A 119,400-nucleotide genomic window follows, 5' to 3' on the forward strand; every position below is an offset into this window, starting at 1 on the left:
GCCTCACTGAGGGGGGGGGGGACATTTGAGCCGAAACTTCAAGAACAAGGTGGAGTGGCCACGGCACTATCACGCAGAAGAGGCAGAATGGTGACCTCAGTGAGGGTGCCATGTTGTTGTTCCCGACCGTGTGTCCCCAGTACCTGGGCCACCACCCGGCACAACATGGTGCTCAATGAGTGCTCAAAAGTCTGTCCCCCAGGATTCCCTGCAAAAGCCGGGGCAAACCCATCCCCCAATCAATCCTTGAGACCAGGACATTGGGGGATGTGGGAGTGGCTTAGGGCCCAGTCACATGCCCTCTCCAGACCCCACCCAGAGGGGAGAGGGAGAGACCCCAAGGGACATCTGGGGCTGCAGCTTGGTAGGAAGGAGGAACTGAGGCAAAAGAACCAGTTTCACCGAATCATTAGAAGAGGTTTATAGCTAGTAAGTGGCAGAGCCTGGGAGCTCCTGACTCAAAGCAGCCCTGAAATTCCCAGTGCTGTCTGGTGGCCACCCAGTCCGGACTGGGGACTGTGGCTCGGTGGCTGCAGCAGCCCGTGGGGCTGAAGGTGAGAGCTTTGCAGCATCAGAGCAAAGTGAGGAGGGCAAGGCGGCCACGTCTCTGATGGACACAGGGGGAAATGGAAGGCAGCTCAGGGTGGGCTCGGGGGGGGGGGGGGTCCTCCGGTAGTGCAGGGGACTGAAGACCGAGACCCAAGCTGGCTTACTGGGACTGGTACCTTGGCTGGGGGAGTGGGTAGCCAACCCAAGGGTGGCCTGTCCCTCTGGTCTGGCCAGGGGTGAGAATGGGGCAGAGGTGGAGCCAGCGGAGTTCTCCAATCTCATAGGAGCTCCAGGAAGCGTCTGGTATTTATGGAGTACCTGCTGTATGCACGAGCCCTGACCTCACATCCCAAATTCAGGACAAAAGAAACAAATGTTCGCTGTTGAATGAATCCCTCTCCCAGCCGCCTGTAAGGTTGCCATTAGCCACCCGGTGGGGATCAGGAAACCAAGACTCAGAGAGGGCCAAGGGCAAGGCCAGGCCAGGCCAGGCCAGGGTCTGCCTAGTTCCCTGGGGTCAGGCCTGGAAAATGCCTCGGAACTGAGAGGTTGGGGGTCACTGCCCTGCCGCCCCCGGCAGCACTAACCCCTGGCCAGGCACCCAAAGGCCTCTGGGGCAACCGGCCACGCCTCGGTGTGCATTTTCACTCCTGCCCTGACTGTGCAGGTCAGCCCCATTCATGTGCTAGCTCCACATCGATGGAGAACTCACCCAGGGGTGAAAGCAACTCACTGGGGCCCTGCTCCCATCAAACTTTCACCCTCCCCGTCTCTGACCTCAGTTTTTTCTTCTGTGAAAATGGAACCAGCCAGGCCCAGGGCAGGTCAAGCCCCCAGAGGGGAGCTCCGGGAGGGCAGGGGCGGGCTGACATTTATCCAGCCGCCCCGGGCACCGTGCCTGGCACACGGGTGGTGCCCAATAAATGCTTGTTTGAGCAGGACTAGCCCTCAATAAATAACAGCTGTTGTCGATGCTGGCGGTGCCGGCGACGGAGTGGGCTCTCCCCTCCCCCACCCCTCCTCCCGGCTCCCCCCTCCCCTCGGCTCCCCATGCCTTCCCCGTACCCCCCACGCGACGGTGCCTCCTCCTCCATCCCCCACCTCCTCCCGCCTCTTTCCATTCAATCTCCCCTCCCCCCACCCCTCCTCCTCTCTCTCCTTTTCCCCTTACCCCTACCCAATTCTTCCTCCCTCCCCTCCCCCACCCCGCCTCTCTCCCCTCCCCCACCTGCCACCTTACTCTCCCCGCCCCCACTGCAGCCCCTCTCCCCGCCCGCCGTTTCCCACCCCGGCCTCCCCCCCCTCCAGCCCCCAAGGCGGGGCCGGTCCGGGCGGGGCCGCCCGAGCTCCCGGGTCCCTGGCTCGGGTCCAGCCCGCGGCCCAGGCCGGGCGGCGGCGGCGGCGGGCGGGGTTCTGGCCTCGCGCGGTTTGGGGGTTTTTTATAACCCTGGCAGGCGGCTCAGGAAGTGCCTTCCCCGCGCCCCCTCCCCCGGCCACGCCGCCGCGCTCGCTCCCTCCCTTCCTGCGCAGGGCGGCGAGACGGCGGCTGAGACGGCGGACGGAGGCCCGGGCGGGCGGCCGCAGGTAAAGGCGCGGGCGGCGCGGCGGGGAGCGGGCTCCGCGGGCCCCGGCGGGCGACCGGGGGGAGGGGGCCGGGGCGCGGCGGCGGGGGAGGGGGGGGTGACCTTGCGCGTCCGCGTCGGGCGGGGACGGCTGCGGGCCCGGGCCGGTTGGACCGTCCAGCCTCGGCGCTTGTGTCGGCGTGCGGCGTCCCAAAGTGTGTGCGACCCCGAGGTCGTGCGGGCGCCTGCCTGTGTGTGTGTGTGTGTGTGTGTGTGTGTGTGTGTGGGCATCCACGTATGTGTGAATGCGGTGAGTGTGCATGCGCGTGTCTGCATGAAAATGCCCCGGAGTGTCTGGGTGTGTTTGAGTCTGCGTGTGACCCATCGTAAGGGGTGTTGTGCGTGTGCATAGGTGTGTGTGTAAGCCGTTGTGTGCACGTAGTTTCATGTCCGCTGTGGATGTAAACGTCCAGTGAGTGTGCGCGTGTCTCCGTGCCGTCTCCGGGTGTGTCTGAGTGTAACAAGTGTGTAAGTGCCCGGATGGGAGTGCACTTGGGGTGAATGTCGTTCTGTGGGACTCTGTGAGTTCGTCCCTTGTCTGGCGTGAGTGCGTGAACGAGTGTGTACGTGTAGGTGTGCGTAGGCCCGAGTGTGCGTTCGTCTCCGGGCTGTCTTGCGTGTGTGAATGGGCGTGTGCGTGAGTGTGCCCATAGGTCCGGGGAGCGTGTGGCTGCGTGTCTTGTGTGTTCGCCTCCGGGTGCGGGTTCCGAGGGCGCCGCTGTGTGTGGGGACGGGAGTCCTTTGTGGGTCCGCGGTGTCCGGTTGTTGGTCCCCGGCTGCGCAGGTGTGGCCACCCTCGAGTGTGCGCGTCGCTCGCCAGTGTGTGTGTTTGTGTCTGGGTGTGGGAGCGGCACCTCCCACTTCCCTTGCGTCGGTCACCGAGGCCACGGCCGTCTGTCTCCGAGCGCCTCCAGCCCCTCGGGCTCAGGGCCTTTAATTAGTGGCTGGGTGAGGGGCACCCGCCGGGGCGCCGGCCCCCTCCTCCCGCAGGCCGCGGGCGGGCCTTTGTCTGCTCTCCCGGCAGGGTCTGCCTCCCGCCCAGCCAGATGTGCAGCGCCCGGAGGAGGCCTCTGCCCGGGCGGCCTCGGCCTTGGCCCCCACGGAGCGGCCGGGTCTGCCCGGCGCGGCCCCCGGAGCTCTGGGTGCGGAGCGGCGGGTCCATCCCGCATCGCTGGGATGGGATGGGATGGAGCCTCCGCTGTCTCCCGGCCGCTTCCGCGCGGCCTTTCCTCCTCCGGCGCTGGCACCGGCCCGCGCTGGCCGCCTCCCTCCTGCCTTCTGGAAGGAGGGGCTGGGAGGAATGGCCAGGCCTGGGCACGCGCCCGTGTGCGTGCGCGCGCACACGGGTACACACACGGCCACACACGGGGTCACATGGGCACACACACCACCGCACACCAAGCCACATACGTACGTACGGTCCACTTACACGGTTACACACACACACACACACACACACACACACACACACACACACACACACAGTCATGCACACATCACAGTGTAGATCCCCCCGCTGCTGCCCCCAGCCAGGCACGGGCCCTGGAACGCCCTAACCTCTGGGGCACCGGCGTCATTCTCTCCCCCAGACCCACTGACCTGTTCCTGACACCCCCAGTGCCCCGGGCAGGTCACACCTCCCTACACCACCCTGCAGGCTGGGCCACTGGCCCGGATGCTCTGCCCTGCCCTGCCCTGCCCTGGCAGACGCCTGTGAGCCCTCCCCGTCAGACCCCGCCCCTCCACACCCCCCATCCTCACCCATGGGTCCTTCCACACCGTCCCCCATGCCCCAGCAGAGCCAGAATCGTGAGGGAGGCTGTGAGGTCTTTGGGAGAAGGGGCCCAGCCCCAGAGGACAGCGGTGAGGACTTCAGGGATGGGTAGCAGGAGAGACTCAAAGGCACTGCAGCCAAGACCAGAGCCACAGAGCCGCTGCAGGAGAAGATTCCACAGCAGGCGTGGCGGTGCAGGAAAGGAGGAGAGAGACAGGATTGGGGGAAGGGGCTTCCAGCCTCACTTGCAATCAAAACGCTGCCACCTTGGCATGATGGGGGTGGGGGGGGGTTAAAACAGGAGGAGGTCAGGGCAACTCGACCCAGGAAGGGACTTAATCAGAGCTGGTTAGGGTCTCCAGGATGGACTAGGGGACAGAAAGCTAGAGGAGGTAGGGACAGGGGGGAGGAGGGAGCTTTGGTGGGGGACCAGGACCTGAAGGATGATCACATCCTCCCAGGGGAGGTTCACCAGGGTCAGGGAGAAGGGCAGAGTGTTCTCGGCCCCCCCTGAACTTCCCACCGAGCCCAGCGGCCCCCCCCCCTCACTGCCCCCTCCCTGTCCAGGCACCGAAGAAGAGGCACTGAGGCCCAGAGAGGCTCACGCACAGGTGTCTGATACCACGCCATCAACCGAAGCCCCCAAAAGGTAAAAACAAACAAACGAACAAGGGGTAATCACCTGCCCAGCCGAAGGGAGCAGGAGGGTCCCAGAGTATCTTGGCGTGAACTCCCCATTGCTGGAGGGGTACAAGCAAAAGCGGGTAATGTCACCTTCTAAGTCTGCATCTTGTTGATAAACCTGGCTCCCTCCCTCGCGTGCTGAACTGCCCTGTTTGGGGACCGACTCTCAGACTTGGCCAGGCTGCAAAGAAAACAAGACAGTGTGTGATTAAGGGGGAAACTGCAGAGAGGAGGAGGAGGAGGGTGGAGGCGGGAGTGGGGAGGAGGGTTTGGCACAGGGTAGTGGCCCCTGGTGGTGTCTGTGTGCAGCAAGCTGGCCCGGGGCCGATGCCAGAGAAACTGAGACCTGCCGGGCAGGCCTAGAGCTTCCAGAAAGAAGAATCTGAAAGGCGAAGGAGCAGAACCAGGGGCCAGGCTGGAAATACAGGGTTAGAAGAGAGGTCACAGGAACAGAGGCCACCTGTAGCAGTACCCAGCCCTGCTGGTGGGGTGGAAAGTGCTACCCATGGCAGGGGATCTAATGGTAGGGCTGAGCTCGGACAGGATTAGTAGGGGGAGCCAAGCACTGGCCTCCGCTTTAATCTGGGCTGAAAATGCCCACTGACCTACACAGCCTTCAAGCGAGTCCCACGCCAGCCTCTCCTCACTGCCTTCCTGCACCCTCCCCTTCGGGCACTCTGCCCAGACACCCCAGCCGGGCTAGCCATTGTGGTCCTGGGTCCACACCCAGCTCCTCCCTGCCTCGGGGCCTTTGCCCCTGCTGTTCCTCCGTCTGGGGCGCCTTCTCCTGTCCCTTCACCGGATGAGTTTCTGCTCATCCTCCACACCCCTGCTTCTGAGCCTCCTCGTTCTTTCTCCTAGAGAACTTGTCATAATCTGAACTCTCCCTATTCGGTCACTCCCAGGAGACCGAGCCCCACGGTGGTCAAGGACAGCCTCCATATCATACGTAGTCCTTACCCAGGGAAGGAATCCTCAGGATTATTGTGGAAATGAAGTGAAATGGTGCAAAAACGTTCAGGCCAATAGCTGGCACCTCGTAGATGCTCACAAAGTCGAAATCCCTGTGAATCCTAATAGTACAGGGAGGAAGAAGAGGGTGGGGACAGGGGGACTTCTGAATGAGAAGATGTCTTGGGCATCCTTGGGGCTGGGAGTGAGGGGCCCTGGCACTGGCTACACTGGGCAGTGGGACCAGGCACCCGCCCCCCCGACCCAACTCCTCCCTCCCAGGAGCCCAGTGATGCTGCCCAGGCTGTGAACAGGGGAGGCGGTGCTGTGGGGGCTGCCGGCAGCCGGGGCTGGAGAGAGACATGTGGACACGTGGCCTCTATGGCTCCCGCCTGCCATATCCTCCGCTGGGTCCTCACCCTGGGGCTGGGCCTCACATTCGAAGTCCTACATGCCTTCCGGTCTCAAGGTAGGGGTGGTCCAGGGGCGACAGTGGGGAGGGAAAAAGGAGCTGAGGAAGGGTCAGTGGGGCTGGGATGGCAGTCAATGCGGGGAAGGCCCTGTAGCCAAGCAGCCAAGACACGGGTCATTCCCAAGGCTCACCCCAAGCCTCTGACCCTCGCCCACAGATGAGTTCCTGTCCAGTCTGGAGAGCTATGAGATCGCATTCCCCACTCGAGTGGACCATAATGGGGCACTGCTGGCCTTCTCGCCCCCGCCCCCCCGGAGGCAGCGTCGGGGCACAGGGCCAGCCGCAGAGTCCCGCCTCTTCTACAAGGTGGCTGCACCCAGCACCCACTTTCTGCTGAACCTGACCCGCAGCCCCCGCCTTCTAGCAGGGCACGTCTCCGTGGAGTACTGGACACGGGAGGGCCTGGCCTGGCAGAGGGCTGCCCGGCCCCACTGCCTCTACGCCGGCCACTTGCAGGGCCAGGCCGGCAGCTCCCGTGTGGCCATCAGCACCTGTGGGGGCCTGGTGAGCGGAGGGTTCTGGGAAGCAGGGAGAAATGCCCACAAGTTTGGGAGTTCAGAAAAACATTCCCGTGTAGAGGTCAGAGAAGGAATCACGGTGGATATTTTGAAAGCATTTTGAGCTCATCAAAAGGATTAGTTATTTTTTTAGGACGCAGCCAAAGCTGAACTTAGAGGAGAATGTATAGCCTTGGGGGTCAAGCTGAAAATTAATAAACTGAACATCCACCTCAAGAAGCAACAGAACCCCAGTAAGATAGAAGGAATGAAATCATAAAGACAGAGATAGGGCCCCATGGGTCCTGGGAGCAAAATCTGATCCAAGCCCTCTGCCCACTCCCCAACCCCTAGCATGGCCTCATTGTGGCAGATGAAGAAGAATACTTGATCGAGCCCCTGCAAGTTGGGCCCAAAGGAACCCAGGGCCCAGAGGAGAGTGGCCCCCATGTGGTATACAAGCGCTCCTCTCTGCGTCACCCCCACCTGGACACAGCCTGTGGAGTGAGAGGTACACCTGTCTTTCTGGGGGTGGGCAGAGGGGCTGCACATCTTTGCCTTAAGGCAGAGGTAGGCAGGAGTGTCTCTCCCTGCAGAAGGTCAGCAGGTAGCTACATGCGGGGAGAAACGGCAGACAGCCAGACCGCAGGACGGTAGGGTGGTGAAACAGCCCATCTATCACTGCCATAGTCTGATGGTCCAGCAGTGAGTGAGTGACACAGGCAGCTGGACAGCCAGACAGGTGCTCAGGTGTAAAACCCTCCACCTCCGGGATTCCTGTGCAATCAGACAGTTCAGCGGCCGGGTAGTTGCAGATACTTGAGCCATTGCACAGCGAAAACACCGTTCAGAAGGTCCGATGTACAGTCAGACTTTCAGGAGGGCAGTTCTAGATCAGAGGGTCAGGGAATGGGAAGGCAAGAAAACTGGATGAGACAGATATCAACCAGGGCAATTGTACAGCTAGAAAAACAGGTTGCCGTGGGGACAAAGGCAGAGCCCGGGGACATTAAATGAGGTACACCATCTGACAGTCTGGGAGTAGGACACTGTGGCAGACGTACAACCGCAGTCAGCTGTACAAACAGAAAAGCGGGTGGTTTCACAGCCGGGCGGCCCGTGAGACGGTTGCACTGGATCCAGTTGGGCAGTAAGACCATGGGGCGCTTGGGCTGTGCGATGCTGAGAATGGGGCACGGTTGGAAGGTCACAAAGTCCTGCAAGCACACAGTTCCGCTGCTGAGGCAGGCGTCTACACACACACACACACACACACGTTTGGGCAACAGAATTGTCAGGAAGTCATACGGTCGTGCCGGCTGTTATGGGACAGCTGTTTGACCAGCCAGTGGGCAGTGGGGCAGTCCCTTCCTTGTACAACCAGACGTCTGGGCAACAGACACACTGTAGAACCAGACCTTGTGCAACCAGAACACCCAGTAGCCCAAGAATGAGGGGTCTGGCGGCCAGTTGGGCAGATGAGCCATCAGACAGGTGGCTGGACAGTAAGGGCAGGCAGCGGATTGACCAGAAGTTGTCCATCCAGACGAGAAACCGTGGAAGGGGCGGCCATGGTGGCTGCGCACCCTGAAGCCGCCACCTGCCAGGCCCCTGGGGAATGAAACAGAGCGTGGCCAGCCAGGCCTGAAGCGCTCGGTCAGCCGAGAGCGCTACGTGGAGACCCTGGTGGTGGCTGACAAGATGATGGTGGCCTACCACGGGCGCCGAGACGTGGAACAGTACGTGCTGGCCATCATGAACATTGTAAGTGCCTCCCCCTCCCTGGGCGTGGGGCCCCGAGACCTGGAGCCAGCCCGCGGGGGGGCAGGAAAAGGGGTCTCGCCATTCCACCCACTAGCCCCGACCTGAGGCCAGGGAACCGGAATGGAGGGGGGCAGAGTGGGAAAGGAGGCCCACGCACGTGTGGCAAGGAATGGGGGGAAACAGCCGAGCTCTGCGGCCGGGAGCGTGGACTCGAAAGCCTGCGGGCCGGGGCCGAAATCTCAACTCCGCTCCTTTTTAGCTTGGACAAGTTACTTCACTTCTGTGCCTTGGTTTACCCATCTGTAAAATGGGGCTGGTAATAGTACCTACTTCACGAGGCTAAGGTGCTCGCAGTGAATCGATAAACGTATTTAGAACAGCGCTTGGCACGCGGTAGGTGCTGTATAACTGTCTCCTATACAAAATAAGGACACAGGACGCCTGGGTGGCTCAGTCGGTTAAGCATCTGACCGGCTCAGGTCACGGTCTCACAGTTTGTGAGTTTGAGTCCCACATAGGGTGAGCTCAAGCCGCGCTTTGGGTAAAACACGAGCCCCGCTTCTCTCTCTCCCCCTCTTCTGTCTCTCTCTCTCTCTCTCTCTGCCCCTCACCCACTTGCACCCTCTCTCTCAAAAGTAAAATAAAATAAGGACACGGCTTGCCCATACCTGTCGAGGTTAGCAGCACACACACACGGGCCCGCACCTGTACGCGTGCGGAACTCTCCTACAAGCACCTGCCTGTAACTCCATACAGGTCACCTCACTGACCCACACTCAGATATACCCGCTGCCCATACCAGATCTCGGTCGGGCCCCCGGATCTCCCTGAGCCTCCGTTTCCGCCTTTGTAAAATACTGTTATAATGGCATCTACCACAGAGGGTAAGAGGCCGGGGGCGGGGGGTGGGGGTGGGGAGAGAAGCCAGACGGAGCATTTGGCACGCGGTAAGAGCCTGACACGTGGCACTGTTGTTTCCCTGAAGCAAAAAGGGAGGAGAGAAGGTTCAGCAGACAGACAGAGGGCCCAGCGTGTTGACCCGACACCGTGTATGATGCTGCCACGTTTTGCCCTCGCCCTGCCGCACCCCCCTTGGGTTGTCAAAGTTACCTAAAACCTGCCAGGGTTTCTGGAGGTTTCCACGTGGGACAGGCATGCCCCAGGCTCCAAGATCACTGCGCCGTGTGGCCCACTCACCCCCGGGCACTCCCTCCCCCTCCCTGGTCACTGTCTCCAACGCTTCCTGCCCCCTGCTTGTGGTGATGCTCAGATTGGTACCTTTAGACGGCGGTGGAATGAGGCCAGATGTGCAGGGCTGCTGCGGGGTGGGCAGGGATGAGCTGAATGGGGGTGGGTCAGGAAGAAACGTACCGATAAGCAACCGTGCTGTGTAGGCGGGCTTACCCAGACCCAAATCCCACCTGGGGCACCTGCCAGCTCTCTGCGTGTCAGTCTGCCCCTCTGTAAAACGGGAAGGAGCGCAGTACCTACCCGTGCGAAGACGTACCCGGGAGGCTTAGCCTGACGCCCGGCACACAGTGACAAAAGACAGCTACCGTCACCGTCTTGCCTTTTGTCTTCTGCTCTGAGCCCCTCTTAAGACTCGGTCTCTCTTGTTTCTTGGAGGTCAGGTTGCCAAACTTTTCCAGGACTCGAGTCTGGGAAACATCGTTAATATCCTGGTGACACGCCTCATCCTGCTCACGGAGGACCAGGTGCGCGGGCCCCGCACCCCCCCCACCCCCACCCCTGCACACCAGCGCTGCCTGCCCCCCCCCCCCAGCGCGGCTGGCGCCCATGCACCTCACTCTGTCTGCCCGCAGCCCACCCTGGAGATCACCCACCACGCCGGGAAGTCCCTGGACAGCTTCTGTAAGTGGCAGAAATCCATCGTGAACCGCAGCGGCCATGGCAACGCCATTCCGGAGAACGGTGTGGCCAACCATGACACAGCGGTGCTCATCACGCGGTGAGGGGGGCGGGGAGGGCTCCAGGACGTGGGCCGGGGGAGCAAGCGGTCCCGGGGACCGTCCAGGTCCAAGCAGGGGGCACGCCTGCCGGGAGACGGGAGAGGCTGGGAAGCTTCGGCCACTCCAGTGGGGCGCCAGGGGCGGGGAGGGGCTGCTGGGAACCTGAGAGCAGGGGGGGGGGGAGGCGCAGGGCCAGTGGGCCAGGTGGGCACAGGTGCACCCATTCACTCACCGTCTCATTCCTGCGGTCAGCCAGTCGCTCGCGCACCCCCGGCATCCCCAAGGTCGGCTGGGGGCAGAGCACGAGGCTCGGGGCGAGAGGCAGGCAGAAGTGAGCCGCCCCAGATGGTCATGGTGGCACCAGCAGGGCTCAGGGAGGCAGCCCAGCCCCTCACCGCCCCGCTCTCCCTCCACAGCCACGACATCTGCATCTACAAGAACAAACCGTGCGGCACGCTAGGTACTTACGCCCCCTGGGCTGGCAGGCGCCCGTGAAGGCAGGGGACCGGCTGACCCCGGCCCCGGTGGGGGGAGGGGGGAGAGGGCAGCCGGCAGGGTGGCCGGGCCCGTCACCGCAGCCTGAGCCCAGCCCCGCCCCGCGTGCCCGTTGCGCAGGCCTGGCACCCGTGGGCGGGATGTGCGAGCGGGAGAGGAGCTGCAGTATCAACGAGGACATTGGCCTGGCCACGGCCTTCACCATCGCCCACGAGATCGGACACACGTGAGGCCGGGGGACGCGGCAGGGGGAGCACGGGGACTGCGGGGCGGGCTCCCGGGGCGCCCGCAGAGCCGACCCTGCTCTCCCCAGGTTTGGCATGAACCACGACGGCGTGGGGAACAGCTGCGGGGCCCGTGGCCAGGACCCAGCAAAGCTCATGGCCGCCCACATCACCATGAAGACCAACCCTTTCGTGTGGTCGTCCTGCAGCCGCGACTACATCACCAGCTTTCTGGAGTGAGGACGTGCCCGCCCGCCTGTCCATACTCAGGCTCGCGGGGGCGGGGGAAGGGTCTGGAAACCAGAGTGCCTCCGAGGGGTGGGGGGGCCGTTCCCTGCAGGGCTGCTCCCCGGGACCCGCGCCCCCAGCTGGGTGGGTTCCCTGAGCTCTTCGGCTGCAGCCCCCTAACGTGACAGCTGCTTTCTTCTCACCACAGCTCAGGCCTGGGGCTGTGCCTGAACAACCGGCCCCCCAGACAGGACTTCGTGTACCCGACCGTAGCACCCGGCCAGGCCTACGACGCGGATGAACAGTGCCGCTTCCAACATGGAGTCAAATCGCGTCAGTGTAAATACGGGGTAGAGAGAGCCTTCCTGCTTTCCTTCCTGGGAGGGGAGGGGCCGCAGGGGGTGGGAGAGCCGGGAAGGGGGTGAGCCCCCTTGGGGGCTGGGGGAGAAGAGGTGCACGGGTGTGCGAAGGTCACATGCTCTCCAGCAATGACTGGGGTGGAGAATGGGATCTCCTGGTCCTCCAGACCCCCTGATTTTGGGGGGGCGGGGCCAGGGAGAGCCTGGGCATTACCTTCTGTCCAGCATATCAGGCCACCTGTGGCTTTAGCAGAACTAACGCCCCAAGCCCCCTCACTGGGCCATTTTTAACCAGACATCCAAACTGGGTGGAAATAGTTCCTTGGGGATGGACCATCTTCCCCACTTGGCAAAGAACCAGACAGAGCCTTCCAAGGACACCACCCTGTCTGCACTCCCCACATCCCCCCCAACAACTGGTTCACACGATCGCCTGGCCCTGACCCTTGGCTGGATGAGCCTGAGCCTCCTGACCAACCCCCTCACTCTTTGTGAGGTTTAGATCGACTTCCAGAGCCCCGTCCTGTCATGGACAAGCAAGCTGGGCGTCCCGCTCCCAGCTGCCCCCAAGAAACTGGAGGCCTGCTGGCTTCCTCAAGACTCCAGAGGTGAGAGTTGACATGGCCAAGCTAAGGTCATGTTCACTCAACCCAAGAACAGGCAGCTGGTAAAGTGACTCTTGCCCACCCCCACCCCCAACTTGGCTGTTAAGGACAGCACCCTTAATGAATTTCTAAAGAATCTGGAAGCTACCCTAGGGCATCTGCCTATCCCAGGTGTCCTAACAATGATGACAATGCCTGCCGCTTACTGAGCACTCGCTATGTGCTAAGCGTGTGATACGTATCATCTCATTGAAACTCTTGACGATCCCACGTGACAGATGAAGGGACTGGGGAGTAGGGAGGGTGCCTTGCCCAAAGTCACAGTTCGAGAACACGTCAGAGTCAGGATTCGAATCCAGGTCTCTCTGTGACTCCAAATGTCACAAGGAGGTAGGGGAGGGGAGGAGGTGCCAGAATATGGAGCGTGGATGGGTGCTGGCTGTATGTTGAATTGATTCTTCCTTTTATTTTTCCAAGGATCATCTTCCCGGCGCCCCTGGCAAAGGGGGAAAGTATTGACTACATGTAACTTGGCTAACGTGTAAAGGGCTGGGCCTTGAGCCTAGTCTAGAGATAGCTGTGGTCCTTGTTACACAACATCAGGGAATTTATGCAATCCCTTTCATATCTACCCTGCCACATGCCTCTCCCTTTTAGGTAGGCAAGGCCTCTGTTGTAGATGAAGAAACTGAGGCCCAAAGAGGGGCATGTGCTGCAAGTCGGGGGCGGAGCCGCTGTCTCCCAGAGTGCCCCCCCACCCCTACCCCCGCTCGTGCATTTGCACCACAGCGCCTCCTTGTGGACAGGAGGAAAAGCAGGACTGGAACAGCCTGCTCTCTTTAAGAGGTGTCCCGAGGGGCCCTGGGGCATGTGATCTTTTTTTACAAATGGCCAGGAGGACGCAAGCCAAGTGAAGCCAGAAATCCAGGCTGAGTTTTTAGCTGAGATGTGTGCCCTGAAGGGGCAGAAGGCAGGGACTCTGGAGGACGTTTGAGGGAGCAGATTTGAGAAAAACCTTCTGAACTTCTCATATGTGTGCAGGTGTCTCTCAGAGGCTGACCCAGACAAGGGACCCTGCTGTAGCCAGTGATTGGTCCAATCCCAAACCTTCAAAACTTGAAAGCATTCGGTTCAGAGAGGAAATGACACATAATTAGTAAAAAGGAGACCAAAGGATCTTCACTTCTTGGGTGTTGGGAGGGAAGACCCTGGGAGGTGGGGCAGGACATAGGCTAGAGGGTCAGAGATTTGGCCACACTTGAACCCGTTGGGGTTTGTCCAAGGATATTAACCTAAAGGGTCAGAGTGACTTCCTGGGACTGGCCCAGCCCCAGCAGGACTCAGACAAGAAGGTGGGCAGATTTTTCAGTGAGGGAGGTAAAGGAACGTCCCACCCAGATCCAGCCTGGCCTTTCCCCCTGCCCTGCCCTGCCCTGCCCGCTCCCCCCCCCCCCAGCCTCCCACAGATTAAAGGCTTTGGGAGCTTCCCCAGTGTGGGTGGGGGCAACGAGGAGGACCACCAGCTGGAAAAACTCAGAAACGAGGCCTTTGACCTGAGCCGTCTCCCAGGCCTGGGTTTTCAGAATTGCTGTTTTCCCAGGGGCTGCTTCATCAGCAGGTCCCAAGTTTCCTTCTGGAAACTCAGGAGGCACCAGGGTGAATGGATCACAGACCCGTCCATCAAAGGTCTGGGTTAGAACCCAGGCTGCCCCTCAGGGGCTGTGTGATCCCTAGCAAGTGACTTTACCTGTCTGAGCCTTGGTTTTCTCAGTGAAACAGGGGTGATAATGCGTAAGGGAGTTGATGGCACACACGGACGTTGGATAAGTGCGGCCCACGAGGCAGAGAGGCGGTCTCAGGCCATGCCCCACAGGAGGATTCAAGAAGGCTCCTTGAGACCCAGCAAAGGAGCGCCGGGGCCCCACTGCTAGGCGGCAGAGAGCGGGTCGCCGCCTGGCGGGCGGGCTGCCAGAGGGAGGAGGGCGGGGGGCGAGCCTGAGCGGGCGCCTTGGCCCGCAGGAGGTCTGCAGCGAGCTGTGGTGTCTGAGCAAGAGCAACCGATGCATCACCAACAGCATTCCAGCCGCCGAGGGCACGCTGTGCCAGACGCACACCATCGACAAGGGGGTGAGCGCGGCCGAGGCCGCCCGCCGGCCCCGCCCCCTGCCCCGAGCCACGCCTGCCGCGCCGCGGTTCCAGTTTTCCTTCGCTCTGGCCCCGCCCACTGCCCGCAGGCCCCGCCCCGTCTCCCGCCGCTTGGGTCCCAAGCTAGTTTCACCTCCTGACGGTGGCCGTCTGCGGAGGCGACGCCCCTGCGCTGCCTGCGTCGGGGTCCTCAGACTTCCACCCTCCTCCTTCCGTCCCCTCCCAGGGGTGCTGAGACCCCCGGCTGGGGGGAGGGGCGGGGCAGGAAGGAGCGCCGGGATCTCGGGAGCCGGACTCACCCCCTCCGCCTCCCCCTCCTCTCCTCAGTGGTGCTACAAGAGAGTGTGCGTCCCCTTCGGGTCGCGGCCGGAGGGCGTGGACGGGGCTTGGGGCCCGTGGACCCCGTGGGGCGACTGCAGCCGGACGTGCGGCGGCGGCGTGTCCTCCTCCAGCCGTCATTGCGACAGCCCCAGGTCAGACCTTAGGACCTTTCGGAAAGGGAGATGGGGGCGGGCCCCGCCGTCTGTCTCCCCCTGCCCGGTATCCCCTCTGTCCCCCTCCCCCTTCCAGGCCAACGATCGGGGGCAAGTACTGCCTGGGTGAGAGACGGCGGCACCGCTCCTGCAACACCGACGTGAGTTTCCCCAGGACCCCAGGCCGGGTATCCGCGGCCCCTCTTACGCTTGGAAAAGGGGCATGAATCAGCTTCGGACGAGCCTCAGCCGGGCACCTGCCGTCTCTTCGGGACCCTGCGGCGGCTAGCGGCGCCCTGTCCTGCCCTCCCTACACCTGCCCCTGGGCCCCGGTGCCCACCCGGCCCAGCACGCCCTGCAAGCGTCTAGCTCCTTCCATTTCTCAGCAGATGAGTCTCCCACCTTGAAGTTGCTTGACCCCCACAACCTCCACCAGCTATGGCGAGCCTCGCCCCCTCCCTTCAAAGCCCAAATTCCCCAAGCCAACCCACCCCTGTCACCAAACCCAGTGGCCACACTGGGGTCCTCTGCTTGCACACCCTTCTAACCAGGTGCCTCGGCCCCGGTCCAAAACTCCTGCCTTGCCCGCATCACCCGTGCCCTGTACCCCCAGCCTCCCGGGCTACACCTTCTGTCTCCTTTTCTCCACTGCTGCCCCTTTGTTAAACGCTGGGGGGGTCCCCATGGCTGGTTGGGCCTCCTGGCTGTAAATGAGTCTTCTATGTACACACCCAGTAAGCACAGGACTCACTGCAGGGTGGTGGGGGGAGAGGAGGGCTCAGAGGTCAGGGAAAGCTTTGGAGTGAGGGGTGGGTGGCCTTCCCAGTTCCACCTGGAGGGGCTCGTGTCTCCAGGGAGTCCACGCGCGCGCATGCACACACACATACACACACACACACACACACACACACGCACACCTCATAAGGAGTGCCCCTTGCTCCTTTCTAGGCCTGCTGTCTCAAGAAAGGCCTCATGGTCTGAAACCAGAAACCCAGCCATCGTCCCCAGCTGGCCCCATGCTCTAATAAGTCACCTGCTCCATCTCAGACGTCCCCATCCCTCCAGCTCCAGGCCTAGCCCAGGCCACTGACCAGTCTCACCTGGCCCTCCACAGCCTCCTCCCTGGCCTCTCTGCCTTCAGCCTCACCCCTCCAACCCATCCCTGCTCTGAGCATCAGGCCTCTGGCCTTGAGCCTGTGCCCTAACTGCATCCCCCCCACAGCTGGCCTCCCTCCCTCTCTCCTCTCTCGCCCCCAGGACTGTCCCCCAGGCTCTCAGGACTTCAGGGAAATGCAGTGCTCTGAATTTGACAGTGTCCCCTTCCGTGGAAAATTCTACACATGGAAGACATACCGAGGAGGTGAGTGAGGACCTCAGGAGGCCGTGGGGCAGTGGAGGACAGCAGCAGGTGGATACAGCATTGGGGCGGGGGGGGGGGCTGCCCAGAGCACCCCCTTCACCCAAGGGGCCCCAGAGCCCAGGATGTGGCTCAGTAGTTCCTCAGCTGGATGCAGGGAACCCCAACTCTCTGCCCAACCTGCCCGTCCTTGTCGGGTCTGGGGTCCACCTATGCCTCGCCGCCCCCAGGGAGCAAGCGGGGAGTCCCCTGTGGAGCTCCCCCAGGGAGAGAGAGGGTCAGGCCCTCGGGGTCTGACGGGACTGTGCCCCCCCAGGGGGCGTGAAGGCCTGCTCACTCACGTGCCTGGCCGAAGGCTTCAACTTCTACACCGAGAGGGCGGCAGCCGTGGTGGACGGGACGCCCTGCCGCCCAGACACGGTGGACATTTGCGTCAGCGGCGAGTGCAAGGTGGAGGGGACTCCCAGAGGTGGAGAGAGGGCAAGGGAACGGAGGGGTGGAGGCAGGGAGGCGGGGCTCGCTGACACTCCCACCCCCGCCCCACCCCCCTCCCCAGCACGTGGGCTGTGACCGGGTCCTGGGCTCCGACCTGAGGGAGGACAAGTGCAGGGTCTGTGGTGGTGACGGCAGTGCCTGCGAAACCATTGAGGGGGTCTTCAGCCCAGCTTCGCCTGCAGCCGGTGAGAGATCTCCGTTCCCTCTCCTTCTCCCCACTTGGCGACGCAGGGGGGCCAGGGGGGCAGCACCGGCCCCGTCACAGCAGCCAGGGGCCCCGTGGGGACCCCAAAAAGTCCCGGGGGCAGAGCAATGCCTCAGATCAGGGTCGGGGACCAGCTTGGGCTCTGGTGCCTAAGCCTTGGCAGTTAACGTGAGGAGAAGGTCAGCGACCTAAACCTTTCCCCTCCCCCCACCCTGGGGGCCTGGCGCCGGGTCTGGGGCAATGGGGGGTTGACCCCTCTCCATGGTCTGAGCCAGGGGGCTGAGGGACACCGTGCTAGAGGAAAAGGCTAACTAGGGAAGGGACATCTGCAGGCTGTGGTGAACTTGACTATGCTTCCCGACCTTGGGCAGAAGAGAGACCCCAGGGAGGAGGTGGGGGGATGGGAGCAGGGGCTTCTGGAAGCAAACACACAGTGAGGCCCAAGTGTAGGGTCCAGGGGACAGGGAGGGGCCCGGGGCGTAGGTGGTGGGGCCCACTGCGAACCTAACTCCAGCTGTTAAAATCGCCGTGTCGCCGTGTGGGTCGGGGCCTCCAAGGTGCCCCCTTCCCTGTGCCCATAGCCAGCCCTGCTGCATGCTTGAGGGGGAGGGGGTGGACCAGGCCACTGTGGTGGTCAGAGAGGCAGGAAAGTCTGGGTTCAAACCCCAGCCCAGCCAGTTCCTAGCGGTCAAACCTGGGTGCGTTGCCTAGCTTCTCTGAGCCTCTCAGTCTCGTCATCTGTAAAATGGGTGTGACAACACATCCGCTTCACAGGCCCGGAGCCGGGGATGCCCTGGAAGGTCCCTGTGAGCACTTAGCGCAGCAGTGGTTAGCTGTTGTCATCAGGGGCCAGGAACGGGGGAGGTAGGCAGGTGTGGGGGAAGGGCCAAGTGGGCGACCTCTCAGCTCCACCGTGCAGGGTATGAGGAAGTCGTCTGGATCCCCAAAGGCTCCGTCCACATCTTCATCCAGGACCTGAACCTTTCCCTCAGTCACCTGGGTGAGCTGGAGGTGGAGGGACGCGGACTGGGGGGTCAGGAGGGGGTCAGCGTGGCTGGGGGTCTGACCCCTGTGCTGTCCCCCTAGCCCTGAAGGGGGACCAGGAATCCCTGCTGCTGGAGGGGCTGCCCGGGACCCCCCAGCCGCACCGCCTGCCCCTGGCTGGGACCACCTTTCAGCTGCGACAGGGGCCAGATCAGACACAGAGCCTGGAAGCCCTGGGACCTATAAATGCGTCTCTCATCGTCATGGTAACGACAGTGGGAGCCAGGTGCAGGAAGACCTTAGCCTCCCTGTGGGGACTAGAGCTTGGCTTCCACGTGATGGCCCCCTCCCCCGCCTCAGGTGCTGGCCCGGACAGAGCTGGCGGCCCTCCGCTACCGTTTCAACGCGCCCATCGCCCGGGATGCACTGCCCCCCTACTCCTGGCACTATGCACCCTGGACCAAGTGCTCTGCCCAGTGTGCCGGCGGTGAGGTCGGGGTGGGCTCAGGGGCGGGCCCGGGTCACCTGGGCTGACCTTCTGGTCGTGGCAGGGCTGAGCGGGTCTCTCGCCCACCCCCAGGCAGCCAGGTGCAGGCCGTGGAGTGCCGCAATCAGCTGGACAGCTCGGCCGTGGCCCCCCACCACTGCAGCGCCCACAGCAAACTGCCCAAGAGGCAGCGCGCCTGCAACACAGAGCCCTGCCCACCCGAGTGAGTGCCCGCCAGGGCGCAGGGCGACAAGAGCGGGGCGGGCAGTGCTCCTCAGAGCAGAGGAGCGTGTGCTCCCAGGACTGGAGGGGGGTGGGGGTGGCAGTGCTCCCCAGGGTGGGGTCGGAGCCCTGATTCCCCTTAGCCGGGTCCAGGTGATCACGTCCGCCGGGGTGATGCACGTCCCCAGGCGCAGCGCGGGTCCAGGGCGACGATCCCCCCAGCGCGGGATAATATTTCAAGCAGCAGGCACCCCCCCCCCCCGTGCCAGTTAAGATGCCGGTTATGGGGGAGGAGGGGGATAGGCCGGCACCCCGCCCTCGGGGAGCCCCGCCCCGCACGCTCTCTCAGACCCGCCCCCTCCCCACAGCTGGGTGGTGGGGAACTGGTCGCGCTGCAGCCGCAGCTGTGATGCGGGCGTGCGCAGCCGCTCCGTCGTGTGCCAGCGCCGCGTGTCGGCCGCCGAGGAGAAGGCGCTGGACGACAGCGCGTGCCCGCAGCCGCGCCCGCCAGTGCTGGAGGCCTGCCAGGGCCCCGCTTGCCCGCCGGAGTGGGCGGCCCTGGACTGGTCAGAGGTCAGCCGCCCCTTCCCGCTAGCTGCGCAGCGGGGGGTAGGGACCGGGGGGCCCACATCGGGGTGCCCACCGAGGCACCGCTGCGCGGTCACGAGCCCCTCCTGCTGGGCCCAGAGCGCCCCCTCCAGACTGGCCCGAGGTTAGCCGGACCCCTCCTCGCCTCCCTCCGGACGACCATCCTCCCCACCCCGGTGCGTGCGGGGACTGGAGCGCCCGTGAGCACGAAACCCCCTCTCCAACTGCAGTGCACCCCCAGCTGCGGGCCAGGCCTCCGCCACCGCGTCGTCCTTTGCAAGAGCTCAGACCACCGCGCCACGCTGCCCCCCGGGCACTGCCCGCCCGCGGCCAAGCCGCCGGCCACCATGCGCTGCAACTTGCGCCGCTGCCCCCCAGCTCGCTGGGTGGCGGGCGAGTGGGGCGAGGTAGGTCTGCGCCCTGGGGGGCGGGGGCGGGGGCCGCCCGGGGGCCCGGCCTGCCCAGGCTCAGCGGCGACTCCCCGCAGTGCTCCGCACAGTGCGGCCTCGGGCAGCAACAGAGGGCGGTGCGCTGCTCCAGCCACACGGGGCAGCCGTCACGCGAGTGCGCCGAGGCCCTGCGGCCCCCCGCCACGCAGCAGTGCGAAGCCAAGTGCGACAGCGCGCCCCCCGGGGACGGCCCCGAAGGTATGTGGGGCGGGAGGCCGAGGGGCGGCGGGAGGGCCCGGTGCGGAGGAAGCCACAGGAGAGCGTAGGGGTCCTGACCTTTGGCCCGGAGCTTCTGCAACCACCGAAGTGCCTTTCTCTGTCCCCTCCAGGCCGTCCTGCACCACCCCTCCCTGCAAACATTTACGAACTGCCACTGCGTGCCTAGCTTTTTAGGCACCTGATCCTTCTGGGCCCCCAGACTCGGGCCATTCCCCCAGCCCACCTCCGTGGCCTTCACCCTGTTCATCTCCACTTGTCCCATTAGCTGCTTTTTTTTTTTTTAAGTCAGAATTTCTCAACCTCGGGCACGATTGATGTTTGGGGCCAGATAATTCGAGGGGGCGCCCTATGCATTGCAGGATATTCAGCAACGTTCCTGACTTGTATCTGCGGGATGCCAATAGTGCTCCTGCACCCGCCGCCGCCGCCGCCCCCCCCCCCCCCACTCCCTGTAGTGACAACCAGAAATGTCTCCAGATTCGGCCAAATGTCCTCTGGGGGGCAAAATAGCATTCCCTTGAGAACCACTGCTTTAAATACGTCCATTTTTTTTTTCTACCTAAGTATTTTCCATACAGAGCAATAGATCACTTCCTCCGGGCACTAGAACCAAACTGGATTGAGCTTCCTTCTCTGTGCCTTGGTTTTCTAATCTGTCAAGGGGGGTCAATACTAGATTCACTTGGGGGGGGGGGGGCTGCGCGAGGGAGATGGAATAAAACAAGCCACGCGAAGCCCTTTGTTAAGCACCAGGCCCTACCGTACATCACTGCCCAAGTGGGAGCCCGCATCATTGTCCCGATCAGACGGCGGATTGCCGTGAACACAAAATACACAAACACCCAGAAAAGAAGTGACTCCTCTGGAGTTCAAAACCCTCAGTCTGTCACAAAGGGAAACGTGGAAGGATGGCAGCCCCGGTTGGACCAAAAGGATAACTGAAAGGGAATACTCCCAGACCCGGCACACTCTCTCAAAATCCTCCAAAAGCCTAATCACATATTTAGAAGCCCCGCCTTGAGTTTCATAGTTACAAGCTCCCTCCGAGAGGGGTCGAAACAGGCACAGGGAAGCCAGGAAGCCCTGTGCGGGCTGCGGACGCGCCCCTCAGGGAAGGGGCGCTGAGATCTGATCCCTCCCTTCCCCCCTTCCCCCCTCCCCATCCCGACCCCGTTCTCCCGCCCCCTCCAGAGTGCAAGGATGTGAACAAGGTCGCCTACTGCCCCCTGGTGCTCAAATTTCAGTTCTGCAGCAGAGCCTACTTCCGCCAGATGTGCTGCAAAACCTGCCAGGGCCGCTAGGGGGCGCGCGGGCCCCGGAGCCACAGCTGGGCGCCGGCTGGAGGGGACCATGCCTGCAGCTGGCCAGCCTGAAGGAGCCCGAGGGGGCGGGAGCTGGGTGAGACGAAGCCGGAAGTTATTTATTGGGAACCCCTGCAGGGCCCCTGGCTGGGGGGTGGAGAGGGGCTGGCCACCCCCAGGGCCCCTCCTCATCCCCTCTCCCAGTTCATAGTGAGACCCCCTCCAGGGTGGGTTTGAGGAGGGAACAACTGTTCGCCCTAGCGCCCTTTTCACCCACCCCTAGGGAGCCCCCAATACTGCCCCCCCTTTGACCGGAATATGTACTGTGAAGAGTGGGGGTGGGGAGGGGGTCTGCCGGTGTCCTGCCCCCAGCACTGCCCTATCCCTCCGCTCTGAGCTGGGGGGAGGGGGGGGTCTATGTCTGCCATGGGGGAGGGGGATTAGCAGCGCCTCCCTGACCCCCTCCCCCTGACCAGACCAGCTACAGGGGTGAGGCAGAGCTGGCAAGATCCACCCCAACCTCTGTCCTGCCTGCCCCAGGGGGACCCCGACATCCAGGCGCCCCCATCATGGTGCTACAGGCCCTGCCCTGGGGCCCACACACCCCTCGCCAGGAAGCCCTCCATCAATAAAGTTCTGTCTTGTGTAGACTTCCGAGCGTCAATATGTCTGTTCACATTCCGTCCCCGCCACCGAATGGATGCGGCCGCGGCCCCTCGCAGGTGGCCCCCATCAGTCCAAAGGGGCCTTTTACCAGCACAGACCAGAGCCCAGTGATTTTACAGCTTCTCAAGGAGGCGCTCAGAGCTACCCGGTCAGGCACCTGCCATCCCGCCCACCACGTCCCCAGGCCCGGGGCTCGCTCCCGCCCAGCCGCACGCGGCCTCCCAGGCCTCCCCGAAGTTCCTCAATCTCCCGCCGGCTTCCCATCTCCGGGCCTTTGCTAGACCTGCTTCCTCCGCCAGGTGGTCCCTCCCCTTCCCTTTTCAGCCGGTTAACTCCGACTCACCCTTCGGCGTCGGCCCAAGCGTCACCTCCTTGCAGAACCCCCCTCTGAAGCCTCCGGCAAGGAGAAGGTCCACCTGCCTGCTTGTCCGCAGGTGCCTGGAGGCACCGCTGAGATTACCCAGCGCCCCCCGCCTGTGCGGGCGATTCCGGGAGAAACTCGCTCCTCCCCAGGTGTGGCCACTAGGGGACGCTGCGGCTTGCCGGCCTCGAAGCACGATGCTGTGTTACCGCCAGGAGCGCAGGCTCCCAGGGTCGCCTGCCTCGGCCTCCACCTCCTCCTCCTCCTGGCCGGGAGGCGCCGACCTCTCCGAACTGCCATGTCCTAAATGTCAAGGGGAGACCAGGAGGTGAGCCAACACCTGATGGGACCCTGTGTGTGCCAGGCCCTGGGGTGAGAGCCAGCGCCCCCCATTTTATAAGAAAGTGGGGCGCCCCTGAAGTAGCAGGTTGTTAAATCTGGCACCACCGATGGGTTGTTAAATCCAGAGCTGACATCCAAAGTCTGGGACCCTAAGAGCTGCCCGCGGCTCCTGGTACTCCTGCACTCCTCGTGACACGGACACACGTGGCCCCCCAAGGCCTTTCTGGAGGAAGGAGCGGCAGGGGCGGCCCTGGAAGCGGGAGTTTGCTCGGAGATGCCCGAACGGACACACCTCTGAAGTGGTTCTAAAGAGGCCGGGGCCTCCCAAAAGGTCCCTGACGCCCCCCTGGAAGAACAGTCAGTCCTGCAGCCAGCTGACCTGCGTGCTGTCAGCCGCAGCCCCTGTCCCCGCAGTTGGAGAAGGGGCCTTCTGGGGCCCGCCAGCTGCGGCCACCCTTGACCTCTCCCTCCAGGCTGAGCCCCAAGCAGCCCTGCCTCTGCTGCTGGAGCTTTCTCCCCGCCCTGGGGCCCAGCGTCCCTCCTCCCCTGTAGCAGAGGCCCCTCCCGCCAAAGGAAGTGGGAGGGGGGGCTGTTGTAAGAGGAACTAGGCTAGGAGTCCGGTGCAGGAGCAGGAGCAGGGCCATGCCCGAGCCGCCCCCCAGAACGCCCTGAGCCTGGACCCCCGCCACGACCCATTCGGGCGCTCCCCAGGGGTGGCACACCTTCACCATGGTAAGTCCTTCAAGGCCGGGCCCTCGAGTGCAGGGGTGGGGAGCAACCACCCAGGTGGAGGTGCCCCAGGGCCACCATCAGAAGGTGGGGCCAGGGGGAGGGGCACAGAGGACCCTTTGGGGGGGTCCCTCTCTGCAGCTCAGATGCCCCAGCATCCTTCACCAGGGTCCAAGTTCACATCGGGTGGTGCCAGGATGGTGATAGGGGACCAAAGAGGGAGCAGTAACAAAGGACAGAGGATGACCCTGAGGGACCACACAGTATCTGCAGGGGACAAGGACATACCCCTTTGTCAGGGCTTAGAGAGCCAGTTTCCAGCTCATCTTGGTCCCTCATCTTCCTGTGTGGCCTTGGGCAAGCCACTTCCCCTCTCTGGGCCTCAGTTCCCACACATGTCATATTTGGAAGTCAGTGGTGATAGGGAAGGTGTTCCGGGAAACTCTCCGAACCTCAGAGGGTCTGCGGGCTCGGCCACTCTGAGTCCACGGCTGCGGCCAGAAGCTGTGTCCAGTGGGCGATGGGGGGCAGTGATGGTGTCGTGGCAGTGTGCCTGCATGTCTGGCTGTGGCGATCACAGAAACAGGAGGCGGTGAGGCCCGGCAGGGCCACACCACTCCCGGAAGCCTTCCAAGCAAGTATGGCAGGGGACACCCTGCCGCCAGCCGCGTCACCACCTGGTGAGGCTGAGGTCTGGCGATGACTGCGGTGACAGGGTTCAGGAGACCGTCACTATCGTGGGTCTAGACCCAGCAGCCTCCTAACACACACATAAAGAGAGAGCCCAGGCTGGCTCTAAGGTGTGCCCCCACCGCTCCACGCATCTGCAAGCCACTTCGACTTTCATTTTTTGTCACTCTGTCAACGACAGCATGTGGCTGGGACAGTCACCCAGCCAGCCGCCGCGGGCACCTGACCAAGGTGGAGGCAGGGTGGTGGGCCAGACGGCAGGGACTGCGTCCGTCTGGGAGAGAGCCCCTCCTCGTTTCAGAAAGCCCGAGACGAACCGGGGGTCACTGGCCGAGGACCCCTCTGGGTGGCTCACCCACCAAAGTGGCAGCTTAGAGCCCCGGGCTTGGGATGGGAATTCCTCGAAGAAGGAGCCAAGCCAGGAAGGCTCGGGCGCTCGGATGGGGAGACGGAGATCAAAAGAACACAGGAAATGATTTGCTACTTGAAAGAAATCCACCCCCTCGCAAGGAAGCTGTACAAAATGCTTAGTCAATGGTTTGCTCTCCTGGCGGGTTGCGGGAAGGGAGAAGCTCAACCCAAGAGGACCACGGAGGGGAAAACGGAGGGCAGACCCCATCCACGAGGCCAAAACTTCCATCCAGGGTGCCGACTGCTTCCTGGCGGGGGCGATGAGTGCCAGGAAGAGTGTGGAAGGAGTCAACGGAGCAGTGTTCTTCAAGTGCTTCCCCAAGCCACGCGCTGTGCCCTCGATGAGTCCCCGTGGGCGATGCCCATTCATTGCTGTCGTTAGTGATGGCAGCCGGGGGAGGCGACTCTCGGTTGCTGTTGAATGATGGGTGGTGGGTGCCCGGGGAGGGTGATGGTGGTCATCGCCCACGGTCGTCGCAAGTTGGCGGTAACTGTGAGTCCTGTAGGCGCGTGTCGGCAGGGGCGATGGTTGCCGCCTGCCAGCCGGTGTTGATCTGTGGTTGGTGGCTGGTCGTCTTCAGGGCTGATCCGTGGAGTGACGGTAGTCGGTGGCCGCTCTTGCCCCGAGTGGGGCGGTGATGGCAGCACTTTTGGCTGTTGGCCGTCCGTTGCTGATTTTTGACGACCGCCCTGGCGATGGTGGTGTGGGAACGGCGGCCCTAGTGGAGGTTGGTCGTGTGTGGCCGTGGACGGCCAGTGCTGTGAGCGTGGCAGCGGCGGTGGCCGTGGCGGTGGCGACGGTAGGGAACTTGGCGGCGGGACCCGTTCCCTGTTCTGTGTGACGTTGACGGTGGGTGCCATGATTGAGGTTATCGGCAGTTTTTGTTTGACTGTGAGGGCAAAGGGGGTGAAGGCAGGAGCAGGTTATTCTCGGGGATGGTGATTCGGTGAGGGTGACGGTGGTTGTTTCTAAAGCGCAGACATAAAGCTGTATGTTATGTGGCTGCCGAGTCCACAGGCAGCAGCCGCGGGGATGGACAGAAATGGCCAGGGGCCCAAGAGAGAGTTCGGGTGGAAGACTGCAGAAGGACAAGAGTCCCCACCTGTCCCCAGAGGAGAAGGGCCTCCAGCTAGGCCAAATGGACACCGAGAGCCCTCCCCCCAAGGGAAGGGGGACCTCAAGAGCCTTTGGAGGCGAGCATGCTGTTTGCACGGTGCAGGGATGCAGGGTGTGACCCCAGAACCCCACCGAGTTTGGGGGAGGACAGGACCAAGGCTCCAGGGACACACCAGGGGCTGTGGCTGGGGGGCTGTGCTGCATGGCAATGTCATACCTCCTCCCTGCTGGCGACCACAGCTCACAGGACCCCAACGAGGAAGGAAATGGCTGTTTCGTTGTTCTCTCCTGTCTGAGGCTCTTCTCATCACCGCCCAGGAGCGGGGAGGCCAGAGCAGTTAGGGCGAGTTGCAAAAGCTCCCTCATCCAGCCCTTCCTCCTGGCCTTGTGCCCTGAGCCCGGGGGACTGGCCAGCTCGAGCCTGCCCCTGCCCCTGGCAGTGGTGAGAAAGGCTAGTGGGTCTGCTTCACACCCTTGGCCTCGCTGAATCCGTGCAGCTAGCCGCCCCGTGAGGTCAGTGTTCCCATTGTCCAGATGAGACAACGGGGGCAGGGAGATCAGGTGAATTGCCGCACGACCCAAAAGCGGCAGGGGATTTCAACCCCGTGACTCCTAAGGTCACGCTTTTAACAGCCCCCTTGACCTGCGATCTCTTGCTCCCCCCTACCCGATGAGGGGCTGCGAGGGTCTGGGGGTGCCTTCCCCCCACGTGCCCCAGGCTGCCCATCCCTCCAGCCTCATTTGGGCCTAAAACATCCATCCCAAAGAAGCTGGAAGCCATGCTCCCCAAGCCGTCCACCTTAGACTGGGGGGGAGTCTCTCTGAAGAACCTCCCACCTCCCCCCCAGCCCGGACTCTCTTTCACAAGAGCCCCATCGGGTTGAGTCATACTTAGCTTGTGGTCAACTGTGACCGCAACCTCTTCATTGCACCCCCACCCCCAAAGAAGGGACTTAGAAACACACTTGGTCCACGGAGACTTGGGAGCCACAGAGAGACGGGCACCCGTGACACAGGGCAAGCGACAGTCTCATCCCAGTGGTGTTTCACCCATTCATTCACTGACTCAACAAGCATCTATGGGCCAGCTCCCGTATCCTGTGTCAATCACTGATCACTTCCTCTACATGCTCCTGGGGTCGCCAGCTGCCATTTTCCGAGGCATCTAGTGTATTTCTTCTCTGCACTGGCTCATTTACTCCCCTCAGACAACCCACGGAGGAGGTTTGTTATGGAACCCATATTACGGAGGGGAAAACTGAGGCTTGGAGCAGTGAAGTGGGCTCCCCAGGCCTCACACCCACCTGGTCCCACGCCAAAATTCTTGACCGTCCTTCCACACGCTGTACTCACCTGAGCAAAACTCTCTCTTCCTCCACTACAAACAACCCACAGATTTGTCACCGCGGGGGGCGGAGGGGGAGGCGGGTAGGAGTGGATCTGGGGGTTTCCAGTGCCCAGGGCAGGACACAGAGGGGGAAAATGTCAGTGGCTGCAAGAGGCAGAGGACCACTCAGCTGGATGGGGGAAGACGGAAGGGACAGGAAGAGGAACCGAGTCCTTGGGGCCAAGAGAGCCAGACACAGCCAGCATCAGGGCCTCTGACCTCAGAGCAAGGAAATGGTCTCGGGTCTCGCTCGGCCCAGCTTGAGGGGCCCAGGAGCCCGGAGACCAGGTTAACCCACTGGGGAAACCCTGGTCAGGACCAACCTTGTCTCTGATCTGAAAACACCGACCCCGGCCGCCTGTGACCCGGACTGGGCTAAGGGTAGCAGACAGCCTCTCCAGTCCTCTTCAAGGTCCTCCCTTCCTGCTGTGTGGCCCTGGGGAGGACAGCTAACCTTTCTGTGCTGTAGTTTCCTCTTCCACAAAGCGGGCCCGGTCATAGTACTGACCTCAGCATGTGCAGGACGGTTCAGTGAGATCGTTCACGGAAAAAGCCTAGCCCACAGTGCGGCACACGGTAAACCCCAGTGGGGTGTTCGCTATTGTTTCCATAGTTACCACCCAAAACCCCACTCCTCGGAGGTCTTCAGAGAGAGGATCCACTTCCTGTACCCCCCGTACATCCCCACCCACTCACTTCCCCACCCACTGCTGGCTCAGAGAAAGAGTAGGCCTCCCCCCAGCTCCGCCTGTGGCCCCTGAATGACACCAGTCCGTGAATAATACCCCTTTGCTCCCCGATTTCATCCTCTCTCCTCGCCAACGCACTCGGGTCTCCCATCTTCAAAACGGGAAACATGCCCACTGACCCCACGGCTCCCCACGGCCTCTTGCCCTCTTCCCCTTCTCAGCCAGACTGTCTGAGAGCCATCCTCGCTCCCCCGTCTACACCTCCTGACCTCCCGATCTGACTGCTGAATGAGGTCACCGGCACTCTCCAGGGGGCCCCTCTGTCTCCTGTGAGCTCGGGCACTCTTTGGTAGCATGACTCCCTGTTTCTGCCAACTCGCCCTTGTCATCTCCGGGTCTCACCCGCCCCGGGTGCCTCCAACCTCCCAGCTAACGCCCTGCTCAGCCCCTGTCGTAGGCACCCTCTCTGACCCCCGCACAATGCAGCTGGCACAACTCTGTCCTCCCCACTGCCCTGCCCACAGCACCCCGGGGTTCCTAGTGCATCACGGCCAGCACCCCCTTCTTATATTATATATATATATAATATTATTATATATATTAATTAATATATAATATAATAATATATAATAATGTTTGTTATATATAATATATATAATATATAATATAATATAATAATATATAATAATGTTTGTTATACTATATATAATATATAATATATAATATAATATAATATATAATAATATAATATATAATAATATAATATATTATATATAGTATAACAAACATTATTATATTATATTATATATTATATATAACAAACATTATTATATATTATTATATTATTATATTATATATTAATTAATATATATATTAATATATATATTATATATATATATATATATATATTATAACAAACATCATGGCAGGCCCCCCCTTGAAGCCCTGAAATGAAATCCACAGACAGGAGCGCCTGGGTGGCTCAGCCAGTTAGGCGTCCGACTCTTGATTTTGGCTCAGGTCACGATCTCACAGCTCGTGGGTTCGAGCCCCGCATTGGGTTCTGCACTGACCGTGCCGAGCCTGCTTGGGATCCTTTCTCCCCCTCTCTCTCTCTGCCCCTCCCCTGCTTGTGCTGGCTCTCTGTCAAAATAAATAAATAAAGTTTAAAAAGTAAAGAAAAGAAATTCACAGACAGTGAAACACACTGACTCCCATCCTTCCAAAAATAATTCACATGAGGGACGCCTGGCTGGTTCAGGCAGTAGAGCATGTGACTCTTGATCTCAGCATCATGAGTTCAAGCCCCACGTTGGGTGTGGAGCCTACTTAATCAAAAGTAAACAAATCATAATAATCAATGCGATCTCCTAGAATGCGAAGTCATTTGCACTCTCTAGATGCACATAGAGAGGAAAAGTGCTCAGGCCAGTGGCCCACAGCCGAGCACCCGGAGCCACCAGGGATTCACACGGGGACCCAGGTCTATCTCAGTGAGCGGACGGCCCCACTCACAGGCTGATGTCAAGGGACGTATCGGCCACACTAACACCACAAGAGTTCGAGCCCCGCGTCGGGCTCTGTGCTGACAGCTCAGAGCCTGGAGCCTGCTTGGGATTCTGGGTCTCCCTCTCTCTCTGCTCCTCCCCTGCTCACACTCTGTCTCTCTCTCTCTCAAAAATAAACATCAAGGTTTTTTTTTTTTCTTACTGCTGAACAAGTCTTAGTGAAATCTGAATGAAATTAAAATCCCCCTTGACACAGGGTAGTTGCATTGCTGGAAGATGCCGAGGCAAAAAAAAATACATCTATTTTCTGTCTATGCATAAGATAGAAGTTGGCTCTACATCCCAGTGGTTACTAACAGTTACATCGTGTGAATGAGCGTCTGGTGGGGAGCAGTGGGGGCTCTGATCAGGGCGATTACTTGTGTGCACATTGGTAGCTGCAGCCTGCTTATAATGCCAGCCAGTCTCCATCCCCAGGACAATCAAAAATGTTCCCCAATTCTTTTTTCATTTTTTAAGGTTCATTTATTTTTGAGAGACAGAGACAGCACACGTGAGCACAGCAGGGGCAGAGAGAGAGGGAGATAGAGGATGTGAAGCAGGCTCTGAGCTGTCAGCACACAGCCCGATACGGGATTTGATCTCACAAACCGTGAGATCGTGACCTGAGCCAAAGTCAGACGCTTAACCGACTGAGCCACCCAGGCCGCCCCATTTGCTCCCACAACTCTTAAAGTGTCCCCAAGAGCAGCAGGGCCCTGCTGAGAACGCTCCAAGCTGCTGACGATGAAGTCTGAGTTCCTTGGCTTGGCATTCAAGGCCCTTCAGCACCTGGCCCTGGTTGACTTCCCCTCCATTCATCCAAGCGCTGCCTCACTTTTCCACTCGTTCTTTCAAAAGAGCCCCGAGGCCGGGTTCAGCCCGGCATTTGCCCGAGCCCCTGCCCTCGGGAGCTTCCACACCCGAAGATGTGGCCAGTGTGCAGGATGTCCAGAGCGGGGACAGGGCTGTGGTGAGGGACACCCGGGGAGCTGCGGGGATCCTCAGCGTGGCCTGGGGTCAGGGAGGCCTTCTCACAGGAAATGTCACCTGAGCCAAGTGTAAAGGCACCCACCAGGCAGGAAGGATGCTCTGAGCAGAGGCCTGGGCAACAGCACAGCTTGGAGGCACTGAGGTTAGGGACCAAAGGAGGTTCACCCGGGGGGGGGGGCGGGGGGGGCAGGTCACCAGCACGCAGTAGGCGCGCCAGAATCCTTCGTGGACCAGATGGATGTGAGAGTGACGGGAAGCCACAGACAGGCTTTCAGCCGCAGAGCAGAGCGGGGAGACCAGACGTGCCATATGAAACTCCCACTCTGACCACTGACCTCAGACTGGAAGCAGCGAGGGGGGTTCAAGCCCAAAGCTCCCCCCCCACCCCGCACTCCCTCCTCCGCTCTCAGCTCCTGCTTCTCTGCACCTTGGCCTGGCTACTTCGCCCTGCCCGCTGCAGCTTTTCTCCCAGCTCCTGGGCAAAGCCCTTCCCGAGCTCAAGTCCCACCCAAACAGCCCCTGGGGCCCAGCCACTCGTGCGTGTGGATGCAAGCGCCTGGCCTTTGCTCTCAGGCGGAGCCCACGGTGGTCGGTGGAATCCCACACCCCTGGAAACAATGTAGCTATGTCCGTAGTCAAGCCTCCGTCCCTAGAGCCCCCTGAGCTGCCGTGAGGGTGGCGGGCTTTGCCCCTGGCCTCCCAGCTTCCGCCCGTCCTAGGTGCTTGGGGAATGTGTCAGTTCTGCCCCCGGGCCCGTCCTCACAACCGCGTGCGTTGCAGAGGAGCACGGGGCCCCTCGCGCCACGCCGGTTTTGGAGCCCCAGAGCAGTTCCTCCGTCACATCAACCTTGAACGTGAGCATGCTGCTGCCATTTTAGGGATGGGGCCACTGAGGCTCAGAGCGGTGTTGGATCACCCAGCCAGGATTAGAGCCCAGATCTACCCCCCACCAAGAACCGGGCTCCCTTACTGCCTGTGGCATCCATCGGTGAACCCCGCTCCGGCTGATGGCATGTCCAGGATCTGACCTCGCACTTCCCCTGCGCAGGAACCCCCCAGTGTCCCCGGGAGAGACTGTGGCCCCTCACCCACCTCTGCCCTACAGCGGCCACACGACAGTGACCCTGCTGCTTGATCCCTTCCTGCGTCTCCCCTCTCCCTTCCCTGGAACCTGCCTGGCAAAACACGGGTCCTCTCTGAAGACTTGATTTTGATTCCCAGCATCCTTTGCTCTTGGGGTTCCCCCGCCTCCCCCCGCCGCCAAATCTGGATTTCTTTCTCTGCCCTCGTTCCTTGCTCCTCCATCGGGTCATTCCTGCCAGAGCTGAGAAAGGGCTCAGTCCCAGGCCCTGCCCTCCAAGAGCTCCTGGTCGGGGCATGAGGGGCTTCCTGGAGGAAGGGGGCATCGTATCCAGGCATGAGCGCACCTGCCGGGGAAGCTCCAGGCCGCCATCACTCACCGGTCTGCCAGACTCCTCCATGGCAGGGGTACGCTGAGCCTCGAGTGCACCTGAGACAGCCAGTATGTTGAAGTGTCCAAGGCACCGGATGAGTTCAGTCAGGCTGAAAAGGGAAAACGTTCCAGGCAAGCTTCCTGGAGGAGGGGTCTTTTGGGGGAGACTCTATCTGAGTCCTCTCCCTGGGGCTGAAAGAAAGTCTCACCTGATTGAAAAAAAAAAAAAAAACTGAGGAAGGAAATGAGAAGGGAAAGCTGTGGGGGCAGAGGAACAGGCTCATGGCTGGGCACAGAGGGCAGAGGTCACGGATGTGACAGGCTAGCGTGCATGACCATGAGAGAGGAGGAGGAGAGTGGGAGGAAGGAGGCCACCTAGGGGTGGAAGGGGTGGGCAGCGGGTCAAATGCCCTGGAGAAGTCAGGGACTCAGCCTGGGCCTGGGCCGGGAGAGGGGGCTGGAGAAGCGAGGGGCAGGAAGTCTGAAGAAGTGAGAAGGAGGGCGAGGCCCCCGCCCCCCTGCCCAGCAAGCCTCCCCCCACTCCCGACTTCCCCCCTGCAACAGCTGCCTGGCACCAGGGTCCCCTCCATGACAGTGCGACACCAGGTGGAGGGACCGAGAACAGAGCCCGCCTGCTCTCGACGTCGCCCGCCTCTCCTGGTGTCCCCGAAGTGGGGAAGGACGCAGGCAGGTGGCCGAGGTGCAGAGTCAGAAGCTGGTGACGGAGGCCAGCCGGGCGGGGGGCACGGAGGCGTCACACCCCCCTGCCCACCCCCCTGCCCCCCCCCCCGCCGCGTCCCCTCTGCAGGGGCTCACCCCCGCCTGGCCACCCCCCACCCCAGGGCAGCAAGGAGCGCTTCCACTGGCAGAGCCACAACGTGAAGCAGAGCGGCGTGGACGACATGGTGCTGTTGCCACAGATCACCGAGGACGCCATCGTGGGCAACCTCCGCAAGCGCTTCATGGACGACTACATCTTTGTACCCTGGGCCCCGGGCGGGGGCGGGCAGAAGACGGCGACAGGGGCGGGAGGGTGACCGACGGGCGGGCGGACGGAGGAGGGGTGGGAAGAGTGGCAGGGGGACGGTAGCACAGAGGGGACTGACAGACGCCAGGGCAAACGATCAGAGCGGGGGGATGGGCTGGGAGCGCGCCGGGTCGGGGGAGGGGACACAGGCCGCGACAGCGGGGCTCTGGCCCCCACTACCCCCTCTGCCCTGGGTAGCTCAGCCGCAGCGCGGCTCCCCTTTCCGGACCCAGGCCTGTCTTCCCCCGGGTCCCAGAGCACGTCTCCGTAGCCCCGTCTCTTCCTCTGAGCAAGGGGGCTCTGGAGGCCGCTGGGGCTTAGGATTAAGGGACAGGGGCGCAGGGGGAGCCAAGCCAGCCCGGCCACTGCACCGCCCTTAACCACACCACACCCCAGACCTACATCGGCTCTGTGCTCATCTCCGTAAACCCCTTCAAGCAGATGCCTTACTTCACCGACCGCGAGATCGACCTCTACCAGGGCGCGGTGAGGCTGGGGCCGGTGGGGGAGGCGCAGCCCCAGGACCCCTGGCCCCCAGCGCCTCGCTCAGGCCTGACCTTCTCCCCCAGGCTCAGTACGAGAATCCCCCGCACATCTATGCCCTCACGGACAACATGTACCGGAACATGCTCATTGACTGTGAGAACCAGTGTGTCATCATCAGGTAGGGGGGCGGGCAGGGGGGCGGGGGACGGCGGTGCCCCTAACCTTCCTGCCCAGGCCCCACAACGGCCTCGCCAGCCCCGAGGAGGTTTGCTCAGAGCTCCTGATCCAAACGGGACCTTGCCGTCCCCCCTTGCCCCTGGCCCCGCTTCACTTTGTCACCAGCGGACCCAGGATATATTTATTTATTCATTATGTTATTGTCTGTCGGCGCATTCTAAATGTCAGCTCTGAGACGGCAGGGATGTTTCTCTGTTTTTTCACTATTGCTTCCCCGGAATCTGATATGGTGCCTGGCACACGGTAGGGAACGAACGAATGAACGAATGAATGAATGAATGAGCAGGCACCAGAAAGGGTACTTATTCCCCCCCAACCCCCCTTCCTGCTGGCTGCTAATCATTCTCCCCCCCCCCCCCCCCCCCCCCAGTGGAGAGAGTGGAGCAGGGAAGACCGTGGCAGCCAAATACATCATGGGCTACATCTCCAAGGTCTCCGGCGGGGGCCAGAAGGTCCAGGTGAGGGGAGAGTGGAAGGATGGGCCGGGTCTCCCCTCGCGCACAGTAATGAACCCCCAGGACCGCCTACCTCATCCCGACCTCTTCCCACCTCCACCCGCCTCTGCTCGCAGCACGTGAAGGATATCATCGTGCAGTCAAACCCACTGCTAGAGGCCTTCGGCAATGCCAAGACCGTGCGCAACAACAATTCCAGCCGCTTTGTGAGTCCGCCGCCCTGCTTTGGAGCAAGGGCTCCCTCCGCACACGCACACGCACACGCACACGCACACGCACACGCACACGCACACGCACACGCACACGCACACGCACACGCACACGCACACGTGTATTCCCAGCAATAGAGGAACTACCTGCTCCTGGATGGGAGACTCACTTCCTGCCTATGGTCCATCTGAAAAAGATTCCCCCGTCAGCTGAACTGTAGTGGCCTTGACTTCCTTGACTTGTCTGTGTAACATTCTTCCATATTTCCTTGGCTGCAATCATGCTACGTCCGTTCCTATTCACATTTCAGTTCCCGATTTATTCTCTCATCCGTTGTTTCTTTTGACAAATCGTTCTTGGGCTTCTTCCTTCTGTCAGGTGTTACGCTGAGCCTAACAGAAGACAGAATAGGTCAACGGATCTGGAGTTATGGTCTGATTCTATCACTATTTAGATTTGTGGGCTGGACCAAAAAAAAAACAAAAAAACAAAAAAACAGTGTAACTTCCTGAAGCTCCTGTTTTCTCATCCATAAAATGGAGATGGTGTTAATATCCATCTCACAGATCTCAATAATTCCTTCATATGAAAGTGATTTAATAAATTCCATATGGTAATACAATTTATTTTATTCCCCTAAATATTATTAATTATATTTTTTCTAACATTCTTTTTTAAGATTTTTTAATTTGGGGAGAGGGTGCCTGGGTGGCTCGGTTAAGCGTCTGACTCTGGATTTCGGCCCAGGTCATGATCTCACAGTTCGTGAGTTCGAGCCCTGCAACAGACTCTGTGCTGACAGCTCAGAGCTCACTTGTGTTGTCTCTCTCTGTCCACCCCTCTCATCTCTCTCTCAAAATAAATATTTTTTTAAAAATCGTATGGCTGGGGCACCTGGGTGGCTCAGTCAGTTGAGCATCCGACTTCAGCTCAGGTCATGATCTCGCAGTTCACGAGTTCAAGCCCCGAGTCAGGTTCTGTGCTAACAGCTCAGAGCCTGGAGCCTGCTCTGGATTCTGTGTCTCCCCCTCTCCCTGCCCCTCCCCTGCTTGTGCTCTCTCTCTCTCAAAAGTAAATGAACATGAAAACATTTTTTTTTTAATTTTTTTTTCAACGTTTATTTATTTTTGGGACAGAGAGAGACAGAACATGAACGGGGGAGGGGCAGAGAGAGAGGGAGACACAGAATCAGAAACAGGCTCCAGGCTCTGAGCCATCAGCCCAGAGCCCGACGCGGGGCTCGAACTCCCGGACCGCAAGATCGTGACCTGGCTGAAGTCGGACGCTTAACCGACTGCGCCACCCAGGCGCCCCGAAAACATTTTTTTTTAATAAAAATAAAATAAAATATAAATCTTATGGCTTAGGATTTTTTTAAATGAAGATTTTTTTTTTAATTTTAAGCAATCTCTACGTCCAACATGGGGCTCGATCTCACAACCCCAAGATCAAGAGTTGCACGCTCTACCAAATGAGCCAGCCAAGCGCCCCTATTTTCTAACATTTTTATCATGTAATTATATTTGAAGTATTTTCCTCAACGTTTATTATTAAAAATCTCAAATACACAGAAAAATGGGGAGAATTGCATAGCGAACACCTGCTGCCCACCTCCCAGGTTCTGTTGTTAACATTTTGCTATACTTACTTTATCATGTCTCCATCCATTCATTTTTTTTTTTTTTTAAGTAAGCTCCACACTCAATGCGGGGCTTGAACTCATGACCTGAGATTAAGAGTCGAGTGCTCCATCGACTGAGCCTGCCAGGCGCCCCTGTTCATCTTTTTTTTTTTTTTTTTTTTTTGATGAGCTACAAAGTAAACTGCAGACAGCATACTTTCTGCTCCCCCCTCCACACGTCAGCACGCAGATCATTAATGATAATCCAATATAAATTTCCAGTGCTCTTCCATTTCATTTATTTATCTATTTAGAAGGGGTGGGGGAGGGGCGCCTGGGTGGCGCAGTTGGTTAAGCGTCCGACTTCAGCCAGGTCGCGATCTCGCGGTCCTTGAGTTCGAGCCCCGCGTCGGGCTCTGGGCTGATGGCTCAGAGCCTGGAGCCTGTTTCCGATTCTGTGTCTCCCTCTCTCTCTGCCCCTCCCCCGTTCATGCTCTGTCTCTCTCTGTCCCAAAAATAAATAAACGTTGAAAAAAAAAAAATAAAAAAATAAAAAAAAGAAGGGGTGGGGGAGAGAGAAAGAGAGAACAAGCATGGGAAGGACAGAGAGAGAATCCCAAGCAGGCTCCGCACTGTCAGTGTGGAGCCCCGATACAGGCCTCAAACTCACAAACCACGAGCTCATGACCTCAGCTGAAACCAAGAGTCTGACGCTTAACCGACTGAGCCATACAGGCGCCCCGATTTCTTTTATTTTTTTTTCTTTGATTTCTTTCAAAGTAAAATTTGCATATAGCAGAACACATTAAAGCGGATCATGCACAGAGTTTGGAAAAATGTGTGCATCTGTACAACCACAGCCCTATCAACATACAGAACATCACCATCACTCCAGAAAGTTCCCTCCCTTTTTCGGTCAGTCTCTGTTCCCACCTCACCCCAGAAGCAACCACTCCTGTGGGTCTTTTTATTTTTTTTTAACAAGAGATTAGTTTCGACTGTTCTAGAACTTTATATAACTGGAAATCGCACCGTATGTGTTTTCAAAGTACTGATACACACAAAAACATGGCTGAACCTCAAGAACACAATCATGTTTTATTTTGCATATAATATTATGTAATATATATGTTATATATTATATGTTATAGATACATAAGAACACAATTATGTTTTATATGGCATATTATATTATGTATATGTTATATATGTTATATATTATGTGTTATAGATACATAATACATATATTACATATATAAGAATGCAATCATGTTTTATATTGTATATTATGTAATATAGGTTATGTGTTATATATGTCATATATTACATAGGTTATATATTATACATATGTGTAGATATATTACATCGTATGTTACATATATTACAATATTACTTAGTATACAACAGAACAGAATGGGTATATGTCACGTATTACAGGTGTCTGGGTAGCGCTATGATGTAATGTGTATCATCATTGCATGGAAGCGACAGAAAGGAGAAGTAAGGGGGCTTCTCTGCCCTCCAACCTTTGCCCAGAGTAGAACCCAGAGGTTGGCAGAGGCCAAAGAAGGGGCTGTGGAGCCCTTGCTCTGGGCTCAGGGACAACACGGGAGAGACACCCAGGATCACTGAAACTAGCAACATCCCCCAGGAACGTGGAGGCCTCTGTGTTGTGATAGAAGACCTGGGAAACTGGTCAATAAAGTGAGGTACTTCTATGTGCCTGGCACAGGGCTGGATGCCCAGGTGTGGACTTGAGTCAGCCGAGAAGGAGCAGCTTAAACAAAGGCGGGAGGGAAGGAGCTGATGCAAAGTCAGTAAGCGGGAGTGGAGAGCAGAGTTGAGGTCACATGGGCAAGAGGCTTCAAGAGGCCAGGCTCCTAAGGCCCATCCTCAACTCCTCCCCCACCCCTCCCCCACCGGCACCGCCGGGACCCTGGGGGTCTAACGTGTCTCTCTCGGCTTCAGGGCAAGTACTTTGAGATCCAGTTCAGCCGCGGCGGGGAGCCAGATGGGGGCAAGATCTCCAACTTCCTGCTAGAGAAATCCCGTGTGGTCATGCAGAACGAAAACGAGAGGAACTTCCACATCTATTACCAGGTGCTGGGAAAGGGGCCGTGAGATCGGGGCAGGGGGAGAGCCCAAGGGGAGATGGGGGGGGGGGAAGGTCGGTGCCCAGGAGCCCGTGACAGTGAGGACTGGGGGGGCATGGGGGCTGCGCAGTCCCACGTCAGATGCATGAGCATTGCTCACCCCCCAGCTGCTGGAAGGAGCCTCCCAGGAGCAGCGGCAGAACCTGGGGCTCATGACCCCCGAGTACTATTACTACCTCCAGTCGGACACCTACAAGGTGGATGGCACCGATGACCGGAGTGACTTCAGTGAGACTCTGGTGAGCAGTGACCACCACACTAGGAAACCGAGGCCCAGAGCGGGGCAGGGACTTGCCTCAAGTCACACAGCAAGCGGGTGAAACAGGCAGGACAGGGATCCCGGTGTCCTGACTCCGTGCTGTGGCCCCAGCAGCCTAACCCAGGAGGGCAGGGCGGAGGTGGGGATCCGTGGCACAGGCCCTGTCCCTGTTGTGCCCGCAGAATGCCATGCAGGTCATTGGGATCCCACCCAACGTCCAGCAGCTGGTCCTACAGCTTGTGGCCGGGATCCTGCACTTGGGAAACATCAGCTTCTGTGAAGACGGGAATTACGCCCGGGTGGAGAGTGTGGACCGTGAGTGTGGGTTCCGGGGACGGTGGGGCCGAGGCGTGAACTGCTTCCTCCTAGTTCGACCCCAGGAGGGTCAGAGCCCACGAGGACAGTATCTGAGTCACTGGGCCAAATGGGGAGTGCCAGAAGCATCGCAGGAGGCCCAAGGGCTTAACTGGCCGCCCCCTCCGCCCGGCAGTGCTGGCCTTTCCCGCCTACCTGCTGGGCATCGACAGCGGGCGGCTGCAGGAGAAGCTGACCAGCCGCAAGATGGACAGCCGCTGGGGCGGGCGCAGCGAGTCCATCGATGTGACCCTCAACGTGGAGCAGGCGGTCTACACCCGCGACGCCCTGGCCAAGGGGCTCTACGCCCGGCTCTTCGACTTTCTCGTGGAGGTAAGAGGCGCCGGGGCCAGGCAGGGGGAGAGGCGCTGCCCCAGAGCAACCTGGGCTCGGACCAACCAAGTGGGGAAGGCAGGTTTGACTGTCACCAGCCATCAGAGTCATCAAGCAGGGGCAGGAGCCAGTCGGATGGATGGCGTGGGCGGAGGCTCCTCCTGGCCGAGCCCAGGAGGGAGGGGGCTGCTGGAACCATCCAGGCCTGCACTGTGGGGGTGGAGACGGGTGGGGGCATCTGAGAGGCACGAGGGGGCTATCAGAGGGACAAAGTGATGGACTGGATGGGAGCGACAGGAACAGGACGTGTCAAGGCCAGGAATGGTGACAATACTGTAGTAGCCAACATTATGACACTTAGTCTATGCCAGGTACGGTTCTCAGTGTTCCTACACGCACCAATTTAATTCCTGTATAAAGCCCTGCAGGGTAGTTGCCATTATTAACCCATTTTAACGATGAGAAAATAGAGGTGCAGAATGGTCAAGGGCCAAAGCCAGTTCGCAAGGTAGGAACCCGGATGTTCTGACACCTGGGTTTCTCATGTTGGGGGGGGGGGGTGCCGCACACAGAGCTGGAGAAGGCAGGAGAGGAACAGGTATGAGGGGACATAGCCTGTGAACGTGGCTAGGAGCGCAAGAGAGCGGCACGCTGGCACTCACCTGCTGTCCCCACCCACATTACAGGCCATCAACCGTGCTATGCAGAAGCCCCAGGAGGAATACAGTATTGGTGTGCTTGACATCTATGGCTTCGAGATCTTCCAGGTTCGGCCTCTGCTCCCCACCCCCCTACCCCCCATGCCTTGGCTGGCCCAGTGGTCCCAGGAGCCTCCAGCATCAGGTCCCTGAAGGCAGCACCCTTTGCCTCCCTTGGCAGAAAAATGGCTTCGAGCAGTTCTGCATCAACTTTGTCAACGAGAAGCTGCAGCAAATCTTTATCGAACTCACCCTGAAAGCCGAGCAGGTGGCCAGGGGCCAGGGGACACTGGGGGTGGGGGCGGGGACAGCCAGGTGGCCAGGGGACACTGGGGGTGGGGGCGGGACCATGAAGGTTGCCGAGGAACCAGGGGACCCTCCCCCCTCCAGCCCCCATTCCCACCTCTCTCTCTGCTGAGCTGTCCACCCCCCCCCCCCCCCCATGAAATCTCCTTTGGAAGAGGTTTTCTGCCTCTTTAACATTCACAAGGGCTGGGGAACAGCCTCCTCGTCCGTTCCTCCAACGATTATTTATTGAGACCCTGCTGTGTGCCAGACACTGTTTGCAGTGCTGGGAAGACTGCCGTGCAGGAGATGAACAAAAATCCCTGCTGTTTTCATCCTGCCCATCCTGCAGAAGCAGAGCCTGAGACAAGGATTCAGGGCAAATATCAGGCGAGGAGAGAGGAAGTGAAAGACTCACTTAAAAAAAAAAGGGGGGGGGGACAGAATAGGATATGATGATGAGTGGGTTATGCTGCAGGCAATTGGGGCCAATTTCTGCTGAGCCCTGGGGGACACTGTAGCGCAGACCTCAGAGGTGGTCCACCCCAGGAGCCACGGAGCCAGGATATTTATGAACCGGCTCCTATCTGTCTGCGGCTAAGGGCTGCCGGGGGAGAAGTTCCAGCCTGCCTCACACAGGGCCACAGACTTTGTTACTGGAGACGGCCCTACGTGGTGAGATGGGGAGATTTGGGAACACCCACCACACCTCCTTCACCCACCTTGTGAAAGCATGCGTTCTAGAAACATACACACCCTCTGCCCAGACACCCATCCCCACCCCCGCCCCCTGTGCCTCCCCCAGGAGGAGTACGTACAGGAGGGCATCCGCTGGACCCCCATCCAGTATTTCAACAACAAAATCGTCTGCGACCTCATTGAAAACAAGCTGGTGAGGACTGGGTCAGCTTTGCGGGTCCGGGTCTTGCCGGGCCTGGAGCCGGGCCTGGGAGAGGGGAGGGGGGATTCGGGCCCCCTGTTCCCTGCTGGGGGACAGATGGAGGAGCACACTGAAATATCCCATCAGCCACCTCATCCACTCACTCTGCCCACCTGCTTGCATTTCACTTGTTCACTCAACGAACCTTCCGCCCCAGGGGCCCTGGGGGGCTCAGTCGGTTAAGCATCTGACTCTTGATTTCAGCTCAGGTCATGATGTCACAGTTCATGAGTTTGAGCCGCATGTGCTCTGTGCTGACGGTGTGGTGCCTGCTTGGGATTCTCTCTCCCTTCCCTTCTCTCTCTCTCTCTCTCTCAAAATAAATAAACTTTAAAAACAAAACAAAACGCCTTCCCCATGGCAACCTGCTCAGAGACAGAGGAAGGGGTCAGGCTGACAGGTCCCCCACCAGGTCATCCCAGTCTGGGAGAAGGGGCGAGGATCCCCGGTGGGGTTCCTCACCCCGTCCTGCCCCCCCCCCCCAGCTAGCCTCCACAGCCACTCCCCACCCCCCCCTTTTGCTCTTGTATGTGGAAGCCCCGCCTCCTCCACTCCCTCCGCGATCAGGGGAGCCGGATGCGGGCAGGGCCCCGCCAGGCTGAGCCACCCGCCCGCCTCCCCCACCCGCAGAGCCCCCCGGGCATCATGAGCGTCCTGGACGACGTGTGCGCCACCATGCACGCCACGGGCGGCGGCGCCGACCAGACCCTGCTCCAGAAGCTGCAGGCGGCAGTGGGCACCCACGAGCACTTCAACAGCTGGAGCTCGGGCTTCGTCATCCACCACTACGCGGGCAAGGTGCGCGGTGCCCCGCCCCCGGCCGGCCGCAGCCTCCCAGCCCCCTGGTGAAAGGAGCCTGCAGGGAACCCCGGTCAGAGCTGCAGAACTCCAGCGACCCCCTTCTCCGCCCCTCCCACGCACCCCCAGGAACTGGCCTGGGTCCCCCACCGCGTTCCTTCAGCCAGACCTGCAGAAACCCACTGGCCCCCCCGACCAAGGTCACAGCTCTCCTTACTCCCGGCGCAGCTCCCACTAACAGGGCGGAAACTCCCTCCTATTGGCCCCACGTTGTGCGCCAGACCCTCTCCCCCAATCTGAGCTGCAAACCCCACTAACCCCTGACCCAGGACACGGCCTTCCAACTCAAACTCTTAAGGCCTATGCGGCAAGCCGCTACCCTCCAAAATGGGCTGGAGCCCCCTCCGGACCCCTACCCAAGACTCTAGAAATCCGCTGGCCTCTGACCCTGGCCACGGTCTTCCACCCCGCAATTGACAGGACTACAGACTCTCCCACTGACCTTCGGTGGTCAGCGGACACCCCCAGGGACCCCCTGCCCAGGCTGGAGCCCCCTGCCCCTTATTGTGAACTATAGGTACCCCCCGATCCTGTCAGCCCAGAGCAGGCCCCCACAGGACCCCTGACCGCCTGGGCTGTAAGCAGCACCCCTCGGGTCTCAGCCCCGCATTCCCCTCAACCCTGTCTCCCTCCAGGTCTCCTACGATATTAACGGCTTCTGCGAGAGGAACCGGGACGTCCTGTTCTCTGACCTCATAGAGCTGATGCAGACCAGTGAGCAGTGAGTGACCTCCGGGGACACATCCTCCTAGGGATTGTGGGGAGGCTGGGGACCACTCTGTCTTCCCCAGAGCTCCCATCACGCCGCAGACTTTGTGAGTGTGGCTGTCCACAGGGACGGTGTTTCTAGTGACTGGTTAGCCCCCCGAGGCCCACAGGAAGAAGTGAGGAAAGCCCTCAGAGCTCCTTCTGGCCCATCCAGTGCTCCCCTGCGCCAACCCAATCCACGTGGGGTGTGGACGGTTTCCCCGGTTACACCGTGAGAACACAGCACGCCCTGCATTTTTCCGTGTTAACACATACGGACCCATGGCTCCCATCTCCCTGACCGAAGCTGCATGCCGGCGTCCATTTTTTGCCTTTTTAACCTCAAAAATTTGTCCAGGCTCTGCTGTGTGCCAGGCACGATTTGAACCTGTGGGGACGGAGGACCGGACAGGTCGGAGAACACGGCTGCTCTCACTGAGTGGAGAGCCACGCGAGGAGACAGGTGTTGAACTAGGGGAAAAAAAGGCAAATAGAATATAGTGTCGCATGAGAGTCGTAAGACAGCGGTCCGTAAAAGGCTGAAATTATGGCTCCTGAACACCCTTGGAGCTGCCTACAAATGCGGTACCTCAGACCCCACCCCACACCCACTAAATCAGAATCTGCGTTTCAACGTGACGCCCCTGATGCCTCCTCGAGAGCCACGTGCACATTTGAACTTGAGATCCAATGATCTAGACCGGCACTGTCCCTCGTACCCCACATCCACGTAGAATCCGAGCTACAAGCATCATGACTTTCAAACAGCTGTGTCCAGGTACAACTTGCATGCCATTAAATGCGCTCGCCTCGAGAAGGGATTTTTAGCCAGCGCGTAGGATTGTACAACCATGACCCCTACCCGTCTGGGAACATCTGCATCACACCAGAAAGATCCCTCGTGCCAAACTGCACCCAAACCTTATTCCCAGTATGTGTGCAATTTTAAATTCCCTAGTGCCCACTGAAAAAGTAGAAAGGTGGGGGTGCCTGGGTGGCTCAGTCGGTGAAGCGTCCGACTCTTGATTTCGGCTCAGGTCATGATCTCGAGGTTCGTGAGTTCGAGCCCCATGTCAGGCTCTGTGCTGATGGCTCAGAGCCTGGAGCCTGCTTGGGATTCTGTCTCTACTCCTCCCTGGCTCTCTCTCTCTCTCTCTCTCTCTCTCTCAAAATAAATAAACTTAAAATAAATTAATTAAAGTAAAAATCAAATAAATACAGAAAGTAAAAAAGGTGAACAGGTGACATTAAAAAATATTTTCTTAAGCCCAACATACCCCAAATATCATTTCAACATATAATCCATATAAAAATTATCCATGAATGAGTATGAATTAATTATGAATGGATGAACTACACCCTCTTTCCCCATATTGTGGCACTCTGTGAAATCTTTTATGGATTTAACACTCACAGCGCATCGTGATTTAGACAGGCCGGGTCTCAAGGGCCTCGAGAATCACAGGTGACCAGGGGCCGCCATATTGGAAAGGACAGAGCGGTCGTTCTCAAAGTAGGGTTCCTGGGCCAGCAGCAGCAGTATCGGCTGGGAACTCGCTAGAAATTATCGAATTATCGGGCCCCAGCCCAGATGTGTGAATGAGAAACTCAAGAGGGATGAGGTGGGGCCCAGCCATCGGTGGTTTTTTTTTTTTAATTTTTTTTTTCACCGTTTATTTATTTTTGGGACAGAGAGAGACAGAGCATGAACGGGGGAGGGGCAGAGAGAGAGGGAGACACAGAATCGGAAACAGGCTCCAGGCTCTGAGCCGTCAGCCCAGAGCCCGACGCGGGGCTCGAACTCCCGGACCGCGAGATCGTGACCTGGCTGAAGTCGGACGCTTAACCGACTGCGCCACCCAGGCGCCCCCAGCCATCCGTGTTTTAACAAGCTCTCCTGGTCATTCCGGTGATAAAGGGCTGGAGGTCGTGGTAGGCATCACTCTTTTTTTTCTTTTTTTACCTTCTTTTATTTCCCTTTTTTTTTTAAGTTTATTTATTTATCTTGAGAGAAAGAGTGAGCAGTGGAAGGACAGAGAGAGGGAGAGAGAGAATCCCAAGCAGGCTCTGCACTGTCAGCGCTGAGCCCCATGCGGGGCTTGAACGCACGAACCTTGAGATCATGACCTGAGCTGAAGTCAAGAGTCAGACGCTCAACCGGCGCCCCTCACTTTCTTTTACTTTCTAATCGTGAGAAAATACACACAATATAAAATTTACCTTTTCACCGTTCGGAACTGAACAGTTCGGTGGCCTTAAGGCACATTCACAACGTCGGGCAACCATCCCTACTCTCCAATTCCAGGGCGTTTTCATCTTCCCAAATATGTACCGATCGAGCAGTCCACTCATCCCGGGCTGTGATGGTCAGGGAAGGTCCCCCGGAGATGAGGGAGAGAATTGTGAATGTGCCAGGGCGCCTAACCAATCCCCTGCTGAGGGGCGATGTGACTGTGCCCATCATGGTGACCACAGGCAGGGTCACAGCAGCAGGCTCCCCTGACTGTGGCTCTTTGCACATGCACGTGAGCCTGTGCGTGTAGGATCGTTCCTGAAAGGGGACCTGCCCCTGTTGCCGGAGATGTCACATCCCTTGATAGGTGTTCGTACTTAATTTAACTTTGTTCTATTTTAGTTGCTACCCAGGCCAAGCGTGGTCACCGAGGCAGAAGGAACAGGTGCAAACAAATCAAACCGAAAGGACAAAAGCAACTCCCCGGTTCTCAGCATTACACCCCCCACACTCAGGGAGAACTACGCTTTGCAGCGCATCCTCTAGGTCACGGGCGTCTAGGTAGCCTCCCCTCTGGGAGAGGGCACCTCTAATTCTCCTGTGCCCCCTGCCCAGGGCCTTCCTCCGCATGCTGTTTCCTGAGAAGCTGGATGTAGACAAGAAGGGCCGCCCCAGCACCGCCGGCTCCAAGATCAAGGTGGGTCCCGGGGCAGGAGAGGAGGAGCTGGGCCCGGGGAGGGCTGGGGACAGTCCTCCACTCATCCCAGCCTCTGTCTCTCCTGCGTCCTGGGGCCTCTGCCCCTCTCTCAGGCACCCTCTGTCCAGCAGGGTCTTCTTCCAACTCTGGGGGTAGGGGGGGGTTCTACCAGCTTCCTTGATGCCCTAAATACAAACTGAACCGTCCATCATCTTAAAAATGTTTTGGCCTTTTGGCTGTGTGCCACTTGGATTGTGGGGGAAAATACGTAAAATGGACCATCTTAACCACTGCTAAGTGCGTAGCTCAGGGACATCGAGCACACTCACACTGGGCCACCATACCTACCTACCATCCGTCCCCAGGACTTTTTCATCTTCCCAAACTGAGACTCTGTCCCCATGGAGCACTGACTCCCCGCCCCCTGCCTCACCCCCGACGCCCACTATCTTTTCTGTCCTGTGGACGGGACTCCTCTAGGGACCTCCCGTGAGTGGAATCAGGCAGGACGTGTCCTTCTGTGTCTGGCTTACCTCACTCAGCGTAACGTCCTCCAGGTTCGTCCCTGTTGTAGCTGGGGTCAGGACAGCCTTCCTTTTTAAGGCTGAAGAATCTTCCAGTGTACAAACGGGCCACATTCTTCCTATCCACTCCTCCGTGGATGGACACTCGGTTGCTTTCACCTTTTACCTAGTGAATAGTGCTACGATCAACTGGGTGGCCCATCCTTAAAACATTTTAATGACCATGCCTTGAGCACTTGTACTGGCAGCAAATGCGGGGACGCTTTCCGTGCATGGGACGAACCCCACCCGGGGGACGGGCGGACCAAGGCTCAGAGAAGCACCGTCACTGGCCCCGATCACACAGCAGAGGACTCTCATGCCGCTCCCTCCAGTCCCCCCACCTGGGACGATTTCCTTTCTAGTCTCCTCCAAGGGACTAAAATGCACAAGGCTGGCCTCTCAGGCACACACACGTGATTCCCTACTCCCGGAGGACCGGCTCCCCGAAGGACAGGCAGAAATGTTCTGTGCACATGTTCTGAGTGCTCAGCTAGCCACCCGCAAATGTTTGCTGAGCACTTGTGATGTGCCAGATTGAGTGTTGAGTGCTGTGAACACGAGAGCTCCTCGTCTGAGGTTGTCAACCCTGCACGGGGTGTGCTAATGGAGGTATGCACAGACCAGGGACACCTGACCCCGTGGTGCACTGGGAGCCAGCCCCCACTTAGTGCGTCTCTGCCTCTTGGGTCTGTATCCAGGCTGGGAGGAGGGAGGGTCCGAGGGTCCCATCGCTCCACCGCCCCCACCTTCTCCTCCACCTCAGAAACAAGCCAATGACCTGGTGGCCACGCTAAAAAGATGTACACCCCACTACATCCGCTGCATCAAGCCCAACGAGACCAAGAAGCCCCGCGACTGGGAGGAGAGCAGGTGACTACCAGCTGGACCCATCCACACTTCCTGTGCCCCCAGACGGACCCCTCCCTCCAGAAGCCGCCCAGGGTCATGGGACTCATCCCAAGACTAACCAGGGCTGACCCCTAGGACCAGTGCAGACCTCCTCAGGGCCCCGGGTTTATACCTACTACTGACCACGACCATGCAGACTGCAGGGATGACCCCAGACTGAGTCCAGGATGACCCAGGAACTAGCACAGTCCCCTCAGTCCCCAAAACCTAGGACGCACCCCTAGGATGAACTCTGGAACTGACCATAGAACTGTCACAGACCCCTCCCTCCCCAGAAGCTGGGTCCCCTCCCCCACAGGACTGACTCCCAGGCTGACCCCTGGCACCGGCACTGAAGTCACCCCCCCCCACACTGCCCCCGGCGCGAAGCCAGACCCACTGAGCCCCACGTCTGCTCCTTCCAGCCCTGCCCAGCAGCACCCACCCACTCCCAGGACCAGGAGTACCCCGCAGGGGACTCAAAGTGCTTTCCCCTTTAGGGTCAAGCACCAGGTGGAGTACCTGGGCCTGAAGGAGAACATCAGAGTACGCCGGGCTGGCTTTGCCTACCGTCGCCAATTCTCCAAATTCCTGCAGAGGTGAGGTGCCCCCGCCCACCCCCGGCCCGAAATGCCACCCCGCAGAATATCCACCAAACCCTCCCACGTCCTCTGCCTCCAGGTACGCCATCCTGACCCCGGAGACGTGGCCACAGTGGCGTGGGGATGAACGTCAGGGGGTCCAGCACCTGCTTCGGGCAGTCAATATGGATCCGGACCAGTACCAGATGGGGAGCACCAAGGTCTTTGTCAAGAACCCTGAGTCGGTGAGTGCGAGAGGCAGACAGACTTCTCCGTCTGGAAAGCGAGGGGAGGAGAAGACCCCCGTGCAGGACTGGGGTGAGGATTAGACAAAACGGGAAGTCTCCTGCCCAGTGTGTGGCACATAGCAGGTGCTCAGAAAAACCGGAATTAGCTGGACGGTCCCCTGGTGGCCAGGAGGCAGGTAGGGACACGCGTGGCCACCTGTGGTGACAAGCCCCTTGTGAGGGAGAAGAACTTTCTATCCTTCTCTTTCTGCTTTCTTCCTTTTTAACTAACTTCTATTTCTTTAACGTTTATTTATTTACTTTTGAGAGAGAGAGCGCAAGGGGGGAGGGGCAGAGGGAGAGGGAGAATCCCAAGCAGCCTCCGCACAGTCAGCCCAGAGCCCGATGCGGGGCTCGAACCCACGAACCGTGAGATCATGACCTGAGCCGAAACCAAGAGTCGGACGCTTAACCGGCTGAGCCACCCAGGCGCCCCTTAACTAATTTCTTTCTGTACCTTCTCCTAGCCTGCCTTCTTTGTCCTCTTCCTTCATTGCTTCATGGACACATGGAGTCCCTGGGCTGGAGACTCGTGTCAAAGTGGCGGTTGGCTTATCCCAAGACCTGCCCCAGGCCCCAATCTGTCAAAGAAAACCCTCGTTCTGTACCCTCCAGTGCAGAAATAACCCCTCCAGCACCTTATCGGCCGCTCTCAGCCTTTTCTCAAAAGGTCGGGAACACCACCTAGCGTACCGGGCCTCTGCCTTCAGGGGAGAAACAAAGTGACGACGATAAATCTGTCTTGGGGACCTACCGGATAGCATTGCGACTCTAGTGAACAGCGCTGTATTATATACTGGCAGGTAGATCTTCAGGGTTCTCACCACAAAAGAAATGGTAACTATGTTATGCGTGGAGGTGCCAGCTGATCTACAGCGGTCACCATTCTGTAATATATACATGTATCCAGTCAACTCCTGTACGCCTGAAATTTACACAATGTCACGCATCAGTTATTTCTCAGCAAAGCTGGACAGGGGTAGTTGTTTTTTTTTTTTAATTTTTTTTTTCAACGTTTATTTATTTTGGGGACAGAGAGAGACAGAGCATGAACGGGGGAGGGGCAGAGAGAGAGGGAGACACAGAATCGGAAACAGGCTCCAGGCTCCGAGCCATCAGCCCAGAGCCCGACGCGGGGCTCGAACTCCCGGACCGCGAGATCGTGACCTGGCTGAAGTCAGACGCTTAACCGACTGCGCCACCCAGGCGCCCCGGGGGTAGTTTTTTTTTAAAAAGCAACAATGACAGGGCGCCCGGGTGGCTCAGTTAGGCATCTTGACGTCGGCTCGGGTCATGATCTCGCGGTTCGTGAGTTCGAGCCCCTCGTCGGGTGTAGAGATTACTTAAAGATATAAGTGTAAAGGGGCAGCTGGGTGGCTCAGCTGGTTAAGCATCAGAGTCTCGATTCTGGTGCAGGTCACGACCTCACTGTTCGTGCGATGGAGCCCCGCGTTGGGCTCTGCGCTGACAGTGCAGAGCCTGCTGGGGATTCTCTCTCTCTGTCTCACCCCCTTCCATGTGTTTTCTCTCTCAAAACAAATAAATAAAACCAAAAAAAAAAAAAAAAAAAAAGAAGTAAAATAAAATCTTAAAAAAATTAAAAATAAATAAATAAATAGATAGATAGATACATAGATACATAGATAGATAAAAACCTGGGTAGCCCAGTAGGTTGAGCGTCCGACTTCAGCTCAGGTCATGATCTCGCAGTCCGTGAACTTGAGCCCCGCATCGGGCTCTGTGCTGACAGTTCAGAGCCTGGAGCGTGCTTCGGATTCTGTGTCTCCCTCTCTCTCGGGCCCTCCCCTGTCTGCACTCTGTCTCTGTTTCTCTCTCAAAAATAAACAAACATTAAAAAAAATTTTTTTTTAATAAATAAGGCAGTGCAAAGAATCCCCTAGGGCCTGCCTGGCCACCTGCTGCTATGTGAGGATTGGATGGCAAATGGGGAGTCGGCCTTCTGGATGTGTTGTGCTGGCTCACTACACTCCCACGCAGATCTTATGTTCCCCTGCCTGGACCAAGCTGGATTATTGGCACACGGCACTTGATCTCAGTGTTCAAGTGTGTTCAAGCCCCACATTGGGCATAAAACTTACTTTAAAAAAAAGAAAGAAAACAAAAGAAAACAAAAGGAAAAGAAAAGAAAAAAGAAAAAAGAAAAGAAAAGAAAAGAAAAGAAAAGAAAAGAAAAGAAAAGAAAAGAAAAAAAGAGAAAGAAAATAGTCTGTTTCGGGAGGTCGGGTTCTCTGTCCCCCAAATTTGTACCGATCTCTAGAACTTTCCCTATGGATGTGCTCTGCTCCAAGAAATGAGAACAGTCTAGAATTGCATCCAGAGTAGATCTTTTTACTGACAGAAACTAGCATCACAAACCAAAATTGCCCATGACTGGAACTAATCGGGAACAATTCAAATTGTAGCAGTTGAGAAAGAAAGGGAGGGAGGGTCAGAAAAAGAGGATGGGAGAGACAGAGAAAGAGAATCCATCCTGATGGTTACAGGCAGTTTGCAAAATCTGACTCCGAAAGAAACATGTAAAAATTGACACTGGGAAAAAACAAAACAAACAACAAAAAAACAAAAAACAGAGTCAACAAGGCTAGCACTGGCTAAGGCTATCTAAGGTAAAATCAAATTCTGACAAAAATTATTTCCACAGCCGGAAACAATGAAATTCACACAGGGAAAAGTTTGGTGGAAAAATGTTGTAAGGAAAAACAAGACTGAAAATTTGCACAGGAAAAAAACTGGATACAGTTTTGTAACTGTTTATAACTATGCTGTATCACAATTGATCAAAGAATTAAGTTACCCTAACGGAGGTGGGGACTCTGCCAGCCGGCCCACATTGGGATGATTCTGATTTGAATTTGGCTCCTTGTACACATGAATTCAAACTATCCTTGGCTGTTTCACACACCTGCTGGCCTTCCCTGCCCGTCACGCTGCGTGTGTTCCTTTCCTGTGGCTGCTGTAGTGAAGTACCACCGACTGGATGGCTTAACCCAACAGAAATTAATTTTCTCACGTTTCTGGAAGCTGGAAATCCAAAATCAATGTGTCTGCGGGGCCACGGTCCCTCTCAAGTCTGCAGGGAGGAGCCTTCCTTGACTCTCCCTAACTTCCGGTGGGTGCCAGCCATCCTTGCCATTCTTGATCACTCCAGTCTCTACCTCTGTCATCACACGACCTTCTCCTCTGTGTCTGGGTCCAAATTTCCCTCTTCTTCTAAAGAAACCAAATCATACTGGATTGAGGGAGGGCCCACCCCCACCCCCACCCCCACCCCCACCCCCACCCCCACCCCCACCCCACTGTAGCATGACTTCATTTTAACTTGATTACATCTGCAAAGACCCTCTTTCCAGGTAAGGTCACATTCACAGGTTCTGGGTGGACATGAATTTCGGGGAAACACTATTCAACCCAGCACACCAGGATAAGCTCAGATTGGGGGCCTGTCTCACCCGCCTTAAGCACACCCTGATCTGCCCTCTGCATATGAAGGAGACGAATTTCAAACTCTGTGGACAGGAAGATTCTTCTCCCAACAACGAACACAAATCCCCTTCCCTGAGCAGAAATAACGAGGTTGGAGGACACTTGTCTCATCTGCCCTAAACAGCTAAGGGAAGGAGGACTCCTGGCCGACTGGCCCACCCTGCTTCTGTAAGGCTGGTCTCCCTTTATTCCTACCTGTCATCCCCTCAGCGAACTGCAAAATGCACCGACTGCCCCCCAGGCAGTAGTTGGACACGCTTGTACACAGACCCACTGACCCACAGGATATCAGCCTGAGAAAACGATACAGAAACGCCACTCGATTCCCTGCAGGATGTAAAGCTGCGGTCGTGGTGGGTTTTTTTTTTTTTCTTCCTGGTGAAGATTCCCCACCTTCCATGAACATTTATAAACACCCACAGCTTTAAAAGTCCTCCAAGGTATGTTTTTTAAAGTGCATTTGAGCCAAGTATCTGCAGAATTATTTTAGTCCCTGCAGGGACCCCTGGGGTTTCATCAACCGTCAACCATCTTGGTCACCAAAGCAGGCAGCCAGGCTTTAAGCAGTGATGTGATGTCAGTGTATTTGACAAATCCCTCTGGGTGACGTGCTAATTATTTTTCTCAAGAATGCCTAATTTTATTTTCAATAGTTTCCATTTCAGTATTTCCCTGACAACGCTGTCCCTTTTATTGCTAAATTTCTGTTTGAATGACAATGTTCCCGAGCCATCTGTCCTACTGCAATAGGTTGTCCTATTCTCTGACCAGCACCCCCATTGTTCTTATTACTGTAGATTTATAACTTCATATCCAGTGAGTTCCTCTCCTTGATAAGTTCGCTGCTATTATTCTAAGTGAATAGATGTCCTTCACGGCATTTCAACTCTGACTCGCACTAAGATAGTTTATACCCTAAATCCCCTCTGGACAGAGACTCTTAAAAGTCAGAAGTCTGCTTTCTGCAAAAAGCTTCTTTTCCAGGGCTGGCATGTATGGCTGTGCAGGTTGTACACTGAACAACCAGATGGTCTCTGGGTACAGCACAGTCCTGTACATCAGGTTTTCATATTTACAGTATCGTGTTGGTCTTCTAAGATGCACATTGGTTCACATTCCTACCATCTGTGAAACTGGGGTGCACCACACATGGGCGACATGCCATCCCCTTAATTAGCAGAGTCAGAAACTGTGATGTTATGCCATGTCTGGTGAGCCTGCACAGCTAGTCAGAGGCAGAGTTGGGATTTGAAGCCCACAAGACCAGCCCACGGTTACAATTTTGCACGGGGGCTTGTGCCCCATATCGGGAGGGAACCCTGGGTCCGGTCATTTGGAGAAAGAAAAAAATGTTTTGACCACAGCATCTGTGCACGTGTGCAGGTGCCCATAAGCAAAAGCAAGTGGGTGGGGTGGAATCGGGAAAGACCCACCGCCCCTCTTTTGCCCAGCTCTTCCTTCTGGAGGAGATGCGAGAGCGGAAGTTCGATGGCTTTGCCCGCACCATCCAGAAGGCCTGGCGACGCCATGTGGCAGTCCGGAAGTACGAAGAGATGCGGGAGGAAGGTGAGAGCCTGCAGGTGGGGGGCTCAGGGAGGGGACAGACCGACTCGGAGGAGCCAGGCCACAACCTCTGCCCCCCACCCTGTATCTCCACAGCGTCCAACATCCTGCTGAACAAGAAGGAGCGGAGACGGAACAGCATCAACCGGAACTTCGTCGGGGACTACCTGGGGCTAGAGGAGCGGCCGGAGCTGCGTCAGTTCCTGGGCAAGAGGGAGCGCGTAGACTTCGCTGACTCGGTCACCAAGTACGACCGCCGCTTCAAGGTGAGGCACTAGCAGGGGGACATGTCTGGGGCCCTGGCCTCAGGCTGGCATCCCCACCAGAGGTACACCCTCACCCGGCCCAGACACACCCGTCCTGAGGTATACATCCACCCTGCCTAGATACACCTGTCCCATCACAGGTACACCTTCATCCGGCCCAGATACACCTGTCCACAGGTATACACTCAAGTAGTGTAGATACACCTGTCTATTAAATATGCCCTCATACAGCCCAGACACACCTGCCCATCACATATAGCTGCACCTGGCCAGACACAGCTGTCCACAATTGCACCCTTACCTCACCCAGAAGCCCTGACCATAGGACCACCCTCACTTATCCTGGACACAACTATCCATTAAGTATACACTCAGACAGTCTAGATGGATCGGTCAGTTAGCCATATCTTCATCTGGCCCAGATACACCTGTGCACGGGTGCACTCTCACCTGGCCTGGGCACCCACGTCCAGCAGGTACACCCTCACCTATCCTGTACCTGCTCAATGGCCCAGAAACCTCTCTCTAGCCAATATACCCTTACTTAGCCTCCTATTTCTTACATAACGTAACCACTCCTATATCTTCACGTGGAGGGAAGCCCTCAGCTGGCCTGTCCTTCACCACCCCCCTCCCCGAGGCTGATCCCCTAGAGCCAGGCGGCCCATGTCCAGGGCTCCAGCCACCAGCTCTGGTCCTGCATCCTCACAGCCCATCAAGAGGGACTTGATCCTGACGCCCAAGTGTGTGTATATGATCGGGCGGGAGAAGGTGAAGAAAGGACCAGAGAAGGGCCAGGTGCGTGAGATCCTGAAGAAGAAGGTGGAGATCCAGGCCCTTCGGGGAGTTTCCCTCAGGTGAGGCCAGGCCCTCGCCTGCCCCACTCACCCTCATCTGCCCCCTTGTCATCCTCAGGTGCCTTCACACTGGTTACCCCATCTGTCACTCCGACCATGCTACCTACCCCTATACCTGTGACCCTCTAGGCCCTACCTGTCACCTGCCCCTGCCCCCACACTCACGATCCCTGTTTGCCAACAGCACCTGTCCCCTCACCTGCCGCTTCTCTCTGACCATCTTCCCCAGCTCCTTGCCATTCCCCGCCCCCCGCCTTTTCCCCGGCCTGCGTCACCCCTCACTTGCCTTCACCCGACCCTCCCCGTCGCATCTCACAGGTCAGTCCTGCCACCATCACTACTCCTCTCACCGGCCTTTCCTCCCACCCCGCCCCGCCCCCAGCACGCGGCAGGACGACTTCTTCATCCTCCAAGAAGACGCGGCCGACAGCTTTCTGGAGAGCGTCTTCAAGACCGAATTCGTCAGCCTCCTGAGCAAGCGCTTCGAGGAGGCGGCGCGGAGGGCCCTGCCCCTCACCTTCAGCGACACGTACGCCCCCCTCCCCTCCTCGCCCGCGTCCCCGGGCTGGGCTGAGCACGGCGCCCCCTCTCCCACCGCGCTTGGGGAGTGGGCCTCCCCGCAGCTGCCTCCTCTCCCCACAGACTACAGTTCCGAGTGAAGAAGGAGGGCTGGGGCGGAGGTGGCACCCGCAGTGTCACTTTCTCCCGTGGCTCCGGCGACGTGGCTGTGCTCAAGGCTAGCGGCCGGTCCCTCACTGTCAGCGTGGGTGACGGGCTGCCCAAAAGCTCCAGTGAGTCTGCGCAGAACTGGAGGGCGGAGCCAAAGAGGCGGGACCTGTGGGGGCGGGGCCAGCGAGGGGGACAAATCAAGGCCGTGGGGCCGGGTCGAGAGCAGGTGAGGGCCGTGGAGGGGTGAGTCTGGAGATATTTGATAGGGAGGTCGCAGCCACGGAGTGGGCTGGGTCAGCGAGGTAACCAATGAGTGGGAGAGAAATGTGGAGGAGGCGGGGCCACGGAAGCGATTTCCCCCTCCCACTATGGGCGGGACCAGAGAGCCAGGCCAATGAGAGGTGAGTCCTGGGGGGAGGAGCCAATTACTGGGCAGAGCCAGGGTTCCAGGGTCGGTGCTGATGGGACAGCCAGTGAGTCTGAGGGGGCGGGCCCGGGGCGGAGCCACAGGGTAGACTGGACTTGTGGGCGGGGCCAAGAGCCTGCTGCGGTCTGGCCACGGTTCAAATTCCCATGTCCTTTCCCCTTTCAGAGCCTACACGGAAGGGAATGGCCCAGGGAAGACCTCGAAGGGCAGCCCAGGCCCCCACCCGGGCAGCCCCTGGGCCTCCCAGAGGTGAGAAGACGTGTCTTCCCTTGTCTTTTGTGTGCTCCATGACTTAAGCCAGACCTGCTGTCAGCAGAGTGGGCCACTCTGTTCTCTGCCCAGAGCTCTCCATAGCTCCCCATCTTCCACAAAATACAGACTAAGCTTACTTAGTTTGATATTCAAAACCCTTCAGAACCCAACCCTAGCTAACCACCGACCTCTTCTCTCCTCCCATCTTCGACTCCTGTCATGCAAGCTACATCTTATTTGGCCGATTTAACCAATTTGTTCTTATCTCCAAGCCTTTGCTAGGGCTCTTTGCTCCTCTGGTCTCCCAAATTCTCTCTCAGCTTGACCTCCTATTCATCCTCCAAGACCCACCCACAAAAGCCCTCCTACAGAACAGGATGGAGGAAATCTTAACCCCTGAAGGGCCTCCCTCTGGGCCAGCACTTACCATGCTGAGTCGAGCATGTGGCTGGCTGCCTTCTCCCTCAGATGAGGAACTTGGAGCCAAATCCTCCCCAAATCCTCCTACCATCACCCTGATAAATGCCCCCACTCTTGCTCCTGCCGCAGGCCTGGACCGCAATGGGGTGCCCCCCTTGGCCAGAAGGGGGGACCTGCCCCTAGAGATCCCATCTGGAGGGGGCTTCCAGCAGCCTCCCCGGGGCCCTCCGTCGTCAGCCCTGAGGGCCAGCAGACGCCCCCGGGCACGGCCCCCCTCGGAGCACAACACAGAATTCCTTAACGTGCCTGACCAGGGTGTGGCAGGGTAGGTGAGGAAAGAGGGCTGCCCCAGGATGTGCACAGGGGGCAGGGGAGTGTCTGGACTCTGATGGGCGCTCCCTGTGCCCACAGCATGCAGAGGAAGCGCAGTGTGGGGCAGCGACCTGTGCCGGGCGTGGGCCGACCCAAGCCCCAGCCTCGGACGCATGGCCCACGGTGCCGGGCCCTGTACCAGTACGTGGGCCAAGACGTGGACGAGCTGAGCTTCAACGTGAACGAGGTCATCGAGATCCTCATGGAAGGTGTGTGTGTGAAACCCCCCATTCCTGCTCTCCTGCAACCCCCCCCCCCTTCTCCCGAGGAGAACAGAAGCAACCAGACCCATCTGGAGATATTCTCTTCCGGGCCAGTGGCCGCATACGCCCGAAGGCCTTGGGTCTGGAGGTTCCCTCCTAAGCCACTCTGGGGACCTGGCCTCACAGCAGCACACCCAATCCCTGGGCCTCATTTTTCTCTCCTGTCAAGCACAGGGCTAATAGCAGAACCTACCTCAAGAGACCCCTCGTGAGTACAAACTGGGTCATGCCCAGATGACCCAGGCCACCTCCCACCTTAGTCCCCTGGGCTGCCCCCAGAGGGGCTTGGGACTCAACAGCACCCCCTGCGGGTAAATGGGGAGCCCCAAGGGGGTTATTAACTGGTCCATCATGGGGAGTGTGGGGAGGCGCCTGTAGGAAGAGACGATGAGGGAAGAGCACAAGAGAATGGTCTAGAATGTGACAGAGTGTGAGGCAGTGGCAGGAAAACCATGTGTCCATCCCTCCCTCCCTTCCATCTGTGGTCAGCGTCTGCCTTCTGCCACGCCAGTGGAAATGAATAAGACAGGTGCAGAGCCAGCATGAAAGCTGTCCCCCGGGCAAGCGGGGTGCCGCCTCACACTCCCTTCGCACCCACAGATTCCTCCGGCTGGTGGAAAGGCCGGCTGCATGGCCAGGAGGGCCTCTTCCCAGGAAACTACGTGGAGAAGATCTGAGAGACGGCCCCGGGTTGTGCCTCCTGCCTGACGGCCTGCCAGGCCCTGCCGGCGAGGGCCTCGTTTTCCTTGGCCGCATTGGCCAGAAGGTCCAGTCCTGTGGCGTCCAGCCCGGCCCAGGCTCTGGGTCACCATTGGGGCTGGGGCTCACCCCTGCAGCCACCGCAGGGCCCTGGCCTCCCCCAGGTCACACGCATTGCCTCCTGGGTCGAACAGGGCTAACATCAGAATCTACCTCCCAGCTGCCTTGTGCATATACGTGAGTTGTGTCCCGTGGGCCAGGTGCCAAGCACAGTTGGGGGCACACCTTGACAGGTGAGATCCGCCCCCCTCTTTCTCTCACCACTGAGGCAATAAACATTGGCCAGGTGAAAGCGTGGATTAATTTACTGAGCGTTAACAAGAACTGCCATCTCACAACCCCATGAGGGAGGTGCCCCAAATATACCCCAATTGCAGGTGAAAAAAAATGGAGGCTGGGAGAAGTTTCATCATGTGCCCAAGATTCCAGGGAGCCAAGCCTTGAACTCATGTATGCCCCCACCTGGCCTCTTCCAAAGCTGGGGTTTGCTCACTCACTGGCTCACCCACTGTTGGCCATGTGCATCCCTGCTTTCCCGCAGAAGATGGTCTGGTGGGTCCTGTCAGCTTGGAATCTGCAGCCCCCAGACCCATCTGGGACCTGCCTGGACCCTGAGGAGGGAGGCAGGTCCCACACAACCCCTCACAATGCACCCTGGGCCACCCCCGGCCCCTGCCCCCCACCCCATGTCTGTGCCCTCTTAGCTCTCACTCACTTGGGGTCAGGACTGGTTCTGATATTCCATGGCCCTGGCTTTCTGCACTTATTGTTATGAATTTAGGGGATCTAAAATCCCGGTCTCCCCAGATTTACCGGTCTCCCCAGATGTTTCCAAATCAGTGATGGAGTCTGAGCCTTTCAGAACTCTCTGCAGATACAGCTGGAAACTGCTGGGGGTCCTGCCATGGTCCGAGCGTAAGGATCCTGACTTTCCAGATGGACACCCACTCTGTGCTCAGCCCTCAAAGAGCAGCCAGTCCAGGAGAGACAGAGCCAGACTCCTGGTGTCAGGACTGGGCCAGAGAAGGGCCAGGGGCAGGGGGAGGGAATGCAGAGAAGGAGCGGGCGTTGCTGGAGGAGCCAAGAGATGGAAGAAAAGGGTTGGCGTGAGCAGATCTTGATGGCAAACACCACATACACCGATCTCCACTGTGACAGAAGTCCGGGCAGAGGACACCTACCCATGGGAGATGAGGTATCAGTGAAAGACTGTCCAGCAGAACCTTCTGCAGGTCTGAACCCTCTCTCTTCTGTACCTATCGTGGGAAGCTGAGCGGGCTGGAAACAAACAAACAAACAAATCACAAGGTTGCAGCTGGTCCTCACCAACTCTTTTATTAGCCAACAATTATACAAAAGCATTTAACTGGTCGCTTGAATGTCCCTGGTTTCCTCTATCTCTGGCGTTTGCCCCTCCACTGCCCAACCACCACTGTGTAGCTCTCTATGACACTTAAATGCTAGGACAGGCTGGGGAGGAACTGCATAAGCCACCAACCTCATCAGCTGGGCATTTCCTGGAGAGGACTCGGGGCTTCCGCCTCCCTTCTCTGTCCCTGAACTCACCATGCAGGTTGCCTGCCCCTTGATATTTTGGGGTACAGCCCTGGGGCCCCATTGCCATGGCAGTCACCCATTTGCAGGAAGTAGCGCATTCTGGGCCTCACATCTAGGTTACAGCATCTTCAGACTGCAAACCTCAGAATCACCTTGGCCCTGCCCACTCCACAGCCCCACATCCTGTTGACTTCTAGAATTTCTTAAGCCTGGCCCCTCCTCTCCCTTCCTTGGGTGGCCTGTCCTTCTGAGGCCTCACCCCACCCTTCCCCAGATTGCACCAACCCCCCTCCACACACAAAGACACCTCCACCCAGCACCAAATGATCTGTTTGGGTTTTGTGTTAAGTTTATTTATTTTGAGAGAGGGAGAGAGAGAGACAGAGAGAGCAACCAGGGGAAGGGCAGAGAGAGAGAGGGGGAGAGAGAGAGAATCCCAAGCAGGCTCCATACCCAGTGTAGAGCCCGACACGGGTCTTGATCTCGCGAACCACGAGATCATGACCTGAGCCAAAATCAAAAGTTGGATGCTTAACCAACTGAGCCACCCAGGTGCCCCAAATTATCTGTTGGGTTTTTTTTTTTTATGAGTTTTTAACTGTATTAATGACAAATAAAAAAACATTTTTTTTAAATTCAAACAGCATGTGTGAAAAGTCTGTCTCACCCTCACTTGAAAATCTGTTCCCCTCCCCAGTTTTTTAATGTCTCCTTCCAATAGTATCTCTGCATATAAAGGCACATAGGTACATCTTATGTACACAGATGAAAATACACTGCACATAAAGTCTATACTTGCCCAGAACTCAAGAGACACCTCTTGAATATTACACAATGTATTATAGAGATCTGAGATCAAAGATCCACTTTACCATCCCCCCAATTGCCCACCCTCCAAACACCCAGGAATCAAATGGTGGACCTCCCCCTGCTAAAAATTCATCAATGGTGAGAACAGAAACCACACTCCTCGCTCTCTCTCTCCATGGTTCACAAGGCGCTGTGTGACCGACCTTCCCTGCACCAAGTTCACTTTCTGACCTCCATACCCTGCTTCCACTCTATTTCAGCAGTAAGCCGATCTCCTCACTAATCCTTGAAAAAGACAAGCTTGTCTTTCTCCACCTCAGGACATTTGCACCCACTATCCACTTCCCAGAGTCCCCTGACCTTCCATTTGTTCACTCCTTCCTGACCATCAGATAACAGCTCAAAAGTCAACTCCCAGAGAGGTTTCTCTTCCGTGTGTGTGTGTGTGTGTGTGTTTTCTTTGTAGCACTTAATATAATCTAAGATGGTTTTTTGCATTTGTTGATTCATTGTCTGTCTCCCTATTTTAAAATGTGAGCAGGCCCCTGAGGCACAGTCCCTTGCCCTGAGGGCAAGGATGTTTGTTCTCGGGTACCCAATGCCTAGCACACAGTTGGCGCTCAAGGAATGTAGGATGGATAGGTGACTCATTCCACCCAGGGCTCTCCATCCTTAAACTACACCTGTCCTGAGGTCAGGTTTCTTGCCCTTGGCTATCACAAGGGGCCCATTTCAACTTCAGAAATAAGTTCATTGACAATTTTGACGATCATTGGCAATTTCCCTCTAAAGAGGCAGCCCAATCATCACGACCTCTTCAAACAGAAGAACGGCTGTGTGCCCCCTTTCGAGAGCTGGTGACGGGAAGGGAGGGGATAAAGATACCCATTTTGCAAAGGAGAACAGAGGTTCCGAAGGATTTTAAGCCAGGATCCCTGGGCACAGACTTTTAAAGGGGAACTCTTTGATAGGCCCGGGCTTGCAAACCCCTAGCGAGCGCCGCCTATACGGCTCTCCAGGAGCACCCAGATCCCAGGCTCCGCCCCCTCGGGGGGCGTCTTGCGCAGGGCCTGCCCCGCTCTCGCGAGAGCTGGCAGGCGGAAAATGGCGCCGACGTGAGCGCGAGCCCGCGGCCGTCCAGGGAGTCGCCACAGCCTCAGCCGGAGCCGCCGGAGTCGCAGGAACAAGAGGCTGAGCCGGGTCGAGGATGGTGAGCGCGGCGCCGGGGGTTCGGGCGCGACGAACCAGCGGGTACTGGCGGGGCGCGGCCCTGTCGCATGCGCACCGTCCGGCCGACCCCGCCCCCACATCCGGGCACTCTCCCGCCGCTGGCTGTCACTTGGGGAAGCACCCCACCCCTGCTTCCTGGCCTGGCTTCGACTGGGCCACGCCTACAGCGCTTGGGCTCCGCCCCTGGTCCTTTTACATCCGGGTCTTGGCACCCCCAGGTTCGACTGCACAGCTGGAGCCGGGAGGGTGTATATTTCCGTCCTCACACGATCCACTGGACCACTCCTGGCCCCTCCAGCATGTTCCTAGCGGCGCCCTATTCAGAGCCCCGTCTGTATAATCTTCGTCCCGCCCGCTCCCTGTAGGCCACGCCTCTGCTGTGTAAGGGACATCCCACCGGCCCTAGTTTGGGTCGAGGGACTTCTTTCACATGAGTAATTGTTGACATACCCCTTTCTGCGATTGGGTCACCTTCCAGTTCCCTCTCGGAGGGTGGAACGCAGAAGGCTCAATCCACTCTTTCCCTCCTGCCCTCCCTTGATGATGATTCCCTAGGATGGGGGCTGACCATCCAGGTGATGCCTCCAGGGCATTCGCTGCTTCACAAATGTCCAGCGGTCTTGGCGGGGCGGGAGGGGTGACCCTGGCTGATCCAGGCCGACGTGGGCCCAGAGGGGTTCTCCCTGCTTTTTCCTTCCACTAGGAGGAGGAACCCTCGGGGCCCAGCCCGGACATGCCGGCCACTGCAGAGTCCGGCTTCAGTGAGACTGACAAGGAGGTGTTGTCCCCAGTCGCGGCTGCCGCAGCCCCCCCCTCTTCCATGGGGGAGGACCCAGGCCCTGACCGGGCAGCCACACCCCCAGTGTGGGACCGCGGAGGGCCTGGAGGGTCCCAGCAGGGTGCTCCTTCAGCCCCAGACGGTGGCCAGCCTGCCCCTGGATCTGGCCTTGGCCCAACCAGCACAGTCTCGGGGACCAGCGAGGACCTGAGGCCTCCCAGACGACGCCAACAACCAGGTGATCTGTGATGGAACCTTCTGCGGGGGGCGGGGAGGGTTACAGGCCTTGGAATAATGGAGAGGAGTACAGAGTATCTCCAGACTTGGGGCTCATCTAGAGGGAATCACCACTGAGCACCAAGGGCGCGCCAGGCTGTGGCTACAGTGATGAGCCACGCCAGCTCAGCCCCTGCCCTCCGGTAGCTCAGTCTGGTGGGGGAAGCAGAGGGTAAAGGCCTTGATAGGAAACCAGTAGCGTCATTGTCATTCCAGCCTCTCTGGGGCAGAACTCCAGACAGCGTGGATGGGGGAAGGGTGAGTGACACCCCCTCCACTTCTGTGCATCCTTCAGGGAAGCAGATACCCTGCTCCAGCCCTGGATGCTGCCTCAGTTTCCCCAGTGTTCGAGACCTGGCACAGCATCTGCGTACCCACTGCCCACCCACACAGTCCCTGGAAGGTAGGGCCAGAGCAGGTGGTGGGGAGGCAGCTGGGGTGGGAGGCAGGCAGAGCCTCCAGGCCAGCCTTGGCCACCGGTCTCCACTCCTGTGTCCTTCATCCGTGCCCCGCCAGGCAAGCTCTTCCGCTGTTCCGCCCTGAGCTGCACCGAGACCTTCCCCACCATGCAGGAACTGGTGGCACATGGCAAGCTGCACTACAAACCCAATCGCTACTTCAAGTGAGACCCTGACCATCTCGACTTCCACCTGTGCTCCGTGACCAGGCCCCAGGCAGCTTCTCCCACCCCTGGTTTGATTGCCACCACCTGGGGTCCAGGCCTTTGTCCCTTTCTAGTCAAGGGGGTTGGTCCCGGCAGTGGGCGCAGCGGGCGCAGCCTCGAGCAAGGCCTGCCCTTACCTGCCCTGAAGGGACTGGTTGCTGGAGCGAGTCCCAGAGACGCGGAGGCCCGAGCTCGGAAAGGGGCGGAGCATACGTGCCGTGTCTCCGCCCAGTCCCTCCTTCCCTGCCTGGAGGAAAACCGGCCACCTAAGTCAAAATTGAGACCTCCTATCTCGTTTTCCCAGGGCAAGGACTCGGAGGGGTCTGGAAGGGTCGCGGCCACACTGGGGGGCGCTTAGAGCAAGCTTCTCCCCCGCAAGTGGGGGATATGTGATTTGGGCTTTATGCTCCCTTCCTTACTTCCCGACCTCGCGCGGCGGCCCCCCAGGTAGTATCGGATAGGCCCTACCCTTGTCCCCCAGGAGACCCAGCCCAGCCTTGTGCCTGCCCCCAGGTGTGAGAACTGCCTCCTGCGCTTCCGCACGCACCGCTCGCTCTTCAAGCATCTGCATGTTTGCGCCGAGCATGCGCAGAGCCCAGCCCCGCCGCCACCCCCCGCCCTCGACAAGGAGCCCCCGGCGCCCGAACGTCCCCAGGAGTCAGACGCTGCGTCCGCGCCGGGCCTGCCGTTCCCGCTGCTCGAGCCCTTCACGACCCCCGCCCCCGCCCCCACCGGGCCCTTCCTGCCCTACTTGAACCCCGCGCCCTTTGGCCTAACCCCCCCGCGCCTGCGCCCCTTCCTGGCTGCGGCGCCCGGGCCGCCCGCCTCCAGCGCCGCAGTCTGGAAAAAGAGCCAAGGTGAGTGTGGGAACAGGGCCGCCTGAAGGGTGAACTGAGCTCGCGCAGACTTCTGACCTTGATCCGCCCGTTTACCTCAGGTGCCGGCGGCAGCCCGCGAAGACCCCAGGGCGGCTCCGACGCACCCTCAGGTGCGTGCAGGTGACCACCAGGGACGGGTGGAGGGGAATTTCTGTCCTGCGCCCTGCCAGGCCCAGGGGATGCTGGGAGGCAGCGTTGCCCACCCCTTCCCAGGTGGCCACAACTGCTACCCACGAAATACAAGATTTTGCCTTAAAAATTATCGGCCCCCGAGCCTTCGTCTGCGCCGGCGTTTCCGTGTAAAACCCGCGCCCGGTTCACGAGTCCTTCCCCCTGCGGTGGCTCCAAGGGGTAGGAGCGGGGGATTCGGATACAAGTTTAGTGTCCCCAGTTACGGAGGGGTGGGACGCGATCCGGGGAAGTGGATCGGCCAGACCAAACCCGCCCGTGCACGGGAGCCGATGGGGAGGCGGGGAAAGATCTGACCCGCACTCGTCCTCGTCCGCCATCCTTGGGGGTGGAAGGGTCTTCCGGGACTGACGGGGGCCCCGCCTGCCCGCAGGGCACGCGGCCCCGAGCCGCATCGTGTGGGAGCACACGCGCGGCCGCTACTCGTGCATGCAGTGCGCCTTCTCCACGGCCTCGCGGCCCGCCATGACACTGCACCTGGAGGACCACCGCCCCATCGCCCCCGCGGCCCCGGCGCCCGGGCAGCCGCGCCCCGACGCGCCGCCGGGTAAGGCCGAGGAGCGCGCGGGTGGGGAGGGCGGGGGCCCCGAGGCGAGGGGCGGGGCCGAGGCTCAGGCGCCCCCTCCTCTGCCCCACCCAGACCCGGCCCCGCTTGCACCCAAGGTGTCTCCGCTGCTGGCAGAGGGGGAGTGTCCGGTTTTCTCGCCGTTCTGAATCCGGCCGCGGGCGGGGGGCGGGGGGAGGGGGGCTCAACTGTGGGTGCGGGTAGTTTTGTCGTTTTCGCGGGGCCTAAGATGGAGAGGGTGGGGGGACAATAAAGGAGACGCGATGAGCCAGCCTGTGCCGTGTCTGGGTCCCTTGCCCCTCCCAATGCACAGTCTGGCAGCCCTGGGATGCTCATACCTTGGGAGGGGACAAGCTTCCCCTCAACCTCACCTTAACACCGGGACCCGGGTCAGTGCTACCCTGTCCGGCAGCAGTGAGGACTGCCAGTGTCCTGTCTTGTCCCACCATTTCCAGAAACCAGATGGGATGGAAATCCCACGTTTATTTAAAGGTCCCAGGAATCAGTGGGGTAGGACAGGCTGGGAGGCAGGGCCTGGCCCAGCTGGAGCCACTCGCCAATCCTGAGGCTGGTGTGGACTCACAGGTGACAGGGCCCCCAGGGCTGGGCACTCAGGCAGGCTAGGCTCAGGTTTTGTTTTGGTCACTGTCCTGGGGACCCTCCTCTTTGGCTCCCTGCTTTCACCTCCCCCCCCCCCCCCCCCCCCAGGCCAGCTCTGAAGAGGAAGGTGGGTCAGAGCCAGCCCCAGGGGGCCTGGCTCCTCCCTCTTCACCACTTCCCTTTCAGTCTTCCAACCACAAGGATTTTCCCTTCCTTCCTGGGAAGTCAGTCCTGGGTCCGCGTTCAAACTCTGGGGCCACACTGCTGTCCCAGCCCTGTAGTCACCAAAACCCAGCGGGCCGAGCCTCCTGGATGTGAAAGCCTTCTGCGTTGTTGACAGCCACCCTTCAGAGGCTAGTTTTCCCTCCTGCGTCTTGCCTCCCTCCCGGCTCCACGGTCCCCTAGCCCAGGCCTCAACCCTTTCCCTTCCTCAGGCACCTGAAGCAACAACCCTCCTGCCCTCCCCAACCCCCCAACAATCTGGTCACCTCTGGAAACGGGGGTTTCTTCTGATGCCCACCCGGTACCCTTCCGTGGCTCCCCGCGGCTCTCTGGATGGAGACCGTGTTCTCCTAACAGCCCACAAGGCCCATCTTGAGCCTCCCCATGCCCTCCCTCACCACCCTCCTCTTCCCCCTCATCCTCTCCTTCCGGGGAGCATAGCCCTTCGGTGAACAAGACCGCCCCAGCCTCCTTGCAGGTGAACAGCCCCAAACTCCAGAGAGGCCCTTCCTCCTCTCCTGAAGGCAGGTGTGGGGGGTGGTCTGAGTGCCCTTAGGATCGGCCCACCTGCACCCAGGGGCCCGCCTGCCCACCTACCTGCCTGCCTTTGTGGCCACCCGAGATCTCACGGAGGGCTTCAGGGCTGTGATGCCCTTAATGGGGCTGTAGCTGAGACTCAGCTGGCTTAGGCCAGGTGTCTGTCCACCAGCACCTCCAGGCCCAGGCTGAGGCAGGTATCGCCGAGCGCCAGCTGTGGGGCCAGGTGGGCCATCGGGGGACCCTGGGGCTCCAGGCCCCCTCAGAGCTCTCCTCTTCTCTGCCATGAGCCTCGGAACCAGGACTCTGATCCTGGAGAAGATTCAACCTCCCCACCTCTTAGTTTGTTAGTCCTTAAGATGGGTGTCACGATGCTTGCTCACTCCCTGGAATCCTTGTGAAGATTCAGAGGGACCAGGTGAGGGGGGACACTTGGGAAATGTTTCTGAGTGATTCACGTCCCTCTGCCCACCAAGCCCATGCGGCCAAACTGATTCCACAGATGGTCCCCCCTCCCCCAACCACAAAATGCCTGACAGCTGAGTCCTCGTGGGGCCCCGGCTCTGCCCAGCAGAGGGCGCCCAGGAGTGTCCATCTGAAGGGACAGGGAAAGACAGCAAGCGCGTCCCTGCAGGCGTCCACTTGGCCTGGCTGCCCCCGCCGCGGGGACAGGTTGGTAAGAGACTGCGGGTCACGTGGAAACACTGAGACTCTGCAGGCGGCTTACGTCAGCCGTGAGGCCGGCCAGGTACCCGCCCACCGCCCGGCAGTTGTCGACCATGCTCCGTCACCAGACTGAGAGGGGAAATGGAGGCTCCTGGGCACGCGTCCCGGAGCCCTGCCTCTGACACGGATCCGAGCACCCCCATCCCGGGCCCCTGGCTCCTCCGAGCGCCCCGTGGCCCCAGGATGGGCCACCCACGTGCTCAGTCCTCTTCCACTGCGTGCACTGGGACCACGTGCACGGCTCAGCCTGGCCTCCACCGCCGTGTCCATCCCCTACTCCACCCCCACCTCCGACCAGGGCAGCCAGGTGCACGGCTGAACGTGCCCACTCCGCCCCTGACCCTGCCCCCCGCCCCCGCCCCCCCCCCCCCCCCCCCCCCCCCCCCCCCCCCCGCCACCGCGTGCTCGGAACCGGTACGCTTCCCTAAACCAGGGTTCCAGACGCTGGTCCCAGCAGACACCTCCCCACCCCCACAACTCCCCAAGGCGGACTGAGGCCCGCGTGTTCACTTCGGGGGTTGGTCCCCGCAGCTCCATTTGTGGACCCGCCTGTCCAAGTTCATGGCTTCGCTGTGCAGACCAGCCTACGGCCACTGGAAAGGCTCCAAACACCAAGGGTAGTTGGGGGAATGCCCATAAGGGGGGCTGTGGGAAAATAGGGCTCTCCAGGGGGGAGCCCTCCCAACTGCAAAATCCAGAGTCCCCACGGAGTGGCTGGCCCTGGAGCCTGGGGAGTCACCAGATTGTCACCAGTGTCCAGTCCTTTGGCTTTGCCCTGGATTGGGCACCTACTGTGTGTTTCTGGCCAATAATCGCTTTTTCTTTCATTCGTTTCCCTCTCTCACCAAACACTGGGAGTGTCGGTCACCCGGAGACCCAGGGAGGACCCACATCTCATCACCCCTGATCCCCCAGGACTCCTGAGGGGACCCACATTCTGGGAATGTGACCTAGGGTGCATGTCTGCCCGTGCAGTGGTGAGGATGGGCGGGCACAGAGGCTCCAGAATCCTCAAGCTGTGCATCTTAGGCGCGAACGGAGTCATTTCCGACCATGCGGCCGGTGGCCTCCACGGCAGGGCGGCCACTGAACGGCTCCAGCTGGGAATGCAGCCCCCTCAAGACAAACCTCCCGCGTCCTCCTACACCCTCGCTACTCTGGGACATCACCTAGGGTGTCTAGGAATCTGAGGCTCCACCACAGACCTGGGGCAGAACCTGCACTTTAATGGGGTCTCAGGGTGACCCGTGGGCACATTAGAATCCCCCTCGGAGTGTTTAAGAAACCCCCAGGCGCAGGCCAATTAAGTCAGAATCTCCAGGAGCTTCCTTCCATCTTTCTGTAAAAGCCATTCCCGTGTATTGCCAAACAGAATCAGGGCTCTGCACTCTCCCAGGAGGGATCTTCTCCCCGGGTCTGCGCGCCTGACCCTAACAAGCGCTGGCTTTGCCCCTCCCTTCACCCCCTCTTCACTGGTCTCCCCGCTGTCTCCATGTTCTTCCCACCCTCTTCTGGACACCTAGGGTGTCCTCAGACTCCCTCCCTCCCCAGCAGGCAAGGCCCTATGTACTAGCCACCCCCCCCCCCAAATCTGCCATCTGGGCTGGGCCCCCTGTCCACCACGGTGTCCATGGCCCATGTGACAGACAGCTGCCCCTACAATAGGGAAGTCCTGCTCAGAGCTGAGAATCCGTGGGGAAGTGTGGAAATGAGGCAGGCGGATGAGGCAACAAGAGCCGGCAGAAGGACCTCCCTCGTCACGCTCCCCCAGCTCCTTGGTCTCCTGGCCCAGAGCTGACCATGCCCCTTACCCACAGAGAACTCGCCCTCCCGAGGAGTCCTCCCTGGAGACCAGAAGTCAGCCAGCCCCCAGAACGACAGAGAGTCAAGAAACCAGTGACCGTGTTGGGCATGTGCTGACGGCCGATGCCCAAAGCCATGGAGAGACAGCAGCAGGCGGGACGGGAACTCAAACGCCAGGCAGGATCTGGGGGCAGGCAGAGGCTGTCTCCGCCTCCCTTCCTTCCTCCTCTGTCCTCCCCACCCCGCCATCAGCCCCCACCCCCCGTGGGGCCCGTGGACCAGAAGCCACAGTCACTTCCTGAAGGCAGCGGCCCAGCTCAGGTCCCACTCGCCCTGTGGCCCATCACCCGCCTGTAGCCATGGTGAGTGAACCCCCAACCCTAGGAGAGCCCCCCCCCCCCCCCGCCGCCACTGGCCACAGGCAAGGGGTGCTGTGGTTGGAGACTGGAGGGCATATTCCAAGAGGTGAGTGGTAGAGGGGCTAGGAAAGCCACCCAGGTAAACAGCAGTGACCACCGCAGAGGCCCAGAGGCGGGAAGCAGCCGGGACTCACTGCTGGGACGGCCGGGGCTCCAAGGGGCCTATGGCCCAGGCTGAGGTCTCGACTTTAACAGGAGGAACAGGTCAGCATGAAAAGCAGCCTGGTAACAGGAGACCAGCGTGAACACAGGGGCTTCCTACGGGTGACAAAGTGGGTCACGTACCCACTGCCCACCCTGCACCCCAGCAGTCACCCAAGTCATGACCCGCTGATCCTGATTTCTCTGGTCCTGTGGGTCACCCAGGGAATCCTCGGCCCCACCCTCCCGGAGGGGGGCTTTAATAGAGGTACTTCAGGCCCCGGGCGGGAGTCACTACCTTTCCTTGTTCTCGGGATAGGGAAAGCGAGGCACAGACAAGAGAGCAAAGTCCACAGGGTTCTGCCCTGCCCCCACCCCCACTCCCCAATCTCCTAGGCCCCGGGTGAAGCCAGGAGTGGGGGCCCGCAGCAGGGCCACGTCTGGTCAGAGCCGGCCTGGCCTGTCCGCCTGTGTCTGTGACAGAGGGTACGGGGCCGGTCAGACTAGGCGTGCCAAGGTGCACGTGCCTGTGCTGCCGCTTGGGCCTGCCTGCCGGTCAACTGTGAGTGCCCTGACCGTCAGCAGAGGGTGTGTGGGACCGTGACCCTCGGCCCACATCTGCCGCCGGGCCTCTGTGTCTCTGTGTGTCTTTCTTCACGAGGCTTGTGACAGGCCTTTGTGTATATTTATTTCTGCTGAGCCCCCACAGTGTGCCAGGCACTGGAAGGAGAGCAACGAATGAGCCAAGTCCCTGACCTGCCACGGGGTCTGGGGAGGGTAGAGCGAACAAGAAAAAACAGAACAGTCAGGGCACATTTATGAAACAGTGGCAAATAAACTCTGTGATACTTTGCAGCGAGTACTAAAAGTAAAATGCAGGTCAGGGGGATGGGGAGGACCGGGAGGGGAAGGGGGGAATCGATTTTTTTTTAATATGGGTGGTCTAGGAGGAAGGCCTCTCTAATAAGGAAATATCAGAGATGTGGTGCCCGGGTGGCTCAGTCGGCTGAGCATCCAACCTCGTCTGGTTCGTGAGTTTGAGCCGCGCGTCGGGCTCTCTGCTGTCGGCACACAGCCTGCGTCAGATCCTCTGTCCCTCTCTCTCTCTGCCTTTCTCTCTCAAAAATAAACATTTTTTAAAGAAAGAAGAGAAATTATCACGAGCAGAGACCTGGAGGTGGAAGAGGCGAGAAGCAGGCCATGGGGAGAAGTGTCACGGGCAAGGGGGCAGGACAAAGGCCCAAGACACTGGGGGACGGGAGGGGGGAGGGCGAGGGGGACGAGGAGGTGGCCAGGCGAGGAAGGATCCAGGTAGGGGAGGCCAATGGACGGTTCAGGGCCTTCATGAGGTCTTTGACTTTTACCGTGGGGAAATAAAGGAACATTGCTGGATTTTGAGCAGAGGGGATTCCTCTGGTTGCTGTGGGGGCAGGGCCTGGCCAGAGATGAGACTGGGGGGCGGTGGGGGGGGGGGCAGGAGACCCAGGAGGAGGGCCTGGGTTCCTCCAGCCCGCATGACAGTGGTACAGGCAGTGACAAGTGGCTGCAATCTGGATGTATTCTGAAATCAAAACAGAAGGTACTAGGAACGGGGTATCTCAAGGACACCTGCAAGGCACCACCAACTGAGGGGGGACTGGGGGAGCAGCAGGAGCCTGGGTCCTGATGGGGGTGAGCCTGGGGGCACATATGCAGGGCCTAAGGGGTCAGGGCTCCGGGGAGCGTGGAGACAAATGTGGGAGTCCTCAGCCAACACTGGAGAGAGCCAAGGACACAGTCAGGGGAAGAGAGGTCGGCAGAGAGTCCCTGCCTGACTCTGGCTCCATGTTCCTTAGGGGAGCCATCAGGACTTCCGGAGCCTTCAAGCAAAGTTCCAGGCCTCTCAGCTCGAGACCAGTGAACTCCCCAAAAAACCCCTGAAGCCTGAGTTCCACAAACCCCTAAAGAAGCTTCCAACAGCCGAGCTAAGCGAGCACCCCAAAAAGCCCCCGCAGCCCGAGTTCAATGCAGTGCCCAGGAAGCCTTCGCAGCCCAGTTTCGCTGATCTGCCCAGGAAGCCCTCCAAACCCGAGTTCAGTGAACCCTCCAAGAAGTTCCCGCAGCTCGGGGCCCCTCAAAAGGCCTTGCCCCCCCCAGAGCCCAAATCCAGCGCCTTCCCCAAAAAGCTACAGCAGCCTGAGCCCAACGAGGCCACCCCAGAACCCTCACAGCCCCACTTCAGTACCCTCCCGAAGAAGCCCCCACAGCCTGAGTTCGGTGGGCACCCCAGAAAGCCCCCGCAGCCTCAGGTCGGTGAGCTCCCTAAGAAGTGCCTGCCGCAGCCTGAGTTCAGTGAGGTCCCTCAGAAACCCCCCTGGAAGGTGGAGACTAGTGAGCCCCACCCCCACCCCTCAAAGCCTGACTTCAGTACGCTCCCCAAGAAGCCCCCACAGCCTGAGTTCGGTGGGCACCCCAGAAAGCCCCCGCAGCCTCAGGTCGGTGAGCTCCCTAAGAAGTGCCTGCCGCAGCCTGAGTTCAGTGAGGTCCCTCAGACACCCCCCTGGAAGGCTGAGTCCAGTGAGCCCCACCCCCACCCATCACAGCCTGACTTCAGTACATTTCCCAAGAAGAGCCCAGCCCCTCAGCTGAGTGACCTCCCCAAGAAGCTCCTGCACCCTGATTTTGGAGACCTCACCAGGAGGTCCTCAGAGCCGGAAGTCAGTGTGGTTCCCAAGAGGCCACGGCAGTCCGAATTCAAAGCACCTTCCAAGAAGCCCCTGCAGCCCGAGCCGGGGGGCCTCCCCAGGGTGGCCTCAGAGCCTGAGTTTGGCCTACTCCCCAGCAAGTTCCTGCAGCCTGAGTGCCAGGGGCCCCCCCGCAAGTTCTCACAGCCCGAGCCCAGTGCTCTGCCCAAGAAGCGCCCGCATGCCGAGTTCTTTGGTGATCTTCCCAGAAAGCCCCCTCTCCCCGGCTCTGTTTCGGAGAGCTCGCTCCCCACTGCTGTCGCGGGCCCCGGCCCCAGGCTCCCACTCAGTCTCACTCACAGTGGACGGTCGAGGCTGGGCCTCAAACAGGGCCACCCGCCCCGGCGGAGGCCTCTGCCCCCTGCCAGCAGCCTGGGACCCCCTCCAGCCAAGCCCCCGCTGCCCCCAGGCCCCAGGGACGTTCAGAGCTTCCGGAGAGCCGCAGCTGCAGCCACAGGTGGGTCCACAGGTGGGTCGCGGCGGCCCAGGCAGAAAGCTGGGGAGAGGCTCCCGCCAGGGCCCACCTCCCTCCCGCTCTCCTCCCCCCACAGCTCTGAGGAGGGCTCGGTCCGCTGCCGCCATCCACTTCCAGGAGCAACAGACGAAAGACATCCCGCGGTGAGTGTGGGGGGCAAGCGGCCCCGGCACAGGCCCGAGGCCGCAAGAGGCCCTCATCTCAGGTATCTCTGCAGGGCCCAGGATGAGATCTACGAGCTGTATGACGACGTGGGGCCCACGGACCACTCCGGCCCCAGCGGCGAGGGCAGAGGTTTGTGGGTGGTGGGGCCGAGCCCTCAGCCAGACCCTCCGCCCAGGCACCTGGGGGCCATCCATCGCCAGGGCGTATTCTGCCGCGCTGCTGGCGTGAAGCCAAGTGACCACCCGTCTCCCCGGCAACACTGAGGGAGAAAGCAGAGAGCGGGAAAGGCCCTCGGGGAAGGTCGGACCAGCCAGTGGGTACGGTGTGGCCAGGAGTGCGGCCCGGGGCGGTGGCAGAAGGGGCCAAAGAGCCGCGGAAGACTGCGAACAAGGACTTGGTGGTGTGTGAGCCACCAGGCGGGTGAGAGCGAGCCCACGACGCAGATGAGGCCCGCGTTTCGAGCCCAACGCCTGGGTGCAGAGCCAAGGCACCCTGAGCTGGGGACAAGGGGTCAGGTTCCACACAGACCTGTTGTGTCGGAGGTGCTTGCGGGACTCGGGCCTGAACTCGGGCACGGGCTGGAGACGGAGACCCCTGAGCCTGTGGTCCTCGATACTCTGTGCTCCGGGGTCCCAAAGGTCCCCTTTTCTCCCTTCTCCCAAGTCTCTGCTCCGAGAGAGCAGGAGGACGGTGGAGCCGACCCGACGCGTCCAGTCCACTGCAGGGTCAATGCCTTCACCAATTTCGAGTGGGGGTAAAAAAAGCGGCTTCCGTGCAGGCACTCTACGTGCATGTCACTGACCCTGCACGACCTCCCACCCACCCCCAAGGCCACATCATGCCCGTTTTACAGATGTGGAAGCCTGACCCGAGTAACTTGCCCCAGCTCGTTGTCAGTACACAGGAGCCCAGGTCCCGTGGTCCCGGTTCCCCCGCCCCCGCTTTGGAAGGGCTTCCTACAGGGCAACTTTGTATTGGGGGTGCCTTTGGGATGCGCCCGCTTCCTCCCCACCAGCCCCCGCACCGGGTCTGCTGCCTGCACTCCTCCTTCCCGAGCCCCTCCTGCTTCTCCTGGGCTTTCCTCAGGGGCCGCTTGCAACACCCCTCTGTTAGCAGAGCTTCCTGGCAGGGCCCCTCCTGCTTCCGCTCCAGTGAGCCTCCCGTGGCTGGGGTTTGGGGGCCGCTCTTCGGGACAGGGACATGGGGAGAGAGGGGGTGACTCTGGTAACTGTCCAGCAGCCTTGCAGGCATGGCCCGCCCCCGTCCCCAGCCCCAAACCGGCCAGGCACATCCCCACCTCTGCTCACCATCCCTGCCAGTGGACAACTGTCTCTCCCCATTCCGGGTCAGTCGTTCTTTGCGATTCCAATCAAATACACTTCCCAAATCTTTCCCTTCTCAGACACCATCGGGGGGGGGGGGGGGACGACGACTCACTGTTAGTACCGATTGTTCCAAAGGCTACTTGGCCTTTCCAAGTCTAGCCTCCCACTCTGCCTCATTCTGGAGCGGTGGCGGCCCTCCTCCAGAGGTTCCTCGCACAGCAGGGGGCTTCCCTGGAAGGTGCTGGGGCCAGACCTAGGTGGTCCCAGGACCTGAAGGGGCCATCCTCAGAGCCCGCCTTACTTGTGTGGCCTGATTTGGGTCCCACTGCCAGGGAGCTTGGGCCACGGGTGTGCCAGGGGGGTAGGGGCCCCGGAGTGCCTCCGGGAGGAGTGGGAGCAGCGGGAGGGAGTGTCCTGGGTAAGACTATGGATGGCACCATCCGAGCACCAGGCCAAGGAGGCTGGAGTCTGAAGTGAAAAGGCGGGGGCTTCAGGTTCTGGATCCTTCACTCAACTGGTACTCACGAGGCTCTCGCTATAAGCCAAACCCTCAGTCAGCAGGCTCCTGCCTGGAAGGCTGGTAGTTTGCCAGGAAGTCAACCCTGACCTGGGAGACTCACAGTACAGTCTCAGCAGCAGCCAGGCCAGTCCAAGAACCCCACCCCACCAGCCCCTTCGCAGATGCCCACTTCACTTGCTCAAGGATATGCTTTCACCTTATGGTTGACCCAAATCCCATGAGAATTCCCAGAAGCCAGCCTACCCTAGGAGACAGACATGAAATAGCCTCAAAAGCCCACAGACAAATCCTCCCTCTACCATTTACCAGCTGGATGACCCGGGAGCAGACCGCTTTGCCCCTCTCTGAGCCCTGATTTCCCTCCTCAGCAAGCTGGGAATGACTGTATTGCCCGCTACGAGGAAGGCTGTCATGAGGGTTGGAAGGAGTTACTGTGGTGAACGATTTCAGCCTTGCCGATCATGCAGTAACAGTTACGAAAATGAAAGGCAATGCACTAGAACTCACAACCCAGGAAAAAGGCCTGGGGAGAAGATGGGCCGGTGGGCAGGGGGAGGGTTGGGAGGGGACTGACGTCCTGAGAACTGACACAGGGAAGGCTCCGTTCCCGATCAAGCCACCAGGGTTGAAAGGGAGGCCTATCCCAAGAGTCCCTGCCCTAACTCAGTGTTCTCCCCGCTCCCAGATGGGGTGCCATCTACCCAGCAACCCCCCAGGCCGCCACAAGACCCAGAGCTCAGGTACCACAGGGCAAAGGGTGTGTGTAGAACGGGGTGGGGCCGAGGTCTGGGAGGTCAGGAAGGGGACGGGGGTGGGGTGGGGGGCACATCTTGCTCAGGACCCTCCAATTCCTCAGGAAGGAGAAGGACCCCCAGCCACAGCAGTTGCCTCCTGCAGACCTTAAGTCTCTGAAGCAGATCCGGAAGGCAGAGAAAGCCGAGAGGGAGTTCCGGAAGAAGTTCAAGGTGTGAACACCACAACTCTGTGAACAGGAGCCCTGGGAGATCTGGCACAGCCCTAGGTGACCAAAGCCCTGGGGTGACAGCACAAAACAAAAGCTCTAACTTCTCCCTCCCCAGTTTGAGGGGGAGATAGTGATTCAGACAAGGATGATGATCGATCCCAACGCCAAGACGCGTCGCGGGGGTGGCAAGTACCTGGGGATCCGGCGTGGGGAGATCCTAGAGGTGATCGAGTTCACCAACAAGGATGAGATGCTGTGCCGGGACACCAAGGGCAAATGTAAGTCAGGCCAGAAAGTCCTAGGGAAACGGGCCACCAGCGCCGGGAGCTCACCTATTCCACTTTTTTTGCAGATGGCTACGTGCCCAGAACAGCTCTACTGCCCCTGTGAGTACTGACTGGCCTTGGCTGGGGGTGGGGGGTAAGGGGGCTGGTCAACGGGCCGAGGTGACCCTTACTGACCAAACCATACTTTCCGCCAGGGAAACGGAGGTGTATGACGATGTTGGCTTCTAGGGTATGTAGATGCTCTAGGTGGGCTGGAAGGGATCACGGTGCCTGGAAGGAGGTAACCCCTCCCACACCCCGTTTCCCCAAGGGGCTGCTATCTACTTGGGGGGGGGCGGGTGGGCAATGGAAGTCACCCTCCCTTCCTTGGCAGACCCTCTAGAGAGCCATCCATTCCCCAGGGGACAGTAAGGCCCACAGGTGTGGGTACCCAGGACAACCTGCCCGCCCAGCCACCTGCTAAACCAGGAGCCTTGGATCCCAGCTTGGCAGTCACAGAACCATCCAGGCTGGTGCCTGACTGCATACATGAACCACATAAAGCTCCTATTTAAAGTGATCCCTGCTTCTTGTCTTTTCTTTCTCCCCTGACTGGCACCCAATGGAGACATGATCTCCTTGGGGGTCTGTGAAGTCGACCCTGTACCCCCACCGTCTCACCCATCAGGGATAAACACCAGAAGTGTGACGAGGAGGTGACAGCAAGGGTAGGACGCCACATCCAAACACGACAAGCAGTGGCTGCAGCTTCACGCGGGCTGCCAACAGCTGTCTAGCCCAAGTGGACCTATGTATGAGGTCACATCCTGGTGGACAGGGGAGGGGTGACCCAGTTCTGACAGAGCCCGGGTATCACGCTCCGCCTGAGCTGCTACAGGACTAAACATGCTCAGAAACTCACACCCTGCCTGGTCTGTGGTAGCTAAGAAACGCTGCCTTGGACTGAACGTATATACCCCCCCCAACACACACAAGTTTCCACGTTGAAAGCCTAATGCCCAATGTGATGGTATTTGGGGGGTGAGTGGAATTGGTGTCTTTATAAAAGAGGAATGAGAAGCCTTCTGTCCCTTCCCACCATGTTGAGATTATAGCTACAAAGTGTCGTCTATGAACCACGATCAGGTACCCTTGCCAGACATGGAATCTGCTACTGTTTTGATCTTGGACTTCCCAGTCTCCAGGACTGTGGGAAATAAACGTCTGTGTTTAAGCTGCCCAGTTTATGGTACCTTTGTTATAGCGCCCGAAGTAGACTACGACAAACGCCAAACTGGAAATGAGCCTGACACGATGTCTACGCCCCAAAGAGGAACTCTAAGCAAGGAGGGGGGATGGCGGCTTTCAGAACCACTAACATCCAAGTGCATGCCAGCACTGGAGAATTCAAGTCCGCTCAGTTTCCAGAGAGTTCTCCTGAAGTGGCCGAGGCCCGTGTCTCCCCCCATCGGCGTCCACACACAAAGCAAGGATGGGGATGCGACCCCCAGTGGCCAGAGCTCCAAGGGTAGAAGGAAGACTGGTTCTAGCTCCCCAAACCTCAGGTGGATGCCCCACAACACACACGCAAAAAGCAAGCGTCTTTTCAGGAACTGGTATTTATTATCAAAGTCATATTCGATGTCAACAAGATGCCACAACTACAAAAAAAATTGCGCACATTGCAATCTCAATGCAAACAGTCAAATGGAACCCCAGTCATTAAAAAAGTAATTCAAATTACCCCAAAAAGCAACTGAATTTTTTAAACATCTTTATACATCCAGCCAACAAATTAAAATGGTTAACAAGAAAAAATACAAATTCAGAGGTCTGGTATCGATGTTTAAAAAAGGCAACTGCTTAAGCATTTCTATCAATTCGAACATCAATCTCTCGGCCACTCAGCTTCATCCCATTCATCATCCGGCAGGCTCTCTCAGCCACCTCTGGCGACTCAAACTTAACCACACCGCACCCCTTGGACTTCCCGTTCTCCATCTTGATGTCGGCATACAGCACGTGGCCTGGGCACAGGGAGGGAAGAAGAGACCACAACTCATCAGGCAAACCCAGAGCTCAGCCTCAGTCTGGGCTCCACTCAGTCCAGATCACCTGTTGGATTTCGGTGGACAGAGTCAAAAGGGAGAGCGGCCCTGGCACATGAATGCTCAGAACGCAGCAGCCGGAACCCAGAGACGATGGCCCTCAAGCCACGTTGCCATTCTTCTGCCAAAGGACAATAATCGGACCGGCCCGTGACAAGACCTCCTGGCAGCTTCACACGCGCATACCCTTACGCTCGAGTTAAAAGGGGCGCCGTGTGCAGCCAACTTTATAGGTGAATTTTGCAGAGGCTTGGGCTTCAAGACCCCACACCACATTTGCAAGGCCATCATGATACCATGGACACTCTGTACTGTTCAGATATAAGCTGCATCCTAATTAGGAAGTGGGTTTCACATATTTATTCAAGCACTGATTAAGCATCCAGGTATGTGTCAAGCACCATGAAACAAGTCTGTAAGGGGGAAGAGCAAAGGACAGGACCATGCAGCCTGTGCTAAGGGACCCACATTTCTAGAGCCATTAACTCAGCCTGAGGGAAGGTCAACATCTCCAGGGCTTCTCAGCAAAAGTTCTCAAAGACCTTCACCAGAAGGAAGACTCTTGCCATCACAGCTCGAAATAAAGCACTTCTGAAAAATGGCACTTGCAATTCAGGGTTCAGGGACAGGAAGGAGAAAGGAGATGAAAGAGGAGGGACTAAGTTGCAAAGGGGCTGGTGAGTTTCTCTTTTGGCAGCCGGGTACCTCCGGGCCTCTCAGGCCGGAGAGCAGCATGATCCAATCTGACTTTTCAGACTGCCTACTGTACAATGTAGAAACTGAGGAGTGGGGAGAGGGCACGAGGGCGTGCTATGGCTCAACAGCTGCCCCAAGAGAAGAACCAGGAGAAGCAGCAAAGTGGTGCAATCTGAGCCAACACCGAAACAGGAAATGAGTAAAGACGCTGAGGAAGCCTTGACCCAGCAAACCGCCCAGACTCCTGGCTTAGGCCTGGGGCTCCCACTTGACAGGGTTAAAAAAACAGAGGTGATGTGAGTGAGGGGCAGGGGTTCACCCAGTGACAACTTCACTTCCTTTTGGCCACAAAGCGAACCAAATGGGTGGCCTGGTGTGCCGGGAAACCAGAGCCCCTAGGCCTCATTCACACACACACACACACACACACACTCACCCCTGGGAACTCCTGGGCAAGTGCTCTCTGAGGCATGAACCAACAGTGCTGTGGTAGAAAGCAACCTCATCTCAGATCAGTATGTTTTATTCAGCTTTGTCACTTAGAAGCCATGTGACTTTGGGAACGTGACTGCCTGACTCATCTGTAAAATGGGGACATCACCTCCTTTCAAAAACCATAGAAGAATGAGGTTGAAATGAGAACACAGGTGAGAAGTGTCTGACACATAAAAGGAAACCCAACAGCTGGCTTGACTATCTGCACGGGCAGAAAAATGGCAAGTCCCATCAGTCGCGAGTCATGGCAAGTGGCAGTGAAGACCAGGATGGGAGCTTTGCTTCACCCCTCAAATGCGTCACTAACAAGCTAAGACTTCGGAGGCCACAACACACGGAAGCACCTAGAAAGCCTTTTCTCAAACACTTACCACATTCGTTGAATTTGTCTTTTAGCATCTTCCATGTAAAATCAAATGGGAGCTAAAGGGAAAAGGAGAAACTGATGAGTGAGACAACCAAATCCTAACACCCTAAATGCGTAAACCTCAGGGTCTCTTGGGGGCGGGGGAGTGGTTCTTGTTGCACCAAGAAACATCTCAAACTGAGATGATCAGCAGAGAACAAAACAAGCCTGCCTGGAATGAGGTTCTAAACCAGCACACCAAGTACACTTCCTTGTTCAACGTGCAGAAAATGCAGTCGCCTATGGTGAGCGGCCCACAGACCACTCGACAGTAGCTGAAGGTGGTCAATCTGGTAGAAAGAGAATTTAGATACAGCCCTTTATCCCTCGGTCTGCCACGCCCAGGTACAGCGGCCCTTCAAGCCAAGGGAATCAAGAAGCTAGGGTTCCTGAGCTCACGATCGGTTCCACCCAGCAGTCCGAGAAGCCCCGGCTCCAGCTGCACACATACCGCGTGCTCTTACGTTCTGCCCTGATCCTACCAGCACCAAACTCTGGGGACAGTGGCAAGGTGGCCTTCTGCGCTGCTACTCCGCTCCCCTCCTGGGGGCACCCCCCTGACTTCGACCCGCCCCCTCCCCCTCTGTGCGTACCACCACCAAGAATCTGCCCAAGAGCCACTTACATTTCTCACAAATATCTGGCAGGCCTTCCTGGCCACCCCAGGAGCATGGCCTCCAGCTCCGCCAAAGGAACCTGCGAAGCTTCCTCCAAAGTTGCCTCGCTCCATCTCGATGGCGCGGTCAAAGCTGGCACCGCCACCGCCACCCATGGCCAGGCCCATGCGCTCAATGCCAGCGCCCAGGGCCGGACCCATGGCAGGACCCATGCGCTCCAGGCTGTTGGCGCCCATGCGCTCCAGGCCCATGCGCTCGAGACTGTTGGCGCCCATTCGCTCCAGGCCCATGCGCTCCAGGTTGTTGGCGCCCATGCGCTCCAGGCCGGTGGCCATGCGATCCATCACAGGGCCCATGCGCTCCAGGCCAGCCCCCATGCCTGCGGGCACCATGCGCTCCATGCTGAGGCCCATGCGCTCGATGGCAGGGCCCATCCGCTCCACACCAGAGCCCATGCGCTCAATGGTCTGGCCCACGCGGTCGATGGGCGCGGCCATGCGCTCGAGGCCAAAGCCCATGCCGGCACCCATGCGCTCCACTCCGGAGCCGATGCGCTCCATGGTCTGGCCCATGCGCTCGATGCTGGAGGCCATGTGGTCGAGGCCCAGTGGGCCCATACGCTCGATGCCCGAGCCCATGCGCTCAACTGAGCCCATGCGGTCCATGACCAGGCCCATGCGCTCAATTTCGGAGCCCACGCGATCCATGCCATGGCCCAGGCCTGCGCCCATGCGCTCCATGCCGGCACCCCCAATGCGGTCAATGCCAGGGCCCATCCTCTCGATCCCAGGGACACTGCCTCCACCTCCACCTGAAACAAGGACACAAAACACAGGCAAATATCAGGGACTTGCACACTATGTGCACACACCACACCAGAAAGGTGACCTGGGTACAGAGACCAGGGCACTCCACAAACTCAACCACAGTTCAGGAATTAAATCCCACGACAATTTATCATGAGACACCCCTCAAATGTGGACAACTGTTAAGGCAGGGTAGCGAGGACACCATTCTTCCTATTTCTGTGCCACAGCTGAAATTTCCATAATAAAATTTAAAAAGGGAAAAAAATCCACCCTGGAGCACCTGTGTCAAAAAATGTTCTCCACGTTCCTTCGGAAGTTCTAGAACTCGTAAACTAGCTCTGTGAGCCACGGTGGTCAATTTCAGAGAACCTGAGCTCTTCCTACCACCAGACACTGAGAAATGCTCTCAAGGGAGGGAGCTCCAAAACCCCCACTCAGTCAGCCAGTGTAATGGATTTACTTGAATTGTATGGGACAATTCAAATCCCTCACAACCTTTATCCTCTCCCAGCTCCTCCCTCTCTCAGATGCATGCTGGTGGCCAGTCTGGCTGAACTTCCTTAGCACCTCTAGGCATAAAGAAGCTAGTATACGGCCACATAATTACTAAGAGATAAAGAAAACAAACACCAGTATAGATCCTCTATGTCTAGACGAACAGACAGCCACTTCCGGGGAACCTTACTCTGTGAGGAAAACCACTGAATGACTTGTGTGTAACTACTCTGCTGGCTTTCAAGGAAAGAAGTCGATGGCACCGCAGAGTGGATTCTACAAACAGCCTCAGATCAGTTCTCAGTGCCATGGTTCAGCTGGACACATGCTGGCAGGTCCCTGCCAGCAGGACGCTGTGACGGCTGGTAACTCTGGACAAGGAGGGTCTGGCTCCACCACCAAGGCCACTGCCCACCACTTTTCCACATGCAGAGCCTAAGGATCCCCCCTCACCTCACCACCACCAGCACCACCTGCCTGTGATGAAGGGCAGCTGAGCCCACAGCCAGCCCATTACTGATCCGAGCAGCCCGGTGCAACATGTAAATCAAGAGGAAACTCAGTTTCTGTGAGTGAGTCTCTAACGGACAGAGTGACCTCGCGTCACTCCACTTCTCCAGGCCCGTTTCCTTAGTAGCACTTAATAACAGCACACCGAGGGGCAAAACATAAACACGGTTTTACAAATATTGACTTCCAAAGCAGAAATGTCTTAGGAACTATTTTTTTTTTTAAAAGTAACGTAACTGGAAAGGGTAGGCAGCATGCTCAAGAGGATCAGAAATCAGGCTGACTCCCCGGATGCCAACAGTAGCAGAGAACTAGGAAAAAACGGTGCCCACGTGGAGTTCTAGAATCAGCACACCACAGAAATAACCAGCAAGTGGAGTAACCAAGGAAATGTCAAAACACTCAGAGCCATGGGTGGGGGAAATCAAGCTGAAAAAGTACATTTAGTTTTAACTACCCATTAAAAAAAAAAAAAGCACATTAATGGAAGCATACATTCCAAAATGTTTACAATACTCATCACAGGGCAGCGCAATTGCAGAGATTTACTTTCTTTATAATTTTTTGAATCTTGGTAAGAGTACATATAAATACTTTAGTAATTATTTGTTAGGTATGGAAGTAGTAGGCTTTTGTAATTAAGTATTTACTTTTAGGAATTTGTAATTTTATAGTATTTAAAACAAACCCCCAAATTACACGGACATTATAACGACAATGGCCAATGCTTACATAGCACTCAGTAGGTACACTTTTCTATGCATTAATTCATTTACTCTGCACAACAACCCTATGAGGTAGGTACCACTATATTCCCATTTTACAGTATGGAAAACAGAGGTTCAGTAACTTGCCAAATGTCACACAGCTAGGAAGAGACAGAGCTGGTTCCCACCCAGGCAGTCTATTTTAGAGCCCGTGCTTTTCACCACTACACTCTACTATCCCCGTTAATAACAGCCTATTCTAAAAATCAAAACATCAAAACTAAGCGTTTCCTACCTCCTCCCTGCTTTGCAATGATCTCTCCTCTCTTCAGTGCATTACTTAGGATTTCTAAGGAAATCAGGAAGAAAAAAAAATTAGCCAAATTTCTCTATGGTAACAGAAACTTGTTTATTACAGATTCCAGAGTAAGAATATTACTAATTTAAAAATAAAACAAGGGACAGGGGAAGGGGTTAAGAAATACACACACAGAGACAAGATCATTTTACTGGAAAACTGTTAAGTCCTTGATGATGGGTCATGATATTAGGATCCCATGTAGCTCCAGAGTCTGAGGCCCAGCTGGCAACACCATCTGGGAATGCATCCAGCAGAGCTAAGGAAGACCAGTGTGCACCAATGAACTGAAACTGAGGAAGTAAGAGCAAGAATGGGGCCAGCAGCAGTTTTCTCAAGCAGTCCAGACCCTCAGCGCTCACACTGAAGCCTGCGCTCATCCTCCCAGATCCAACCAACACCTCACGGTTGTCCTTCAGACCAAACTAAAGCTGTAGTTACTTACACTCGCTGCCCAAACCCTGAAACGCAGCAGCAACCGCCCGCAGCACTGAAGCGTGACCTCATTAAGTTGTGCAGGGACTCCAGCAAGCTGAGCCCACCAACCCCACCTGGAAGGAGCTGGGGGTGATGCTGACTAAAGTGACAAAGCTTCAGGAAAATAAAACACCCAACACATCCAAAACTCATCCAACACCTCGTCCAAAGGAGAAAACACTGTCGCCTGCTTGCCAACAATTCATCCGAACCTTTAAAGTCTGTCTGCACATCTCATTTTAGGCCCATGACCGCAGAGAGTAACCCTGAGCCCACAGCTGTTTCTGGTGCTACCTGCTAAAGGAAGGACACAGGGAAGCACACACCTCCAGCCTGCAAGCACAGGGCTCACTTATTCCTCTGTGACACCTGTGATCCTGCTCAGCATACCCAGGCCTAGGTTCACCTTCCTAAAACGGCACTTAGATCAAACTATTCCTGCACACATCCTTCACCATCAGCCCACCACTGATTTAAAGAGAAAGGAAAAATTCTTTTCATGGGCAAAGACCTCCCTGTCCTATGACTTGAACCTGTTCTCCCCACCGCAGGCAGACCCTCACCTCCAAACCTCTGCATCTGATGCTGTCAGCCCTCTTTATCTGCCAGCACACCCTCTACCTATGCTGAACCCTCTCAGACACCCAGCCCCTCCAGCTTAAACCACATCTCCTGCACTCATCTTTTTGTATTCCTGCTTGGATCCCATGCTCTCTGAACAGAGCACTTCTATCAACCACCGAGAGCAGTGCTTTATTCAAATCTTAACACAGAGAGAAAATGATCACCTTTGGGTGGTGCTCACATGGCTGCCAAGGGCCAAGGAACCAACATTTCCACTGGCACCCTCACTAGGCCTCTTCTACCAGAGGGGCCTCTGGTGCTGCCCTGAGCCACCGGGCATCACCTCCACAGCTGCCATCACCTCCTTCGAGATCAAGAAACACACAACTATCTCCCTGTACCACCAAGTACAGTGGCCTGCAGAAACCAGGGCAAAGATCTACTGCCTTGATAGAAGGGACAATGAATGGGGAGGCCCTACAGAAAATACCACCAAAATGATTCCACTTGCGGGGGGGGGGGGGGGGGGATCAAGAACTGAATATAAAAAAAAAAAAACAAACAAAAAATCCTAGTCTGAAAACCCAACTTAAACTTATTTGGTACAAAGACGCTTTTACTAAAGTGGGTCTGACCACAAGGAGCAACAGAAATTCCAGAACAAAGCCCTCTGCTCCTGCCTGTCACTGTGCAAGGCCTCAGCACAGAGAGACAAGGGAGGGATGGCAAAGTAGCAGGAGACAGCAAGGCCTACAAGATGACACTTCTATTCAGGTCAGGACAGAAGATTCTCCTGCTGCCACGAGAAGTGACGACCTCACCAGATCCACCTCCCGCACCTCTGCGAGAAACGAGGTGAAGGCTGCCAGCCTCATCACGGAGGTGAGAGGCACCACAGAGGGGCAAAGGATTAAAGGCTCAGGGCAGGAACAAGTGCCTGTGGGAGCAAAGCCATGTGCCATCTTGTTCTTCTCACCTCAGGATCCACAAATCGCTACTTGCAGCCAAAGGACTGTAAGTTTTCACATGTTTTTTAAACTACCCAGCCATTCTTGGGGCACCTGGGTGGCTCAGTCGGTTAAGTGTCCAACTTCAGCTCAGGTCATGATCTCGTGGTTGGTGAGTTCAAGCCCCGCATCGGGCTCTGTGCCGACAGCTCAGAGCCTGGAGCCTGTTTCAGATTCTGTGTCTCCCTCTCTCTCTGCCCCTCCCCCGCTCACGCTCTCTCTCTCTCTCAAAAATAAATGTCAAAAAAAAATTTTTTTTTAATAAAAAAATAAGTAAAAACAAAACACCCGGCCATTCCATGACACAAAAAGCAAAGCCAGTCAGACAGTAAGAAACTTTTAACTGACCTAGTCGCATACAGATTATGAATTCATCCTCCAAATTCTACAAATTTGAAATAATCTAGAATAAAGTTATAGACAGTCATATCAAACATACAAAAAAAAAAAAAGTAAATCGTCACTACCCGCCTGGTAAGACACAAGAAAGTCAGTCCTTCCAGCTACCTCACATGCAGGGAGGGAAAAAGAAATAGAAGTCTCCCCAAACTCAGAGTAAAAGGAAAACAGTTTCTAATAGTTCCTGGTTTCCATGGAGAACACAAACACAAAGAGGATGGGAGTCCCAGAGATAATCCACAGAAGAATCTTGTCTCACTGATGAACTGGATGATGAATCTTTCTACAGACTTCATAAATTCTAAGAATACAACTAACACAAACAAAACAAAAAGGAGCTTAAAACCTCACACCTAACTCAATGGGTCCCCTAAAGACAGACGCTGAGCCCTCTGCGGCAGCCACCTAGCAGCCTCACATCTGCACAGAATGAGAAGCAGGTAAACATGGGGGAAGAGTGCAGACCGATGCTCCAACTCTGCTTGGACAGAAACAAACTTAACAGTGCAGAAATGGACAATCTCTTTGCATCATACTAACGAAGAACTAAGCTGACAGATTCTCAGAAACATCTAAACTCAAAACAGCAGGGAGGGGAGAGACACTCCGGGCAATGCAACCAAAACCGAAACCAAAGTTTCTCTGCACTTAGGCCCAATACTCTAGGCCTTCCAGCACCAGAACACTTCTCTAGTTCCCTGAGGCCTCTTGTAAAGGCACCAGCAATCACACCACACCATCCGCTAACTAGAGCACCATGGCGCCCTGGACAAGGGGACGCACATCCCGCTTGGCAGGGCCTCAGAAGCCACTACCGCACTAGATAGCCAGTGCTGTGTAAATGCAGCAGCTTTAACTCCCTCGGCAAGCAAACACCTTATACCGATGCAGCCAAAGAAGCCATTTGAAAAGACTATAAAGGAAACTGGTGCTATTGATACGAATAAAAAATTCAAGGACCAAAAGCTTTTACCTAAGTCCAGAAAACAATGTTTTAAAAGACGATGGAAAGATAGCGGACTCTGCTTAAGAAAGAACCTCTGAGCTGAGCATGAGCCCTGCTCACGTGGGGCCTTCTTACCCATGCCTCTGCCATGGGGCTGTCCAGAGCTTCGAAACATTCCCATCTTGTTTCTGGCAAAGTCTCTCTCAAATCCTCCACCCAAGCCACGCTCCATCTCTGTGGAAGAAATCATTACCCTAGGCCTTTCCAGGAATCCCTCTGTGCTTTAGACATGAATAAAACAAATTACAGGCACACAGCAGCCAGCACCAAGTCAGCACGCTTACTTTTTCTAGGAGAAACTATCATTCATCCCTTATTCCTTACAAAGGTCCCCTCACCTCAAGTGAGTCCCTGCAAACCACCTACCTTCAATCTACCAAAGACTAACTGATGACTTTCGTTACAGTCACACGGTGGCTACACCAAGCCACTACAGCAATGGGCTGCATCCACGCTGTGTCACAGGAAGCAGCAGCTACAGCTCTCGGTTACTTCCCAAGCACCCTGCCCCACCCACAGCGTTCCGGGGGGCGCCAGCAGTCCACGGAATCCGCCCAACAGCCTGCACACCTCTATCACCCTCCACCATCATGGCCCCTTTACAAAGAAACTAAGGCTCAAATGACTTAGTAACCTCACCAAGGCCACCTGCCTGCTATGGGATGAGGCAAAGGCTGGAACCTATAAGCCCAATGCAAAAACCCAAACTCTCCTAACACAAGCACATCCAAGGAGAATCCAGAAACATCCCTGCAGTATAACATGCCTTCTCCAGGATCAACTGTAGTGGTCTCCTCTACACAAGGACACTGGTAACTTCATTACTTTTTTCTACATTCACAGCAAGAGTTACATTTTGCAATGCCTTAAAAAAAAAAAAAAAAAAATAGGGGCACCTGGGTGGCTCAGTTGGTTAAGCATTCGACTTCGGCTCAGGTCATAATCTCACAGTTCATGAGTTCAAGGCCCGCATCGGGCTCTGTGCTGACAGCTCAGAGCCTGGAGCCTGCTTCGGATTCTGTGTCTCCCTCTCTCTCTGTCCTTCCCCCGCTCACTCTCTCTCAAAAAAGGAATAAATGTTAAAAAAAAAAAAAAAAATTAAATTTAAAATAAAACAAAGGTCTTGGGGCTCCTGGGTGGCTCAGTCAGTTAAGCATCCAACTCCAGGTTTCAGCTCAGGTCATGATCCCACAGTTTGTGAGATCGAGCCCTGCATCCAGCTCTGTGCTGACAGCATGGTGCCTGCTTAGGATTCTCCTCTCTCTCTCAAATAGATAAACGTTAAAAATTAAAAAAAAAAAAAAAAAAAAAAAACAAACCTAATTAATCTTGCTCCTTAGAAATCAGGCAAACAATCGCCTTCAATTGTGCAATTGCCAAAATTGGTTCTATGCAGCTCAAGCCCTTATACTTTCAATGAAGTAAGTCTACTGAAGATGTGGAAGCAGGCTAGCACTATGAATTAGAAATGCCTCATTTAGCAATGGTAGACGTGCTATTCATAGTGTGAATAGACCCAACTGAAGGTCACAGGTTGGTGGCATGCCATCTGCTGAAAAGGTAACTAACTTGTGGGAGCTTGTATGTGGCAGGCATAGCAGAAGTCCCACACTGGCACCGTAACAGAGCTCTGCTGCACTCCTTTAATCCCTATCATAAGGGCATGAAGACGGCAGCACTCTGCCCCCTGGAGATAAGGAAGTCATGTGCAGGCAGTAATATGACAATGGCCTCAGAAGTCATCTTCCCAACTGTCAGCAGTCTCTGCAGTTCAGGGAACTCCCTGTGAATTACAATGTAATCCCCCCAAAATGGAAGTGTTTTCATTGTCAAATATTGCATCAAATCATTGTTTGGGATTTGGTTTTTTAATCTGTAATTCCTAAGCATCCATTCTATTAGGACTTGACCTCTACTTTGACTGATTAGAAATCAGAATCTCAGGGCCAGTCTGATATCAGCACCTGTGACCAGAACAGATGGATTATAGTCGCCAATTAAATATTAAACCCAAACCATCTTTATCAATTTCCCTCTGTGATTACGTTGACTCACTCAAATCCCAGAACACAGCTCAAGTGGAAGAAGTCCCTGTTCTCTGCTGTCGAGGATGACATGGAAGGACTGAGTATCTGTATGTGAGAACATCTAAGAGCACTGCATCTCAACACATCCTCCACTGTTGCTCCCCACGAGAATCTGCACTCGGAACCCTTTGATCACCAGGCTCAGAACTGTGGCTGCTGCCTTCCACCTGCCAGGTTACCAAGGACTTTGCCCACACAGCTCAGCACAGCCCCAGGTCACTTCCGTCCGTCCGCCCGCCTCTAAGTCACATCACTCCACTCCTCAGAGCAACAATGTTACCTCCTTCCTGAGGACTCATCTGTTTTGAGCAAACACTTTACCAAGCCAGACTCCTCCAACTCTTTTTATTAAAATTCCCATACACATTATGAACTATAGGCTGGCTTGAAAGCACCCTGCAAACTCAGGCCTTTGTCCCTTCATTCCTGACTACTGGTGAGGACTTCCCTACATCTTTTTACCATTATCTAGAACAAGACAACCCAATGGAGAAGGACAGTTTATTCATGAGAAATATCTTTCTTTCCAGTTTGATAGTTAGTAAGGTCCATCCTAGTAAGACTCTCAGTTGCTCTAATTCGATCTTCACATTAAATGATACTGCAGGTCAGAAAAGAAACATTTACATGCAAATCTTCAATGACCTTCCTCAGGGAAGTTTATGTGTATAAGGGAAGCATCATCCCCACAGGTGGGAGTAAAAGAGTCCACCAACCCCTAGAGAATTTCAGAAAGACAGACTGTGGGGCTTCTCAAGGCACGCTCTGCAGGCCCACTGAGGAGGGGCTGACGCCCACACGGAAGGCAGTTCTGAAGGGCAGGATCCGCCAGATACCGGGACCCATCTCCCAATATCACTAGCCATGTGACCTTAGGCAAGTCACTCTCCGGGCCTCAGTTTCTGATGAAATGGTGATAAAAGTACCTACAAATCATGTGGTTCTTGCAAGGACTGAACAAAACACACGGTTACAATGATAACTAATACCACGGAATTTCTGTTAAGGGGTCGAAAGGGATAGTAGATCTGAAATACACCAAAATTCTCACTACGGAAATGCTGAGCTAAATCACTGTCTCTGCTCACAACTCCAAGTTCTCAGAGCAGATGCTCATGAACTGACGCAGTCCAGCACTCCAGGAGAGAGATGAACTTGATCAAAAACTCCAAAGAAACTAAAACTAATCCCTCACACTTGAAGATGATTTTAAAGTGTGCAAAACATAACCACAAATGTGTCTACAGGATGCCTGCTAGTGCTGGAGGCAATAAAAAAGCTCTAGAATTTTCTGGGTAATTACTGGGGAGATTCAGAACACAGTTCAGTGGCTAAGGGGATTAACACTTACCTACCAGCAAGTCTAGCTTCTGAAATTCAAACTTATGATTTCAAATAAGGCAATTCAAAGACACTGGATTCATCAAGAAAAGTGGAAGGGGCAAATCTTATTCACTGAAAATGGGTGTGCTGCCTCACAGTCGCCCAGGAGACAACAACCAGCAGAGGGCAGGTGCACACAGGAAGGAAACCCAAGTCTTACCATTTATTCTGCCCATGTTCATCCCAGAGCCAAATCGACCCATGTTTTCCATACCGCCACCAAAAGGTCCCTCCATTCCTGCAAGAGATATCCACATTTGAGCACCATCCCAATGAGACCGCTTACACTCATCAGGAAAAGAAAGATGTTTTCGTGAGTTTCACTTTGGGTGTTTTCTGCCAGGAACTTCCTTACCAAGTGTAAGGACTTTGGGGGAAAAAATGCTAGTGCCCTTGCCTGGAAACCACCATCTTCAAAACGCTAATCTGATCCACCCCCTCAACAGACAAGTAAAAAGAGGCCCAGAGAGATGGAGTGATTTGCCCAAGGTCACAGAGCTAGTTAGTGAGAAAGCCAGACCAAAAGCCAAGATACCCACTAGGAAAGACTGACAGGTAAAATTAATTTCTAGACTCAAACTTTTAGAAAACCGAAAGTGAGAATTCATGCAAGGCTTAAGGAAAAAGAAAGAGGAAAGGTGAGAGAAAACCATACCTAAAAGTGATTACATTTGTACTTCATTTTAAATCTCTTACCTCCCATTTTATTTATGCCAAATCCTATGCCTTCCATTCCCATTCCTTAAAAAGAAAAAGTCAATGCAAACTAAAATTATGTCAAAGTAGTAAGTAACGTTTGAACTTAAAAAGCACAGGAAATTCCAAACCATCAAATGAACAAAAAATATCCCTGATTAGGAGTATATTTTAGTTGTCAAGGAAAAGGGGGAAAGCGGTCCTACCATCTCCCCTGTCACACTATCACATTCCAAGAAACGTTAGTCTTTAACAAAATAATCACGTGACTCAAAATTCTGTTAAAACATACAGTTTTAACAACTACCCAAATCAGACCACGTTAAACATGATATATAACTAACCAGGTACAAAGTGGAGAGCACTTTTTTATAAGCTTATTTTAGGGAACATAAGTAGATTTAAAAACCCCTTTCAAAGATAAAATTCTCTAAATAAAAAGCAGTTCCTAAAAACACCAGACTTTCTTCTTAGGTGTTAGGGGAGTGGCCATCAGACTAGTAGGGCCAGCTGAGGTGATGGCTGAGGGTGCTGAGGTCAGCCCAGAGTTTAATCTGGGAGGGAGACAAGGGATATGCAGAACTGACAGAAGTGGAGTGAAGGGGCATCCAGGCTGCAATTCAAAGGATTTCAAGAAAGACAGCCTTTAAGTCTGTGGTCATAAAAATGAAATCGTTCTAAATAGTATATAAACACCTCATTGCACAGAATGAAAATGCTGAGCAGCAAAATTTAAAGTATATTCTCCACAAAGTTTTTATTCATTAGCTATTTATCATCTTGAACAAAGACAACACTCAACACTATGTCTTTGTGGCCTGTGACAGCTATGTTGTCATGCAATGAGACCCTCCTGTGCTTTTTTGTATCCGCCAATGCCCCCACCTCTACAAGCCATTATCACCATCAGGCAAGAGCCTAAGGGTGTCTGGGTAACAGACTGCGGCAGTGCTGTAGTCCCACGGTCAGGGGATCTACAGTGTGTCACTAACTGATAATGTGACCTTGAGCAAGACCAACTCTCTGGCCTGCCTCCTTTTATCGAATAGCGAACAGCGTAACTACCTCAGCTCAGAAGGTCATGCAAGGACAAAATGCAAAAGTATAACTTTAGAAAAGAGGATTCAATTCAGTAAAAACACAAAATACTGCTTTTATCAAAATGAATGAGAGAGGAGTAAGGAAGAAATTCTGCCCCAATTAAATCTTTATTCCATTTGAAGCACTCAACATCCAATTATCCCAATAATTTGAAAAACTAACTTCCCCAGAAATCTCCAAAGCACACTGTAGTTCTCACCTGCGGGTCCTATGTTTCCCATGCCAATGCCTTTATTCAGGTGATTGGCATCGATCGGCTGTCCTCCTGGGCCCAACCCCATGCCAATACCACCAAGCCCATCTGAAAGGAAAAGAGAAAGTCGGAAGTGTAGATTCCACTTAGAAAACCATGACCTTCCAAAGCAAAAAGAGTCTTTGTTTATACTGTGTTGTAAATGTCACACTCCATTCCAATCCACCCACCTCCAAGGGCAAACCCAGGGCTTTTGGGAGCTATCCCTTTCAAGGCGTAACTTTTCATATGCAATTGCAGATTAGAGTTTGTGCTATGTATAAAACAAAAGCAACTGGAAATTACAGAGAATTATGAACAACTCAAATGTAAGAATCACAGACACTTATATTCATTTCCCCAAATCTCAAATTGAGAAATGTTTAATTAAAACAGGCAATTAAGGGGACACCTGGGTGGCTCAGTCAGTTAAGCGTCTGATTTTTAGCTCAGGTCATAATCCCACGGTTTTTGAGTTTGAGCCCCAAATCAGGCTCTCTGCTGTCAGCATGGAGCCCGCTTCAGATCCTCTGTCTCCCCTTCTCTCTGTCCCTCCCCCTCTCATGCTCTCTCTCAAATAAACATTTTTTAAAAGGTTAAAAAGGAGGGGCACCTGGGTGGCTCAGCCGGTTAAGCATCCGACTCTTGGTTTCAGCTCAGGTCTTGGTCTCAACATTTCATGGGTTCGAGCCCTGCATCAGGCTCCGTGCTGACAGTGCAGAGCCTGCTTGGGATTCTCTCCCTCCCTCTCTGCCTGTCCCCTGCTTGCTCTCTCCCAAAATGAATAAACTTAAACAAATAAATAAGGCAATTAAGGACATCGGGTGGCCAGCAGTGCAAATGTGCCCAATCACCACCTCACAACCTGGTAGCCCAAAGGACTTTCCCCAAGAAAAAACAATGGAACAAACCAGCCAGTTAATACACTGGGCATACACTATTCTGACTCTACAGGTGGTTGTAGCAACAATGAAACTACTGTTCTCTTCTGCCCAGAAAGCTTCCTAACCTGTGGATCAATACCCAGTCCGCTCTCAACTCCATGCCCACACACACAAGCAGGGATGTAAGAATACAGACTGGTCTCAAAAGAGCGAACAAGACCAGACAGTGCAAGACACCTGCGATGCTCTGAGCGACCCTGGCCTGACGCTTAAACCAAGACCAGGTTTTAAATGGTAACCAAGTTCATTAAAAGTAATAATAATACCTTAAAAAGAACCTTGATGCCAGTTCCCAGATATTTAATCTGTTTTAACAGACTAGTGTTTTTAAATTGCATAGAAACAGCAAGCGAGAGATCACCAAGGTTACTTACTCCCTAAGGCACTGAAGATTTTGAAGTCAACCCTCTGAAGTGTGCTGGGAGACCAAGAGTCATGGATAATGGGCTCCCTGGGGCCCAATGTGTGCCAGCCAAGGCTCTCAAACAGCCCTCATCCCACTTCCTCTAGGCACAAACGTCAGTAAGAGCCATCACTCTGATCCTGAGTGATCATGGCAAGTGACCACATTGATTAGGGCAAGGATATGTGGTACTTCTCTAAAAAATATTAAATTTTTGGGGCGCCTGGGTGGCTCAGTCGGTTAAGCGGCTGACTTCGGCTCAGGTCATGATCTCGCGGTCCGTGAGTTCGAGCCCCGCGTCGGGCTCTGTGCTGACAGCTCGGAGCCTGGAGCCTGTTTCAGATTCTGTGTCTCCCTCTCTCTCTGACCCTCCCCCATTCATGCTCTCTCTCTGTCTCAAAAATAAATAAACGTTTAAAAAAATATATATATTAAATTTTCAACTAAGCCATCTATTCTTGAAGCCTCTGACCTCCCCTCGAAATCTGCCTCATTTATGCTTCCAATAATGTTAAACCACAAAGGCACTCCTGTTAGTGTTCTTGTCTAGGCTCTCATTCAATCCATCTGATGCTGGGCCTTAGGCCTGAGTCCCCACTCCAGACCAGAGACACTCCCTGGCCCTCCAAACAGACACCCACCCCAACTGCCTCATCTGCTAGGAAGTTCTCCCAACATAGCACAAGCAAGCCCCTCCCCTCCCACGGCCACCTAACTCCCATGCTTCCTACGGACTCCCCAGCCCTTCTTGCTGCTGGAGGCCAGCACTCTCACTGCTGCCTATGCCCAGGCTCCGCAAAGCCCTGTGGGCTTGTCAGAAAGAGGGCCTAAGGCTTCACTAATATGCACCACTTCCATCTTCGAGGTGACTGGTCACCTAGTCTTCCCTGTCACGGGACAGACTTTCACCTGGATGTTTCACGTGACCCCATATAAAAATATGGATCACCGTACTTCACATAAGATGCCCCCATTCAAAGTGTACAGTTCAGTGATTTTTCGTACATACAACTAACGCCATCATCTAATTCCAAAACACTGTCATCACCCCAAAAACAACTCTCCACTTACCCCTCTCCCCTGGCAACCACTAATCTACTTTCTGTAGGTGGATTTGTCTTTTTTTGGACATTTCCTACAGATGGAATCAAGGTGCATCCACGCCGTGGCAGGTATCAGTACTTGGTTCCTTTTTATAGCTGAGTAATGCTCCATCATATAAATTTACCACTTCTATCCATTTATCAACTGAAATCACGGTGCTAGGAACACCCACATGAATGTTTATGGAGACACAGTTTTCAGTTCTTCGATGTATACCTAAGGGTGGAACCACGCTGAGCCATACCGTGCTAACCAATCTCTTCTGATCCCACGGGCAACCTGATTTTAATTCCTTTCCAGTTTCTGGTTCTTCCTTCCACAGGACACTTTCAAAACACCCAACTACATCCTAGAGGATGTAGTCTGCCTCACCACAGAGTAATCCTAACCACCCTTCCTAAGTTGTGAATCTCTCTGCTCGTATTTCACCCTGAAGAATCTACAGGGGGGAAAAAAAATTACCACAAACCCCTTTTTGAACCTTTCCCTCAAGAATGATCAAGAGCACTGCAGAATCACATGGCGCAAGCTCAAGGGTAAGTGTAGTTCTCCGGTCAGTACTGATCAAATTCAAAAACTAAGCCATACGGAGACACTTACGGGGAAGTTGCTGTGGACGCTCAGGAGGGAAAAAATCTCCCTTTGGTAAGGCCCTCTCATCCTGAAAGAGAAAGTGAGTAAATCTCAGTATTAAAGCACAGCCTACAACAACAACAGATGGAAACAACTCCCAATGACAGAGGACTAGCTAAATTATGATCCACCCATGCCACGAAATAACATACAAGTACAAGAAGAAATACACAGAGTACTTGCACCCTTATGTAAAAAGAAGGACAAAAATATGCATCCACGTTACTAGGGGGGGATGAAAGGGACCTGGGCACAAAGTAAGGGAAAGACTCTCACGCTGTTATCTTCATGCTTTTTAAGCCATGTAAAGCAATAATCTATTCAAAAAACTAAAGTGAATGCTTAAAGTAGCTAAAATATCCCTTTACAGTTCCCTTTATTTTCTTCTTGAATCTGAGCCCTCACCAGATTGCCCTCAGCATATTCTAGTCGTGCTTGTATTAATTCACTATTATCCTGGCACAGCCAAAGCAGGGATAATGTTTATAATGAAGCGCTTCAACAGAACCTGAAAGGCTGTGTGAATCAAAGACTTACAGTCACAACAGATAAAATGCTAAACATTATAATGAGACACCCTGAAGAGTAGAACCCCATGTACACAACCAATCTTTGAACTTGATCACTTGCTTGAGCAGGATACTCAACTGATCTCCTGACCATGTCAGTTAACAGGCAACTGTGCAAAAGGGAAATCTATCTGAAGAGCTGTGTTTCTGCCATAAATTTGCTCAACATACTGCAACTTTTTTAACTTAGACTGATCCATAAATATAGTATAATAGCTATATACACTCTTAATATTCCCATGTTATGGCTAGACTTATTTGAATATATCATGGAGAAAGAGATCCTATTAACTTACCATTTTCACGTGCATTGGTCTATCAAATAGCAGTTGACCATTAAACATAGCTGATATTCCAATTAAGGCTATTTCTCGCAATTCTAAAAACATGCACAGGAGAGAAATACAGAAGAGAAAAATGCTCCAACTGCTACCAGCCCCTCTAAGTAGTGAATTTATGAGCAATTTTGGTTCTTCATTAAACTTTTAAAATCTTTGTTTCTACATTAACCATAAAAGCAACGATAAATAAAGCTCAAGGGACAGGGAAGTAAGTGTCAGCTTACTCCTTAGGTGTAGAGCTCCACTCACATAACCCCACACTTCTCACTAAACCATCCTCTTCGGTCCTGGCATCAGTTTTTTGTATGAGTCCAATGGGCCAAGTACCATATATTTTTTTAAGTACCACGTTTTCTGGGTAAGATACACAGTAAAAGTCTTGTCCAAGTTTAATGACTGTGTTCATGTGTGGCATTCTCCGCTGTGACTACAAAGATAAAACTCCAGGGTAACCAGCTTAGGATCAGACAGAGAAGTATTTCTAGAATGATGTCAATCCATTGGAGAAATACAGCCAAGGACTTATACGTGAAATAACAACCGAATTTCTCTCCAGTGGCGTATTCTTTAGACTTCTCCCTTCAAACCAGACTCTAAAAAGAGAACACTGGAAAAGACCACTCACGGGCATGTGCCTATTTTCGATTTATGCAGTACTGAATCGATTCCATCACAGACAACTTTTACATTCCACAGTAATGCAATCCCTATGGTCATTTGGGAAATACACACACAGTTACCACTTTCTCCCCAAAAACCTGTGTTATTCATGCAATATTTAAGGCCAAACTGTTCACCAAGAGTTGAATTCTGATAAAAGGATACATATAGCTTGCACAGCTTCAATGGACTGTTCAAAAGTAACAGTGCCTATTCCACGACTTTTTCCATCTTTATCCTCAAGAATGTCTGCTCGGACCACCACACCAGCCATACTAAAAACTTCCTTCAGCTTCTTCCAGCCAACTTTATAATCCAGCTAATCAAGAGAAAGGAGAGAAAAATCTCAATGTAGACATCTCAAGAAAAAACATTTTGAACACTAACATATTGAACACAATATGCTCTGGTTGGAAACAAACATTTAAAAATAACGTCACAGGGGTGCCTGGGTGGCTCAGTCAGTTAAGCGTCCAACTTCAGCTCAGGTCATGATCTCATAGTTTGTGAGTTCGAGCCCCACATTGGACTCTGTGCTGACAGCTTAGAGCCTGGAGCCTGCTTCAAATTCTGTGTCTCCCTCTCTCTCCGCTCCTCCCCCCCTCATGCTTTGTCTCCCTCTCTCCTTCGAAAGTAAAAACATCTAAAAAAAATTTTTTTATTTTATTATTTTATTTTAAATAATGTCACAGGAGCGCCTGGGTGGCTCAGTCAGTTGAGGGTCGACTCTTGATATCGGCTCAGGTCATGATCCCCACGATCATGGGATCGAGCCCCTTTGCTGAGCATGGAGCCTGTTTGAGATTCTCTGTCCTTCTGCCCCTCTCCCCTGCTCGTGCTCGCTCACACTCACTCTCACTCTCTCTCTCTCTCTCAAAAATAAATAATTAATTAAATACAATAAATAAATAAATAAATATAATGTCACAAGGACTTATCCCACCACAGTAGAATTTTTCAGATACAATTATGAAGCCTGGCCTTAACTGCTAGTCACTGTCTCTTTTCTCCGGAAGAACAGGTTAAGTCACCTCATGCCTTTCAAATTAAATGCTTACTCTGAACCCCCCCCCCCCAAAAAAACAAAAAAAACAAAAAAAAACTTTTTTGTTCCCCAGCTAAAGTTTACCATCATCCTTCCCAATGCATTTTTCTTTAAAAATATTTCCCTTTGCCAATGGCAAAGGCATTATCTTTCATCCCAAACACAAGAGGAGGGATGGAATGTCAGCTTGGTTCATATACTTTTTTGGCCTGCACCCGCAGGGAATGCAGACTCAGCTGCCACTTTTATAATCAGCAAAAGCCAGTGAACATGACCCCAGTGGGACCATGGTCAAGCCTGTGACTGATCACTACAGGGTCACTGTGGGACAAAGCCCAACTTCAAAGTTGTTTGTTTTTTAAACAGAAGAAGAAGAAGACAGCATAACCCTCTTTTCAATTGTTCTTCTCAAATATCAGAACTACTTTTATAACATATTAACAAAACTATCATAAAGTTCTGACTTTTCCACCTTAGACAATGTTTCCGTTTACTTACATTTGCTACAAATACTGTGCTTCCAAGTCTTCCAGCCTGTAATGCATGGATAATCTCATTTGGGATGTTAGGATTATTTAGGATACTGGGTGGGATATTAATCATTCCTGGGCCACCTGGTCCCATACCCATCCCACCAGTCGTAGCCATCACCTTTTGCATTGCTCTCCTGGCATGTTCACCATCAGGATCCTAAAACAAGCACAAAAGTGTTACATTTAACTGACCCAGTGACAACTAAGACCATGATCTCACAAAAAGTGATATTCCCAAAACTCCAGAGATTGAGAGGTTGTTTGGAAAAGTATTTCTTGAAATCTATAACAAGAAATTCAAACGAACTCAACCATCAGGTTAGAAGAATTCCAGCCAAAGGAACGAGGCCAAAAGGAAAGGTGTCAAATTTAGCTATCAATTGAACTGAGTGGCAGATGACAAGATTAGTTGATAGAACACAGAACACTTCCAGACTGAAATAAGATCTTCACAGGCTTGATATAGTTGAATCTCACTAATTTTCAATGGGGTTCTGTTAATTTCTGTTAACCCCATCAGTGATTGTTCCAAAAGTTTGAAAACGCAGTTCTAGATCACCGAGGTACTCCATCCTTCATGTTATGCAGGCGTCTGACTCGTGTAAGGTCTGGACAGGTGTATGAAACTCTGGCATTGACACTAGTCTTGAACTCTTTGCCCTTTTTCATGTGTCTCTTCAGCCCAAAGAAACCTTAGCCCCTACTGTGCTCTACTCTCTGAGCTCTGAATATATTAATCTTCCTCTAAGAAGGAAAGGTAAAAATAAGGGAGGGATTTAATCATAAAAACTTCCCGCTTTCTCAAGGGAGAGAAGGTATCTGGTTTGGATTAAATACCAAAGTGGATCTGAGTAATGATAAACTTGCTTTAAAAAAGAAAAAAGGTGGGCTAAGAAATAGGGTTCAGGCTGGGTAAAACTTTAGGTGTAGAATCCCTTAACACACACACATACACACCCACAAACACATACACCAACCAGGGGCTCAGTCCAAGTGCCCCTGATCAATAAAACAAGGTAGGCTGGTCTAAGACAAATCACAGACATCGGGAAGACAGCAGTTGCTCAGGACGTGCTCCATCATTATTCCAAGTTCCTACAGGAGTTGACTGCTGAAGCCTGTGACTGGCCCTCTTCATTAAAAACAACAGGTTGGTCTGCTCCGTAAAATGTAGTCAAGGATTATTTTTGTCTTTTCCTAACTCCAAACGGGGACAACTCGACAATTATAAATGATATCCACATTGTTTCAAGAGCTTACTTCTTTGACTTTCAGTGGTCTTCCACTCAGACTATGCTTGTTTAGAACTTCCGCAGCTTTTTTCATGCTTTCTTCCATCTTGAATTCAACAACGCTATGAAGAGCCAAAAGGAGATGAGTGAAACCGGTCCTACGACTGAGAAGGCTCAATTGCCAATAAGTAACTAGACAATACTTACGCACATCCCTTTGGAGGAAGCCACAGACCAGTCAGAAGAGCAAGGAAAGAGGAGAAAAAAAGAAAAACATAGTAAATACCAGTGACAGTTATATAAATTAAAAATACGATTTATATAACAAGGTTAGTTTTTATATCAACCCTTCTAAGGGGAAGCTCACAGGAATGACTCGCCTAGCCTTCCTTATTAAAAGCTGGGCTCCTTGTTACCTCCTCTGCCTGCACATTACCAGCATTGCACTATAGCTGCTGAAGTTGTAATAAGCAGACCTAAATTCAGGTTCTCCAAGAAATCACACAAACTTTAGATCTGCTTCTCTCTGTACTCAAGTCAATTCCTTATCATACTCCTCCTAAATCCATCCCTTCCGTAAATTAAAGCTCATCCTTTTGATTATTCTAAGCCATTCTATTGCGCGACAAAATAATTTAATTTTCTCTTTAAACTAGGCCAATTTTAAACATTCAGGTTTTAATAATTGTTTTACAATTTACTGGCACAAAGGCAACTTTTCGGAATCTTTGGTTCACACAACTTTCAAATTCAGCAAACGACCAAGAGTAACATTTTCTAGACAAGAACACACGTTTTACATTAATATACCACCGCTAAAATTCCATGCATAATTCACACACAGCCAATTCCTCTGTTAACAAAGAGACAATGCTGCTATTGGTCCCCAGTTATCCAAATTGGGCATCCAAACAGAATACCAAAAAGCTCTTTGGCCAGCCATTTGGAAAAGCGGGACTCCCGTTTGCAAATCCCCTCCCACCCCACTCAAATGTTTGGCAAAAATCAAACATAGCTACTATAACATGAGCACTCACTGCCTTCCTGATTTCATTCGATTCCACGCCACCATACAGTTACATTTTTCAAGTAGTAAATCCACAGAAGAAATTCTCTCAGACACTTACCCTTGACTTTCCTTCAGCGTCCATTAAGAGCTCCACGTATGTTACCTCACCAACTACAAATCAGTTTCCAGACGACACATAAACCAAGGGAGAAAAGCCAAGAAAACAATGGGAATTTAGAACAATCATCAGCAACCTTGTATGGAGCCTCTGCCTTATAAGAAAGCCCAGAAACACTCCATATTCTCTAAACCACCAAACTAGGCATTACAGGTGTGCAGTAAAAGTAGGTGAGACTCGTTAACAATTATGTCCTTGATTTTCCTCCCACCACAAACAAGCTATTTCCACAGATTTCCGTATCAATTTCCCTGTCTGAAATACTCATTCATGACTAGAGGCAATCCAAATCTACAGGAAAGGAGTCTGCGTGATTCACTTTTTTGGGGAAAGGAGGAAAACAGTTTTGCACGTACACTCTTACTGGTGAAAGCAGGTAAACAGCACACAGGCCGCAATGCCACTGAACTGAGCTCAACTGCTAAATCCAAGGATGTGCACGCACACATGCCCAAAGGGGCGGCTACAGGAGTGCACAAAGCCCTGCGTTCAAGAGGGCCACGTGCATAGTTTAATGCTGCTGTTATCCCAAAATTCTTAGTTTTTTAACGAGGCACCTCGCGTTTTCATTTTGCACGGGGCCCCACAAAATCTGTAGCTGGTCCTGCGCACAGCACTAGGCTCCATAATGGTCAGGAGGAGGATGTTCGAGTATCCGATCGCAAAACCAGAGCAGCACCTGGATTCTCTTTGGTGAGTTAAGGCAGGCTTTTATTCCTCCTGCTTTGTCAACCTTCCCATTGAAAGACAAAGATAAATGCGAATCCAGAGCTCAGTTTGCAACTGACAGTTAAGACACAGGATTCTAATCTACACAAAGGTGGGGAAGGGGTTAAAAATGAAGCATTTCAAAAGGTTCCACAGATTTTCCTCAAGGTTTGGATTGCCAATTCATGACCACCATGACCAGATGTTAGAACCCATCAAGACGACAACCACCAAAATGGCTGCTGAACTTGAAGATGGCACAAGAACAACCGAAATTTGAAGTGTTAACTTGGAGAAAACACCTCTCAGCAGGCTCTCCAAAGTCAAGCAAGTGGTTCTGTACTCAGGAATATCCTTTTTGAAAAAGGATTATCTTTACGATAGTAAAGCCTTCTCCAATTCAGTGTTCAAGTTTGGTTTAACAGTACAAGGGTAAACATAAGCCTCTTAATGGCCTTGACAAGTCCTGCCTAATTCATTTGTCCAAAGGAAATTAAAATTATAAGGAATTTAAAATACATCAAGGAATGATGTGAATGTAAAGTAGGATAAAATCACTTCTAAAAATTAACAATTTGAAGGGAGTATTTATTAGCAATATACTTGCATGGCAGTTGACAACAAGAAGGCCAAGTGTTCAAAGTCACCTCCCCTTGTCTTTTTTTGGTACGTTACAGAACCAGACCAGCACTGTGCACAAAACAGGAAGGAGAATCAGTGCAAAGAACGAAGAGTGGAAATAGGGGCTGGTGTAATTTAACTTTTGGAGTATGTACTCCTGTGGGGCAAACTGAAAATGATCAGCCAAGGGACAGTCATACAAACTGGCTTTATTTCACCCTTACAAAGGGAAGCAATTCCAAAAACATTGTGGCCATATTCCTGAGGCCATGTTTTTAAACAGCCATTCATTTCAACAGCAGCAGCCATTTGAGGACCAACAGCCTTTATCTCCACTTTGATGAAAATGCCAAATAGTGTCAAGACAGTGAAGAGACCTCAAATTTATTTTCTACAAGCGGGGACTACCACCTAGTGACCTTAAAAATAAATAATCACAATCTCTAACTCAAGACAACTATGTTGTCAGAATTCAAATACTGTTGCGTTTGATAAGTTTCTAGTCCGTGTCCATAAAGACACTTTATCAAAACTGTCACTGCATCCTAGAAACCAAGTCCAAACCAAACTTTTTTCCAAAAAGCCAGGTTCAGAAATTAGGGCTTTGCCCACTTCACATTCTAGTGATGGCACACATCCAACTTCAATCCTTAGCACCAAAACTTTGTTTAAAATGTCCTTTCTTATTTTTCCCCCCAAATGGTATAGTTGTTCAGTAAAAACAAAAAATTACATTAAAAAAACCCTCCACCCTATCCGTTTAGCGATAGATTAGGAAGTCATTGTGGCTCTAGCACGAGTAGTGCTGTTCCTGAGGACCGTTAATAATAACCGTGTCCCTCGTCAATTCCCAATGTCTCCCCTGAGAGACTGCCTTAATTCAGAGATGTAAGCAAATCAGTATACAAGATATGCAACAGGTGCTAGTTCATACTTCCCTAGAGGAAGATCTAACGAAGACCACCTCTCTTTTCAGTTCTACAGGATTAAAACAAAAACCTGTTCAGTCAGAACAACTAGCAACAAAACTCTGAAGGTAAAATCTGCCAACCATGCATAGTCTGCTCGCAGCCAGTGAAACTACGTTTAAGAAAGCAAATCCACCACAGCAGAGGAGCTAGGACTGAGAGGCAGAGGTAACAAATTGGCAGTAAGTAGCAAGTCTCTCTGAAATGGAACTCGCAGGTACTGATGAAAAATACAGTTGTTCCTCTCCCTTCCTGAACATGGATGGAATCCATGGAATCTCAAGAGGAGGTGCTAGGAAATCCTTCTGAGCTTTAAACATCAAAACATCTATATGAAAAAACTAAGACTTCGAAAAATCTGACAAACGTTATCACCTACCTTTAGTTTAAAATGCTCCAAGTCACCTTTAACCAACATTTACACGGATTATTAAAAACATTGCCTCAAGAATAAAACACATCATGAAGATAAGGAGAGTGAACACGCAACCCAAAATGAAGTCAGGAAGTCCCTAGGAGCTACTGTGATTTAACACTCCCGCACATATTTTTATCACCAGGAGTATTTGTTTCTGTGTTCTCATTTACTCTGAAACTGACCCCCCCCCCCCAAAAAAGATGACGTATGGAGGCCAAAACTTCGCTGAAGAGAATTCACATGTGAAAAGGCCTATAATCTAAAAGAAGGGGTTGGAGGGGGAAGGCTCAAAAGTAGGGCATGTTATCAAATGCATTCCCCTCAACACATTCAACTCTCAGCTGGCTGCTCTCACAGAGGGGTGCACGGAACAAATGAGTATTTTAACTGGAAAGCTTGTATCTTTAATACACAGACAACATGAAACGTGGCACACTAATTATTCTACACAACGTCTACTTAATTTAATGGACAAACTGGATACTTATGGAGCCCGTTCTTGCTACTTTCATAGCAAAAGCTGAAGACCACTACTTCTCTAACTAAACCAAAACCTACCAAGTAAGCTAAGGCAGGCTACACTGTCCAGGTTCAACCCAAGTACCCCCAGATAGAGATGCTTTAGCATAATTCTTTAAAAAATGCAGGCTGAATTTCCAAAACAGGAAAACACAAAGGAACAAAAGGACTGGATATGGATTTTTACTTAAATTGAAAATAAAGTTCGGCTCCATAAATCCACAACACAGGTTGTCTTCAAGGGCCAAGGGAGACTTTCTTCTGGACTACCCTTGCCCTCTGGGCCTCAGTTTTCTGTCAGCTGGAATCTGAAATTTACTCAGAGTGATACATTAAATGAGGACAGGATTAAGTGCTTAAAGAAATCCTTGCTTACACAGGTCAACCTGACTGCTGATAAACTTGGGATGGATTGAGAGTAAACTCCATCATGGACTTTCCTTTATCCCTCCAACTGTGCTGTTTACTCAGGGCAGGTCCAACTCAGGCCTGTCTGGTTACAACCGCCCCACCTCGATGTGCCAACTACCTGGTCAGGCCAGGAGAACAAGAACAAGCAGCCCAATAACCAATAAGGAGCTTTATTCATCCACACAGGACTTCCCAGTAACGTAGCACAACACCAAGTGTAAATTCCCAAGAGCACCGTTTTTCACCCAGTCCTTAAGGTCAAACACCTGCAATGTGATTCCCATCTGTCAAGGGGTGAAAACTGGGTGACTGGGACCTGGTGTGACAATCGCCAATTCAAATTTCCTATTACCCTGACTCTCAATTTGGTTTCAATCCAGCAACTCTTTGGTGTTCACAGCAGCCATTTATTTGTTCCATGTAATATCTCTGCTAAAAATAAACACGGTCGAGAGAAAGGACAATAGAAACCTTTCCTTTGTTCCATCAGGACACTTAGAACTGGAAGAGGAAAAGTTCAGCGTTCAATTCTATGGGCTGTGAAAACTGTTGAAGCCACATCCCTGACCAATATAGGGGGATGGGGATGGGTGGGTAGTGAGCAAAAAGGCAGCCCGACTCAGGACAAAACAAGCTTTCCATGCAGCATTTTCTCTTTAAACTCAGTGATGCTGATTTCATGATAGTGTCACCAAACAGCTGGGCACCAAACAAGCTTTGTGACCCCATCCAGGGGAAAAAGGCAAAGTGACCAATTCACAGAATACACGTATCATTCATAGGATGTCCTAGAATGTTGCCAAATGCTAAAACTTAAGACGGACAACATACGCCCGGTGGCCATGTAAGGGGGTAAAGATCAGGAATCACGGAGGGGTACAAGAGGCAATCTCAGGCATGATTAGCCTTAGAAAAGCTCTGGTCATGCCACTTTAAAGCATCTAGTTTAGTTCTGAGAGGCGGCAATTAGACAGTGTTGCAGTGACAGGACATTTCCCAGACCTTTCAGTTGAAGACAACTCACGAAGCTTATTCCACTGGTTTCCTGAAACAGCAAAACTCTTAAGAGGCAGACCAATAAAAAGCATCTGGGTCATAACAAGCCAGGTCTCTGCAGCTGGTCCACTCTGGAGATTACCTGGAGACTGACGCTTTTAGGGTGCTAACTGTCCCTAGCTGCGGCAACAGGCCTTCAAAAAATAAAAACTTACTTGCAACAGGTTTCAAGTAAATACTACAGATTTCAAATAACCACCTACACATGTTTTCAGCATACCAAGAAACGAATAAAACTGTAATTTTAAATCTCATAATAAGAATAAGAACATTTTTAAGGAGGCCTATGTACGTGAACAGTAAACTTCAGACTTCCCATGCTGAACAGAAGCATTACCATAAAAAATTACCTTTCTCTTATGAATTCCCTTTACCCACAATACAATACTGCAAATAACTGAAACAGAAAAATAATTAATTTAACCTATACAGGGGAGCTCTAAACAAGAACATTTTAAGATTTGTTTAAAATAACTGATTTACTGCACACCTGTAATTCTAAGTTACACCACCAAAAAAATACACTGAAAGGGCTGAGCCAGGGCATTCATAGCAGTATGCCAGGGGAATATGAGAACCAGTTTGGAAGTATCCGAATAAACCACCAGGCTGGCCCCACACTTAATACAGTGCAAAATAGGAAATTGAGGTGAACTGCTTCTACATCCAGAAACGTCATGGCTGCTGCTGCTACCAGCTTTAAGGCTTCCAAAACTGAATTACTGAATGGTAAAGCAGTAAAAATGTCACCTACTTTATCCATCATGTCCCAAAACTGGTTCACACACTCCTAAAAATAAAAAATAATTTGGCCTGCAATCTCTTACAAAATTCTAACAATTGCGTTTTCAAAGCCACATTCCTGGTTCTTGGAACTACTATACCTTATTATCAATGGAAGTAGCAATTCAGCGGTTCAACCAAATCACAAAAACACAAATTTGGGAGTTATTCCAAAAACTAATTCGAATGAGACCCAACTGTACTGTACAGAAATTCTAAGCTTGTATTGAAGCAGCAGTCCCAAAAACCAAGAACACTGCATCTGGGATGCCACAGGACACGCCCTTCAGACAAAAAGAAGAAACTTCACTCTTGCCCTAGGAGCATTGGCAGGAATGATTTGGCTGATCGAGGCAGGAAAACAAATCTCACACCGAAACATTTCTCCATCCGTGTTCTCTGAAGAACTACTACACGGGAGCAGCCTACGTGACTGTACAGAGAAGTTCACGGTGCCTAGTGCTTCTGGCGTCATGGATGGGACAATGACGGCAGTGGGCCAGTCATAATTTCAAAACCCGATGCTGGGAGCACCAGTACACATACCAGAATGGCCTATCCAAGTGGCATCTCTGCCACTGAAATGTTAATCATTGGACAATTCAAACTTGCATCTCTTTTCGTTATGAATGCTCCAGAAAACCAGTAACTTTCAGTCCTTCAAAAAGACTCCATTTAAGGGTAATTTGATTCTAGTTTCCCTTGGGGGAGACCTCAAGGCATCAGACAAATTGTTCTCTATCAATAGTTTTGTCTCAACCAGGGCTGAGCAATCTCTTCAGCCCTGAGTGCCACCAGCAGGGCCAAGAATCAGGAAAGAAAGAAGACAAAAGCAGAACAAGAATGTGAAAAGGAAGAGGATCCGTATGGTGTGCACAGGGGGTGAGGCAGAGGACCACAGGGACAACCGGCCTCCTAGGACCTCCTGGTGGCAGCAGAGCTTCGGCTGCTCCCCCTGCCCTGGCCCGGGACACCAGGCCGCTACTGATGTTTGCCGGCAAGAACGGCATTGCCCGGCAGATGCCTTATTTTGAGCTCTCCAATTGCCAATCTAACCCGTGTTTCTTCCCAGGGTGGAAAAAGCCCAAGTTTAAATACAAGCTCATGTTTTAGAATTTAGAAGCTGAGCAGCGCAAGTTCCAACTACCAAATTTTGATCCCAGGAAGACATCCACAAAATTTAAACAAACTACCTTCCCTCCAGAATTAAAAAGCTAAAAAAAATTTTTAAAGGAAAAACCTCTCCCACCTAATATGAAGAAATCAAAAAATTTCCTTAACACAAAGAGGTTCCCCTCAAGCTTAATCAAAGTCCTATTAACCATATTAAGCCAGTGAAATCATTTGTAGGCCAAAGGACCATACAAACCACCCTGTTTGACACACAGGTGCATGACCACACAAAAAAGTAGGGTGGGTAAAGCGGCTTAACTCTCAAGCCTGGACAGAACACAATGCTCTACCCAGATCAACTTCCACTGACAAAAAATAACCAAGGAATTAGCCACAGAAAAGATGACACATCAACCTTCTTACCCTACTCGACCACCAGTACCATTACCTTTTTCTTTAACCAGGTCTTTAAGTGACTGCCATTTCACATCAAAAGGTATGTTTGTAATGAAGGCTCTGTATCTTTTAGTTGGATTGGCATATGGCTCAAAGCGATTGCCTCCTCTTTTTATGTTTTTCTCCTTCCTCTTCTCATTCTGAGTAGGTCGCTCTCCTTCACTGAATTCGAAGGGAAAAAAAAGGGTCCATATGTTAGCACAACATGAAAGACAGTATTCGATTTGCCAGATTTAGAATTCCACATAGTTACATCCATCACAAGACTAATCTTGACTTTGTTCTGAGACATTCAAACTTCAGTGCTCCTAGAGCAGAAAGGTAAAGTAGCACACTCCTTAAAACCCACATATCAAGAAGCCATTCCCAATAAACTGTGCTCTCCTCTGCCTTCACACATTCCTAGGGGATATAATAGAGATAGGAGCCAGGAGCCAACTCCCTGCCCAAGGTGTTTTCATTTCATGCCAGAAACAGGAAAAAAGAAGGGAAGATTTGCAAGATTTCATGGAACAGAAATGAGCTGGTGCACATAGGCCCAATCAACTTTAACTTCACAAATAAAACTACCTTTTTATTTTGGGGGGGGGGGGGAATGTTTTTTAAGCTGGAATATAAAATGGTACAGCCACTACAGAAAAGCTTGGCAGTCACTCAAAACGTTAAAACACGTAATTACCATATGACCCAACAATTCTACTCCTGGGTACAGATCCAAAAGAAGTGACAGGAAGGAGGAAATACTTGTACACCAAACAGCATTATTCGTAATAGCCAAGAGGTGGAAACAACCCAAGGGTCCACCAACAGATGAATGGAATAAAGAAATGTGGTACAGCCATAAAGAGATTCTTCAGCCATAAAAAGGCACGGAATGCTGATACATGCTGCAACACAGATGAAGTTTGAAAACATTATACTACGCAAAATAAGTCAGACAGATAAGGAAGACAGAATAGAGGTTTCCAGAAGCTGGAGGGAGTTGGGAAAGGGGTTATTGTTTAATGGATGAGAGTTTCTGTTTGGGATGAGAAAGTTCTGAAAATGGACAGTGGTATATGCTCAACATTGTATTTAATCCCCCTGAACTATATACTTAACATGGTTAAAACGGCATATTTTACGTACATTTTACCACAATTTTTTTTTAACAGTAAAGAAGCCATTCTCTATACAACGCTAGGAAAACCAAAGTCTGAGCAACCCAGGTAGGTAAAAGACAATATGCAGCCAACGATCCCACCTTCAGCAAAGGGTGAATGTTCTTCTGGCGAGGCTTTTCCTATAATACTCTTTACCTTTCTGTGTCAGGAGTCTCCATGCCATAACACTTCATTTCTAAGCTCTACAGATACAAATTCAGCTTAGAAGGTTTCACAAGCAAACCTCCAAAGCACAGAATCAGACATTAGGCTGGAAACTTAGGCGACAGCACAGAGAAACAGGCCAGTGTGTGCGGCCAGGGCAGGGCCCACACACAGGCCAAGTGAAGCTACTCCGTGAGCTGCCTGCCCACTCTTGTTCAGCCCCCTGTGACTACAGGCAGACACCGGTAAGAGGTGATGAGGAACAAATGGGGATCCAACAGACACAGGAAGTTCTCTCGCTTCCTACACTGGGTCCTGCACTTTCTGCTTACCAAGCCCTATGCTTTCCCCCAGTGAAAATGCAGAAAACTCCCAAACCACAGATTTTAGCAGACTTTGTGATCCATGACTAAAACGGAAAAAACAAAAAGCCAAGATTGTCTATTACTGATTTACAAACCCACCTTCGTTTAATTAAAGGGCTGACCTTTACTCTAGGATACGTCTTCCTTGCATGGGAAAAGTAGTGTTCAAATACCAGATGATAGCTTAGAGAAGTATTTACTTGGGGGGGGGGATTTTTTTTTTTTAAATGTTTATTTATTTTTGAGACAGAGAGAAACAGCACATAGACGGGGGAGGGTCAGAGAGAGAGGGAGACACAGAATCAGAAGCAGGTTCCAGGTTCTGAGATGTTGGCACAGAGCCTGATGCGGGGCTCGAACTCACGGACCATGAGATCATGACCTGAGCCGAAGTCGGACGATTAACCGACCGAGCCACCCAGGCACCCCCCAAAAAATTTTTCAAGTAATCTATATGCCCCCCCATGAGGCTTTAACTCATGACCCTGAGATCAAGAGTCACAAGCCGTACCAACTGAGCCACCCAGCCACCCCACTTGGAAAATTTTAATGTTATCAACTTAGCAACTTTTTTATAAACCCCAGAGTTTCTTCTGCTGGTCCCTCACATCCAAATACAAGGGTGCCAAGTGGTAACCCAGTGAAAGTATCCTCCTAGGCAAAAGTAAGGAAAGCAGCTTCCTCCATGATTTTAACTACACCAACATGCAATAAATAGACTTCCTTCACAGAGGCTGGCAGATGTGGAGGGGTATGGCCACTCTAGTCTCTAAATTCCTAGAATTCTACGGTCTACCCAGGTTCACACGAGAGCCTTCTCAGGCTGACTGCACACCACAAGCAGATCTCAAAGGAATCCCTCAACCACCAGAGACCACCTGTCTATGCCATACGAAAGTCCCACGCCAAAGTCTGCCGAAGAGTGCATCTGCCAAAGTGTCTCTTGTTCCTGGCAGATAGGAGGAAAGTGTTAGTAAAAATCAATAAAATGTAGATCAACCTACCTTCATGGACCTACAGGGAGGGTCTGTGCATAAAAAAGTATTTCAATATCTAGTTTCTTTTAAAACCTAAATACTCTATGATTTATGTTAAAAAACATCATCCTGACACAAAGTCCATGACACAGTAATAGTTGCATCTGTGTTTTCACAGACCTGCTCAGTTCATCTACTAGTGACAAAATGTATAAACAACTAATTACAGCCAAAGCAGGTAACAAAGTGTCTAGCCTACATTCTGCAGATCATTATGGCTGAGAATAAACTAGCTACCCAATCTAACCACAGAAGCTGGGTATTTGGTTTGGGGTTAATCCCTATCACACGGCTCACCATCAAGCAAGCAGCTCATATGGATTATGCCCAAGATGCGAGCACAGCACTCTGTACCCCAATCCTTCTCTGGCTCATCATTTCCACGGAGAAGTTTCATCCTAAGTAAAAGGGGTCAGAACTATCATCACTTCCAGCTTCCCAAAAAACTGACCTTTTCGTAAACCCAAAGATCACTACCAATTCTTCTTTTTAAAAAATGCTTTTCATAATCTCTACCTCCAACATGAGGCTTGCACTCACAACCCCGAGATCAAAAGTCACATGTTCTACGGACTGAAACAGCCAGGTGCCTGCCCCTTCGTAAACTTTTCTTTTGTCTTAAGTAATATCTACACGACCAACCCCTCTTGACAGAATTGCAGACCACCCTCAAAGAAATCCCACTCAAAATAAACATTCAACTATTGAGAATGTGAGGGTTTTAAGAGTGGTATCCTCGGGGTGCCTGGGTGGTTCATTCGGTTCAGCATCCCAACTCTTGATTTCGGTTCAGGTCACGATCTCGTGGTCCATGAGTTCAAGCCTGCATCACACTCTGTGCTGACAGGGCAGAGCCTAAGTGGGATTCTCTCTCTCCCTGTTCCTCCCTCGACTGTGCTCTCAAAATAAATAAACTTAAAAAAAAAGTGGTATCCTGAATGCCCAATTTGATTTTCTCACTTATCTTCAGGATAAAATTGGGGCAATATTCTTCTATAGCCCTAAGATATTTATAACATTTAATTCCGAAAACCTTTTAGAAATAAGTTTTTAGGGGCACCTGGGTGGCTCAGTCCGTCAAGCGGCCAACTTCGTCCCAGGTCATGATCTCGCAGTTGAGGAGTTTGAGCCCAGCATCAGGACAGCTCAGAACCTGGAGCCTGCTTCAGAGTCGCTGTCTCCCTCTCTCTTTGCCCTTACCCCACTCACACTATCTCTCTCTCAAAAAATAAACATTAAAAAAATTTAAAGAAAAAAAAGTAAATTTTTATAAGTGGATTATATTTTGAAATTGATAAACTGCTTACTCCCAGATACCCCAAATTTAGATTACAGACCTTAAAAATATTAAACACACACCTACCATATGACCCAATCATTCACAGCTACTTATCCAAGAGAAAATAAAGCATATATTCATACAAAAACTCGTACCTAACTATTCACAGCAACATTTATAATACCCTAAAACTGGAAATCTGTCTACTAAACAGGTAAATGAAAAACCAAATTGTAGTAGAACCATAAGCTGAAATGCTACTCAGCAACAAAAAGTAAAAAACTATACACAACAAAAGGGAATCTCAACACAATCCTACTCGAACAAACCAGACCAAAACAAGGAGTATAACATAGGATTCCATCATATAAAAGTCTGTATTTGAGAAAATCTAATCTGGCAAGCTAATCCACACCAAGGTTTCTCAGCCTCAGCACTACGGGCATCCCTGACCTCTACCCAAGAGGTTCCAGTAGCAACCCCATCCCTCAGTCTTACAGGTGAAAAACAAAAATGTCTCCAAGACACTTCTAAATGTACCCCGGAGAGGAAAAAAGTCAACTATGTTGAGAACCACTGATGCATACTGAAGGAAAGCAGATCTATGGTTGGGGGTAGGGGGAGAGAACTCCAAAGATTACAGAGGAGAGAAAAAACTTGTGGGCGTCATAGACATATTTATTACACCGATTCAGTGAGGGATTCATAATACTGACACCAAGCTGCACGTTTCCAATATGTGTGCTTATTGTGCCAATAACGCCAATACAGTTTCTGAGGTTTATTTTTATTTATTTTGAGAGAGAGCACGTGTGCACAAACGGGAAGGGCAGTGAGAGAGGGAAAGAGAGAATCCCAAGCAGGCTCCGCACAGAGCCCATTTCGAGGCTTGATCCCACAAGCTGTGAGATCATGACCTGAGCCGAAATCAAGAGTCAAACAAGAGTCAGACGCTTAACTGAGCCACCCACGCACCTCAGCAATACAGATTTTTTATAAAGTTTCTACTTCTGCTTGTGGAATTTCAAACTAACTCTAATAACTTGATTTGTAAGTCCAACATAAAGTAGATTTTAATTTTTTTAATGTTTATTTACTTTTGAGAGAGAGAGAGACAGACAGACAGTGCAAGCAGGGGAGGAGCAGAGAGAGGGAGACACAGAATCCGAAACAGGCTCCAGGCTCCGAGCTGTCAGCACAGAGCCCGACGCGGGGCTCGAACCCACGAACCACAAGATCATGACCTGAGCTGAAGTCGGACACTTAACCCACTGAGCCACGCAGGTGCCCCAACATAAAGTAGACTTTAAAGTAATCTTTCAGAGACTGAAGCCACAATAAGAGATATACCTAGACCAGCTAAACGTCTTACCCATACTCTGCTTGCTAACTGGCTCTCAACTCCCAATGAACATTGTCTACTCTGGCACCCGATCACTCATCCTAAGTTCTAAACAGATGCAACATAAAATTTTTTTCTAACATTCCATCAATCTATTTCATGATACAACAAAAACCAAGCGTAAGATACCTGTTAAATACCTTCCAAGTCATTAAGATGAAGTATGTTTCCTATGGCTTATGGAATTGTTTCACTGACTGCATTCTTTGAGCTCATCATTTTTCATGTCACTGCCCTACCGTGCTAGAATTATACTGTACCTAAAGACCACAACTAAAAAGACAGTGCCTGCGCCACAAAAAACTGCTACATTTGCTGAATCCCTACCCTCTCTTTCTCTTATTCAATGCTCTCATTGCTTTTAGTTTTTCAACAAAGAGTGTAGTTTGAATGGCAACCCCAACACCCTGAAAACCTGATCATATCTCCTGAGGGAAAGATTCCCTCCTCCCCCAATCCCTGCTCACATTAGGTCCTCAGCTCCTCTAATGTATTTACTGTTCACAACACTACTCATGACTCCAGCTCTCTACCTGGCTGGTTTTTTAGCCACAAAACCAGCATAACCTGTACCCAAGGTAGCTCACGGGGATGCCGTGAGAATCAACAAACAATCGAACAAAAAGCAGCTTGGTAAATGTTAAGCACAATATGCAAAGGAGCAGGACAGGTAACTAAGCATCACATATCCAGGTCTGAACCCCAACGTCACCATCTCCTTGCTAGGCTTCAGTTCCTTACTAGCCACACTTACAGGTCTGAAGGAGACTCAGCACACAGTAACAGTGGCACTGACAGATTTCTGTAACAATTTTGACGGGGATGGATTCAGTCCTAGCCTTCTGCTGTTACATAGTGATGCTGAGGCCACCTAGGCACAGCCGCTACAGTCTACGGGAGGAGCAATTCAGCTTTCAACTCTGACTGTAAAACATGGTAATGGAAGAGCCCATCTGAGAACCCCAAAAAGAAACAACCTAATCTTTGCAGAGGATCTCTTTGCCTAGCCATGAATAAAATCAAAGAAAAAAGTAAAAGCAAGGAGCTGGCAGCACGCATTCAAATCATCTGGGGCCCCCATTCTAAAGTTGAGCTCACAATGTAATGTGCCTCAAAAATCCTTTTTATCAAGTATACACTTTTTAAAGTACAGCAAACACTCAAATCATTGCAAAGCAGAGAATTTGGTTTAAATAAAACACTTCCACTGACTATGTTTAGAGAGGTTACCGGGGTAGCACTCTGGAAGCAACAAGGCCCTTGGAATCAAGATGGCCACCCTGGTCTCTGGGTCAAGTTCCTTAATGAGTTTTCTCAATTGTTTAAAAAAAAAAAAAAAAATCTTTTTCTCAGTTCTACAACAGAGTTAACGTTACCTCCCTGGGAAGCTATACTAAATACAGTTTCTTATTTTTGAAATGACCAGTCCATCTCTCAATTTTCTGATTCAGTCACAAGATTAATCTAGAAAAAGAATAGGTTAAGTCACTGATTTTAAATATATGGTGCAACCTTTACTTAACTGGGGGCGGGACACCTAAACCCACATGTAGTCCTCTAAAATGAATGCTTTTTCCCCAACAAAACATACTAAATATACTCTAACTCTGAATCTTGATTGCCTTTAGATGAAAATTTCTCATCAAAATAAAACAAGTCCTCCCACACCCAAGAGAAAAGGAACTGGAAAACAAGCTTTCCTATCCGGGGTCCTCAACCAAGCTTGCTTGCTCATTGCTTTTTTGCTGTCCAGCACACTCCACTCCCGCTACAGACAGGTCAGAAGAACCGCTTCACGCAATTCCCATCCCTAAAAAGGCTTTCAAGATAAAAATCTGGATTCCTTAGCCTGGAACTCATTGCCCACCAGCCGGCCCCCAGTATTTTAGCATAAAATGCTAAAGCAGCTTCAGTTCCTTACAAATAGCAAAGCAAACACCTAAAATCCCTAGTCTTTAGACACTCTCCTCCCAGCCCCTCCCCATTCATCTTCTCACATCCACCTCCAACAGCTCCCTGGGGGCAGGTTAGGTTGGAGGGAGGGTGGCCCCTCCAAGCTCCCAGCCGGATAATTCCTTTTACTTCTCACAACGTAATTACCCTACTACAGAAATGTAAATTGCCTCCTCTTCTGGGCAAAGACTTTATTCCAAAGAGCTCGGTTTCCTAAGCTTCCTCACACCACCAAAAAAAAAAAAAAAAAAAAGTTTTCCACCAGCCACACAAAACCGATCTAAATGTTGCTAATTAATATATCCTCTATTAAGCAGTCCTAAACTCTGGATTCTTTCCAACGAGGGGTATTTTCTCTCTAAAAGCCTTCAGGTTCTTCCTAATAGTCCACATCTTAAATGAATCAATCACAAAATGACCACCTGAAAATGCACAGGAAAATGGGAAATTTGAAAACTAATTTATAATTTATCCAACTTCTCACCTAACATGGTTCCAGCAACACTTCACCCTGTGATAAATGCTTTAAAAGATAAAATACGGGAAAAATATGTATCTTAAATGCCCCCAACTATGGCCCTCAAAAATCCTACAAAGCTCCCTAAATAGATGATGAAAAAAGTCCAAGTGAACATCTCTCTTTCCAGTTTTCAACAGTAAAGTATTGGAAAAACTTCCAGGATGCCTTTTCTGTTGTGATTTCTCAGGACCAGTAACCATGGTATTTTGTTCCTCTCCACCTAAGAAGAGAAAGTTTAACAAAGCTAGTGTTGACTGAATGCTCATTAACAAAGCAATTTCACTACATTCACTATCAAACTCTAGTTACGCATATTAAAAATTTCTGGGAAGGCAAATTCATAGAGAGAAAAGTATATACAAGTAACCAGAACCTGGGGAAAGGGAGAGAATAGAGAATAAGTTACTGTATAAAGGCTCCAGTTTGTTTGGGAAGATAAACGTTCTGCACATGGACAAGGGTTGATAGCTGCACAACACGGTGAATGCGCTTAATGCCACTGAATCGCACATTCAAAAATGGCTAGAACTGTAAATTTTATGTTATGCACGTTACCACATTTTTTGTTTTTTTAACTTGTGTTAAAATCAAAAGTGTGCCCAGACTTCCCCCCTCCTGGCCGGACAGCTGTTGGTCATAGCCACGACGTCTTTCAGGTGACTGTAATCAGAATGGGTGGGTTTCAGGGGGGACACAGGATAACACTTCGAAGCTTTAATTAAACTTGAAAAACCAAGGACCCGGCACAGAGCCCCACGCTGGGTTTAAAAGGTGACGAAGTTTGCAAGTGGTGAGCCCGCCTGATGATGGAAAAGCTTCCCCTGGAACACGGAAGAAGTTTCTTTCTTTTCCGCTACCCTTTCTTGTCTCTAAGGGTGAACACCGAGCAGCAAGGTCCGAACTCTCTACAAATACGTACTGCGCACCTGGGGAGGAGCGAAGGACGCGACGAGGGACTCGGGCCGGAGCCACAGCGCAGGGCTAGCGCGGTTCTGGCCGAGGCACTTCCCGCGGGGCGGGGGAAGGGGAAAAGGAAGAGGAGGCGCCCCGAACCGGCCTCGCGGTCCCGGCCGAATGAAATCTACCCGCCTCGGCTGCCGTTTACCGAGGCTCGCCGCGCGCGAAACCCTGCGCGCGCACTCCCTCCCCTCCCCCCACTTCACGGATCGGGAAACTGAGACCACGGACGGTGGGGGAGGGCGGGTTGGGAAACCACTCAACCCAAGGTCACCCGACAGGCAAGCGGGCCGCGGACTCTGCGACTCCCCGGGCCGCGCCATCATCCCCGTGCGCAGGGCCCCGGCCGCAGGCCTCGGCGTCGGGCCCGGCCTAGAGGGACCCGCGGAGTGGAGGACCGAGGCCTGCGAGGAGGGTGCGACCCTTGAGGCGTCCACCGGGTCGCCCGGCTTCACTCCTCACGGCCTCGGCCGCCCCCACCCTCGGAAGGCCCGGCGGGGAAGGCCCGGGCCGAGGCCGCGCCGGTGGGAGGCCGCCAACAGACCTAACGGAGCCGCCGCCGGCCGCCGCGAAGATGACCGGCCCGGGACAAGGAGCCGTGGAATACTCACCCCTTCGGGCCCGGGGCCCCGTTGCCACTTGGCACGCCGGGCGTGCCGCTCTCCTCCTCCATTTTAGGTTCCGTCGCCGCCACCTCGGCCGCCGCTTCGACCCCTGCCGCCATTTTCTCCGCGTCTGGGCTTTGTGTGAGGGTACGGGCTGCGCGGCGCTGCGCCTGCGCGCTCACGTGACTCGGCGCGACCAGTAACGCCTGCGCGCGCAGGGACCGGCTCCCGCCTCGTCCCCTCCCGCCACGGGCCACGCCCCTGCCCCGGGCCACGCCCCCGCCGCGCGCAAGCGCACACGCGCAGCTGTTATTCATTCATTACCGCGACGAATTTGCTTTAGGCACCTATTGGATACTCCACCAGCTCTCCAAGTCGAGCAGGAGTGTATCTCCCCACCTCCCCACCTGGACCTACTCATTCCCAGCTTTCTGTAATCAGAGCTGGCGCAGAGGCAGCGAGAAAGTTCTGTTTCCTAGAATATAGAGGAATTAGCTAGGCTAGGAGGGCCAGGATACTGGTCAGGCCAGGCAGAACTGCTGTGCAAAATGCTGTCTCCCTAAGCAAGTATCATCCTGCACCAAGAATATCTGTGGCCTCTGTCTGGCCTGTCTCCCTACCACATTGGGAGCTCCTGGGTGCAGAGCTCGTGGCCTACGTTCCTCTCACTGAACCCATTAACCAAAAACCAAAACATGTGGCTGAGGACTTAGCATGTGCTCACAGATGTTTGTTTGTTTTTTTAATTTTTGAGTTTATTTATTTATTTTGAGAGAGAAAGAGAGAGGGAGGGACAGAGAGAGAAGCCCAAGCAGGCTCTGTGCTGTCAGCTCGGAGCCCAACGAGGGGCTGGATCCCATTGGACGGAGAGATCATGACAAGCCGAAATCAAGAATCAGATGCTCAACCGACTGAACCACCCAGGGGCCCGAATCACGGATGTTTCTTGAGTGAATGAAAAAGCAAGAATCCAAACATGATGGAAGAAATTAGTCACAGGCCAGGAGAGTCCCTTAACTGGGGCCCCTTTCTGCCTACCCCTGGATTCCTTTGTCCTGAAGGCTTGACTCTGTCCAGAAACAGGTTTTCAAGGGCTGTTAGAGGATGTGTCATGAGGAAACCACATTGGCTTGGGAAGAGGCCAGAGCCCAGGAGAGTATTTAGAGGCCTCAGGCTCCCTTTCCCCACAGCACCTCCCTCCCCCGTGTCTCTGGAACTTTGAAGTGCTTTGCTGGATCTCGCAGAAGTTTCCATCCAGCCATCAAGCTCTCTCTGAGCTTACAAAGGGAAAGTTCTCTTTACCCCTTCTCTACACGTCATCAAGCTCTGGAGGAATATCTCATCTGCCACACCCTCCTAGCTGCTTAAATCTTCCTGGTGATTCTGACCCAGGCTGAGAATTCCAGGCCCAGAGAAGAAATCCAGTAGCCCAGCCTGACAGAGGGTAGGCCCCACTCCCACATAGTTCCCAAACTCCTGTGTCTCACAAAATTTCCTCCTATCACCCATCTTCAAGGACCTCCTCCTCCCACACCCCCTCTACTCTACTAAAATCTCCTGGGCACACCCCCTTCTTCTGTGGCCCCACTGGAATCTAAGCTTTACTATCCTCTCCCTAGACTGTAGGGGGCAGAAGGAGCCTCACAAACCTCTGAATCCCCTTGTTCAGCGCGGCTCAGACAGGGTGGAGGAGACCATAACGGTCTAAGAGAAAGAGGGAGCAAAGTCCGAACCAAATGCAAAGCAACAGGGACAAGAAGCCACCTGGCTCTCCAGTCCCTTCTCCTGCAGTGTGACCGGAAATCAGGGATAAGCCAGGCCCTGGTTGAAGAGACAAATTCTTCCACGCCAAGCTCCTACGGGCTGGGGGCTGGTTGACTTAACCCAACACTGCCCCCAGGAATTTTGCAGTCTCCTGAACTATTATCTTCTTCACACTTTCCTTTGGCACACATTCTTTTCCTTTAAAGAAAGAGGCTTTTGGGGGCGCCTGGGTGGCTCAGTTGGTTAAGCGTCCAACTCTCGACTTCAGCGCAGGTCATGATCTCATGGATCGTGGGATCGAGCCCTGTTTCAGGCTCTGCGCTGTTAGAGGCTCTGCTTGGGACGCTCTCTCTCCCACTTTCTCTGCCTGTCCACTGCACGCACGTGTGCAAGTACACACTCTCAAAATAAGCGTTAAAAAAAAAAAGAAATATGCTTTTAAATTCTACTTTACATCACAGCACATACTGAAAACTTGCTAAAATAGCTTATTGTGAAAAATAAGAGGATGCTGTTAAAGTAGAAATTCAGTCATGCTCACTGCCAACAGCTCTGAGCCTAAGACTTGCTCTCTCTTTTGCAAGGGTTAAGGGTCATTAAAGACCACCTAGCACCAAACTACATACTTCTCCTCACTTTATATAAAAGTGTTAGAAGAGGGGTGCCTGGGGTGTCTGAGTGGCTCAGTCGGTTAAGCGTCTGACTTCGGCTCAGGTCGTGATCTCACAGTCTGTGATTCGAGCCCTGCGTCAGGCACTGTGCTGACAGCTCAGAGCCTGGAGCCTGCTTCGGATTCTGTGTCTCCCTCTGTCTCTGCCTCTCCCCTGCTCATGCTCTGTCTCTCTCTGTCTCAAAAATAAATAAAAATATTAAAAAAGAAGAAGAAGAAGAAGAGAGGTGCCTGGGTGGCTCAGTCAGTTAAGCGTCTGACTCTTGATTTTAGCTCAGGTCATGATCTCACGGTTCGTGTGTTCGAGCCCCTCATCGGGCTCCGTACAGATGGTGAGGAGCCTGCATGGAATTCTCTCTCTCTCCCCTCCCTCCCCCAAAATAAACAAGTAAACTTAGGAAAAAAAAAGTGTTAGAAGAGATTTGCAAAGGAAACGACTTTCTCTTTTCGTGCTGGCACATCCTGGGGCTTCTGCACTACCTTCAGGAGAAGCACTCCAAAGTTGCCCTGAGGGAGCGGGTGCCAGACCTGTGTAGAGTAAAAAGCTGCAGAGGGCCCTGAGCACTGGCCGAGCTGAGACACTTGGGGACCATCCGTTCTGCAGACCACCAGAAGCCTACAGTCATGCTCACCCTTCCTGCTGCCTCTCTCCTGCCCCTCTGCCCCTCAATCACAGGACTCCCAAGTGCGGCTCATCTGCCATTGGGCTTCTCCCACGGACCAGGCAGGTGTCAGCCTCCAGGCCTTTGCCCTTTGCTGTTCCTCCCCCCGCCCCCCTCCCAAAGGCCAGGCTGGCTTCCCCCTGCTGTTCATCTGAGGCAGAAAGGCTTTTTCTCCCTCTCTGGGTGACCCATACCCCAGATGGGCATTCGTGAAGAAAACAATAGAACACACCAGACACTAAGCCCGTCAGGGATGTGTGACCTTGGGTGAGAAACCCCACCGCTCGGAGCCTCCGTTTGCTTATCTGCAAATGGGATTAATTAAGGGAACCCCAGAACCCACCTTTCAGATCTGCTCTGAGTAATAAACGTGGCCCAATGCAGAGAACCCTCAAAAGTACACAGTTCAGCAAGACCT

General features: G+C 54.1%; 5 protein-coding genes across 31 annotated transcripts; 4 read left to right on the forward strand and 1 right to left on the reverse strand.

Annotated features, from left to right (window-relative positions):
* The first annotated feature begins 5,941 nt into the window (after positions 1 to 5,941).
* Positions 5,942 to 21,770, forward strand: ADAMTS10 (ADAM metallopeptidase with thrombospondin type 1 motif 10). Of its 10 annotated transcripts, none has more exons than XM_030293160.1 (24): positions 5,942 to 6,049; positions 6,210 to 6,556; positions 6,904 to 7,060; positions 8,096 to 8,313; positions 9,945 to 10,028; positions 10,137 to 10,282; positions 10,700 to 10,743; positions 10,899 to 11,004; positions 11,092 to 11,238; positions 11,439 to 11,580; positions 14,214 to 14,321; positions 14,667 to 14,812; positions 14,910 to 14,973; positions 16,070 to 16,172; positions 16,486 to 16,619; positions 16,726 to 16,849; positions 17,789 to 17,869; positions 17,956 to 18,119; positions 18,214 to 18,340; positions 18,434 to 18,563; positions 18,931 to 19,135; positions 19,381 to 19,557; positions 19,638 to 19,797; positions 21,063 to 21,318. In XM_030293160.1, the coding sequence occupies exons 1-24, from the start codon at positions 5,962 to 5,964 to the stop codon at positions 21,218 to 21,220; spliced, it is 3,360 nt and encodes a 1,119-aa protein (XP_030149020.1). In that variant the 5' UTR covers positions 5,942 to 5,961; the 3' UTR covers positions 21,221 to 21,318. The 10 variants fall into 10 exon arrangements, with proteins under 10 accessions (XP_030149020.1, XP_030149043.1, XP_030149028.1 ...); XM_030293183.1 differs by having other exon boundaries at positions 18,214 to 18,345; positions 21,063 to 21,213; XM_030293168.1 differs by having other exon boundaries at positions 21,010 to 21,213.
* Positions 21,771 to 23,087: 1,317 nt separating this feature from the next.
* MYO1F (myosin IF) lies at positions 23,088 to 57,063 on the forward strand. Of its 3 annotated transcripts, none has more exons than XM_030293143.1 (28): positions 23,088 to 23,220; positions 32,347 to 32,484; positions 32,928 to 33,017; positions 33,101 to 33,195; positions 33,625 to 33,712; positions 33,826 to 33,915; positions 37,509 to 37,640; positions 37,801 to 37,932; positions 38,135 to 38,267; positions 38,443 to 38,639; positions 39,326 to 39,406; positions 39,519 to 39,605; positions 40,428 to 40,514; positions 41,193 to 41,360; positions 42,056 to 42,141; positions 45,016 to 45,097; positions 46,427 to 46,533; positions 47,052 to 47,150; positions 47,233 to 47,377; positions 52,375 to 52,489; positions 52,583 to 52,752; positions 53,464 to 53,609; positions 53,992 to 54,138; positions 54,252 to 54,400; positions 54,871 to 54,954; positions 55,507 to 55,702; positions 55,789 to 55,958; positions 56,613 to 57,063. In XM_030293143.1, exons 1-28 carry the CDS (start codon positions 23,218 to 23,220, stop codon positions 56,687 to 56,689), a joined length of 3,294 nt encoding a protein of 1,097 aa, XP_030149003.1. In that variant the 5' UTR covers positions 23,088 to 23,217; the 3' UTR covers positions 56,690 to 57,063. The 3 variants fall into 3 exon arrangements, with proteins under 3 accessions (XP_030149003.1, XP_030149010.1, XP_030148998.1); XM_030293138.1 differs by lacking the exon at positions 23,088 to 23,220 and adding an exon at positions 29,658 to 31,539; XM_030293150.1 differs by lacking the exons at positions 23,088 to 23,220; positions 54,871 to 54,954; positions 55,507 to 55,702; positions 55,789 to 55,958; positions 56,613 to 57,063 and adding an exon at positions 29,657 to 31,539 and having other exon boundaries at positions 53,928 to 54,138; positions 54,252 to 54,389.
* A 3,148-nt stretch (positions 57,064 to 60,211) lies between these two features.
* ZNF414 (zinc finger protein 414) lies at positions 60,212 to 67,853 on the forward strand. Of its 6 annotated transcripts, none has more exons than XM_030293573.1 (8): positions 60,212 to 60,348; positions 61,072 to 61,384; positions 61,718 to 61,825; positions 61,939 to 62,044; positions 62,600 to 62,943; positions 63,024 to 63,084; positions 63,527 to 63,700; positions 63,794 to 63,989. In XM_030293573.1, the coding sequence occupies exons 1-8, from the start codon at positions 60,346 to 60,348 to the stop codon at positions 63,969 to 63,971; spliced, it is 1,287 nt and encodes a 428-aa protein (XP_030149433.1). In that variant the 5' UTR covers positions 60,212 to 60,345; the 3' UTR covers positions 63,972 to 63,989. The 6 variants fall into 6 exon arrangements, with proteins under 6 accessions (XP_030149433.1, XP_030149455.1, XP_030149465.1 ...); XM_030293595.1 differs by lacking the exon at positions 63,794 to 63,989 and adding an exon at positions 67,621 to 67,853 and having other exon boundaries at positions 60,213 to 60,348; XM_030293605.1 differs by lacking the exon at positions 63,794 to 63,989 and adding an exon at positions 67,621 to 67,853 and having other exon boundaries at positions 60,213 to 60,348; positions 63,024 to 63,074.
* Positions 61,949 to 75,184, forward strand: PRAM1 (PML-RARA regulated adaptor molecule 1). 3 transcript variants are annotated; one of them, XM_030293363.1, is made up of 10 exons: positions 61,949 to 61,953; positions 67,923 to 67,968; positions 70,002 to 71,346; positions 71,441 to 71,507; positions 71,582 to 71,658; positions 74,060 to 74,114; positions 74,231 to 74,339; positions 74,454 to 74,616; positions 74,691 to 74,724; positions 74,820 to 75,184. In XM_030293363.1, exons 2-10 carry the CDS (start codon positions 67,966 to 67,968, stop codon positions 74,851 to 74,853), a joined length of 1,887 nt encoding a protein of 628 aa, XP_030149223.1. In that variant the 5' UTR covers positions 61,949 to 61,953; positions 67,923 to 67,965; the 3' UTR covers positions 74,854 to 75,184. The 3 variants fall into 3 exon arrangements, with proteins under 3 accessions (XP_030149223.1, XP_030149229.1, XP_030149239.1); XM_030293369.1 differs by lacking the exon at positions 61,949 to 61,953 and having other exon boundaries at positions 67,880 to 67,968; positions 74,820 to 74,854; positions 74,999 to 75,184; XM_030293379.1 differs by lacking the exon at positions 61,949 to 61,953 and having other exon boundaries at positions 67,880 to 67,968; positions 70,002 to 70,400; positions 70,437 to 71,346.
* Positions 75,185 to 76,205: 1,021 nt separating this feature from the next.
* On the reverse strand, positions 76,206 to 116,040 carry HNRNPM (heterogeneous nuclear ribonucleoprotein M). 9 transcript variants are annotated; one of them, XM_030293300.1, is made up of 18 exons: positions 115,893 to 116,039; positions 106,454 to 106,623; positions 99,349 to 99,401; positions 98,429 to 98,436; positions 98,250 to 98,343; positions 97,108 to 97,146; positions 96,955 to 96,990; positions 95,577 to 95,730; positions 94,707 to 94,756; positions 93,809 to 93,869; positions 90,725 to 90,826; positions 89,425 to 89,469; positions 88,889 to 88,966; positions 85,334 to 85,432; positions 81,743 to 81,796; positions 78,935 to 79,737; positions 78,275 to 78,326; positions 76,206 to 76,631 (listed from the first exon to the last, which is right to left on the reverse strand). In XM_030293300.1, exons 1-18 carry the CDS (start codon positions 116,003 to 116,005, stop codon positions 76,468 to 76,470), a joined length of 2,175 nt encoding a protein of 724 aa, XP_030149160.1. In that variant the 5' UTR covers positions 116,006 to 116,039; the 3' UTR covers positions 76,206 to 76,467. The 9 variants fall into 9 exon arrangements, with proteins under 9 accessions (XP_030149160.1, XP_030149134.1, XP_030149182.1 ...); XM_030293274.1 differs by having other exon boundaries at positions 96,955 to 97,146; XM_030293322.1 differs by lacking the exon at positions 85,334 to 85,432 and having other exon boundaries at positions 115,893 to 116,038.
* Between the last annotated feature and the right edge of the window lie 3,360 nt (positions 116,041 to 119,400).

Source organism: Lynx canadensis, chromosome A2 (assembly GCF_007474595.2).
Source record: "Lynx canadensis isolate LIC74 chromosome A2, mLynCan4.pri.v2, whole genome shotgun sequence".
Taxonomy (NCBI): Eukaryota; Metazoa; Chordata; class Mammalia; order Carnivora; family Felidae; genus Lynx; species Lynx canadensis.

Excerpts from the sequence above, each read along its gene's own strand:
- ADAMTS10 (XM_030293160.1), top strand. The coding sequence starts at position 5,962 with ATGGCTCCCGCCTGCCATATCCTCCGCTGGGTCCTCACCCTGGGGCTG. Across the intron at positions 7,061-8,095 it reads CACAGCCTGTGGAGTGAGAG|ACGAGAAACCGTGGAAGGGG; the intron begins GTACACCTGTCT and ends TTGTCCATCCAG. Across the intron at positions 16,850-17,788 it reads CCCAGCTTCGCCTGCAGCCG|GGTATGAGGAAGTCGTCTGG; the intron begins GTGAGAGATCTC and ends TCCACCGTGCAG.
- MYO1F (XM_030293138.1), top strand. The coding sequence starts at position 31,429 with ATGAGGGGCTTCCTGGAGGAAGGGGGCATCGTATCCAGGCATGAGCGC. Across the intron at positions 31,540-32,346 it reads CAGACTCCTCCATGGCAGGG|GGCAGCAAGGAGCGCTTCCA; the intron begins GTACGCTGAGCC and ends CCCCCACCCCAG. Across the intron at positions 33,916-37,508 it reads ACAACAATTCCAGCCGCTTT|GGCAAGTACTTTGAGATCCA; the intron begins GTGAGTCCGCCG and ends TCTCGGCTTCAG.
- ZNF414 (XM_030293573.1), top strand. Across the intron at positions 63,085-63,526 it reads GCACCCTCAGGTGCGTGCAG|GGCACGCGGCCCCGAGCCGC; the intron begins GTGACCACCAGG and ends GCCTGCCCGCAG. Across the intron at positions 63,701-63,793 it reads GCGCCCCGACGCGCCGCCGG|ACCCGGCCCCGCTTGCACCC; the intron begins GTAAGGCCGAGG and ends TGCCCCACCCAG.
- PRAM1 (XM_030293363.1), top strand. Across the intron at positions 71,659-74,059 it reads CCCCAGCGGCGAGGGCAGAG|ATGGGGTGCCATCTACCCAG; the intron begins GTTTGTGGGTGG and ends CCCCGCTCCCAG. Across the intron at positions 74,617-74,690 it reads CCGGGACACCAAGGGCAAAT|ATGGCTACGTGCCCAGAACA; the intron begins GTAAGTCAGGCC and ends CTTTTTTTGCAG.
- HNRNPM (XM_030293274.1), bottom strand. The coding sequence starts at position 116,005 with ATGGCGGCAGGGGTCGAAGCGGCGGCCGAGGTGGCGGCGACGGAACCT. Across the intron at positions 90,827-93,808 it reads GCGTCCACAGCAACTTCCCC|ATGGGCTTGGTGGTATTGGC; the intron begins GTAAGTGTCTCC and ends TTTTCCTTTCAG. Across the intron at positions 85,433-88,888 it reads GAACATGGGCAGAATAAATG|AGATGGAGCGTGGCTTGGGT; the intron begins GTAAGACTTGGG and ends TTTCTTCCACAG.